General features: G+C 40.1%; 1 protein-coding gene across 1 annotated transcript; it reads right to left on the bottom strand.

Annotated features, from left to right (window-relative positions):
• Positions 1 to 29,868: 29,868 nt before the first annotated feature.
• Positions 29,869 to 100,573, bottom strand: CABCOCO1 (ciliary associated calcium binding coiled-coil 1). The gene is made up of 7 exons (XM_063433602.1): positions 100,546 to 100,573; positions 99,236 to 99,336; positions 87,295 to 87,464; positions 81,439 to 81,583; positions 73,702 to 73,774; positions 33,161 to 33,292; positions 29,869 to 30,139 (listed from the first exon to the last, which is right to left on the bottom strand). The coding sequence occupies exons 1-7, from the start codon at positions 100,570 to 100,572 to the stop codon at positions 30,065 to 30,067; spliced, it is 723 nt and encodes a 240-aa protein (XP_063289672.1). The 5' UTR covers position 100,573; the 3' UTR covers positions 29,869 to 30,064.
• Between the last annotated feature and the right edge of the window lie 43,606 nt (positions 100,574 to 144,179).

A 144,179-nucleotide genomic window follows, 5' to 3' on the forward strand; every position in this document is an offset into this window, starting at 1 on the left:
TGGCAAAAATACAAGGCCACGTTGTGGGAAATTCCCTGACTTAGGATAAGATGGCATCTTAAAGTCTGAACATCGTTATCTATTATCTAGGGTTACCTTAGTATGTTATGTACTGAAAGAGTCATAGCATAGCCTTGCATGATGAAGATGTGCCGGCAATAAAGTATTAGGGAGCATTAGGGAGGATTGTCCAGCATAGGAAAGTGACGCAAACCAGGGCCAATCACTGCTCAGAGGGAGAGTAGGGAAGGCAAGATGGAAAGGTGGGTGTTACAACAGTGTCACTTCCATAGACTTCTGGAAATGGATGTGTTGGGAGTGAGGAGTCGCAAGCAAGTAAGGATATAGCAACTAAATATATCATCGTAATATTAAATGATATATCTGTTCATTTGGGAGCTGTTCTTTGTTCAGTTTAATATAGCATGATACGTTCACTTTAAAAAAGAGATTGTGTAAACAAAATTATACGATTTTAATCACTTTCTGAACAAGTCTAGACACAAAATTGCTGTGTGCCTGCATTTTGTAAGTTAACTAACATTCTGAATCATCAACAGCTAAGGAAATATTTCCCTACACTAGAAACTTGTCATTATGTAAAGATTGATGATATATTATTTATATTACATTATTATATATTATAATATTATATCACTATTCATGTTTTAATTATAGATATGCAACGTCCCCATTTCTGCTGAAAAAAATGCTAATTTAATGGATTCACTTCTTAGAAGCACTTCATGAATTTCAAATATAAATGTGTTTGTAACTAATTTTTTTAACACGAGTGCTCATTTTATACATGCAATGAATATATTATAAATCAAAAGATGTCACTAAAATATCTTAAAAGGAAAATAACTTTCACCTTTGGTTTCACATTATAAACATCAAATGTTACATTTGCATGATTCGTCACTAATTCTGTACAACATGTTATTTATAGCCGTTTGTCATTTTTCAAGAATCATTAAAAATTAAATGGCTTTGACCTTTGTTATTTAATAAAGGTCACAAGTAAATCTGTTTATTTAGACTGTAATGTTGATAAACTCTACCTTAATTCTAGTTTTATTTTTACTGCAAACAGTAAATATGTCTATTGTTGACTGTAGTTTCAGGCATATAAGAATGACTTTTCTGTAAAATAATTTGCCAGAAAAATATAATTTCTGTTAGCTGGCAATTTATGTATTTTCTTCCAGACCTCTCTAGGGCTACGCCGTTCCTGTGGAACTCCCTTCCATGCTCTGTTAGACTCTCGCCTAGTCTCAGTTCCATCCAAAAAATAAATAAAAAATCATTGCAAACTCACTTCTTCACATATATATGACCATTTATTGACGCCAGAATGACTGCAGTACACTACATAATAGGTACATACAAGTTAGCTTTGCATAAAATTAAAGAATATTACATTTTATCTATACATTGGCCAACAAATATATAAAAAGATTTTAATTGAAAGCTCTTTTAACAAATTCTCCCTCCCCAACCTTTTAATCACCTCTTGACATTGAGGACTATGGCAAGGATTGATTGACAGGTGATATGAGTAGAATTTCTTTAGTAAGGCATATCAATGAAACTGTTAATAGCTTTCACTTCCCAAACATTTGTAACACACCTTGCTTAATCTCCTGCAACTATGTCATCCAAAAATGAATGACTTTACTGTAACATTCTAACAACCTAATTTTACTATAAATTTAATATATCCTAGCCTATCTTCTTCTGTCCCTTTACCCCACTCCCTAAAGAATGTAAGCGCATTTGAGCATTCAACATCCTCTGTTACTGTGCGTCCAGCTCATGTTGTTGCAAATACTTGTCTGTTAGTCCACCCATTGTACAGCGCTGCAGAATTTGTTGGCGCTTTATAAATAATAAAAATAATAAATGGCAATTGTCATTATGGTTTTTCATATGTTCATATTTATCCACTATATTTAGTAGACTTTGGCATTACATTTCAAACAAACTGTAATCCATCCAAATTTTGGCCAAACGGCAGGTCATCCGAATCCTGCTACTCTGAATCATCATTCAGTAAATTAAATCAATCAATTCATACATTGTTTTGTGGTTTGTATTTCTGTCCATGGCACCACAAAATTAAATGATTGATGGGAAAAAAGATGATTGATAGTTAAGAGACTTAATACCCCCGTTCCAAAGCATAGCATCCATATCCCCCCGCCAGAAATTCAGAGAGAGCACCTCAACCATATTTAAAACACCCTCAGAAATCAGAGATAGAGCTCCCCCAAATTTTAAATTAAAAATAATAAAACATAAAATGGCATTACCTGGATCATAAGAGATTTTCCATGTTTTTCTGGTGTAATTTTCATACATGTGAAACAACACTTTACTACTGAAGCATTAAATCAGAGCAAAACAGCAATTAGAATGCCCACAAATGGCTAAAACCAGGCATTTGTATTTTTTTGAGTATTGTAGGCTGTTATTGCAGCCTGTGGCTATGCTCTGCAAAGTGCCTTGCATCCTCACTCGTTCTCCCTCTGTCTAGCAAGGTGAGCTTTGTTATTACTAAACCCTTCAGACTCCTATACAAAGGGAGTAGGGAATAAATAACTAATTTGCAGTCCATCTACATTATGCACAGGGACAGAAAGAAGTAATTACCAAAAACAGTACATAGAGAAAGTTAAAGGAACACTGTAGGCACCCAGACCACTTCAGCTCATTGAAGTGGTCTGGGTGCAAACTCCCATCACCCTTAACCCAGAGCATGTAATTATTGCAGTTTTTATAAACTGCAATAATTACCTGCTATGGCTAACTCCTCCTCGAGTGGCTGTCTAGCCACTAGAGGGACTTATAGGTGGATAGGTGACTTTTGTCTAAACGATGCTGGACGTCCTCACGCTATGCATGAGGTCTTCCAGCATCACCGGAATCCCCATAGGAAAGCATTGAATACTGTTTTCCTATGGGGAAATCCTAATGCGAGCGCGGCCAGTGCCGCACATGCACATAAGGTCTTCCCCGCCAGCTATTGTTAGTGTGGGAGGAGCTTGGCCGGAACTGGGCCAGTACCGAGGGACATTGGTGCTGGACCCAGGTAAGTGACAGAAGGGTGGGGGCTTGACAAAGGGGGAAGCTATAGTGCCAGGAAAACGGGTTTGTTTTCCTGGCACTATAGTTTCCCTTTAAGTGAGCTTTATTGTAATGATATAAATTACACTGCAATAAAAACTAAATACATAAAATGCAAATGCTTTGATGGTAATGAAGTAGTTAATTATTTACTTAAACATCTTGTGCAGCTTAGAATCAAGTATCATGAACAACAAAAATGATACAATCTTTCATTGAATAATACATGGTTCATAAACATTTATGGTGTATATCGTTTTTGTACTTCTGTCTACAGTATTCTATTTTTTAATATGTATTTTTGTATATATTTTTCATTAGCTTAGTGATATTTTGGCATCCTATAAACTAGTTGGTAATATATAGGGAGACTACGAGAATGAAGCAGTGTAATATTGAAATATGTTTAATTTTAAGTAGAGATGCAAACTGAGTTATTGTACCAACTGGTGCATGCATATTTTCTGTGTGTTTCTCGCATCACCATAAAGGTCATCCATAGATTTACATTAATTTTAGTCTGCATTTGCAAAAGCTATTTACTATTGAATAATTCCATAAATGGAATGAGATATGAAATGCTCTGTTCTTGTAGCAGGATGCAAATGTTTTATTAAAATATGTATGATTTTTGTGAATGTATTATATATATATATATTTGCGTATACTGCATTATGAGCAAATGATGTTGCCAACAACCACAACGCATCATTTTTCTATACTTTTATTATACTTTGCTTTTTTTTAAAAAATTTATAACTGTTTTCAGCAAATTAATTTTGTGCATTTTATTTTAGACAAATGTAATTAAATGCTGCAAATATATATTGTAAAATCCCACAAAACAAAAATATTAAAAGTAAGTAAATAGACAAGGAACTTTTTGGCATATTGACTCCATAGGCTTTTACTAGCATTCTTGTTTGAATTTATTTATCTCTATTTGAGAAAATAAAGTTTCAAAAGGCACAACCAGTTCATGTTTTTTACTGGTTCATACCTGGTGGATCCACCGAACACTAGGAGCTTGATCACTCCAGGGCTGTTAAATTGAAAGTGGCACACAACAATTCACTCAGCCCCAGTTAGTTAAATAGCACAAGTTTTTCTTTTGTTCCTATATATATATTGTACAGATGCTCTGCACTATACTTTTTTTTATCCTAAAAAGGTTACCTCCAGACTACTACACTGAAAAAGTTTTCAAAAATAAGTATTTTCTGGCTACGACTTGAATGGCGCCAGTCGCAGATTAAGTGAGCTCCGACAGTGATAGCGATAAATAGCGTGATTCCACACAAAAAAATAAGGGGAAAGCTTACCAGGCACAATACACCATCAGTACCATGTGATGGCAAGCAAAGCACCTCATAAAATGAGGCAGAAACCCACTGCCATACAAGTTTCGGCCCTGTCTTTGCTGAGCAGGCGACCACAAAATAGTGACGGAACTGCACTCTCACCAGCCTCGAGCTCAGGACACAGAGACATAACCTCCATCTCTCTAAGCACTGCAGTTCCGTCGGCAGAGAGCAACATTAAAAAACTATTAGAATATCTCAAAACTTTGCTGCAGGCTGATTTCCAGAAGCTAGCCAGTGCTATAAAAGACACCTCCAAGCTATTGGAGAGCATACAGCGCACCTAGAGGACAAGGCTGAGGAAATTATTGAGGCCCATAATACCTTACATAGAAACATAGAATGTGACGGCAGATAAGAACCATTCAGCCCATCTAGTCTGCCCAATTTTCTAAATACTTTCATTAGTCTCTGGCCTTATCTTATAGTTAGGATAGCCTTATAACTATCCCACGCATGCTTAAACTCCTTTACTGTGTTAACCTCTACCACTTCAGCTGGAAGGCTATTCCATGCATCCACTACCCTCTCAGTAAAGTAATAGCAGACGCATATACTGAATTTAAAGCAAATGTTGCAACAGCTTGACACCAAGGTGGTTGATCTTGAGGACAGAGCCCACAGAAATAACATCAGGCTTCGAGGGATCTCTGAGGAGGTCATAACCCGGATCTGAGAGAATATATCACCTAGCTTTTCCAAAGCTTGTTATCTGGGGCATCAGATCAAGAGCTCCAGCTAGACAGGGCACATAGGATGGCTAAACTGAAAAATCTCCCAGCTACAGTACCGCGGGATGCCATAGTGAGAGTTCACTACTATGGAGCTAAGGAAAAGATTATGCAAGCTGCACGAGATCCCAGCCGGCTGACAGACATGTTTGCAGGAGTACAACTATTTGCGGATCTGTCTCCAGCTACATTGGCAAAAGGAGAGCCTTTGGACTGATCACAAGAGCCTTGAGAACTGCTCAAATCCCCTACCAGTGGGGGTTCCCGACTCGCCTTATAATACACAAAAATGGAACAGACAGAACAGCAACATCACCCGAAGAAGGCCACAAGCTGCTTGCTCAGTGGAACATACACCTATCACCGGAGGAACTTACCGCAAGTGGTCCAGTGGCATCACCGCTGTATCTTATCGGAGACTGGCAGAAGGTCAATGTGGAAAAATAACAATTTACTGTCCTTACCCAGATAGTCCCTACTGCTGTCTGGATTTCTTTGGCAAGTGTATATAGTTCATGTTTTGTTAAATGTTACATCTTTTTTTGTATTTTTTTTTTGTTGGTACATGATACAGCGAGGGTGCAGAAAACATCTTTGTGATGAGGTAGAGGATATTGTATGCAGCACAGGTTGGGCTCTTGTCGTCTCTCTTCTTAGGTTTGCATGGCATAGGCAGGTAGATGTGGGGAGCGAAGATTGGGTTGAAGAAAACACACACTGCTCTGCAATTTCTCCTCGCGTTAAAACATGGGTTTAAAAATATTCTCCATGAATGTTAAATGCCTCAATTCTCCACAGGAAAGGAAGCTAAGCAATCCCAAGCCCAAATTATATTTTTCCAAGAAACCCATTTCACAAGGAATGGCAGACCCTCCTTTCCAGTAGACTTCCACTGCTGTTTCTCACAAAAGAAAAGAGGAGTCTCCATACTCATAAGCAAAGATGTAGCTTTCTCGCTGGTATCTAAGCATGTGGATAAAAATGGCAGATTTCTTATACTACAATGCCATATTAATAATGCACCATACACACTGGTCAATATCTATGGACCACAGTCAGATCAACCCAGTTTTCTCGACCATATATTTCAAAGAGTGAATAAATGGAGGTTTGGCAAAGTGATAATGGGAGGGGACACCAACTTTATTCTGGATCACCAATTGGATACCCAACTGAGGGTTACGGGCTCCATGACATAGCACAGACAACGTGTATCTAAGAGATTGAATCAAATTCTTCTGGCACAAGGATATATAGATCCTTGGAGGGTCATCCGCCCCTAGAGAAAGATTATTCCTTCCACTCGGGGACACACAACTCGTACTCCCAGATACACCGTTACATGATCCATGTGTCAGGGTGGCGGTCTGGTGCCCGGGACCCAGACAGTGTCCAGGCGGCGGTGCCGGACCGGGACCCAGTATGCCTGACGTTCAGAGTAGGAGTCACAGTGTGGAGGTGGATTAGCAGGGTCTGGTGCAGGGTAACTGCACGCCCCCTGGTGTTGAGCACCAGCATTTGTGCAGCCACATACCAAGACCCTGAATCAGCTTCAGCGGATACCAGGAACTAGGAGCTTGGAAATTAAGCAGACCTACCAGGAGCTGAATAGGGAGGCTCTGCAGCAAGAATGTATCCAGTACTAGAAACAAGGCAAGACTAGAGATAGGCACCAAACATGAAAACAAGACAGAACTAATAGAACCCAGAACCAGAGAAAGATAGTAAGCTAAACCCAGAACATATACACAAGACATGAGGAAAACATGAACATAACATGGGCTTGACTGGACACGACTGTACATGGACTGGGTATACAAACTAAAACAAGACAAGATAACATAGGCAAAACAAGAGGAGAAATAACTAAGTACTACATATGGAAATCATGGGGACTTAGTCACATTATATGATCATACATTGCATAAGCCTGCCAACAACGCCAATTTACCCCATATCTGGCAGGTCCTACACTGCCTAATGTATGCTAAAACAACCAAAGAATACAATATATAGCACTTACCTGCAAGAAAGGGCAGAAGCCGTGAGCAGCTGCCTGCAGGACACTGAAACAAAAAGGAATGATGGAAAACAAACGGGTGTGGCAAATAAAACAAACATTTAAATGAATTCAATAGACTGGGAAATCCAGGGAAGGACTATAGGAATGAACCCAGAAATCCCAGCATAAAGAAAACCAGACATAGAATAGAAAACCAAAAAAACAAGAAAAACTAAACAAAAATTGTAACAAGAGTACTGGATACCATTAGCCAAAGCCAGACATCATCACAGAACAGAGCAGGATGTGACACCATGGCTCACTCATCACTAGGGTCGTAGACAGCAAAATAGGTTTGATCACGTGGTCTGATCATGCACCGATAACTTTGACACTGGGAGATCAATATCCCACAAAAGGTAAAGGCTCCTGGAGGCTAAATGAACACCTTCTGATGGATCCACAGATCAGTAACGATATTATCCAAGAGCTACATCAATACTTCCAAAACAATAAGGTGCAGGACACTGGCATAGCCTCGATGTGGTTAGCTCATATGGCCTTCATCAGAGGCGTATTTATTAAACATGCAAGCCAAGCCAAAGCCTCACGACTCACTGAAGCTTCTTTTATTTATGTATTAAATAAATCATCCCCCTCTACACAATGCTTACAAGATATTAATGATATTAACAATAAGCTTATGGAACTGGAAATAGCCAAAACCAACTTTCTGCTACGTAGGCTCAAAGAATGATAATTTGAGCAGGGCAACAGGGCAGGGGAGCTTTTAGCTTGCCTGTTGAAGAAAAAGGCTTTGGTCACTAGAATAGTGTAAATTAAATCATCACAGGGCCCTAAAATTATGAATCCCGACAACATAGTGCAAGAATTTGCTAACTACTACGGCTCTCTGTACAACCTAGACAAATACAAATTTACTAATGTTCCCTCAAAACAACATATTGACTCCTTCTTGGAGGCCGTCAGGCTTCCCTGTTTGCCAGATTCCGCCGTATCAGATCTGTTAGCACCTATTACTAACACAGACATAAAGTTGCAAGAAAAAGTATGTGAACCCTTTGGAATGATATGGATTTCTGCACAAATTGGTCATAAAATGTGATCTGATCATCATTTTAGTCACAACAATAGACAATCACAGTCTGCTTAAACTAATAACACACAAAGAATGAAATGTTGCCATGTTTTTATTGAACACACCATGTAAACATTCACAGTGCAGGTGGAAAAAGTATGTGAACCCTTGGATTTAATAACTGGTTGAACCTCCTTTGGCAGCAATAACTTCAACCAAACGTTTCCTGAAGTTGCAGATCAGACGTGCACAATGGTCAGGAGTAATTCTTGACCATTCCTTTACAGAACTGTTTCAGTTCAGCAATATTCTTGGAATGTTTGGTGTGAATCGCTTTCTTGAGGTCATGCCACAGCATCTCAATCTGGTGGAGGTCAGGACTCTGACTGGGCCACTTCAGAAAACGTATTTTCTTCTCTTTAAGCCATTCTGTTGTTGATTTACTTCTATGCTTTGGGTCATTGTCCTCTTGCAACACTCATCTTCTGTTGAGCTTCTGCTGGTAGACAGATGGCCTTAAGTTCTCCTGCAAAATGTCTTGATAAACTTGGGAATTCATTTTTCCTTCGATGATAGCAATCCGTCCAGGCCCTGATGCAGCAAAGCAGCCCCAAACCATGATGCCCCCACCACCATACTTCACAGTTGCGATGAGGTTTTGATGTTGGTGTGCTGTGCCTCTTTTTCGCCACACATAGTGTTGTGTGTTTCTTCCAAACAACTCAACTTTAGTTTCATCTGTCCACAGAATATTTTGCCAGTACTGCTGTGGAACATCCAGCTTGTGCAAACTGTAAACGTGCAGAAATGTTTTGTTTGGACAGCAGTGGCTTCCTCTGTGGTATCCTCCCATGAAATCCATTCTTGTTTAGTGTTTTACATATTGTAGATTCGCTAACAGGGATGTTAGCATTTGCCAGTGACTATTGTAAGTCTTTAGCTGACCTCTAGGATTCTTCTTCACCTCATTGAGCAGTCTGCGCTGTGCTCTTGGAGTCATCTTTTCAGGATGGCCACTCCTAGGGAGAGTAGCAGCAATGCTGAACTTTCTCCATTTATAGACAATTTGTCTTACCGTGGACTGATGAACAGCAAGGCTTTTGGAGATACTTTAATAATCCTTTCCAGCTTTATGCAAGTCAGCAATTCTTAATCGTAGGTCTTCTGAGAGCTCTTTTGTGCGAGGCATCATTCACATCAGGCAATGCTTCTTGTGAAAAGCAAACCCAGAACTGGTGTGTGTTTTTTATAGGGAAGCTGTAACCAACACCTCCAATCTCATCTCATTGACTGGACTCCAATTAGCTCTTGGAGATGTCATTAGTCTAGGGTTTCACATACTTTTTCCACCTGCACTGTGAATGTTTACATGGTGTGTTCAATAAAAACATGGCAACATTTCATTCTTTGTGTGTTATTAGTTTAAGCAGACTGTGATTGTCTATTGTTGTGACTTAGATGATGATCAGATCACATTTTATGACCAATTTGTGCAGAAATCCATATCATTCCAAAGGGTTCACAAACTTTTTCTTGCAACTGTATTAAACACATTAAAGCTTTACCAGTAGCCAAAAGTCTGGGACCGGATGGTTTATAAGTCATATATGATAAGAAATTCCAAAACCAACTGGCCCCGTATCTGACTATGCTTTTTAATGACAATTTTACTAATGGAACTCTCCCAACCAACATACTCCAGGCACATATAGCTACCTTGCCCAAACCGGGTAAGAAACAACCATATGTGCCAATTTTAGACCATTCTCTCTCCTAAACACTGACACAAAACTATACGCAAAAAATGTAGCGGACTGGGTGGCTTAATTTCTATCCTCACTGATACATTAAAATCAATCCGACTTTATTAGAGGTCGCCAAGGATCAGATAATCCAAGACACCTACTGAACGTAATTCATTATCTTGATAATATGGCCTTGGAGGGCCTTCTACTCGCGCTGGACGCGGAGAAGGCCTTCGATAGGCTTAATTGGCAATATATGAGGGAGGAATTGACAAAGTTTGGTTTTCCAGTGACCTCAAAGAGGCAATCATGGCTCTATACTCCTGCCCCACAGCTTGTGTCTCCAATGCAGGATTTGTTTTGAGCCCCCTTTCTCATAACCAATAGAACCAGGCAGGGTTGACCATTATCTCCCCTGTTGTTCATCCTTTGCTTAGAGCCACTCACTCAACTTATACAAAAAAATCCCAACATCCATGGAATGACAATAGGTGAACATAATCACAAACTTTCCTGATGACATAATACTAACACTCACCGAGCCATGTAAATCCCTACTGACTCTCTTGGATCTCCGAGAGAAGTTTGAAACCATCTCATATTACAACTAAATACCTGTAAATCTCAAGCCCTCCCAATAAACATACCCCACCATAAGAGAGAAAACCTCCAGCGGAGATTTCAGTTTGACTGCAGAGAGGAACATGTGGTCTATCTGGGGGTCTGAGTCACCAAAACGATCCAAACCCTGTTTCAGCATAATCATATGAGAATATTCCATTCACTAAGGCATGAGCTGGAGACTTGGAGGGACATGAAGCTCTCATGGGCAGGGCGAATAAATGTTGTTGAGATGACGGCACTGCCTAAACTATTGTACCTTTTCAGGATGCTACCCATTCAGGTACCCAAAAGCTATTGTATAAAAGTGCAAACGTTTTTTGCCTTTATCTGGGAAAAAAAGAAGGTTAGAATAACCTGCGGGCGGCAGTTTGCAAAGACCCTTGGAGGCAGGAGGTATGGGGATTCCCCATGTCTGGGCTTACCATAGAGCCACCCTGCTAGCACATGCCATCAACTTACATGCCCCAAGGGAAACGCTTAACTGGAAAGACATGGAACGGCAACAAATGCAAGGCAAAAAGCTGATAGCACACATGTGGACTCCCTCACCACTCTGTATCACACACCCACCACCGTTTCCCACCACAATAGCATCAATCTCTGCATTAGATGCAAAGTTCCAAACTCGGAATAAAATCAGAAAATATCACAAATCAAGCCCCATTGAGGCACTGTCCGCGGTATCTCCATGGCTCTCCCTCAAACAATGGGAAAAATATGGTGTTACCAAGTTGTCTCAATTCTTATCAGGCGGCTCTGTGATACCATTTGCGGACCTTCAACAGACCTATGACCTGCCCTCCAAATTCCCATTTCTATACCTACAAATTAAAAGTGTCCTAGATTACACTATAACAAACTAAACATGAGAGGTGACAGAAATCAATAACTGTCACAAGCTGGAACAAACCCCTAAATCCCAAACTCTTGTCTCTTTGCTACAAATCGCATTTTGAATGCCGAGACCTAACTCAACCAAAGTTTATAGCCAAATGGGAAAGAGAAACTGGGGATACAATTTTGATTGACCAGAAGGAATAGAAGACTGAACGCCATCAGGGGCATGACTAGATGTTTCTCCCACCTAGAGGCCCACAAGAAACTGATATATCATACCGTTGGTATTTAACCCTGAATAGACTCATTCACATCTATACAAATGTGCCAAACACCTATTGGGGGTTCCATATCTGGTGGCAATGTAAAAAAATCAAGCCACTATGGATGACAGTGAATAATTTAACTAAAGAATTGCAAATTGAAACACCTTTAAATTACGGGGCCTTCCTTTGGCTGGAGTTCCCTACCCAATTCACCTTTTACAATAGAGCACTGCTGACCCATATTGCATTAGCAGCCAGAGCCCTTATAGCCTTAAACTGGAAATCGTCAGGGTGCCCAACTAAGCAAATGCTGATTGATAAGATACAACTCAACTTTACATACTAGCGTACGCCCGCAACCTCTCCAAGCAACAAATAAAGGTTACAAAAATTTGGGAGAGCTGGCATATTCGCTTTCCACCTTAGGGAATGAATGAATTCACTGGGTGGAGCTCGTGCCACCTTGGACTTGGAGGGTCCATAGCATAGGGAAGAGTCTGCCTAATGGCCTAATGACTTACTATAGTACTATACTATCAAAGTCTCAATGTATTCTCGATGTGTTCAGGAATGTACCTTATTTCCATATTCTTTTTCTTTTCTTTGCCTTCTGTTAAAGGTAGTTTGTTTTCTTTTTCTTATACAGGATGTAACTCATTAATTTCGGACAGTTCCCGGCGAAATTAGCTTGTTCGCGTTCGCCACGGCGGGCGGACACATGCGCAGTTCGATCCGCCCCCTATTCGTTATAATTGGGCAAACTTTGACCCTGTGCCTCTCGGTCAGCAGACACATTACAGCCAATCAGCAGCACTCCCTCCCTTCCACACCCTCCAACCTCCCTCCCAGCATCCATTTTCGATTCATTCGGAAGATGCATGCTTAGTGAGAGGAGGGAAAGTTTAGCTGCTGCTGATTACATAGGGAAATTGATAGCTAGGCTAGGGTATTCAGTGTCCACTACAATCCTGAAGGACTCATCTGATCTCTGCTGTAAGGACAGCACCCCAAAAAGCCCTTTTTAGGGCTATAACATCAGGCTGCTTTTTTTTTTTTTTTCCTGTGTAATGTAATTGCAGGTGCCTGCCTGCCAGCCTGTGTGTCAGGCTCACAGCATATACTGTGCCCACTTGCCCAGTGCCACCACTCATATCTGTTTTAACAATCGGTTAAGCTTTACATTTAAAATAAATATTTTTTTTCACTGTAATAGAAGAGCAGTTGCCTGCCTGCCAGCTTCTGTGTGAGGTTGGATGCCTTGCCCATTTGCACAGTCAGTGCCACCACTCATATCTGTTTTAACAATCGGTTAAGCTTTAGATTTAAAATAAATAATTTTTTTTCACTGTAATAGAAGAGCAGTTGCCTGCCTGCCAGCTTCTGTGTGAGGTTGGATGCCTTGCCCATTTGCACAGTCAGTGCCCCCACTCATATCTGTTTTAACAATTGGTTAAGCTTTCGATTTAAAATAAATATTTTTTTTTCACTGTAATAGAAGAGCAGTTGCCTGCCTGCCAGCTTCTGTGTGAGGTTCACATTGGATACTGTGCCTATTAGCCCAGTGCCACCACTCATATCTGTTTTAACAATTGGTTAAGCTTTCGATTTAAAATAAATAATTTTTTTTCACTGTAATAGAAGAGCAGTTGCCTGCCTGCCAGCTTCTGTGTGAGGTTGGATGCCTTGCCCATTTGCACAGTCAGTGCCACCACTCATATCTGTTTTAACAATTGGTTAAGCTTTCGATTTAAAATAAATAATTTTTTTTCACTGTAATAGAAGAGCAGTTAGTTGTCTGCAAGCGTCTGTGTTTCAGGCCTACTTCAGCGTGTGCTCTGCAGACCTGTGCCAGCGTGCATTGACAGTTGCCAATCATATCTGGTGTCTCTTTAGCGTGCTTTTACAACCAAAATTTTGTTTCCACTGTAATAGAAGAGCAGTTGCCTGCCTGCCAGCTTCTGTGTGAGGTTCACATTGGATACTGTGCCTATTAGCCCAGTGCCACCACTCATATCTGTTTTAACAATTGGTTAAGCTTTAGATTTAAAATAAATAATTTTTTTTCACTGTAATAGAAGAGCAGTTGCCTGCCTGCCAGCTTCTGTGTGAGGTTGGATGCCTTGCCCATTTGCACAGTCAGTGCCACCACTCATATCTGTTTTAACAATCGGTTAAGCTTTCGATTTAAAATAAATAATTTTTTTTCACTGTAATAGAAGAGCAGTTAGTTGTCTGCAAGCGTCTGTGTCTCAGGCCTACTTCAGCGTGTGCTCTGCAGACCTGTGCCAGTGTGCTTTGACAGTTGCCACTCATATCTTGTGTCTCTATAGCGTGCTTTTACAACCAAAATTTGTTTTTCACTGTTATAGATTGAATAGCAGTTACTTGTCTTCAAGCGGGTGTCTCAGGCCTACTTCAGCGTGTGCTCTGCAGCACTGTTCCAGTGCACATTGCCAATCATATCTAGTGTCTCTATAGCGTGCTTTTAAAAACAAAATTTGTTTTTCACTGTTATAGATTGAATAGCAGTTACTTGTCTTCAAGCGGGTGTCTCAGGCCTACTTCAGCGTGTGCTCTGCAGACCTGTGCCAGTGTGCTTTGACAGTTGCCACTCATATCTTGTGTCTCTATAGTGTGCTTTTACAACCAAAATTAGTTTTTCACTGTTATAGATTGAATAGCAGTTACTTGCCCTTCGGGATCCACCCTCAGAGAGCAACTCGACCGACAGGTAGCAGACTACCTCGCCTTAACTGCAGATATCGACACTCTGAGGAGCGATGAACCCCTTGACTACTGGGTGTGCAGGCTTGACCTGTGGCCTGAGCTATCCCAATTTGCGATAGAACTTCTGGCCTGCCCCGCTTCAAGTGTCCTGTCTGAAAGGACCTTCAGTGCAGCAGGAGGTATTGTCACTGAGAAGAGAAGTCGCCTAGGTCAAAAAAGTCTAGATTACCTCACCTTTATTAAGATGAATGAGGGATGGATCCCGAAGGGACTCACACTGGGCGATACATTCGATTAAAAAAGGCCTGATGAGATGAGCGGCCTTGGGCTAAAAATGGTCCACACGCTGCTGTATTTTAGCTCTGAATGACGTTTGACTTGCGTGACTTATCCGCCACCAACTAGGGTTCAAGCCGCCATGTTTTAGGGCACTTTCTGCCTGTGAAACAAACATCAATTTTTCTGGACGCTGCTACTGCAGCGGCTGCAACAATACCAAATTTTTCAGGCATGTGTACATGCCTAATTTTTAGGCCCACTGGTGCAAGTGGACTGATTACAATTACAGGGCCTCTAAAGAGTCCTGTATTGTTATTTGTCGTCACTACCTTCCCGCGTCGGGAAGATTTCTTGCACAGGGCGCCCAAAGGCCTAAGGCTGGCCCTGCGCATGGGTCAGTGGCTCTGCACCAGACTTCCCTCCAATTGATCAAAGTTAAAGGATTTCAAGTGGACTGATTACAATCACAGGGCCTCTAAAGAGTCCTGTATTGTTATTTGTCGTCACTACCTTCCCGCGTCGGGAAGATTTCTTGCACAGGGCACCCAAAGGCCTAAGGCTGGCCCTGCGCATGGGTCAGTGGCTCTGCACCAGACTTCCCTCCAATTGATCAAAGTTAAAGGATTTCAAGTGGACTGATTACAATTACAGGGCCTCTAAAGAGTCCTGTATTGTTATTTGTCGTCACTACCTTCCCGCGTCGGGAGTGGGTCATTTGCGCCCCTGCTGCCTTCCTTGCATGTGGTAGCTGTTTGTCAGGGATTTGTCAATCCATATCTGCCAAGTGACCCTATGTAGGGGGAACAGTCCCTATTCTGCTCTGTGTCAGTGTGTATCAGGGATCATTAGGATAGGTGTCAATCCATATCTGCCAAGTGACCCTATGTAGGGGGAACAGTCTCTATTCTGCTCTGTGTCAGTGTGTATCAGGGATCATTAGGATAGGTGTCAATCCATATCTGCCAAGTGACCCTATGTAGGGGGAACAGTCTCTATTCTGCTCTGTGTCAGTGTGTATCAGGGATCATTAGGACAGGTGTCAATCCATATCTGCCAAGTGAGCCTATGTAGGAGGAACAGTCTCTATTCTGCTCTGTGTCAGTGTGTATCAGGGATCATTAGGACAGGTGTCAATCCATATCTGCCAAGTGACCCTATGTAGGAGGAACAGTCCCTATTCTGCTCTGTGTCAGTGTGTATCAGGGATCATTAGGACAGGTGTCAATCCATATCTGCCAAGTGACCCTATGTAGGAGGAACAGTCCCTATTCTGCTCTGTGTCAGTGTGTATCAGGGATCATTAGGATAGGTGTCAATCCATATCTGCCAAGTGACCCTATGTAGGGGGAACAGTCTCTATTCTGCTCTGTGTCAGTGTGTATCAGGGATCATTAGGATAGGTGTCAATCCATATCTGCCAAGTGACCCTATGTAGGGGGAACAGTCTCTATTCTGCTCTGTGTCAGTGTGCATCAGGGGTTTTGAGGACAGGTGTCAATCCATATCTGCCAAGTGACCCTATGTAGGGGGAGCAGTCTCTATTCTGCTCTGTGTCAGTGTGTATCAGGGATCCTTAGGATAGGTGTCAATCCATATCTGCCAAGTGACCCTATGTAAGGGGAACAGTCTCTATTCTGCTCTGTGTCAGTGTGTATCAGGGGTTTTGAGGATAGGTGTCAATCCATATCTGCCAAGTGACCCTATGTAGGGGGAACAGTCTCTATTCTGCTCTGTGTCAGTGTGTATCAGGGCTGGGCTTTGAGGACAGGTGTCAATGTTAGGTGATTTCTGCCCTTTATGGATTAAAAGCAGACTCTGCATCAACTGTGCAATTTTCCATGGGAGTTTTGCCATGGATCCCCCTCCGGCATGCCACAGTCCAGGTGTTAGTCCCCTTGAAACAACTTTTCCATCACTTTTGTGGCCAGAAAGAGTCCCTGTTGTTTTTAAAATTCGCCTGCCCATTGAAGTCAATGGCGGTTCGTGCGGTTCGCCGGTTCGCGAACATTTGCGGAAGTTCGCGTTCGCCGTTCGCGAACCGAAAATTCCGGGTTCGCGACAACACTACTCATTAACTCTGCAGTCAGGGAAAATTGGAAAATATATGGAAATTATATGACTAACTTGTAAACAAAGTATTGGGAAATGCCTCTGCAGTAAGCACAATGGTATAATTTGTAATGTGCGTATGTACAATATAGAAAGGTGATTCTTGCGCTGTAATGTATCTCACGATATATTGTCCCGAACCACGGTTGTATTGTTTATTATATGCAAAATACCAATAAACTTCAATTAACAAAAACATATATATGTATATATATATTTTTTTTTTTCTTATTTATTTATCAATTTGTTGCACACCGTTTAATATGTGTATTTATGGCAAATTTGTTGATTGACTTCTTAACTTAAGGGGCAAATGATTGTATCAAAAAAGAAGCACAGTAAATGTGAACTATAAAATAAGGTCTTACTGATAACATTTTACAATATGAATATTTATGCATATCTCCAAAGTGTCCCTAAAAAGGAGGGAGAGTCCCTATTTTGGGCCCAAATCCCTCTGTCCCTCTTTTCTATCCTTAGGTCCCTCTCTTCTTGGAGCTCTATATTGTTTGTGATTCTGAGTGTATAACAGGGATTAACAGCAAAACAACTCACAGTGAAGTGTCTTTTAAACTACAATAAATGTGTGTAGAAATCAGTATATGTAAACAATATACATTGTGCTTGTTCTAAGTTACATTTTAGTTGCATAAATTGTTATTAGTAAGTCACAAAAAGATTTCTCAGTACAGCCTCACCACACCTCCATTTACACCTCTAAAATTAAAGTGTCCCTCTTTGTCTATTTGAAATGTTTGGAGGTATGCTTGTGAGCAATAAAAATGGAAAGAGAGGTGAGAGAAATCTAGACAGTGAGATTCCGATGTTAATATTATTTAGAAGAGGGAATTAACCTAAGAGACACCAGAGGCACATCTAACTATGGAAAGTGAAAGAAAAATCCAACGGACAGTTTTGTAGCCATCTGGATGTTTTCCAGATCAGCTATTCAGAAGCACAGCTCATGGTATTCCATATAACTTGGAATTTTATTAATAAATAAAGCTGTAGTTGGTTTTTCAGGAAATATTAATATATCCTTATCCTTATCTTATCCTATTAGCCATGTTTACGAACAACTTACCATTACATTTAGGAAATGTCCTTTATTTAAAAAAACAACATTTGACTAACAGACAAAGAATGGCTAAAGATAAAAACAATACAAATTCAGTTACGATACTTCTAAATCCTTTGTGACTCTTATTCTCAATGTGTTAGAGGGGCATAAAAAAGAAAGTAAACTAGAATGATGTTATACAATTACAGAAATAAATAGACAAGTAATTATCTTTGATTATTGTACAGACTCACGTTGAAAAGGAGACCTAGTCTAATATAGTTGAAATAAAGGGGGTTAGCCATTCTATATGTGTTTCAAAAAAAGATTAAATAAACAAAACAAAAAATAACTAAAAAAAGAATTGTATAACACAAAATGGACCAATCTAAAAGTAAAATCAATCCAACAGAAGCAGGAGAAAAGTTTGGAATCCACTGAACTGGAGAAGAAATCACAGTTGACAAAGCAGAATTGTACCTGTCAGAATTCTTTGCTATAATTACAGAGAATCAACATAAATATGACATCTCATTAGAAAGAATTCACCATTTATATAAACCAAAAGGATAAAAGTAAGGACATATCTAGTACATTAATGTCACATTCAACCCCTGCAGATATAAGGACTATATAATAAGTGGGTTAAGCCATCACCCGATTAGTAATGAAAAATGCTTTTGGTGTTACTAGACTTATCTTCAAGGACAACTCTCCGATGAAAGACATCCAACTTGCTGCTATATTTAGAGACAATAACCTGAGATATACAGAGGGTTTCTCATTAAAATCATTAACTCACAAACCTTTTTTTCATTTGACCAGCTTAGGTGTTGGAAATGGTGTCTCTTGGAGCTTAACTACCCATCACCCCAATATATTTAGATAGGAAGACACCACAAAGGAGAGAAGAATGATTTCTTGACCTGGAAAAATGAATGTACTATTGGCCTAGAGGGATAGTTTTTAATTATGTTTTTCTCTTTACAATTAATCACACTTGGACATCCGGCAATACACACAAGAGAACGTTAATGTACCCATCCATTAACGTAAATTTGCCTTTCACTTGAATATTAAAGAATCCCACAAGCGCGCTCCTTTTCTTCTGTCTGTAAAAGGCTTAAACATTATATTCATAACTTATTATCTAAGCAAAGGTCTATGACACCTGTATGTTGCCTATAATTTGAAATATAATACCTTTTATCACAGTAATGAGAACCTATTTTTTTTTTTTAAATAATGAAATACTTTGTAGAAAATTACTACATGTGTATCTCTATCCAAGAAGATTAGAGAGGCTAAACTGATTTTTATAAGCTTTCTTCTTTTTTTTCCAATCATTTTGAGAGCAGTATGAAAGAAAAGTGTGTTGGAGCTTTAAAAAAAAAAAAGAAAGAAAAAGCTATGAAATACACAATGTGCACAAGTGCTCCCCAAGCACGTATAGAATAAACACAAATAAGATACTAATCATGCACCCAGTGTTAAATGAACAATATTTAATCTGATGAATAGTATCCACTAGGATGATCAGGAAACAATTAAATCCCAACGCAACACACTAGACCAGACTCTCGACATTCCCATAGCGGGAGATAGTAGCTCGACAGCGGACTAGACAGCATTATCTTGTATACACACCACAAGCCAATACAACACAACTTGACAAATTCCGAACATCACATACCAACACCTCGCCCACTCCGCTACGACGGGGAACTGCGGAAACCAGGGAAGGACTCTTCTAGGCCTGCATGGCCTTTCTCCTCCTGTCCTTTCTTCTATCTACAACAATTATCTCCCCCCACTCAACCTATTCATGACATAGGAACACAAGACCCACACTTGATGAATACAAGCAGTATATACATGCACACAGAAGGTCATGCTATGAACGTGGAACGTAAACCACGGATACACACAGGGTTACGGCCTGAACCTGACCAACCGGAAAACACCCTCATATCGTATATATGTATACACCGCACATACACCAGTCATGCCTTATACCTCTATCATTGCGCATTACCTTAAAGTCGTACACGCTGTATACTGCAATAGACTGATGGATACTATCGGCTGATGGATACTGTATGTTATAACTTGCCACAATGTTTTACTTGGAGGCCTCACTTTCTGTTTTTCCTTTTTATTGATCTTACCTCAATAAAATCAGATTTACAAGAAAAAAAAGAAACAATAAATCCAACCAATTTCATATTCAGAGTTACAAGTTTCTGAAAACAAAGTAAACAGAAAATACAAAGTGTAATCTGTAAATAAATGTTGATTAATAATCTTAACTTCACTCACATTCGGAAGAGCTGTATCATGCCCTATATACTATGCCTATCCAGGCCTCAATATCACCTCCATAGAAAGAGAGCAAGAAAGTTGGGTATCCATATAAAAGCTATATACCATATTATTCCATGTATAACATGCCCCCACGTATAAGACGACCCCTATTTTTTGAGCCCCAAATTAAGAAATCAATATTTTAAACATCAAATAGAACAACTTTTATATTTTAGATGTGACTTCTGAGGAGAACAACACACTTTTGATTCTCATACATCCCATGTGCTATGGTATTCTGTAAAGTTAATGGCTCTGCAGTGCATGCTGGGAGACTACAGCTCCCACAATAAAGCAGGTGGTGTGAAGGCATGCTGGGACATCACAGTAGTATTCCCTATGCTCCCTGATCCCCATTTCCTCCCCCATAAATATAAATCAGAAAGCAAGACCTACCTGAGGTGGCTCAAACCTTTTTATGGTGTGGCATGTCTCTGGAGCTCCGTTGGTGGTAAGTGCTGATGTCTGCTGCAGCTCGTACGCTTATTGGGACCTCTTCCTCCTTACCACATCATTCAGAAGTGGACCAGCAGACGGGAGGCCAGGTATGTGTGTGCTGTGGCACACTGAAATGCGGCAGGCGCCATCTTAATATAGGCCCCGCGCACAAGTGTTTTTTTTTTAAACCTCTTCAGTGACATCCTGTGTATAAAACAACCCCGAATTTAAGAATAAAAAAATATAGAAAAAAAACATAGTCTTATATATGGAAAAATACGGTATATTTATAATTTAACCAAAATATTAAAATAGCAGGGCATTAGTGCCTATTTAATGGTAAAACAGAGCGGGGCAATTACACACCAAGGTCTCACTGCTGGAGAAAGCAGACCTTCTTCCCAGTACTAACTGCCAAATGGAAGTCTCGCCCTATTTATATCCAAAACTCCTGCTCAAAAAACTGAAAGTAATACAATGCACGTGTTAAGAGATGCCTCTACTTCTGGAGCAGTGGAATGCAATTTCCAGTCACACTTGTTACATGTCACTTCGATATCTACGAGAGTTCTCCCTTAAATCAGTTCCATGTCCTCCATAGTGATTACTATTGCTAATTAAAAATCACCATCTTGATTCAGGACAAAACGCAAGTTCATTCTAACATACACACAATCAAACCAAACGCTGTATTAAATCCTTTTAAGTCAATTAGGGTATATTTAACATGATTAGATCAAATTAAACTGTAAAATGAAAAACAAAACCACCATGCACTTAAATACAAACATCAATTTTCTTTTATGTGTAGATAACCATGTGAATAATCAAAATTCCACATACGACTTACGGGGAATTAAACAAACATAGGGAACTATTTACATACATTAACATTAAAAGTATCCTTCTCGGGGGGCGTGGCTGACTGAGCAGCAAGCAAGACGTGCTTAGACGGAGCTCCGCCGAAGAAACCGAATAATAGAAAACAAAACCCCTTAAAAAAAGCTTCAAAAGCAGCAAACAACGACCCCCCACCCAGCTGATATGATGGGGCGAAAAAATAAAAAATCGTTCACGCAAACACCCCGCAATATGCCCGACATAAGGCTCTCCTTCGAGAGACCTACTCCACGAGTCGCTCCCAAGATGGCGCCTGCGGAGCTGAGTGACAGCGAGGCCTCGGAGGCATCACAAGAGACGGAACAAACCACCGGCACTAACTCTGCAAGCTGCACTAACCGTGAGCTGAGCTCCGACGATGACTCCTCACCGGTGACCAAGAGGGACATAAGGGACCTCCTCTTGGAAATGAGGCAGGTCTGGAAGGCTGATTTAAAAGCAACACAGGCGGAACTAGGGACCCTGCGCACACGAGTTGCGGACGGGGAAACTAGAGAGAGAGCCAGAGACCAAGAGTTGCAGACCGCACAGAAGGAGATCCAAGCGCTCACCCACCAAGTCCAGACACTCACCAGAAGTGTGACAGTGCTCGAAACAAGGCACAGACGGAAGAACATCAGACTTCGAGGAGTGCCAGAACAGATCTCAGGCGAGGAACTCCTGCCCTACCTACACCGCCTGCTGCACCACATGGGAGCTAAAAGAGACACTAACCCGGAGCTGGTGACTGCAGCGTTCCGGATCAGAAAAGCCGCAACCGCCCCAGAGGAAGCCCCTAGAGACATTATAGCTGTCACTAAGGACACTGCAGCCAGGTCCATTATAATGTCACGCTCTAGAGAGCTCAAAAGTGTCAGATTTCAGGGATCGACTGTAGCTATATATGGGGATCTCCCGTTCGCAGTGCTGGCGGCCAAACGGCAACTAGCACCTGTGGCACAACAACTAAGAGAGGCGAGCATTAAATATAGATGGGGAGCAGAGGGTTACTTAAACACCCAAAAGGACGGAGAAACAATCACATTAACCCCCCACGGAGACCAAGTGGCATTCCTCCATAGCCTGCAAAGGTCCAGTAATAACCCAGCGCCGGCCCAAAAGGCCAAGACCAGCACAAAACGCTAACACTCTCCACCCGACGAGGGGGGTACACCACACGACCGGTACACGACCTGCCCGGCATCCACACAGGTTCCAGGCAGGCATTATATGCGATGCAGGACACAAACCTCGCTCGATGGGGGAGGGTAAGATCGTAAAGGGCCAATAGCCACATGATTGAAATAATTACCCTAAGCTTAAGAGCAACGCAGACAAGATACCATGTATATAGTTGATGTTAAAACCCCGCTTTCACCATGTAACAGACCCAGTAAGGAGGTGTGACCCCTAACCGACAGCGACTCATACATATATCAACCTTTGACACTGGTCCCCACAAAGACCCTTACTGACATAAACCCCCACAGATGTACTACATAGATGTAATACTATATGAATAGACTGAATTAAGCAATTGTTAAATCGTTGTCTATGACACCATATTCCTCTTATACTGTGATTCAAGTGTGTTTTGTGTGAGAAAACTCAATAAAATGCAAAAAAAAAAAAAAAAAAAAAAAAGTATCCTTCTCTCCCGTCAAATGGAACCCCAGGCACAATTAGCCCTGCATAGGATGTTTAATCTCCTTGCAAAGGGAGAAACAAATTTAAAACCCCTGTCCCTGTGTTACTCGGCTCTTAGTGAACCGGAGGAAGAACAAAAGCTACCCTATATGCGCAGCTGGAAAAAAGAACTTGGTAAGACGATCCAACTCTCACAATGGCAGGAGGCTATCAGATGCACTAAGGCAGCCTCCAAAAGCATATCTATGTGGGAAGCGCATGCCAAATTACGGATGAGGTGTTATTTGGTGTCCCTCAGACTCTCACAAATCTATAAGGATGCTAATCCTACCTGTTGGAGATGTCAAACCGCCATAGGCTTTCTTAGTTATGTATTTTGGGAATGCTTAGAGTTAAAGCAGTTCTGGAATTCAATAACAGCGTTGATAGATACTATGTCCGGACTCAGGCTCCCCAGATTGCCCGAATATTATCTGCTCCATATGATCTCTAACCTAATAACCGTGCCAAATAGAACAATTATTTTAGATCTCCTAGTAGTGGCAAACATTTGCGTTGCTCATCACTGGAAAAGCACCATAGCCCCACCAATAATGGAAACAATCAAAAGAGTGGATTCCATCTGCTCATATGAAAAAATGTCCTTAACCCTGCACTGTAAACCTTCCCATCCCATTAGCTTGGGATGGGATAATGGATCAATTACTCCTCAGACAGTGGGCAGAGCTGGGGGTCCCTGAGTCGGGCGTACCACTTTTAACCCATTTATGAGGGACACTGCGCTAATTTACTAGCTCCCTAGGCACTGTTCACCGACCAAAGTGGTGAATAAACAACTAGGTGCATTGTACTCGCTATATAGAACTGGACTGACCAACCCAGGGCTGAGGATGGATGGATAGTGGGACGGGGGAACCTGGCCTCTGGCAGTCATCTTAGTCATGTTAGCTAACGTTATGCATGATGTAAAAATGAGCTCATGATTTCAAGTGGGTCTATGGCGTGAAACCAACCCTCCCACTCACTTTTCCTCCTTTTTTTCTACCAATCCCTTTCTGTCTTAGCGGTCAAACAACCAAGGGTACTGATGACTTCTCCTTAGGTGAAGGGTGACAACAAAGCGACAAAAGCTCCTCATGGTACAACCCCTGTGGTTGAAGTATTAATCGATGCTAAACCCATAACATAGCCCTATTCGATGTACCTTCTACATGTATAATGATCATGCAATATAACATATTTCCATGCAAGTTATTCATGCAACGAGAATTACAAGCTGTATTACGTTAAATCATGCACCCTTGTTATACCTGTATCATGTTAAACTTTGAGCATGCTTTGAGCATAAGCTAACTACGCAATGTGTGACGCAACGATTGTACTCTGCCATAACCTGCAACCATTGTTGTACCTTTACCATTTTAAAAATATTGTGCATGCTGGTATCAAAGTGTATGATGCCTAGCGTAAGTGATACTTACTAACATGCATCTTGCTTTTCTGTTACCGCTATGTTTATTACAACAAATAATTCAATAAAAATTTATAAATGAAAAAAAATAATTCCACATATCAACTGATAAAGATACAAAATATATAAATATAACAAAAACTAAAAAAAAATACAAAGAAAACTATTATCTTGAAAATCTGAAAATTTAAATAATTTTGATAATATGATAATGTGTCCATTTCGAATATTCATCTTATTACTCTTTTCCCCATTTGACAGATATTATTTTCTCCCCACCACTTTTTTCTTTTATAAAAATTCCTATAAGTAATAAGAAGGGGTCTTTATTAGGGGTGTCCAAAGGGTAGATCCCAAGATATTGTAGAACTACAACTCCCTTGTAGCATCATGGAAGCTGTAGTTTTAGAACATCTGGGGATCTACCTTTTTGGGCACCCCTGCTGTAGACCATATGGGCACCAGACAAGGTATATAACACAAAAAAAAATGGCATGTTAAAACTTTACCAATTTTATAAATCTTGTTTGATGGGTAAGATGTAAAATGTCTCTGTGGGATTTTCTTAAAAATTGTTCTTCTACACGCTAAACATTCTTTACAAAATTAAAAACATTTTTTTGAGTAAAAGAATTATCCTTGATATTTTTAATTTTATTAATATAGCTATTAGCTAGCTGTTTTACATTCTAAGAGACAGAAGGACAATACAAGCTAAGCTAAAAGTAAAAACATACCATAGAGAAGTTGCCAACAATGAATGTATATAATTAGGTATGATAATACCTAAAGGCATTTGACACTTATCATTCAGTCTTTTTAGTAATGGTCTGTTGTACAAAGGTTTTAAAAGTTTTCATGGAAAACATGGATCAAGAAGTTATTATTATTATTTTTTTGTATTTAATGAAAAGATAGTCAAGGTAATCTGAGTGATGGGGACAATTTCTAAGCCCTTTAATCATTCACAGTTACTGTGAGGAAAAACTTGGGTGACCTTACATGGGGGGCAGTAACTAGATTGACCTAAATCCCTCCTCTGTATGATCACAATATGCAAGGAATAGACATGGAGTCCTCCTTGACCAAGAACTATCTTGTTGACAATAAGGTGCTTTTTTTTTTTTTTGAGGTAGCAGGGAACAAATCTGTCTGTTATTCATGCTTTGTGTGAGTAATAGATTTGGAATATCTTGATCATAGTGTATATGTTTTCTTTTAATTTGTGTTTTTTTTGTGGTTTGGGCTGGAGATAAAAGGGGCATTGGCAAATGACCAACATTAACGCAAGCCTCGCTGTTAATCAGTGAATGAGAAGAATTGGAGCCCACTTGGTCACATTACTGCTCAGTGAATAATGAGTATCAGGTCCCCTATGCTTCTCTATGTCAAGTATTGGATTGGACCATGCAGGGTCAGACCATGCCTTATCCGTAATGGTGCCGGGGGCAGAGAGATAAGCAGCGCCATGGGGCCCTCAGCTCTGGAAAAAAAGTGAGTAAAACCTTTTTTAAATGTGTAATTTATATTTATGGCAAAGAGGAGTGGGTACTTAAAAGAGTACATCAAGCAAAAGAAGTGAGTAAAACACATACAGAGGCAATTGTATCTTATCCAGCGTTCTTCACTATTTGGGACCAATGATTAATCACTCTTGACCCATAGTATTGTCATATTAAAAGCTGAAGTAGACTTACCATAAGGTGTCTGTAGATAATATTTGATAGGAGTGTCATGAATAAAGGATATCTTCCACTTTCTGAAGAAAGGTGTATAAAACTTACATAGAGGCTCACCAAAAGTCCTCCAAAATGTGACCCAAAATGTAATAAGTAAACCCCATACTAAGTGACAGGAGTAGCTGAAATAACAGTAAACCCCCATACTTATACTAGGCAGTAATCTATACTACTGATACACTTACCTGAGATATGACAAAATAGACTTAGCAACCGGGATAAGTTAAAAACTGCAGGCCTGTATTCCACCAGCAAATGGGGATCTGAAAACCTGAAAACCTAATATGTTTAAACTAGAGGCTACCTTGTGCACCCCATAAACAATTGTCATCTCCTTCAGGGGAGAGTCTAGGTCAGAATCCCCGGTTGCTAAAAGGGGCAAACCCAGGGAATCACATTTAACAGGGCTGCTGTACTGGGTCTCCAGGAAGAGAAGCTAAACTCATCTGGCTGGGCCTTTTTCGAAAAGTAGCCTGGTGAGTCAAACAGTAAATCGTAGAAAAGGAGAACCTGTCCACAGCCAGTAAGACAGGAAAAATGACTGGAGATCCAATCTGGTAGCAGGGGTATTTATAGCTTTTATTTCCTGTCCTAAACAGCCAAGTGGGCAGAGCTACCCCTATTGTGTTGCCATGGATTAACCAGGAATGGATGTGTTTGATTCGCTTGATGTGTGTGTAACTAAATGGATATGACTGATGCAGTAAGTTACATGTTTTACAACATTTCTTTGCAACAATTATTTTGACATTATTCAAAATCTTTCATTGCTATCAGGAAAGCAAAATGCTCCAGCTCTGTCAGATATAGTGAGAGTGGTGGCTGGCAGAGCCCTGGTAAGGATTCAAATAATGAGGTGGCACTAGGGCAACGTTGTTGTTGTTAAGGTGCATTGTGTATTCTTTTAAGCATAATTATTAATTATTATTTTTTTTCATTAATAGATGTGGAAGACCTGCTGTTTTCACAGAAGAGGTAGGCAACATTTGGAACTCCAGATGTTGCGGACTACATCCTCCATAACGTTCTTACAACCATAATGCTGGCAAAGCATCAGGAGAGATGTAGTCCGGAGTGCCGAAGATTGCTTAACAATGAACTAGAGATAAGAGTGTTGTAGACAGGGTTCCTATTAGTAGAGGTGGACAGTAGCTTATAAGAGACACTGAAATCAAAAGGATTCTATAGTCACCAGAACCATTCAGTGAAAAGGCAGTGTTTACATTGCTGCCTAGTAACACCTTTAGGGGCAGTCACTCAGATGGCCACTAGAGATGTTTCCTTTTTCAGTGCTGCACAATGTGCAGTAATAACGTTCAGTGTCCCGTTTCCTACCTCCTCCCTCCCTTCTGTTGCTACAATGCAGCCATTGTAGTTTGAGCTATAAAAGCTCCTGTACAAGAAGGAAGGTCTGCATTTACAGAAAAGGAATTATATGTAAGCACAGCGGAAAAAGAAATGTAAACCCAAATGTAAACCATTTTACACAGTGTTAGTAGGGAAGTAGTTAAAGCAGCCTAGTGGCCATCCTTTTTGTTTTCTCTGAAATGCTGTATCTTTTAAATGTACAGGATTATCACTAAAGTGAGAATACAAAGTGAATTTCCAATGTAAGATCAAAATAGCCATAATTGGAAAAATGATCTACGTCAGCTATGCTTTCAATTCAGTTACTCTGGTCTTAAATTAAAATTTACTTTGGATGTTCACTTTAGCGAATAACTCTGTCAGGCTTAGTCCCTTTAGGCTAAGCAATAAGATACTTAAAGTACCACTATAGGCACCCAGACCCCTTCAGCTCAATGAAGTGGTCTGGGTGCCAGGTCCCTCTAGTTTTAACCCTGCAGCTGAAAACATAGCAGTTTCAGAGAAAGGGTTAATCCAGTCTCTAGTGGCTGTCTCACTGACAGCCGCTAAAGGCGCTTCTGCGATTCTCACTGTGAAAATCACATTGAGAAGATGCTGGACGTCCATAGGAAAGCATTAAGTAATGCTTTCCTATGGGAGGTTTGAATGCGCGCGTGGCTCTTGCCGCGCATGCGCATTCTGATATGACGTCAGCAGGGGGTGGGAAGTTCCCCAGCACAGAGGGAGCCCGGCACTGGAGAAAGGCAAGTGGCTGAAGGGGTTTTAACCCCTTCAGCCCAACGGGAGCGGGGCTCTGAGAGTGGGGGGGGGGGGGGGGGGGACCTAATAACAAACAAGTTTGTTTTCCTGGCACTATAGTGGTCTTTTAAATACTATTTTCTGTATTTGAAAATGCTGTCTGATGTAAGCTATTGTAATGTTGTATTCTAATCTTAAAACAGATTTAATTGATCTTAAAGGGACACTCTATGTACCAAAGACAATTAAGCAGTTTTGGTGTATATATCATGCCCATGCAGTCTTACTGCTCAGTTTCGCTGTCATTTAGGCATTAAAATAATTTGTTTCTGTTTATGTAGCACTAGCTACACCTTCCCTAGCTTTGGCTCACACAGTCCCCATGAAGAAAAAGTTAAATGTTTAAAACTGAATGACAGCACAGTGTGTTCACTTCAGAAGTTCTTATCTCCTGCTTTATTTAAATTTCATCACATACAGCATGCTGTTGTAGGCTCTAGCAGGTAATTGATAGAGCAGGAGATAACTTTTAAATCAAAAACACTATCCAATCAATAAGTTTAAAAACTAGACCTCAATTATAGTTACTGTGTATGGAGGTTGTGGGACTAACAGCCATGGTAAGTGAGTCTAGAGCTGAAAAACAGTGATTTAACTCCTAAACTGCAGTAAATTGAGCAGTGAGACTATAGGGCCACGATCAACACATGAGAGCCACTTTATGAAGCTAAAGTTGTTGGTGCGTAGAGTGTCTCTTTTAATGAATTCAGAGCTGGAATTATTGTTTTGTAGAGGAATCATTCTTTTCTTTATACTTTTTAGAAGAATCCCCTACTCTATTTGAAGAAAACATAATTTGCTACGAAAAATAACCATGCGGAACTGTGCACTAGACATCGCAGGGTTTAAAGAGATATAAATACCGGTATATTATTTTACAATTTTGAGGCTTACGTTTATATTTACATTATTTTATATTTGCAAGCAATTTGGCTAGGATAATGAACAGCTGAAACCTATCACCATGTCTTGACACGCACTTCAGTTTTTGTGTACATATGGAAATAATGACTATTTTTAATTTTAAAATATTCAAATAAAACAAAGTCATTTTATACTGTCAAAAAATGATATTTAATTATGCTTGAGTTTATACAGTACTGCAGTACAATTAAACTACATAGCAGTGTGAAGAAGCACATATAATATAACATCGCTCCCAAAAACTCTCCCAAGAATTAAAAAAACAAACATTCTTTTTAACACCCAAATGCATTTTTCTGCTGTAAGTCAAAAATAATAAAATGTCTTGTCAAAAACACATTTTACTATATATGTATAAATATAACAGTGTGTGTAAGGATTTGTTTGGCACGGTAATAAATAAGGATCTCTAGAGAATTTTACAGCATGATGTGATATTTGAAGTTCTGAACAGTTTGCTGAGAATGTCATGGCTTTTCCAAGATTTCTATTTTTGCAGTATAGGCCTCTTCCTCCACCTTCAACATTTCATTTATCTCAGCCTGCAGAGAGAGAAAGAGAGAGAGAGAACGTGCTTAGGATTAAGTTGCATATTACTGCTCTCTGTCTTTTGTATGGTTGACATATCCATCTTGCCCAAAGATAGTGATTACACTTGACGTATCTTCCTGTTTCGCAGACCTTAAACAAGTCTCCACTACTAGTATTAACGTGTATGATATTCATGAATATCATGCAAAAAAAGAGTATACATTTAATCAGGCCGACTATTTTTTCTTATAATTATTATAGTTTTGAAGCTGGAACAAAAATAAACTAGACATACAATTGTAGAGAAAAACATAAACGGTATATGCACTAAAATGTGGAAATCCAAGCCACTATTTTGTTGTAAACTTTGCAAAATTCTCAATGTTCTCTATTTTTGCAGCATGGATATTTGGGTCTTAAATTGCCAATTCCTTTTCCTGTTGTTCACTATTCTTAAATGAACATACCTCAATGTAAGCATACCTTCCACCAGATCGGGGCTACTGGGTGGGCCTGAGAAAGGGCATCACCAGTGACATGATTCACATCACTGGTGATGCCCATAATAATTGGCCCCATCTACTGATGGACTGAAGGGGCCTGTCCAGACTGCCCCCAGCCTCTTTGCATGGTCTTAGGGCATCTAATGATTTGCTTGTACTGTGCTGCCAAATGACAGATCCCTGGTGTCCCCAGATTTGGGAAAATCCCAAAAATTGGGACTATTGGGGGGCCTGACTTAAGTAGTCCACTTTGTTTGCAATAGTCTTACACAGGGATGTGATAAATATAAATCACAATTGATGAATAAAAAGCATGCGTGAATTGATATAATTTCATGTATTTGTGTAAATTACCAATGTATTACCTTAATACACTATTTTTACATTCAAGTTACTGATAGCTGGCTTTAAAGAAAATAAGGTTAACACCCATTTATTCTCTGTATCTAAAGCAAACATTAAATAATCTGCCCTTTAACTTGAAGAAATGTCAGTACATTTCCACACTCCCAAACAATAACTAGTGTAAGCTCATTTATAAATCAAAGTCAGAACTCAGACAATCTAAGGAGTTATTCCTGAGATAAAGACATTTCCTTTCTTTTAATGGGATTGATAAAAGGCCACAAATAATGTCAAAGAAAGACAGAAGTAGCGAAAGCAAGTTAGCATACTAAAATGGTGCTTGCTGTTTTAAAGCTTTGTGTATTATATGATACTGTACATCATTTTTACATTCACTGCAGGATAATATGCTCAAGGTTGCTGAAATGTATGAATATTTTTCTAAGCACAAGAAAACTAACAATAATAAACGAAAATTGCCATATATACATACACAGATACAACTACATAAACATCAATAATGTTTTAAGCATATTAACATTAAAGGACCACTCTAGGCACCCAGACCACTTCAGCTTAATGAAGTGGTCTGGGTGCCAGGTCCAGCTAGGGTTAACCCATTTTTTTTATAAACATAGCAGTTTCAGAGAAACTGCTATGTTTATTAATGGGTTAAGCCTTCCCCCAAATCCTCTAGTGGCTGTCTCATTGACAGCCGCTAGAGGCGCTTGCGTGATTCTCACTGTGAAAATCACAGTGAGAGCACGCAAGCATCCATAGGAAAGCATTGTAAATGCTTTCCTATGCGACCGGCTGAATGCGCGCGCAGCTCTTGCCGCGCGTGCGCATTCAGCCGATGGGGCGGAACGGAGGAGGATCGGAGGCAGAGATCTCCCCGCCCAGCGCTGGAAAAAGGTAAGTTTTACCCCTTTTCCCCTTTCCAGAGCCGGACGGGAGGGGGACCCTGAGGAAAACGAGTATGTTTTCCTGGCACTAGAGTGGTCCTTTAATAAGGCTGTAGTGCAGGCAGGCATCTGTTTGTTCACTTTTATTGCGGGTCACCATGTAAAAAGAACCACTACAGCATACTGCAGTAGTTATGGTGCTTGATGTTTTCATTTATGTCTAAATTTTGCTTGCTTTTCAATCCACTTAAATTTGTTGTAATGTGCAGGGTGTCTTTAAAGCAGGGGGTCCTCAAACCCCCCCCCCCCCCCCCCCAGATGTTGCTAAACTACAACTCCCATGATTCTCTGGCTATCTATGTAATTCAAAGAATCATGGGAGTTGTAGTTCAGCAACATCTGGGGGACCAGAGTTTGAGGACCCCTGCTTTAAAGGAGCACTCATACTCCCAAATATCAACTACAGGGCTGATCCTTGGTTTCCTTCTTCTGGTCACTCAGAAGTATGTCATATTTTTCTCAACAGGAGACCAGTTATCTCCCATTGAGAATCCTATCACTAGCTGTCTGCCAATACTTCCTCATACTATGGCAGCCAGAGGAAGGAAGTCAGGGGCCAAAGTAAAGGATGTTGGGGGACCATGTTCGATGTTGCACCAATGGAAAACAGTTTAACTGATGAATGTAAGATGACGGTCAATGAGCTGAAGTTGTTATTGAAGTGGGAGTGTTCCTTTTAAGCTCTTTTTTCTATAACTAACTAAATCTTTATTGAGGAAGGAAGTGTTTTGGATGCTGAATAGATTCATTGAAAAATGTGACATTTGCATATATAATTTTATTATATGATTCTTTCTTATGGAGCAAATTATAATAAAAACTATTATGATAATCTGGTGTGTCCCAGCTATGGGGCCTTTTATTTTTCTAAAACATGTGTGCTTGCCAATTCTGTTTCAGGGCAAAACAACAAGAAACAGCATATGATAATATAATTGAATGCACAATATAGTTATGTTTAGATGTGCCATCTGTTTTCTTATAAGTTAAATATTTTAAATATGAATAATTTTACAGTTTCATGTTACAAATTTTTGTTAGCTCTTGGCATTGCTATAATATCTCACACAAAACAAGAGTTAAACAGTGTATTAAAAAGGGATTTCCTTAGATTAAAATTGTCAGAAAAATGTGTTTATTAAATATTCTCTTGTGAGATTCACAGTAATCTTCCAATAATGTTCGAGTAACACATGAAGCAACACTTTAACCATCATACCTTAGTTTCCTCTGTATCTTGTAACAAGACGGTTGGTGGAGATAAATATTTAGAGTGGAATGCCGAAGGTATACCTTCTTCCAGAGGGGCTGGGAAAGGTGTGTCTGCTGGTTTCGCAGTCTCTATAACTTGCTGTAAAATAAGAGAGAAATGCAAAATATAATTGAACACTTGAGTATTGTTTAAAACTGGAAAAAAAAAAAAACAATAGAGATATTTATTGGCTTCCATTTCCTTGCATAATGACCACCTGTTCCAAATGTGTCAGTGCTATGACAACGGTTATAAATCTACTTTTTTTTTTTTTTATATATAATTTTGCAAAGCAAATTCAAGATGGTTTCAATTGTAGGGCATGGTTCTTAAATATTTTAAAACATTAAAAAAGGGAGTAAAAAATAGTTTTTTGCTTTACAGAGATTGAGATTGGATGGCTGTAATTTAAATTTCACAAGATTTGCAAATATATATTATCCAAAGTAATGCATCAAACCAGATGTCTAACTGCAAGGTACATATTAAGCAGACAAACACCATTTTATCTGTCTGTCTGTCTGTTGTCTGTCTATCGTGTGTGTTTTATATTATTTATATTTTCCTAGACAAGTTAGACCACTCCAGCCTATTCAGGATTTAATACCTTCTTGATCTTAGGAGAGATATTTGACTGCTATTCTGGGGTCAAGAAGTATTTTTTTTTCCTAGTTTCTTGCAGAATTGTAAGCTTCAAACTGTGTTTTTTTGTCTTCCTTTGCATCCACAGCCAAAACAGATGTGAAAAAAGCTGAGCTTGATGGACACAAGTCTCTTTTCAGCTATGTAGCTAAGTAACTATAGATGTAACTATGGAACTTTAGTAAATTCCTTTGAATGCTTAATGGGACACACTCCAGAGCTATTTTTTTTTAATAATAATAAATATTATATATATTATATTTATTATTAAAAAAAATATTATTATTATTTATATTTTTAAAGTTCAGTAGCTAAACTCATAAAACATGCATGCATTTATAACTCTACACAAAAATCACTTCAGCAAACTGCTTTAGGAGTCTGCAATGGCCCTTTAAGAGTTCATGTTCCTTTAAAAAAAATACTGATATCTAAAGACTAGAAGGAAATTAGCATTTTGTCCCACAAAGCATTAGAAACGCAGTATGATGGAAAGATTCAACTTGATTCTGTGATATATAGTGTCTTTGCAGAATTTTCTTGATGCCTTTGTCTTCTTCAACAGTATGTACTTTAATAACTGCAACATAAGTCTGACTACTGGGAAAAAAATATATATAAGAAAGCTGGTATTTTACTTAAACATCTAATATCAAATTAAATAAAATTAATTACTTCTTTTCTTATATCTAATATATTAGACGCCCCCATGCAAAGTGTGAAGACGTCCAATGTTGACTAGTGGAGTGAAACTCCGCTACAGACCTGGAAGCGCAAAGGTGGTGTTACCCCTGCAATTTATTAATTACAGTATCTCAGAAACAAAAAAAATGTGTCTTGTAGTTCCTTTGCAATCACCCCGTAAAAAAAGATGTATATTTGTAAATTGTGAATTGAATTTCAGCAGTTAAAACTGTTTTTATGAAATTATAAGATTATTCAGTAGTAGGCAGTATTTTTGGACTTTTCGGACAAATGTATGTACAGCAACAAGTTGGTTCATTTAAAAAATGTGAAAAGCCAGAAAAGGACAATCAAAGATAACTGATATTATTATTTTATTATTTATATAGCGCCAGCAAATTCCGTAGTGCTGTACAATGGGTGGACGTAATTATGCATGTGTTCTATGATTAGAACCAATAAAAACCTGTCGTAAGATTTGCCATTGAATTTTCCAGCATTCCAAATAGTGACATTTAAACAATAATGAAACTAATTGGTGCATTTTTATATATTTTAACATCAATGGAACTGCTCAATGGTATTTGACTTTGTTGAGTCCCCTTGACATTAATTGGGATAAACAATTAGTTCAGGCAAATCATTATTGACTTAATCAGAAACTAGGTCAGGGTCAGACAGGGACAAAAAAAATTGGTTTGGCTATTTAAAAGGCAGACAAACCTAAAAAGAGGTTGGCAGGGCCAAGTAAGTCAGTTTGGTGCCCCTCCAGGACAGCCCTTGTACAGAGCCCAGTTGAAGTGCTCTTGCATCTTTTTGTGCAGTACAAGTTGTGACAAAAGTACTCCTTTCCCTTGGTACCTTGTCCTGGGATTGGGGTGTTACACACAGTCTTTTCAGGCTTTAGAGACACTTCACACGCTGGATGAGGTAAAAGGACTTGCTCTTTTATTGTGGTTCCAAAATAAATGCACAGTAAGGTATAAAGGTAACAAAAATATATAAAACAAAAGCCTTGCTCTTCTGAGCACTAACTAAACAAAATAATTAGCTAACTGGGTTGGATGGCTTGTCCATTTCCCAACATAAACATAAACAACCTTACTGCTTCAGGGTTTTCAGCTCTCTGTTTCCACTCACAGAAACCAAACACAATCTCCCTCCTTCCTTGGCAGGGGAGTACTTAATAGCACTGGTAATTGACAATCCTTTTCAGGTGAGTTAGATTAGGATTCAAACTCTGGAACTGGACTTCTCACCTGTAGGTTACAAGCAACTTCCAAAATGTGGAGTGGAGCACTGGCCCACCCTACTCTCCAAGTACTCCACCCCAGGGCCCAAATATACACATATTTAAAGTGCAACATTCATTATAACATAACACATTTCCCTGGGGCTAATTACACAAAGTAGGATCCTTGCAAAATCTGGGGAGGTATATAGATTCCCTCCAGCACAATTCCTTGCTTTCGGTCACAAAGTTTATATAAAAAACTGGTCACTTGTAAGTGGTGTTTGGTGGAGTACCAGAGGTTGAAAGTGGGGTAAAAGCTGAAACATGGCGTTGTGCATGTGTGTGAAGTGAGCTACTTGTGCAGTAGTATGTTTCTACAGGGGCAGATTGTCATGTAGTTTATGTGTGGAAGTGGGGGTAAGGGAATATTTTTTTAGTTTGTCTGGTACCCCTGGTATTTGGTTGCTTGGTCATTCAGGGGGATCCTTGAGCTTTCCACTGACCCCATTAGCATCAGCACTGCATAGACCAGTCTATTTATTCTCCCCAATCAGCATTTGGCCATCGCGGGCCACAAGGCATTTGGCGGTTTGCCCAAATGCCAGTCTAAGATTAGGTTCCTCCTAATTAATATAAAAGAATAGCATTTTATATTGCATTTGAGTTTAACTAGACAAGTCATGCGCAAATGTACATTTGACAAGCTGGAAACTATTCAGCTGAATAATATCTGAAGTAGCTTTTCAAGTAGTAACTTGCTCCCGTTAAAAATCACAATTCATAAATAAACTTTTTTCGTTCTACAGAATTTTATTGAGGAAGTGCCAATATAGATACATTTTGGGCAAAATCTCTCTCTGCCAGAAGACAAGTATTACTTCATTTAACAAATGTTTATATTCTTCCACCTCTATGGCCTATTGTTTCTTTTGTGTATTGACTGCTTTACATCTACCTTTACTCTCTTGGGATAAAACACAATGGACTATACATGTTGTAGAATAGCTTAGAGATTAATATTTGAGAGGATCTTTATCTCATGTCATTTACTGAAGGAACTCTACATTGTACTATTACATAGCAGCAAGTGTATAGATTAACGTTTTATAGGTTTTTTTTACATTACTTCTGAATCCTTAAAGGTGGCTTCTAAAGGGCACGAGAGTGCATGTAACCCATGACAAAATGCTTTGACTCATAATCAATAATAATTAAGAGAGAAAATGTAAAAAATGATAATATATATATATATATATATATATAATAACCTCTCTCTCTCTCTATATATATATATATATATATTTATATATATGTGTGTAAATAGAGAGAGAGAATTTTATGTATGTTATTATACATAGACATATTTGATTAATAATACTATTATAAATTATACTATTATATACTAATACTAATTTTATATTTTGTCTATAGCTTATAATATATATATCTAAAGTACTCATAGAAATGTTTTAATCTCTATGATTGATATCTATTTGACTAGTAAAATGTATAGATGAAGCACAATGCTCAGTTTTGTAGGAGTGGTAGTGAAGGTCCCTACCAGGTTTAGTTGTTCATTAGCCTTTAATAGAAAATTTTAATATTTTTGTGATGACAATTATATTACTTTAACCATTAACTAAAATTATTATACTAAGCTTACTTGCATTCATTCCCTATTATGCTTAAAATTGGTGCTTTGTAATTTTTCTGGATCATATAATTGGTATAGGATTCTGAGACGAAAAACACTAAATTTAAACCAGACACTGAATGCGTATTTGGTCAGAAGGACCAACTTCGGTAATTCAGTAAGTAACCCTGACAATCTTCCTGGGTTGCTGTTCATGAGTATGTATTTGTGTGATGTGTGAAACAGTCATATTAGAAATTGTCAAGCTGTGAGTAGGTTAAGCACAGAAAATATAGATGAAGAGGCTAGTTGCTAAAAATAACTCTCCAAGCACAATAACCACTAGAGCCCACCATAGAGATTATGGTGCCCTGACACTGTCCCACAGTAAAGAGTCAAATTATTGACAGTTTGATAAGATATCTGGGTCCTGCTGGGCACCCACAGACCTTAGCAAGACCATGTAAGATCACTCCATTTGAGTGCTTTCAGCCAGGCCTTAATCAACCTTGATATTCCTTAATAGTCTGCCATTCTTTAATCTGTAGAGCAGTGGTGTATCCTGCTTTTGTGCTGCCCTAGGCAGGACAAAACTCAGGCGCCCCCCTCCTGCCCGTGCCACCCCCACCCAACCCTTCCCCCCGTCCGCACCACCCCCGCCCTTCCCCCGCCCCGCCTTCTAAATACACACACACACACACATTCACTTACAGATACGCATACACTAGCTAACAGAAACACACACTCGCTAACAGAAACACACACACACTTACAGACACACTCACTAGCAGATACACACACACTCACACTAACAGACACACACACGCACTAACAGACACACTAACAGACATACATACACACACTAACAGACATACACACTAACAGACATACACACTAACAGACATACACACTAACAGACATACACACTAACAGACATACACAGACACACTAACAGACATACACACACACACACACACTAACAGACATACACACACACTAACAGACATTCACACACACACACATACTCACTCACTCACATATTTAACACATTTTATTTTTAATTTTTAAATGTACCCCCCCCCCCAGCCTCCTTACCTTTGGGAATGCTGGGGGTGGGGGGGTCCTATTTCTCCCTGGTGGTCCAGTGGCTGCTGGGCGGCGCTGGCGGGCGGGCGGCCGGCGAGGGAGCACTTCCTCTGAGCTGTCTGCTCAGCTCCCTCGCGCGCCGCACAGTGAGGCTGGGAGGCGGAGCCGGAATATGACGTCATATTCCGGCTCCCAGCCTCACTCTGCGGCGTGCGAGGGAGCTGAGCAGACAGCTCAGAGGAAGTGCTCCCTCGCCGGCCGCCCGCCCGCCAGCACTGCCCAGCAGACCACCCGCCTGCCCGCCCAGACGGCATGTCAGTTAGCCGCAAGGCTAACAAGGCATTTTCCCTGGGCGTTTGGGGGCGGCTTTTTTTGCCGCCCCCTGGAAAATGCCGCCCAAGGCAAATGCCTTGTTTGCCTCGCGGCTAATACGCCCCTGCTGTAGAGATGTGGTTGCCCAAGGAACTCAGGTTAGTTAGTTGTCAAACTATACAAAAAAGGTTTGACTACTTACTCTGGGAAGACATCAGGGTACTTCTCGCACCATGACCATCACAGTGGACAGAAGTAGTTGTAGTGCTTGGATGGTCCTTTACAATCCTACAATATTGTAGGGAAAACACATAGTAATAATAAAAGCATATTTTCCAAACTTTCAAAAGCCTTTAGTTTGTTGTGTTGGCCAAGTGTAGCTTAACATGCATAAAGAAATGTGGGTTACGTGCTAAGTTGTAGTAGTTATGGTGCTTTGTGTGTTCCTTTAAGCAATGGGAACAACAAAATGCCAATGATAAAGCATTAAATATTAAACAGACTTTCGAAAAATAAAATTAGATTTAGCATATACAAACTGCCAAACAAATATATCTTAGCACTCATGCACACACAAATAAAATGAGGAGATGTACATCTATAGTGTTCTAAATCTCATCTATTTTAAAGATATGGGTAAACAAGAAAGTCATGTTTTTTTTTCTCCTTTTTAATAACAATGTTTATTTCTGCACTGCTTAATGTATAAAGTGTTTTTGCAAATCTTTTAAAGTATTTTCTTTTGCCTGTGTTTACACAATAAAGATCGATATTTTATTTTGTAATGCATGCACCTTATGGCTACCAATTTCCATTTAGTACAAATATCATAGAGGTCAATAAATAATACGTAGATATTGTTTTCATTTTCTGTGCATTATGTGCAGATAATTACACTGCATTTTCTCCAAACCACACAATAAATAATTTAACAGTAAGAATTACTTGAAAATATCAGAACAGGAAAATGTTGTTCACATAATGAACGAATCCACAGATGTGATTGCTGCAGGAAGAATTGACTTTGCATAAGTTACCAATACTTTGTTAACTTTACTTCCTTTCTCCTGACACAGCTGCAGTCTTATAAGAAATGTTATGAATATATATATATATATATATATATATATATATATATACATACCGGAAGTGCTGTGCGGTTTCCGGAACGCATGAAAACGCAGAAAATAACAGGGGAATAATAGAAATAATGAAGATCAACTGTGAATACTTGAGAATGCGATTTCCAACAGATGATATTCATCTACACAGGACCAACGAGGAAGGACAGAGAGGCACATGTGATCAATTACTCTTAGGGATTAGCCCTATTTAAAGGACTTGTGGGTGGAGGGGTGTTAGGCTGCTTTTTTGATTGTACTGCATTGATTGTTATTTTAATATTGTTGGTCCCTGAGGAAGTCCCATACTTTATAGAAGGGACGAAACGCGTAGGACCTCTATTTGTATTTATTTTATATACTTTTATCCAAACTAAAGCCGCTTTTTTCATACCTTCACCCGGAGTCCTGCTTTTTGGGTGGAAGTGTCCAGGGGATCCCCCCAGCCCCCACATAATCAGGGGTGGCACCATATATGCCTGAACTGTCCAAGATCCTGTGAGTGCATTTCATATTGCGCAATGTCAATATTGTAAAACTGTATTACACTATATTTCTTTGTATTTATCTTTATTTAGGCTACCAGCCGGTTCCCTCGTTGTGTTTTATATATTCTTGTGTTCAAGTTGATTGCTAGCTGGGAGCGATCTGAGGGAGGCTGTATTTACCTACCACTGATAAGTATCCTTGTATATAAGTGTGTGTATAAGGTGCATTTCTTTGTTGTAGTGGCTGCAGAGTGCAGGGGAAGGTGTTTTTTGGGGGCTGCTGCCATGGTCTTCCTGTTGGTCCACTTCTGCTCATGTCGCTTCATCTGCCAGGAATTCACATCAGTGCTATACTCTTACAAGTGTGCAAAAGGAGAAGTAATCTTAAGTACTTGGGTACTGAAGTCTATGGAAAATACCACGAGCCTGCTGCAGATGTCACTAGTGACAACTGGGAGAAATGAAAAAACTTGATGGTAGTAGCTCTGTCTTTTGTCAAGTTTTGTCAAGCAAAAGGAATATACTAAGACAAAGTTGTCCCTACTGTGTTGGAATTCATGTTCTAGTCCTACACAGTCAATGTGAGTATTTCATAAAATTTTTCTTGATGATACAACCTTTAGACTGTAAGCTCATTTGAGCAGGGTCCTCATCGAGCTATTGTTCCTGTAACATTTCATAACTGTCTCTTTATTGTTAAACCTCTCCCTTTTATAATATCGTAAAGTGATGCGGAATAAGTTGGTGATATATAAATACCAATAATAATAATAAAATAAAAATGTTGGAGTGGTATGCGACAAAGTCATTTTAATTTTTAAAGTGCCTTTAGTTCAATAAAACTAAATTATGCTCTCAATGACTTGGCACTCAAATGGTTGAATAGTAAAGATCTTTTGAACTGACCTAGCTGAGACCTGAGTGAATATTAATTGTGTTTGTGTATAAATTAAATTATGCATTAATTCACATTTATTAATGTTAGTTAGAATTGAATGTTTTTTTTTTCATGTGTTCTTGCAATCTGTCTCTACTAGACTGCGTGTGCCAACATGATTAAAAACAGTATTTCACTGCAGGACGTCTTATTTAAATAAAGAAAGTACAAACAGGATAAGCATCATTTATATTCTGGTTGTTTGCTGCCAATGTACTGAGGTTTGGGAACTGCTTACATAGTCAAACTAAATGAACCATATTTGTTGCTTTATATTAAATATTTGAATTGCACTTTTGCAACATTTTTAAGTTCAATTAGCCTTTAACTTCCTTAGCACCTTTGATATGTTTGTGCTGTCACAACAATATATTTTCCAAATCTTGGCCCTGATGGGATTCACAATTTACATCTAAAAATATGGGCTTAACACTCTAGAGTATAAAAAATAAAATTATAAAATAAAAATATATTGCCAGTTGTAGCCATCTCACGAACAGAATGGTTGAGTTGCAAATAGAAGCTTCCTTAAGATAAGTATGGGTAAACTTAAATTATAGGACTAGAGCAAGCATAACATTCCAAACCCATTGCTGCTGCAGAAGAATGTTGGCTATATAATTCAAGTAACACTCTAACATTAAACTGATTACATTTATTATAAGGCTGGAGAGTTGGAGAGCCTCCTGGTCTCCCTTTGTCCCACATTTCTTTAAAGAGATCTCAGAGCCAATCCAATGGTCCTTAAATACCAGTATTGGAATGCAGGGCACATTTGCAGCAATTGTCATGCTGTGCCTGCAGTTCATCTCAGTGGGAAGTGTTGAATCCATGAGACACATGGGCACTGAGGCTAGTGGTGTTGTGCAGAGAGGCACTGAGGCTAGTGGTGTTGTGCAGAGAGGCACTGAGGCTAGTGGTGTTGTGCAGAGAGGCACTGAGGCTAGTGGTGTTGTGCAGAGAGGCACCGAGGCTAGTGGTGTTGTGCAGAGAGGCACTGAGGCTAGTGGTGTTGTGCAGAGAGGCACTGAGGCAAGTGGTGTTGTGCAGAGAGGCACTGAGGCTAGTGGTGTTGTGAAGAGAGGCACTGAGGCTAGTGGTGTTGTGAAGAGAGGCACTGAGGCTAGTGGTGTTGTGAATAGAGGCATTGAGGCTAGTGGTGTTGTGCAGAGAGGCACTGAGGCTAGTGGTGTTGTGCAGAGAGGCTTGGTGAGGCCTAATAGAAAGCAGTTGTTGGTGGGGGATTCCATCATAAGAGGTGTGGAGATGGACAATGGTGGTCTTGTGAGGTGTCTTCCCGGAGCTACTGCTCACAGAGACAGGAGACGTATCGGTAATATTGTTAAGCAAGCAAAGCAGGAAGGGGAATTGGATGTACTTGTCCATTTAGGGACAAATGACTTGGCTTGCAATGAGGTTTCAGAGGTTAAGGAAGTTTTTAGTGTTTTTGCCAATGATATACGGCAGGTTGCTTCCACATTGTCATTCTCTGAAGTTCTGCCTGTGCATAACACTCAGAATGAAAGGCGGATGCGTATTAGGGACTTTAACTTGTGGCTTGGTGAATGGTGTCGGGAGCAAGGATTTGGCTTTATTGCTCATGGTAGCTCTGTTTGGGATGGAAATAAACTGTACAAAAAAGATGGTTTGCATCTTTCTCAAAAGGGAACAAATGTTCTCAGTGAGCAGTTCAGAGGTTTTGCTAGGATGTATTTAAACTAGGAGGGGGGGCAAAAGGGTGATAAAACATCAATCCAATTGTCCCCCAAAACAAGGACAGAAGGTGCCTGTAGCAAGTGTGTTAAAAAATGATAAGCTTAGAGTCATGTCTACAAATGCTCGCAGTTTAGGGAATAAGATCCATGAACTTGTGGCAATAATGGCAACTGATAGTGTAGATTTAGTCGCTGTTACTGAGACATGGTATAATGAGAAAAATGACTGGGACATAGCAATACCAGGGTACTCTTTATATAGAAAAGACAGGGAAGGCAAGAAAGGGGAGGGGTGGCCCTGTATGTAAAGAATAGCATAAAATCTAGCCTAATAAAGGTTAGTGAGGCGAACATAGAGTCAGTTTGGGTTACGTTAGAATTTGGTAATCACACAGTAACTCGTGTAAGTGTGATTTATAGGCCCCCAGGACAAATTGAATAGTTAGATAATCTACTAGTTGAAGAAATAGCTAAAATGACAATGAAGGGGGAAGTTATCATCATGGGTGACTTTAATCTTCCTGATATAAATTGGAAAACAAAAATAGCTACTTGTGCCAGGAGCACACATATTCTAAACTCCCTACTGGGATTGTCTCTAAAACAAGTCGTTGAGGAGCCAACTCGTAAAGAGGCCATACTAGATTTAGTGTTAACAAATGGAGATTTGGTATCAGATATTACTGTAGGTGAAAGTTTAGGATCCAGTGGTCATCAGTCAGTGTGGTTTAATATAAGAACAGTGACTGAGTCACACCACACAAAAACAAAAGTTTTAGACTTTAGAAAAACAGACTTTTCCAAAATTAGAATATGTGTAAAGGAGTCATTATCAGACTGGAGCAATTTAAATGGAGTCCAAAAGAAATGGGATTATTTAAAAGTTGCACTACTGAAGGCAACAGAAAATTGCATTAGGCTTGTCAGTAAAAGCAAAAAATTCAAGAAACCACTGTGGTACTCCACAGATGTAGCCAAAATAGTAAAAAACAAAAAGTTAGCATTTAGTAATTATAAAAAAAAACAGAGTGAGGAAGACAGAATGACCTATAAGATTAGGCAGAAAGAGGCTAAGCAAGTTATAAGAGCTTCCAAATCACACACAGAAGAGAAAATAGCACAGTCAGTAAAAAAGGGGGACAAAACCTTTTTTAGATACATAAATGAGAAAAGAAAAGTAAAACAAGGATTAGTTAGATTAAAAACAAAAGAAGGAAGGTATGTAGATGAGGATAAAGGTCTAGCTGACTGCCTCAATTAATATTTTTGTTCGGTATTTACAGATGAAAATGAAGGAAAGGGACCTCAGTTAAGAAAAAGGATAAATGAGTCATTTATTACACGTGAGTTTACAGAGGAAGAGGTTCTATTTCAACTGTCAAAAGTAAAGACAAATAAGTCAATGGGACCTGATGGAATACACCCAAAGCTATTAAAAGAGCTTAGTGGTGTACTAGCAAAACCATTAACAGATTTATTTAACCAATCATTGATAACAGGAGTAGTCCCAGAAGATTGGAAGTTAGCGAATGTTGTGCCCATTCACAAGAAAGGTAATAGGGAGGAGTCGGGCAACTATAGGCCAGTAAGCCTAACTTCAGTAGTGGGGAAAGTGATGGAAACCATGTTAAAGGATAGGATTGTTGAATATCTAAAAACACATGGATTTCAAGATCAGAGACAACATGGGTTTACTTCAGGGAGATCATGCCAAACTAATCTTATTGATTTTTTTGATTGGGTAACTAAAATTATAGATCAGGGTGGTGCAGTAGACATTGCTTACCTCGATTTCAGTAAGGCTTTTGACACTGTTGCACATAGAAGGCTTATCAACAAACTACAATCTTTGAGTTTGGATTCCAATATTGTTGAATGGGTAAGGCAGTGGCTGAGTGACAGGCAACAGAGGGTTGTAGTCAATGGAGTATATTCAAAGCTTGGGCTTGTCACCAGTGGGGTACCTCAGGGATCTGTACTTGGACCCATTCTCTTTAATATTTTTATTAGTGATATTGCAGAAGGTCTTGATGGTAAGGTGTGTCTTTTTGCGGATGATACTAAGATATGTAACAGGGTTGATGTTCCAGGAGGGATAAGCCAAATGGAAAATGATTTAGGTAGACTAGAAAAATGGTCAGAGTTGTGGCAACTGACATTTAATGTGGATAAGTGCAAGATAATGCATCTTGGACGTAAAAACCCAAGGGCAGAGTACAGAATATTTGATAGAGTCCTAACCTCAACATCTGAGGAAAGGGATTTAGGGGTGATTATTTCTGATGACTTAAAGGTAGGCAGACAATGTAATAGAGCAGCAGGAAATGCTAGCAGAATGCTTGGTTGTATAGGGAGAGGTATTAGCAGTAGAAAGAGGGAAGTGCTCATGCCATTGTACAGAACACTGGTGAGACCTCACTTGGAGTACTGTACACAGTACTGGAGACCCTATCTTCAGAAGGATATTGATACCTTAGAGAGAGTTCAAAGAAGGGCTACTAAACTGGTTCATGGATTGCAGGATAAAACTTACCAGGAAAGGTTAAAGGATCTTAACATGTATAGCATGGGGGAAAGACGAGACAGTGGGGATATGATAGAAACATTTAAATGCATAAAGGGAATCAACACAGTAAAGGAGGAGACTATATTTAAAAGAAGAAAAACTACCACAACAAGAGGACATAGTCTTAAATTAGAGGGACAAAGGTTTAAAAATAATATCAGGAAGTATTACTTTACTGAGAGGGTAGTGGATGCATGGAATAGCCTTCCAGCTGAAGCGGTAGAGGTTAACACAGTAAAGGAGTTTAAGCATGCGTGGGATAGGCATAAGGCTATCCTAACTATAAGATGAGGCCAGGGACTAATAAAATTATTTAGAAAACTGGGCAGACTAGATGGGCCGAATGGTTCTTATCTGCCGTCACATTCTATGTTTCTATGTTTCTATGTTTGCTTTGTGCTGTGCTTTGTGCTGCGAGACAGTTCTCCCTATAAGGTCTGTCCTCAGTAGGACGGACTGGGTCACTGACCTGCCCAATTCTGGACTATAGAGTTAGAAGGTATGTAACTTCACCTCCAACAGCATCATTAGAAAGCTAGGAATGAGAGTTCCAGGACTAGCTAATGGTAAATCTGTGCACATTTGCCGTCGGTTGACAGCACACATAGTAAGCAGGTGATTTAGGACAGAGGGGCCTCCACCTCTGTGTTTCCCAAGTACTCCACTAACACACCCCATGGAACATCCCTGTCACTGCAGTGAGCGGGAGTAACATCACCGGAGCGGCGGGTTGTTGGGAGAACTTGGCCATGATATGGGATAGAAAAGGCATTTTCTTTTGGTTTACTTTTTAAACGAGATCGCAAGCCAGCAAGGATAACTCCATCAAACAATAGTGTTTTAAAACCTCCTGGCAGATAATGTGAGCTATACCTAAGAGGCAATTCTACATTTTCTGTGGATTCATATTTTTGCTAGCCATATATATTTCTTTTGCATTTGTTACCAGTACCAGCTACATATGTGGCCTGCATCACTGGTGGATATAAATCACAGTCATACATAGTTTATTTGGCTGAATCTCTCAGTTATGAAGAGCAGTGTAGGCTTAGTTTAGGATGGGATGCAAAAGCATTATCTTATTTTAAAAATGTGCAAAATCTTGATAAATATTGTATAATTTTGTTCACACTCTATTGTGTTTTATTTTGCTTTTATATTGCCATGTCTTTACCTATCTGTGAACTTGTAATTGTACCACAGAACAAAAAATGAAATAAAAATCTTAAACATTGCCTTGAACGCATACAACTATTTAAGTGTCGTCTCACTTATTTTACTTGCAGTTTGTGTTTAATATTCCAAATGTTTGAAACAAGCAAAGCTTCAGAGTATTAATTTCTTTAACGTTGCCTGGAACTCATACATGTCGAAATATCTTTAACATAAGACCAGATAAAAAGAGCAGGTGCTGTTTTGCCCTTATCTGTTTATTTTCATAATTTTCCTCGATTAAAGTCAAAGGGACAGATGCATGATTTATATTTTCCTTTTTTTATTTACCCTTGTCAAGAGAATGTGTTTTATAACCATTTATTACTCTGTAACAGCTACAGTGAATTACATATCCTAAGAGCTTCTCAAGTTTGCCAGCATATTTTATTTTTGCAGTTGTGTAAGGTCGTAACAGGATTAACTATATAGTTGTTCTGTTCTTGGATTTCATGAGCAAAGGCCATGTCATAAATCACGACATAGTTACATAGTAATACAAGCTGAAAAAAGTTTTAGAGTTTTGCCTATGGTGTACAGATTCACTATTAACGTAGCTCTATTCAAAATATCATTATGAAAATGCTTTATTTGCCACCAGATTTTTTTTCCACTCCATATAGTAAATCATTATAATTAAAGTGTTTTACAAAGAAGAAAACATTGAGATTCCTCTTGTGTTGAAGTGTCCTCAGATTAGATATTACCCAACTCTATGATACTCAAGTTATAGATGATGAAAGGTTGAATTGACCCAGCTAAGAACAGGCTAATGTCCCTGAGGATTGAACTAGTACTATAGATTGTGAAGTGTTTAATGTGAATGCATCATCAGATCAATAGTTCTATATTAGCTTTGCAATGAAACCATGTATTTATTTCTGAGAAGTGTTTAAAAGGATTGTAAATTAAGCAACTGCAATGGATTTTATGTATAAAAAAAGGAAAAAAAAGTACTTTCAACACAGTTACAAACTGTCAATTACATTTCAGATAAGTATTCAAATAAATGACTGATTATTGCTTATGCACAGATAGCTGTGTTTGTGCAGTGACATTAAAATGATGCAATAATTTTAGGTTAGAATAAATGTATTGCTAAAGGGTATGCTTAATGGAGCATCATACAAAAGAAAAGAAAAACAAAATGTTTAAGCAACACTTAAATATGCCACTCCACCTGTTCTCCTAACAAAAAGTACTTTAAATGGTAAATTACTGAAACTACAAATTGTAATGCCTTTTTTTTGTTGTTGATTAACTGCAAAGTGCAATTGTAACTTTGATTTACTTTAGTCGAACCCCTGAACTGCATTTTGGTTCTCTGACATCCTACTGCACATCATGTAGCACAAACTAATCGAGATTATTTATTATTCTACATCTTATTTATTTTTCTACAAAATTATCGTGATCGAAATAGCTATATCACCTTCTACATTTAATGTGTTAGAATTAGAACCTCAGCAAAAAGAGTTTTAAAGGCGTACATACATCTAACTTTAATTGTTTATTCAAAACAAGACAAATTGCAGCAAGGAACCTCAAAGTACTCAATTGGAAGCACACCTCATGGCTCATGACAACACTTGTTACTTGACAAAATACACCAATATTACTTATTCGAATTGATGTCAGCAATATCGGCACAAAAACAGACTCATGCTCATAGACACGTGGAAACCCTGGACTGACTATACACAAAACATCACACACCAAGATAATACCACAGCATAAGTGACACAAACAGTTATAGGCAGTAATTTATAACGCACTCCTAAGACCTAAAGCACATAGGACGGAGCAGATTACACAGGGAAAGTTATGTCTATAACTTGTGAATGTGTTATGTGTAAATTGCCTGGGCTGTATGGCTTACATACAACCACCCCGCCATAGGTAGTGACAGTACTGAGGTCAAGATATGCACATGTAGGGGTCTTGGTAATGGAAAAAAGGTGGGGGGTCAACTCCCCGAAGCGTCATTAGCCCACTTCAACCTATATAGGAAAATCAGCCTGCCCTTAATGCAAACAGATGGACAATACAGATGTGTGATTCAGATTACAATGCATTTATTGTTGTATAAAATCCCTTTTTTGTTCATGTTTATTACTCCCCCTTTTAATTTTCTGTACCCCTACTTTGAAAATGTTTTTCAATAAACATCTAATGAAAAAAACAAAAACAATGCAAATCTTTGTCTGCAGCTTCTTGTAAAGTTGCAAAGAATGATAAAAAAATGTAAACACAGGGATGTCTGGTAAATTACACTCCTTACCAAGAGGTGGTTATTCATAAATATACATATAATTAATAATAACATTTGTAGTAAATAATAAGCCTTCTAGGTTAAAGCTTCCTGGAAGAAGGGGTCTGAGGATTTTTTAGAAGCAATGGCCCTTATCAAAAAGTGACTTTTTTATTTAAATACAGGTTGACTTTATGCTATTAATAATAAAAGTTTTTTTTTTATTATTATTAGTAAAATGTTTATTGAATAGTTTTTTTTTACAATACAACAACATTGAGGAAAAGTAGGACCAAACAAATAACAAAATAAGAGTTATGTATACATGCAGGCAGAATACAATATAAAGTAGAAAACATTATAGCCCAGGAATGATAAAAACAAAAAACAAATGTCAAAAGTTATTTGGACTGGACACTCTCAGCTTATCATTAGCTCCCCATACATTATCATTAGCTTCCTGGTTGAAGCCTTGGACCAACAGAAGAAGCTAATTGGCAGAGTAGAAGGAGACAGTCTTTGAAAGTTAGGGGATACACCGTTTGTAAGTAGTTTACCCCTTAAGGTAACATGCACGTGGGGCCTCCTGGTATCATACAGTAACAACTTCATTGCAATTGATTCAAGTGGTTATGGTGCCTTGAGTCTGTAGGTGACAAGTCCTACATCTGTACTAAACGGATAACTTTTGGGTTTGTTTTGGGTTTGTCTCCAATGAGGCTGAGCTATGCTTCTACCGTGCACCATACCAAGTCATACCAGAGACTGGGGCAGTGATTGACTGAAAACATTCAGCCTGGTATGGCGTGAAGTGGAGTATAGCTCAGCCATTTTGACAATGGAGTCCATGCTGCAGGCTGCCAGGGAATGAGATTCTCTACTAAATGGTAAGTAAACCATCTAGTAGTGATGCGGGATCTGGTGCTCATGGACTCCAGGCATCATAACCACTTCAATCTGTTGAAGTGGCTACACTACGCACAGTGTTTTTTTAAATTGGGTTTCACAAATTGAGACATTTCAGAGAAATCAAATAAATTTCTGGTTTTAGATTAAAACAAATAACTAGAAAAAAAATCAAAATGGGATACTTTTTCAAAGTTGGCTGTTTCGGATTTAAATAAGACATTCTCCACAATTCCCAGTGTAAATAACCCCTTAAATATTAGTTTCCAACTGTATACAATCATTCTTCAGTCATGGTAGTTTTAAAATGAATAGTATACTAAATATAAATCTCAAAGCAAAGTGTGGGGTCAATGGATTGTTTTCTTCAATTTATCGCAAGTCCTGTGCCAATAAACATTCAATTTAATTAGTGAATCTGGTTTTATAGAATATAATACCACACAATTATTATTTGACATTATTCTATAGTAGATATGTAACCGAGAAGGTAAACAAGCCTGAATTTTACATAAACACACAGTCCAAATTATGTTAAAAAAAAAAACAAAATGCAGATTTTCACACATCTGTTTACACTACAAAAGTTAGATGTATGCACTCTATATTCATTTTATATATCCAATGACTGAGCAAAATAATTCAATAATCATACCCTCATAGTTGGTTTCCTATGCCACTTCCTTGTATGTTCATACTAGACTTCTATCTATATTGATTTTCAGAATTTTCATTCGTACATCTGGAGTTTTCCCAAAAGAAGATAGAAGTCATTTTCCATTTTTATAATTTGTTTTTAGGACTTAAACGGCTCACAGGCATTTTAGGATTATTTGCTTATTACAAAGTCTCAGACTGTGTTCTACAAGTTTACGTTCTGCCATGAATACCCTGTCAATTTGAGTTCTTACTAGTTTTCAGTTTGTATATTCATCAAATCAATTACCTACTTGCTATATTTCTATAACAATTCTTCCTCTTGTGTGTCTATACCCCTTCTTTATGGAGTGTATGCTTATTTAAGCAGGACCTATTATCTCTGTTAATTTTCTGTATGCTAACTACTCGTTTTCAATTCTTTCCATTGTATGATTATACAGCACTGCTAAATATATTGCCACTATATAAATAATCAGGGCCAATCTTAGGGTGGGGGCACCCTTGGTACAGAATTTGTTTTGGTTTGGTCATATTACTAACTCCTCCCCTTTGCAAATGTCCAGTCCAGGCATGCATGTTTCTATGGCAATGACTCCAACTCTCCATCTATAAGCTCTACCCCTTTTTGAAGTCAGACACACACTCAGCAACAGTCACACACTTTAAGGGACACACACCGATACACACACTCTCAAGGACAGACACAAAATCTCACTGATTTGATACACACTCACTGAAAGGCACTCATTGAGAGACATACACTGACAGACACTCTCATTGAGAGACACAAACTAACAGACACACACCCTCACTGATTTGAAACACTTACTGATAGACACACACATACACACTCTCAATGATATACACACGCCCTCACTGATTTAAAACACACTCACCAACAGACACCCACAAACACACACACTGTGGTTCAGTGAGTACTGTAATCTTCCAGTTCTTTACTGCTCCCTAGCGTGCTGTTTAGTGATGCTGGGGTCAGAGTGACATCATATTCTGGCTGCCGGCATTCCAGCATGGAGCGGAGAACAATGAGAAACTGGAAGAACATCTGTTCTCTGCCGCCACCTGCCCTCTGTTATATCTATCTGTCTAACTGAGTAAGCGCCTGCTTCTGGGGCGCTCTAAGGGGGGCCATAGGGAACCCTATCTAAGGCTATCGGTCCACTCCTCTTGGCACTCTAAATGTGATGATCTCAGCCAATTCAATGCTTTCCCATAGGAAAGCACTAGTAAGGTTACTGCGCATGCATGAAAAAATGCAATGCTGCACCAATTAGCAACTCTCTATGGGGAACGTTCAGCACCTCCATGCACAGTGTGGAGACACTGAACATTAGTGCTGCAAACCCAGGAAGCACTTCTAGTGGTTGTCTGAGAAACTGCCACTAGAGGTGTAACTCTAGCCAGGAATGTTTACATTTTTTCAGTATATTTAAAAAAAAACAAGAAACAAAGAAAACCAAATGAGTTGCAGCGTCCATTTGAGCCTTACCATACAGATATTCATTTTTTTTTTTTACTGACCATTACAAGAGATACAGACAGAATGAAACAAAACATGTCTCCATTCCTTAACACTGGTATTTATTTTAACAATTTAGTATTTAACCCCTTCAGGACGGAGTCAATAGTGCACGTTCTGATCAAAACAAAACGTAAACAAAAACTAGAATTTGCGCTAAATGTCTGTTCACCCGTAGTTCCCCTCTTTCATATTATATGCACCCACACTTATTATATATCATTCTGTTCAGGAGAAACAGGGATTTAATTTACCATTAACTATTCATATATGGAACAACTGTGAGAAATTATTTTTTTTTTTTAAAAATGTGTAGTTCCGCCTCACATTTTAGCTGTAAATGTCATAATACTGTTAGGTTTTACTGCAACAAAATGCACATATTTGTAATCAGTGATGTCTCACAAGTACAACAGTACCCCCCATTAACAGGTTTTATGTTGTTTTGGAAAGTTACAGGGTCAAATATAGAACATTACATTTTCAAATTGAAATTTTCCAGATTAGTAATGTTACCTTTGAGACGGTGTGGTAGCCAGGAATGAGAATTACCCCCATAATGGCATACCATTTGAAAAAGTAGACAAGCCAAGTTATTGAAAGTGGGGTATGTTTAGTCTTTTCTAGTAGCCACTTAGTCACAAACACTGGCCAAAGTTAGCGTTCATATTTGTTTTTGTGTGAAAAAAGCAAAAAAATGAATATTTGGCCAGTGTTTGTGACTAAGTGGCTACTAAGAAAGACTGGACATACCCCACTTGCAATACCTCGGGTTGTCTACTTTTGCAAATGGTATGCCATCATGGGGGTAATTCTCATTCCTGGGCTACCATACGCTCTCAAAGGCAACATAACCAATCTGGCAAATTTCAATGTGAAAACAATGAAATGCAAGCCTTATATGTGACTCTCTAACTTTCCAAAACACCATGAAACCTGTACATGGGGGGTACTGTTATTCTCGGGAGACTTCACTAAACACAAATATTAGTGTTTTAAAACAGTAAAACATATTACAACAATAATATAGTCCATAAAAGTGCCGTTCGTTTGTACAAAATGCAAAAAACGTCACTTTTACTTAAAATATCATCGTTGTAATACAATTTACCAGTTTGAAACACTAATATTTGAGTTCAGAGAAGTCTCCCGAGTAAAACAGTAGCCCCTATGTACAGGTTTTATGGTGTCGTGGAGAGTTACAGGGTCAAATATAGTGCTTGCAAATTAAATTCTCTGCACTTTCTCCCTGTGTTGTCAGGCATGTCAATCAAATTTTCATTAATCAAATCACATAAATATGTTAAAAGATTACTTAAATATACATGTAGAATTTTAATATATATACATATATATGTATTTAAATTCTACGTGTATACTAATGTAATCTTTTATGTAATTATATGTATTATCTATATATACATATTTGCGGTTATTTGTATTTTATATATAGATAGATATATATAGAATGTCATTCTAAGTGTATTTTGTTACCAATATATATATATATTAATAACAAAATACAGTTAGAATGAAATTACATATGAATATTTAATTTATATAAAATTTTGTTTCAATATTTTATTTATTTTATTATTTTATTTATTTATTATTTTCATTATACGTATATATATATATATATATAATATATATATATGTAGATCTATTATATATATCATATATATACATATTATATATATGTAACGTCATTCTAAGTGTATTTTAATGCTAATATATATACTTATATTAGTATTAAAATATACTTTGTATGACGTTACATATATATAATATGTATATATATTATATATATAATATATATACATATTATATATATATAAAAATATTTAAAATTTATTTTTTAACATGTTTAATTTATTTTTTTATACTTTTTTACCAGCAGGGGGACGATCTGATATTTTAGACAGTCCCCCTGCTGGCAGATCTATAGCCAGCTATAGGGGGCCATGTGATCGCTCTTTGAGAGCGATCACATGGCCCCCGGGGGCCTCATTTGCCGTGGGAGGGCTGCCTGGGCTGTCAGGCAGCCCCCCAGAAGAGGATCGCGGCGGAGGTAAGTATAACTTACCTCCTGGGGCTCAAAGCCGTTACGGCGTTCCATGCCGCCGCAACGGCTTTAAAGCCCATTATAATGGGGAAGGCATGGAACGCCGTAACGGCGTTAACCGGTTAAACTTATCTAAAAACTTGAATTTGTTATTACTCACACTTGCTAAAAAAACACAATACATTTTATCTTACAGGTATACACTACTGCATATGAAAACTCATTTTATGAATATGTCTAAAAAAAAAACAAATATTGAAATCATTAGTATCAGATTTAGATATTTTCCCCTAAGTTTACCATATAATTTTGCTGATTTCACTTTATTTATTTTGACATGGAGTATTTGTAAAGACATCTTACTGGATAGACAAGAGAGAAGCGCAAGGCCAATTTGGGTTAAACCCCTTTGATGCCAAAGCATTTCAAGCAATGGACTATATGTACATTACATATCCGACCATTAACTTGGCACAACAAACTCAAACTAAAATAAATAAAGTCTGCTTTGGAAATATGTTTAAATAATTTCTGGTTTACAGATGTTTTGCTCTTGAACTCAACAACACGCTTGGTTAAATCATCTGCTAAACTAAAACAGTCTGATGCTGGAATGTTCCAGATGTAACTTAATAGCAGCATGACACATCAGCTATATGTAGTCTCAAATTATTTGATGAGAAAAAAAAACAATACAATTTTTCCATCTTTAAGAACAGAAGAAGACCAATGTTTCGTAAAGAGTAGAAGACCTTACTACACTGCTTTAGGGTAGAGGTGGAGCAAATCCTGTTCTATATAAGGTGGAAGTACCAGGGGGGACATGGGGCAAGAATTGTAAGTCACTTTTGCCCTGAGATGGTCTCCACTTTGTCCATGTGGGCCATAGTAGAACACTCAGCCCACGGGAGGAGTGTTGGGCCAACATGCAGTTCATGGTCAGTGGTCAGTTATAACAGTGGTTTATCTTGGTACACACAAGAGCTGTAAGCTGGATCCATTAGTTGGATACACTGTCTGATCAGGGCTACAGAGCAAATTAGTGTCACCTTGATTGATCTCTCCGTTCTGTGTCAGGAAAATAGTCCCACATTTAAGGAGTCAAGTTCTCAGTCTGTCTGCCACACATTTAAAAAATAAAGATGACCTCTTTTGCATTTGTGCCTATCTTTTTGTGTGTTGTCTATTTCTTTGTCTGTTGGTCTTTCCTTTAATTGAGTCATATCTCTTTATCTGTTTACCTCTTTCTATCGTTATGCCCTGTCTCTGTTTGTGTCTCATTCATTCAAAAAGTCTGCCTTCCTGTGTGGCAGCCGGGCTCTCTTTGTCTCTCAGCCAATATATCTTGGGCAGACTAGATGGGCCGAATGGTTCTTATCTGCCGTCACGTTCTATGTTTCTATATAGCTATCTCTGTATCTGTACAGTGATTAATTGGGAAATTAAATTACAAGTTAACATTCATTGGCTGCAGATGATAGGAGTTATGGCAGAATGTAGGTGTTGCAGCAGGACTAATTACATGTAATTCTTTGCTTCTGTGTACCAGGATGTTTGTCTGAGAGCATGTATGTATGTGAATATAGAAATGCCTATGTGTGTCTTAGATTGTGTCAGTGTGTTTGTCTGGGTGTATGTATTGCTGTGTCAAAATATGATAAGATGGGTCCAGTCAATGGCTTTGTAAAGGACCCCAAGCTATCTGATGGCAGCCCTGATCTCATAATGTAAATGCATTTTTGTGGATATCATTTATAATTAATTTTGATTGTAACAATCAATCCAAAGATTTATTTTAAACCTTTAACATTATCATTAACTGATATGTTGAACCATTCCTCTAAATCTCAGTTATTTTAAGTCTCTAAATAATATTTTATAATGACAATTGATGAATATATTCAATTAAAGTTGAAATATGTAGTAGTATTTTTTTGTATTATTATTTGAAACGCCATCTGGTGGAATATTCTATTCTTGCACTTTTCATATATTTTTAAGTCAGGACATTTTATTTTTGTAAATTTTTATTAATAAATGTAAATGAAAACACTAAAATCAAAGCAAAAAGATGTATATTGATTATTTGTCGTTCTTCGTTTAAATGTCACCAGTTTTATGAAATATGTCCAACCTAATGATTAAAGGGACAATCCGTTTTCCTGGCACTACAGGTCCCCTCTCCCTCCCATCCCCCATCCCATGTTGTATCCAGCACCGATGTCCCTCGGCGCTGGTTCAGGGTCCGCCCACGCTCTTCCCCCGCCGATGTCATTCGGCGGGGGAGACCTATTGTGCATGCGCGGCCGGCAGCGGGGGAGACCTAATGCGCATGCGCAGCAATGCCGCGCACGCGCATTAGACCTCCCCATAGGAAAGCATTGGAAGCTGCTTTCAATGCTTTCCTATGGGGATTTCAGCGACGCTGGAGGTCCTCACATAGCGTGAGGACGTCCAGCGATACAATAGCACAGAAAATCTGTGCTATAAACCAGGAAGTGCCCCCTAGTGGCTGTCTAGTAGACATCCACTAGAGGAGGAGTTAACCCTGCAATGTAAATATTGCAGTTTATGAAAACTATGCAATATTTACAGTTGCAGGGTTAAGGGTAGTGGGAGTTGGCACCCAGACCACTCCAATGGGCAGAAGTGGTCTGGGTGCCTGGAGTGTCCCTTTAATTAATCTACCATGCAAAATGGGCATGGTATGAGAGTACAACAAATAGGTAACGTATGCATATTTTAAGTGCAACCATCAAACAATATAAGTCATATATAATGACTGAAACCATAACCTGTGTCAACACATACAAAAGCATTCACTAAAGTAAGAATTAAATTTAAAGTGCATTTAAATTTAAGGCCAAAAGAGGCAAACTAAAACTAATTCTCAAAGTCCTGCTTTGCTATCAGTGTTAAAATTCACTTTGAGTTCTCAACAATTCTTATTTTAGCGAATAATCCTAATTATTTTGTGTAAACGTTTAATTTACCAAAATAACATAAGTTTATATATAAAAATGAAAAGAGGGGGGCGGGGCCTGGCCGCCGGCGGGATCAGACGCGTTCTGTCTGAGCTCCTGCTCCGGGACTGGAAAAACAGCGAAAACCGCTAGAAATAGCTCACCCAGCACACCGAAACGGCAACCAAACTGACCCTCATCTGCAGAGGTACACGGGGACACCCGCCAAGACCGCCAGCACCGTCCCGACAAGGGCCTGGGGCACAAGGGAGCTTGAGCTGGGACGAGACGGCCGCTCTCCCGGGTCTCCGGACGGTGCCTGGCCTCCCCCCCCCATGGACCGGGGGGGTTATCCCGGTCTGCATGGGCAACCGGAGGTGCAGCAAGCGGGCAAGCAAATGAATACATTCCTCATTAAGATGGCCGCCGCACGCCAGCCATGTGCGCGACCTACCCACAAACGGAGTGAGGGGGAAGCCTTCCAACACTACAGCCGGCCCCAGTGATATGTCGGCTACAAGGTACAATCACAGCTGACGAGCATAGAAAGAGGGGGCTTTAAATGAGCAAGACCCTACAGGCTAACCCCTATCACACTCAGCCACAACGACCACCGAACCCCCGATGCCGCTGGGCCAGCAAACACTGGCCAGGGGGGCCGGACAAGTTTACCACTCACCCAGCACACTGCCAGAAATAGCCCTACTTAAAAGTCTGGACCAGAGGCACAGCAGCTACTGCCGCACAGCACCAAGACACCGTCTTTTCCCGCCAGAATGCTGACAAATGGGGTCACCATGGCATGGAGACAGACCACCTACTTACCTCCCACCCAGCCTGCAATAAACTGACCCACGAACCGACGAACACTCGCTAGTGACACCAAGCTCACCACGATGGCTGACCCAGACCCTCAGAGGACCAAGAGGGAAAAATGTATTGGAATGCAGCTGCAGCCTCAGAAAAATCGCGCACAAAAGCATACTGTTTTTATCATTCATGTTTGCCTAACAAGTGTTTAGCTTTGTGTATTAGCCTGCAGGGCTATAAGCCTTACCAATAAGCAATATGATTAGCGATGTAGGCGACCTTCCTATATATCTATCTCACTGTAGCCTTGTATGAGAGTCATGTCAGAAAAAAAATGTAGATTTCCCTCCTATACTTAGGTGACAGTATACCACATACCTAGCGTGTACCCTCCATCTTGACAATTTAGATGTCAAACACCACTCTTGACAAGTATACTTTGTGCCACAGTACGCATAGCCTCGCTACACCTAACATGCACGCCTCGGTTTGTTCGGTTTGTTAGCACTGTTATGCTTAGGGATACCCATTGTATTTTAATTTTGATTCACATCAGACACACTCTACTAGTCTATCTCACTCATTCTACTTTAACCCACTGTTACTGCACGCAGTAAGTTTGCATGCCCAATACCTCTAACAAACCACTTCTAAGCAACTACATGAATGCTCCTGCTGCCCCTCTGGGACCAGTCACTTGTTGATACGCGACATGCATGGCCTTGCTGCCTTTCACGGCCCTGGACACAGTCCCTGTCCTATAGGCCTGATTTAAATGCCTGATTTACATGCCACATTTAAAAGCCTGATTTACAAGCCTGATTTATAAGCCTGTTTTCTCTAAGCCAGATTTATAAGCCTGTTTTCTAAGCCTGATTTATATGACTGTCTTCTAAGCCTGTTTTATACGTTTTTCATGCATATTGAATAACAAAAAAAAAGTGCATTGTCTATTTACCCCTACTGTAACTAATGTCTTGAAATTTGCATATGGAATGCTGTTGGGGTACCATATGTATGCCTGTGACTAATATACGCACTACAAAAATAAAGAATAAAAAAAAAAATGAAAAGAATGCAATAGAGTATTAACATTATTAGTATGAAGATAAATGGTATGGTGCCTTAGACAATCTTCTTTCAAGTAAACCTCCTGCATTATCTCAAAGTAATTTTCCAGCAAGCTCTGTTCTCAGACCATCCACTTTTAAGCACTTTCATTGTTTCCTCAATTATATGTCAGTGCGGAATATCAGAATCAATACTTAATAAATACCAGTAATCAGAATAATAATGAAATGTTCAAGGACTCACAAAGGTAACAAAGACTTATTTAGAGAAAAATTATTTTGCAGACATAACACTAACCCATTCATTGCAGATCCCACTCGTGTTATTCTCATTTGATAATCAACAACACAGTAACTAGTGGTACCTATTTTAACTGGTCCACCAGATAAATGTGTTTAGTGTCTGTATATTGTTATACAGTTTAGCTGGCTTACTCTCCTCTTGCATTAACATTTTCACCTTTATATAAGCAAGAGTTCTGAACAAATAAAACAATTATCTATATCACTGCTATTATAAAACATTACATAAATCTAAGAAAAAAAATATAATGTTCACTTCCACCACTCTAACTCACACGATATCTCTGTATTAACGGTACTATAAAATGGTCTGTGTTAACAATTGGAGACATAAATAAACAGAAACACAGTGTCATACAATTTAACAAAATGTAATCAATTTGATGGAATCACTCACATAATACAGAACCATCACACAATCCTCTAGATATATGTAGGAGAATCTACTATTGTATATGCCTGTGTCACTTGTAAATACCCTCTTGAGTAAATTGATTTTAAATAATAATAGTAATAAAAATTTTATTGCACTGCAGCTTTAGTATTTACATTTTTGTACAGATGAAAACTGTACAAATCTTGCCCTAATGCTGGCCACCCCGAGTGCTGTAACGGATCTGATAATGGCTCTGAAATACGTGAGTCATACTTCATACTCATTTACTAATTTTGTTAAATTGTATCATGCTATGTGTTTTGTTTATTCATGCCTTAGAGGTTCATCTGTACATTAATATATTCTGCACATGATATGAAAACATAGCTAAAAGACTATCCACAGGGAGTATTGCATTCATCTCACCACTGGGGGTTATCAAAGAAGGGTTGGATGCATCAATGGGCAGCATTGGTAATGCACAACAGCATGTCTGCTTGAAAACAGTACATGCCGGCAGCAAACATGGACTGGACATGCACAGAACATTGTCTATAGAAATCAAATATCAGGTAAATCCCTATTTGATGGTGGGTCAGTCCTTGCTGATGTCTGCTTGAATGACCACACGGTCATTATCAATAAATTAATAATGAAAAACATAAACAAGAAAATAGGGCAACCATACACTAGGCACAATTTTAAAAATAATTCAATATTTAAGGCAAGGGAACATTGTATTTTTGTTCAGTATGACAGCCTATACTGCTGTGGCCAAGCCTATTTTAACAATGACAGATACAACCTGTTCAAGTTTCCCTTAAATACTAGTTCCACTGTAGGAAGTTCTGCAGGGTATTTTTAAAATGCAGATTAAGAACTATTTACCTGTGTACATTCCATATTGCTAAACAAATGTAACCTACGCATTCCGCAAAAAAACCCTCACAAAACAAAAAAACACTTATCAGGTGAGATATACGTTTCATATTTTGTTTTGGTTATATTCATGACACATTGAAAAAGTGGGATCATTTTGGCTAAATTAGACAAACTATGGCTGAAGTTGCAATATAGTTTTCAGTTTACTACAATTTGGTGTTTAGTGAATGAACCTCGTGTGTGATCCATGATGTGAGCAAATTTTGTAAACTCTTGCAAGCCAGATATAGTAGTGAAGGACTTTTACCATGTTTCTAAACAAAATGTATTTGGAAAATAGCAATATTCCTTCTGATTTTTGACACAGATAATCACTCTGGCAAGTTATCAGCCAATCATTTAACAGTTTGTACCATGTTAAGAATCAGGTAATTAGAAATCCATTACTAATTATTAAAATATGGAGGACATTTCAGCTAACATATTTAACAGTGAAGTAAATCAAATAATCAAGAAAAAGGAAAAAAAAAAAGTTCTGATAAAGGTCACAACAATTATTGACCCAACACAGAACTCATTACAAGACAAAGCAGTAGACAGTTTGCTGGGCTATAAAGGGAGCACGTTATTGAAAGCTTAATAAAGATAGATGTTTTAAAATTATTCAAGCATTGCACAATTCCCCTGTGAACACTAAAGTAATTGGCTGATGAATTTTCTAAACCAATAAAGAAATAATCACTTAAACAAAAGAGATATTAGAAGATTAAAGAAGTGAAAATGTTGTGCACAGAAATGTAAAAGAATGTATTTTACAAAATGAATAGCTATTATGTTGGAGGTTGTGGCCGTTTTAAAAAAGAGGCAGTAATGATTTCAAGATAATTAAAAATTATACAAAAAGCAAGGAACTAACATAAATGCCATTAAAAAAAAATAATTCTTATTTTAGATTAGGAAAGTTTTTGTTTTGAAATATACGAAGAAAAAACAATGTCACTGGAACGTCAAAATACAATATGCATTTAGTAAGTAAAATAGACTACAGTGTGAAACAAATATGCATGCCTGTATCAAATTTTCGAAATAAATAAAAATAAATTATGGGTTGGAACATATAGCATGCCTCCTAAGTGTCTCTAACTGGAAGGAACTGCCCCTATTTCAAGCCGCTCCACGTTATTGATGTCTGAGTAGAGATGTCGCGAACATAAAATTTTCCGTTCGCGAACGGCGAACGCGAATTTCCGCAAATGTTCGCGAACGGGCGAACCGGGAGAACCGCCATAGACTTCAATAGGCAGGCGAATTTTAAATCCCACAGGGACTCTTTCTGGCCACAATAGTGATGGAAAAGTTGTTTCAAGGGGACGAACACCTGGACTGTGGCATGCCAAAGGGGGATCCATGGCAAAACTCCCATGGAAAATTACATAGTTGATGCAGAGTCTGGTTTTAATCCATAAAGGGCATAAATCACCTAACATTCCTAAATTGTTTGGAATAACGTGCTTTAAAACATCAGGTATGATGTTGTATCGATCAGGTAGTGTAAGGGTTACGCCCGCTTCACAGTGACAGACCAAACTCCCCGTTTAACGCACCGCAAACAACCGCAAACAGTCCATTTGCACAACCGCAAACTCCCCATTTGCACAAGGTTGGATACCAAGCTAGCCATGTCCCGTTCCTTGTCCTCACTGATGACAACATCATCATCATCACACCGTACGTCCATGTATGTAATGCTGCCTGACTGAGACATTTCCCTGTTATCTACATCCTCTGGCAATAATGGTTACGCATCACTCATTTCTTCCAACTGATGTGTAAATAACTCCTCTGACAGATCAAGTGAAGCGGCTGTGGTGCTAGTGTTGGTGATGGCGGCAGGCGGGCGAGTGGTAACTTGAGAGGTTCCCGAAGCTAAGCTGGACGAGGATGGTGCGTCAAGGTTCCGAGCGGAAGCTGTAGAAGATTGGGTTTCCTGTGTTAGCCAGTCAACTATGTCATCAGAACTTTTCGAGTTCAGGGTACGTGGCCTCTGAACACTGGGCATTATTCTAGGGCCAAAGGGAATCACAGCACCACGACGGCCCCTGCGGGGTAGCCTGCCTCTGCCTGTCATTTTTTTTCGATTAGTGGTACTATGCATGCAAGCTACTGTGACAACAGATATGAGTGGCACTGTGCACTGGCAGAAGTTGGCAGAGTAGACGCTGTAGGCCTGACACACACGCTTGCAGACAACTAACTGCTATTCAATCTATTACAGTCAAAATTGTATTTTTTTTTAAATGTACACTACTGTTACACCAGATATGAGTTGCACTGGTGTGACACTGTGCCTTGGCAGGCCCTGAAATGCACACGTGTGAAGGAAACTGACTGCTATTATATTACAGTCAAAAAAGTTTTTGTTTTTTTTAAATGCAAGCTATTGTGACACCAGATAGGAGTTGTGGCACTGGGCAAGTGGGCACAGTATACACTGTGAGCCTGACACACACGCTGGCAGGCAGGCAACTGCAATTAGATTACACAGGAAAAAAACAAAAGCAGACTGATGTTCTAGCCCTAAAAAGGGCTCTTTGGGGTGCTGTCCTTACAGCAGAGATCAGATGAGTCCTCCAGGACTGTAGTGGACACTGAATACACTAGCCTAGCTATCTATTTCCCTATTAAATCAGCAGCAACTACATTGTCCCTCCTCTCACTAAGAATGCAGCTTCCGGGGGGCGGGGCCTAGCTGTCATGGAGGAAAGACGCACTTCGTGTGAGCTCCCTCAATATCTCACTTTAAGCAGCTGTCAACAAGCGAATTTCACCCCAGAAGGGGATGACCCAGCAATGTTGCTCCTACCTGACCAACCCGACATGCTTAATAGCGGTCAGCAACTCGACAGAGTCTTACTTACCTCCGCGTGGCAAGTGTGGCCTGGTACTTCCCGGCAGGAGCTCCATCACCCCCCCCCCCCCTCGGACCGGTGGGGGCTATCCCGGTTCACCCCTGAGAGGCTGTCTGGAGCTAATGGACGCACAGAGCACAGCCGCCCAGGCTGACATCCTCATCTGCGACTCTCCCAATATGGCGGCAGTCGCGTGTCCTCCTGGTATCAGCAAAGCATGGCAGGATATTGAGTCTAAGCTGGACAGACTCTTTAAACAATTTTGGAAGCAAATAACAAGCAGGAAGCCCCAACAAGCTCCACCACAGCCCCAACAAGCTCCACCACAGCTAAGCGAAGCAGTCCCCATTAAAATCCACCAACGCAAAAGGCGTCGAAGACGGGACCGGAGGCACAAACAGAAATGCAGAGCCTGCCCCACGTCAAGCACTCGCCTCCACCTTAAGCCACCACAATCCCGCACCGGACGTGAAGCACCACCGGGACAGATCCGACCACCCGACAAAACAAGCTTCCACCACCTCAAGCCACAAACCCGGCACTCAGCCAGAGACTTGCCTTTGTTGTTCCAGGTATCAGGGACTCCCAGGGTCTGCACCTGGCGCCCAGAAGGGATCGGATGAGCACAAACAGTAAACAGCAGCCTGCCAAGCATGTCCCACTATAGCCGATCCTCCACACCATGCCTTTGATCACATGAACTGCTCTCTGCACATTAACTAATCGTAAAGTAGCAAGCGTTTAAACATGTCATTATTACACCTCCTAAAGAGTTTATTGTCGTATTCCTTACATGCCCTTACCTTAACCGTTCATGTATTATGTTATTCACTAGTCTCATCTCGACTCACACTTGATTTATAACTAGTGGTGGAGCTGCTGATATAAATACACGGTTGATAACGTGCAAGCTACACCCTAAACATGACAGCCATCTTTCACAACAATGTACTGCTATATACTCATACCCTCAGTGCAACTAGCCATGATATACGCACGTTCAGCCTAGCATGCTCAAATATAACACACTTCTGTCTAAAAAAAAAAAAAAGAATGCAGCTTCCGAATGAATCTAAAATGGATGCTGTCCAGGAGTTGGGAGGGTCTGGGAGGGAGGGTCTGCTGCTGATTGGCTGGAATGTGTCTGCTGACTGTGAGGTACAGGGTCAAAGTTTACTCAATGATGACGAATAGGGGGCGGAACCGAACATCGCATATGTTCGCCATCTGTGGCGAACGCGAACAAGCTATGTTCGCCAGGAACTATTCGCCAGCGAACTATTCGGGACATCTCTATGTCTGAGTGTATAACAGAGTTCCACAGATATAATACTACAATAAACTACAATAAATGTGTTTAGAAATGTTGATAACATGCTTTGTTCTTATTCTAAATTATATTTTAATTGCATATATTGTTGTTAAAGGGATACTATAGGCTTTAAAAAATTTTAGCTTAATGAAGCCATTTTAGTGTAAATATTATATTACTGCAGTCTCACTGCTCACTTCTCTGCAATGTAGGAGTTAATTCTCTTTGTTTCTCTTTTTATGCAGTCCTAGCCACACCTGTGACTCACACAGCTTGTATTAACTTGCTTTAGAAGTTTTTATCTCCTACTATGTAAAATCAACTTTAATCACACACAGGAGACTCCTATAGAGGCAGACTATTAACAAAGCAGGAGATACAAATTTCTAAATAAAACAGAATGTGCAATAAAGGATGTTTAAACATTAGATCTCCGTTTACAGGAAGTGTTTAGTAAGGCTGTGCAAATTATTTAACTCCTAAATGGCAGATAATTAAACAGTGAAAATGCAGCAGGGGCATGATCTACACCAAAACTGCTTCATTAAGGTGAAGTTGATTTGGTGCCTATAGTATCCCTTTAAGTCAATTACAATTTTTCTGAACATTCTGCCCATGGCCACACCCCTAGTATAAAACTATTCCTCTTTGTCCATTTGAAATATTATGAGGTATGTTATAGGCAATAACACCATACTTGAAAAATGGAAAAATAATATATATATATATAATTTACTCTTTCTAGTAAAAATACTTTGCTACTGTATGTTATTATTTAAGTTCAAATGTTTGGGTGCATACATTTTATGAGAACTCACATCTTTCATGTACAATTTCTCTATCTGGGACAACCACATTTATGATGCCATGTTTTGTTTTATGATTGTGCAATTCTGTTAAAACCTACACTTGAATATGAATCCCATAAGAAAAAAAAGAAATGTGGTTTGCCTGCTCTCTCATGTTTTCTTTAGAAATGGTACATATATTACCAATTCTCCAAGGGTATGCACACTTTTGAGCATGACTGTATGGAAAAAGAACACAGCCCTCCCTCTCCAAGTCACCTATAATCCTAGGCACTCCTTCCCCGGAAAAGGTAAGCATTTAGAAAGAAGCTAGAAGTAAATTAGAAAATAACATAGGAAGAACCACAAGAGTCCCACATAAGGGGGTCCTACATTCCTACCTAAATGTGAACTTGATGCTAGATTACCAGCAAATAAATAATACTAATATACCACACATATTATGTGTCCCTTTCAAATTTTAAATAAACCTCTAATCATACTTATTCTTGAAATATAATGCAAATCTAAAACAAATTGTACACATATAGCCGGTAACAAAGTATTAAATTATGCACAAAAAGGTCAACATTCCTGATTTTTTTGTTATTTACAAACATAAAAGTAATATTAAAACTGCATTTCTGTATACAAGAGTAAGAGACTGAATCATACTGATACCACCAAGTATAACAAAGGCAGGAAAGGCTAACCTACTTCTAAAGCTCAGGATGCTTCCTTTAAATTCTAACTGTACTTCCTAACTGAGATAGTGAGAAGAAAAACTATTTTATCTATGTTTTAATGTAATGATTTAATAGGTGGAGTACTTTTCTGCATTTCAGTGAATTCCACTGGGGGGGGGGGGGGTGGAGTGGGGGGGGGGGGGGGGGGAGGGAATAAAATCTTTCAGATTTCAAAACACAAAGCAAAAAATGATGTTTATTTTATGGAAATGACATTTATTTTATGGGGAAAATGTATGTATGATATATTTTGTTATGTGGTTTTGGTATGGACTCAGTGAAGCAGCATTGTATATTACACATTACCAGAGGAAATCAGCCACATGGGCAAAACCTTTTTATGTCAAGGATGCAAGAAACACAGAGTGAGAATTGTTTTCGTTACTAGCTGCCTAAATATAATTCATAGAAATTAGGATTATTTAAAAACACTACATTAAATATATTTCTTTGTATACAATTTTCCATAGGATAATATGGGACAACATGGGGGGGGGGGGGGGGGGAGGAGGCTGACAACATGGGGGGGGGGGAGGAGGCTGACAACTTATGGCCTAGAAGGCAAAGTACAAAAGAATAACCTTTTTTTATACATATAACTCACAGATCACTGTGTTAATCCTTCTGTTTACGCAGCCATGTGATATAAGGGTTGGGATGGCATGTCATGCTTATTTAGCATTTTTCAGATCTATATAATCATGCCATTGTTGACGGGTGGGACACTTTTTTATTTAAGATATGTAAAGTCTGGTTTGTTATGAATTATTCTATTGTTAGTCTTTAAGATGTTATACTATGACAAAATTTGCTTAAAAAAGGTTACTTTTTAGAGTGAATTTAATTCAGTTTTGCCCAAAAGTCAAAAGTCAGAAACAAAAAAGAAAGCACACATAATAAACAGTAACGTAAGTAATGTAAAACAAAGTATTTAACCAGGAAAGGCACATTCAGATTACTCTGGTTTTCAAGTACGTCCTGGGGATGTTACCTTAGCCCAACATCCAGGGGTTGTTACGATTACCCAATTTAATGGTACTCATTTTATCTACCTCGGAAGGATGAAGGGCTGAGTCAACCCTGCCGGGATTCCAACCTACGAGTAAAAAGCGCAAAAGAAACAAAAAAGGACTATCACACCATGCCATTAAAAAAAGATGTGGCTTGAGAAAAGCTCCAGTGTAAGCCATAATGTTGCCTATTCAGATTAAAAAAAGTCTGCAGTTTGGGAAAGAGCCTATATGTGTTCGGATATTTTTTTTTTGGCTTACAATCCAAACAGATGACAGGCAGGAGAAATATCTTGGTCTCCATCATTTTACTTTACCAGCCAAGGTTAGTGGTAGCCAGGGCCGGACTGGGGTTATGAAGCAGCCCTGGGAAAAAATCTATGCCAGCCCCATAAGTCATTGTGCTATGTAGGGTGTTTCTATATATATATATACATATATATATATATATAGGCAATTGAAATATTTGGCTGCACTCTCGGATTTCCTTAAAATGTAACTTTTATTGAAATATTTAAGAGAAGATCAACGTTTCAGTCCCTCTTGTGGACTTGCATCAGGATCATGACGAAAGTCCACAGGAGGGACTGAAACATTGATCTTCTCTTAAATATTTCAATAAACGTTACGTTCAATTGCCTGGATACTGGAGCCCTGGTGATGCAACAGTATATATATATATATATATATATATATATATATATATATATATATATATATATATATATATATATATATATATTTGATACATTTCTTCTTCTAATTCAAAATATTAGTTCTTTTAGGGTAATTAAATTATACAGTAAAGCATACTCACACAAAGACACAGACAATCTTACTGATGCACACACATAGGCTCATTGACAGACAATCTCAATGACACACACAGACAAGATTAATGGCACACACACAAATTTAGTACAGACAAACTCTGATACACACACAAGCTTACTACAGACAAGCTCACTGTCACACACACACACGCTCACTACAGACAAGCTCACTGACGCGCACACACAGACAAGCCCATTGACACACACACATGCTCCCTACAGAAGAGCTCACTAACACACATGCTCACTACAGACAAGTTCACTGACACACATATGGTCACTACAGACAAGCTCACGATCACACTCATGCTTACTACAGACAAGCTCACTGTACACACATGTTCACCACAGACAGGCTCCGACACACCCATGCTCCTTTCAGACAAGCTCACTAACACACACACACACACATATGATCCCTATAGACAAGCTCACTGACACACATACAAGGTCACTCACTAGCAGGCACACACACACACACAAACTCATTAGCAGGCACACACACACAGAGGCTCCCTTACTAGCAGATGCGAGCACACACACACAGAGGCAGACAGTCACTGACACAGAGGCAAACATCCACACATACAGAGACAGGCAGACAGCCACACACACACACAGGCAGACAGTCACACACACACACACACACACACACACAGGCAGACAGTCAAATACACAGGCAGACAGCCACATACACAGGCAGAGAGCCACACACTCACACACACACACACACACACAGGCAGACCGTCTCTCTCACACACACACACACACACACACAGTCACACACACAGGCATACAGTCACACACACACAGTCACACACACACTCACAGACAGTCAAACACACACACAGACAGTCACACACTCATAGTCACACAGTCACACACACACACACACACACACGGACCTGCTTCTTACCTCCACATCCCTTGGAGCTCCTGGAGGCTTTGTGTTGGGGAAGCAGCCAGCAGGGACTCCTTCCTGCTTCCCATGCTGTAGTTAGCCAAGCCCCCACCACACAGTAAGCCCCGCCCCTGCCGCACGCTAGCTCCGCCCCACCGCAATTTTTTTTTAATGATCCCGTCCGGCCATATGTTAGCTGTGTCGGCCGCCTGGCTCCCCTGCTCCCATGGTGCTCTGTGCGGCCGCACAGCTCACACATGGCCGGCCGGGATCACAGGAGCCTGATCAATTCTGAATGGGGCTGTCAGCCCAGTCACAGGTGCTGCGGTCCACCGGGAAATTTCCCGGTATCCCGGTGGACCAGTCCGGCCCTGGTGGTAGCTACATGATCTGTCTGGGTGAATCATAAACTTGGTTTAACAAGGATAGAGTCCCACATGTTCCTGGTTCTTTCGGATTGTTTATGAGCTAGTTTTTCCTATATGTAGTTGAGCTGCACTTGTATATTGTTGCTGGAGTTTGTCCAATTCCTCATATATACTGTATTAATGACTATAGTAACATTTAAAATACATGTTAGTTGTGGTTTAGGGATCCCACTGTGGAGCAAGAATAACAGGAAGTATTCCACTTTAATTGGTAAAGATAATACAGTGGATATCCCCATTGTGTCCACAACTAGTTTCCAATACAGAAGAAAAGATGGGTTGCTCCATCTCTAGAATGATCATGCATTTCCCCCCATTTTTAGAGCTCCCTTTATAATAGCTAAGGTCTCTGTGAGTTTTTAAGACTCTGGTCAATTGGTCCTTATCAAATGGTATACATGATGTCTCTTTTCCATGATTATGCTTAAGAGGAAACAATTTTCTTTTCAGAAGCATGTACAGAGTAGATAATGTTTTTATAGCAATATGTTTCTGTGATTCTGTCTAAATGAAGCATTGTTTGAAGAATATCAAGGGAGACTATTTAAAAAAAAAAAAAAAAAAAGCACATAGCATAGAATTAGTGACTGACTCAAGAAGCCCCCACAAGTGGTGGTTATTCTGACAATTTATGTCCTTCAGCTTATTTTCACATTGTCATGGCTCCCTGCGATTCTGCTGGCATGACCGCACAAACATAGTGGTCACGCCGACAGAAAAATCTCATACTTACCCTGGTCATGGCAAACCGCTGCCTGACCTCCTTCTATTCCGGTCCCCAGTGACCGGCCACTGCGGTTCCGGTTTTAATAGGAGACTAACCTCCGCCCACATCAAAGATGGCGAAAACGAGCATGTGACATCACGTAATAGACGAGCATGCAGAGAGGGTTCAGAGACAGCAAATTATAGCCTAAGGAGGGCTATTTAAACCCAAATTACCTTTCTGTCAGTGCACTGTCGTGGTTTCTACTAACTGGTTATCCGAGAGTGTGTTCCTGATTGCGTTTTTGTGGTATTTGACTTTTGCTTCGTTTTGACTTCCCTAATTTCTGGTTTCCTTGACTTCTGGCTTTCCTCATCGTTGTGTCCCTTTCTGTGTCCCTGACCTCGGCAAGGATTTTGACTATTTTCAGGTACGTTAAGTACGGCCATTCTAAGGTCCGGTTAGACGTTATCCTTAGTCCTAGGTGTAATACTATTCTGCGCGCTGGATCAACTATAATCCTGACACACATGCCTACAGTGGTGCTTCCATCTGTTTGATTTGGTCAGCAGGGCTATTTTGGGGCCCCACAAGTTCCCTTAGCTTGATCTCAACATGTGCTGTTCTGTTTTCTATTTCTAAGTCTTTCTTTTACTCCTTGTGGTGTGAAGTTTTTTCAGAAGCAATATGCAGAAGTACCTCCAGTATTTTGCATGTCACACGTGAATTTCTGCTTTGTGCAGTACATAAGGAGAGTCACGCTTACTCGATCCTCTCCAGTGATAGTCTCCATTGCCTCTGGGAAATCAAAGTTATGATACTTTTTATGGTGAACTAAATGTTGCAACATGATTGTAGCTTCATTTTAAAGAAAACCAAACTATTTTTAGATAACTGGGTCTCTAATATTTTTTTCAGGGTATCTATTGGATGAATTTAAATTTACACCTCCATCTTGCTACAATGTCAGCCACACTCCTCCCCCTCCTTCAGCAAGGGGATTCTAAAAAAGACGCACACAACTCTGTACCCCTGTAGAGCAGTATTTGGTGATGAAACAAGAAAAAGTGCAAACATATTAGGATTTATTAAATTATGTAAATATACTACACAATTCATATGTTCAAAGCATTAAAACAAATAATAATAAACCATTTGTAACAACAAAAAAAAGAAATAAACCACACAATCTCAAGTATGTGTGTATACGAAAATAAAATCAAGAATTACTGCCAGTGGAAAACAATATACTGAAGAAAAGCTCCGTAATCTTTTAGCTAAAATAGTGACTATTTACCAATCCAAACAGCTACAACATATCACCAATCAAGGTTTTCGTAGCAAGAATTTGATTGAAGTGTACTTCGGAATAAAGTCATAAAAGAAATTTCAGAGTGTAACACTGCTGACATTTATTAAACCACAAGCCAAATCTAAAATGAACTCTTACAGTATTGTTGCTGAGATTTAGAAAGAGCGCATGTAACAATGACAGCCTCAGATGGGTTACCCTAGGGGAGACCTAGACAATGTTCCAAATCTGGTTTCGGTCCTCCAGCTAAATTACTTTGTAGCTTGTGATTTTACATCTCTATAAACTTCTATCTTAAAAACTAAAGTTTGAGAATTAAAGGAACACAATGTATATAATAAAAAAGTAAATAATACATATTAAGCATTCATACCCACAACAAAAATATGCATGTAATTATTTTTGCATGTTATCTTTTGGGGTATGTGCAATAGAAAAGTAATATCTGCGGTTCCCATTCTTCTGTGGCACAGACTTTCTGTGCTGGGGAATACAGAATCAGAGGCTTCTTAATGAGAAGTATTACGTACTGGCCGCATGTGTTTAAAGCTGTCCAATCACAGGCTTCTCAGTTGACTGTATTACACACCACTGAGAGGTCTTTCCAAGGCAGGAGCTAAAGTAGCTGGTAAAAACACCTGGTATATGTGAGTGAAACCTTTACCATCTATTCACATTTATAAATTTAGTTTTGCAATGTTGCACTAAATTTCCTTTTTTTCTTATACATACTGTATGTACTTTCATCCACCCACAAAGGAAGAGTGCTTGCCGTTCGTCGCTGAAAGGAGGGAGGGAGTCACCCTCTATTGGCTCCACTACATTTTATAGAGAGCCATTTTGGGCTCCGGAAAATGTGCATGGGCACACTAGTGGATCCATATATTTTTATTTGTATATTTTAGTTTTGTACCATCTGCACTAGAATACAGAGTAGTATACTCAAAATGTTTCACATTTTTACACAACAGTTTTTAGATTGCACATTAATGAGTATAAGATGTTATGTCTATGGACTAGATCACTTTGTTAAATGAATTAATTTTCCATGTAATTGAAAATTGGATGCTTTATGCACTAGATCATTTTGTTATATTGATAATGTTTTATGTGATTCAGAATTCACAATTCACAATTTTTTTTAATTGACCTGTGGAACAGCAGTTTTGAAAGGAATTTGTGGTTTTACATAATTTACACGAGCCGCTGGTTTTGCTGTGGCACTATTGCACTTTAACGGTACACAGTTTTAGAATTGTAATACCAGGATTGTATTTTAGGATCTGTGAAGCCCTCCACGGATCATATAGTTTTTGGTTGTCTTTTAGGTGGTTGTAAGGATACACTACCAGTGTGAGCAGCTTTGCATTGAGATTTATATGGGTTTTGTTTTAGATTTTTTGGCAAGCACCAGTTCAGTACAGTGTCTAGTGGATGGTGAATGATTTACACATCTGTAATCAAGATCTCCGATAACCCAAAGTTGAGCATTCATGGGAATTATAAACAGTTAAATACAGTTGTCCTTTATATCATACAAGTAGCTAACATATAGTCAGCATTTCAATCAATATCGAAGAATCTATATTGATTTCTGGACTTGAGTTTTCTACTGAACATTTGATACAAACACTATGGCCTTGATTTAACAGTTTTGGGCAAACTATCAAAATCTGTCAGAAAACTGTTTCAAATGATTAGTAGTCATCCTAAATCCTGTTGAATCCTGTGGCTCTCCGCATGGTTACATTTTACATTAAGATGTAAAATCCTTCTTTAATTGCAAAAGGGTGATCAAGTAAACTGGAGTAAATATCTATGCTGAATTCTATAATAATAATAATAATAATAATAATAACAACAAAGTGTTTCACCAGGAAAGGTATATTCAGATATTCTCTGGTTTCCAAGTACATCCCAAATGCAGCATACCTCCAAAGTGTCCCTATTTAAGAAAGGACAGTCCCCATTTTTTGCCCAATGCCCTCTAAACACTCTTTATTAATCCTGATGCCTCTCTTTTTTAAGGAACGCCATATTGATGGTATGTCTGAGTTTTCACATTTTGTCTATAAATGTATTTTATGTGGATCTTTCACAAACTTACCTGTGCACATATGACCATTTCATCTCTTGGGAACTTGAACATGTATTCATAAAGCCTGTAGTGTTGAAATAAGCTAGAAGTATAAAACAAAAAAAAAGACTGCCATTATTTAAGGTAATACTTACAGATTTGAAAAAGATAAATCATTTCTTATAGTCTAAACTGTAAGGATAATAGTAATTGAAAAATAGTATGCTCAACAAAAGGGGAGTTCCCTACAACTTCCAAAAAAGCAGATGTCCCTGTGGATTCTGGAAGCTGGTTCAACATTAGCTGAAAGTGTACCCGGTATTTGCAATCACTATAGAGCAAATTACAGAGAAAATAAAAGACTAAATCGCTCAGAGAGTAAGTAATCATAACACTTAACTTCAAGTTTTCCCTGTTTTATTTATTTATTTATTTTTTTAATACAGCGGGTACGCGACTCTGAATACCCCAGAAACAACATTTACTTAGGTCATTCAGTGTTTTGTATTTGATAGGATGAAGTTCAGTAAAGAAGAAACCGAAGAGTAATGCATTTACTCGCATTTTAAGTATTATGACTTATTCCAACCTAGATCAGACATGCCCAAATTAAATCCATCCAATGCCATAATTGCTTGTAACAAACCTATTTTACAGTGCCTGTTTTCTCTATCTCTGTTCCTTATCACAAGTGAAGACAATATAGTTCAGGCACTCAGGGTCTTTTTCAAACAGTAGCTTTACTGGAGAAACACGCTGCTTGACAAAGATCAGAGTGTGAATCGAAACGTTGCCGTGTTTGAAACTGCTGTTTGAAAAAAGACCCTGAGCGCATGGATTACATTGTCTTCACTATATGGAATGGGGGTTTGCCAGCCCTAAGTACAGTGCACCTAGGTCTACAAGTGATGAGAGTACGGATCCTCCTTTGTTTGCAATCAGTATTCCTTATCACAAGTCATTGCCCTTCCTATAGCTTTCCTCTATTAAAATTGGATATTCTGTACAGAGTAACAGAGTACAGGGTAACACTCAGCATTTGACTGCATGCCAGCTATACATTGTTTCTGTATACTCTTTGATACAAGATCACACATGGCATTTTAGCTACTAGTCATTAAGTTGACTCATAGGTCTTTTTAAGAATATCAATGGTTACAATACAATTTTACTGTTACATCGTTACCAAAGAAGTTGAACGTGGTTACAGTTAGCTGACGCATGCATTCAATCCCACTTTTTATACTATGATTACTGAGCGCTCTACCATATTTTAAGGGATTATTAGGATAAAGCATTCATAACCTATTATCACTATCTCTTGAGTAATCCTCTATCAACCAATTACAGAGGATACCCCCATGAGAGAAATACCTAGACTATCACTCACTTGATCATTAAATTCCTACTCCAGCTATAAACCATATTGATTAAAGTCCAAATTCTGGTTAACAGAAACATTCAAGATAGAGTCATAAGAGGTTTAGCCAATGGGCTTAGGACAATTTTTTTCTGAATGACGTTCTATATATTTAGGGAGACTTTAAGGGGAATAGGTACATGTAAATATTAAGATTTTTTCATTAATTTCTCGCTAATTTATTCCAGTTGACACCTATTTGTGGAGTTTTACTCCAATAAATAGACATTGTCACTCTTACTTTGAAACTAGGGGTTAAGCCCCAGGAACTACTGGAGAGTCCGCCTAGTGTTTCAGTCCCGGAGTGAGACAGTTACGTACTGTCCCACCCTGGTCACTGTTCCTCAGCTCAGAGTCTAGGGTAAGAAGCGTACCTATGTTTCTTGGCACGTGGTAAAAATTGATTTTTATGATAAACTGTAGATATTTATTTTTGTTTTACTTTGCACCCCAACCCCTTTTTGTAAATTGGTTAGTTAAATCACACGCACATATTAACATTCACATACAGATGCACAGTACGAAGCGTGCAAGGGAGCTTAGAAATCAGTGCAGAAGAATCCCATTAGCAGCCTCGTTGCCCGCTCCAGAACTACATACACCATGCATGGCAGCCTCTCTAAAGCAATTTGCCAGTTGGTAGATGCCTGATATGGTGGGAGGGGGCTGCTCTGTTGAGCCCCTGCCTTCTGTCAGGTGAAGTACACTTCTCCCCCCCCCCCCCCACCCCCAACCCCCACCACAGCCACGTTCCCAACTTAGTACACTGCTGTCCAGGATAGCAAGTAACAAAAAACTGAAAAAAAAAAACCACCAGCAAATAATGTCAATAATTTGTTTAACCTAGCAAAAAGCAAAAAGTTATGCATTTCATTCTAATATATGTTCAAGTTGTATGTATTGTTTTCAGAAGTTTAATGTATTAAAAATTAGGTTTATTTAGTTAATATGTCATAATTAATTTTAAATGAATATGGTTTAGCTCTCGAACATTCATATTTAACTGTAATCTAACAGAATCTGTTCCCCACCCCCAATTATTTTCCAAACTGAAAATTCGTCATCAATCTCGCAAGGTCAGTGGGTAACAGGATGTCATGCTTATATCACATAACATAGAATATAATTACTTTACAAGGCAGCAGTATGCATTACATCGGGTAGTATACTTATAATTAATGTAATCTCTGTGTCAGATTTATTAGACAATAACTCTGAGATGCAGCACTTGGCCCATGTCCAAATATATTTAAGAGCAAGTATCAAATTCTAAATGTAATAAACCTATTTAGAAGGAGGGTCCATTTTATAAAGTGATTTTTCTGAGGCAGGTTGATTAACAGAAGGTTTAAATTATGCATTCTGTACATGTGGTGTTGTATTACATCAGCCTTGGTTAATTGTGCTCTTTTTCCTGTACTCAGCATTGGTTATGACCAAGAGAAAAAGAGAAAAATAAAGAAAGACATATTTAAAAAAAAAAAAAGAAAGAAAAAACTGCAGCACTTCTCAACTTAAAAAAAATAACTATGATTAAGTCATATTATATCAAAATAAACAAATTGTAAATACCCGAGTCACGCACAAGAGTAATCCTTACATGAAGAACAACCTAAAATTTAACTGTTCTCAGGAATATTAATTCTATTACATAGGCAAGTACTCTCAGAAGAAGAAGGTTAACTGCTGCAAACACATCAAAAAAGTTCAACACAGTGGAGCTTTGAGAGCAACCTTTGGTGTTGTTGGTGCAAACCCTAGTGAGACGGGATCAATATAGCAATCATCAAGCTTGGGTGGTAGCCAAAGAAGGGGAACGAAAAGCATAAACCAAGAAAATAAAATAAAGGTTAGCGTAATGAATGGGACACAAAGATTTAAAGCAGGGGTGGGGAACCTTCGGTCCTCCAGGTGTTTTGGACTACATCTCTCATAATGGTCTTACAGCCATAATGCTCGCAAAAGCATCAAGGGAGATGTAGTCCAAATCATCTGGAGGGTCAAAGGTTCCCCACCCCTGATTTAAAGAGAAGATGAAAGAGAAAGAAAAAAACATCTACACAGCAAAGTATTAAGATGGGGAATGAGGAGGGACGATGAACCGCAATCTCCAATGAGATATTTTAAGAAGAGGTTATCAGATCACCTAGAATTACATCAGCTGCAGAGAAAAGAGAAACTCCAGACAACAGAACTGCCTGTGGGTAACGATCGTTAGCCTGTACCTTATCTACCACCAAATGTTCTTCTTATGTTTGTATGCTCTTTTATCTTTTGTTACACTTACTACCTGCAAGACGCATTATTCTTCGACTAAATTAAATTTTAGTTGAATAAGATGTTATTAGTAAATCACCTAAAATTTCTCAGGACAGCTATGCCCCTCATATTCCTAAAATTATAGTGTCCCTGTTTCTTCCTTTGAAATGTTGGGATATATGTAAAGCTACTAATTGAAGAATACATAATTTATTGTGCATAACTATTTACTAGGACGTCAGCAACATAGTTGGACCATATTTTCAAACTGAAGCATGATATTATAAAGAGAAGGATATGTGCTAAGATCAATGCAAGAATTTTCAGAATAGTGCCATAACAAAGCAATATAGATATATGGCACTGCAATAAAAGCCGTATTTAAACAGGAATGTTAGAAAAACCAATCATATCCTAGCCCAAGAAGAATATTCATGCAAGATGGCAATTGTCTTATTAAAAGGACACTGTAGTTACTATAATCATTTAATCTCTGTGATTTGTTTATGGTGCCTGAAGTCCTCTGGCACTGTCCCTCAATTCAATGTTGAACCATTTTTGTGCTGTTAAACACTAAACTGCTGGGAATTCTTGTTTACCATAATACATGTTAACATAAAAAACTGTTTAACGCTCAATGAAAGGAGAACATCAGACAGTGCCTACAGTGTTTCTTTAAAGTCAAACTATAGGCAACAAAGCAACTTTAGATTTATGAAGCAGTTGTACTGTATAGATCATGCCCCTGCAGTCTCACTGCTCAATTCAATGCCATTTAATAGTTAATTCACTTTTGTTTTAGTTTATGCAGTCCGAGCCACACATCCCCTGTCTGTGACTCCATCAGACTGCATGAACAAAATTGCTTTATTTTCAATCAGATGTTAACTTGCATTAGACGTTTTTATCGCCTGCTCTGTAAATTGAACTTTAATCACATTCAGGAGGCTCCTGCAGGGTCTAGAAGGCTATTAACAAAGCAGCAGATGAGCATATGATTAGCTCAGACTGTTGCAGTAAAGCTCAGAGACACTAAGCTTGTTTTAGCCTACTAAAACGCTTTATTCTTACACCAAAAAGCAATAAAAAGTCACTCACAAGAATGGTGAAGAAGTCCAGATGCCAGGGACCTGTAAAAGTTTCCTGTACCGAGGATATATGAGATATAAGAGATCTTCTGCTCTGACCTGCCAAGGTCCCTGAAGCCTTCCCGCCAAAAGAAAATGTCGATTCATTTTCGGCCTCCTCTGAGAAACAGGCACTAGACACGCTGGACGAGATTCTAACTACAGGTGAACTGCACCTCTCATCCTCTGATGAGGACAATGAGCTGTCTTCCACCCTTCACTAAAGAGGACATTATAGGTCTCTTTCGCACCATTCAACAGCTTTTTGCAGTTGTCCTCGCCAAAGTGAGAGGAGATTCATACTGTGGAAGGCTGTGTCTAGGCGGTGGAGGAAGATAAGCAAGACCTTACTTCATGTTACACTGCATTAGAGGCCACATCGGCAGAGCTTACTCAATCAAGGCCTAGAAGACATGGAAGGCAGGCACAGACACCAGAATGTAAAAATAAGGGGCGTCCCTCAGGACATCATCCCTGCAGAACTGCCGTACTACATAAGAAGATTGTAGAACACCATACATACACACCTCTAAGCAGGTCAAACAGACCATGGTAGATGGCTGGTAGGCTGATAGACTTGGTTATTGGTCACATGGTCACACACCAACTGCAAGGTATCACAGAGGCCCATAGCAGGGGTTACCAACCCCCAGGTCGCGGACCAGCGCCGTTCCTCAAGACTTTATTGCCGGTCCGCGAAAGCTTTCTCCCGACTATACAGGTGATACTCGAAAAATTTGAATATCTGCAAAAGTTAATTTATTTCAGTAATGCAACATAAAAGGGGATACTCATATATGAGATAGACGCATTACATGCAAAGCAAGATAGTTCAAGACGTGATTTGTCATAAGTGCGATGATTATGGCTTACAGCTCATGAAAACCCTAAATCCACAATCTCAGTAAATTAGAATATTGTAAAAATGTGCAATATTCTAGGCTCACAGTATCCCACTATAATCAGCTATGTAAGCCATAACACCTGCAGAGGGTTTCTGAGCCCTCTAAATAGTCTCTCAGTCTGGTTCAGTAGGGATCATAATCATGGTGAAAACTGCTGACCTGACAGTTGTGCAGAAAACCATAATTGACACCCTCCATAAGGAGGGAACGCCTCAAAAGGTAATTGCAAAGGAAGTTGGATGTTCCCAAAGTGCTGTATCAAAGCACATTAATAGAAAGTTATGTGGAAGGGAAAAATGTGGAAGAAAAAGGTGCACAAGCAGCAGGAATGACCGCAGCCTGGAGAGGATTGTCAGTAAAAGGCAATTCAAAAGTGTTGGGGACTTTCACAAGGAGTGGACTGAGGCTGGAGTCAGTACATCAAGAGCCACCAGACACAGATGGATCCTGGACATGGGCTTCATGTCGTATTCCTCTTGTCAAGTCGCTCCTGAACAACAAACAACGTCAGAAGCGTCTTACCTGGGCTAAAGAAAAACAGACCTGGTCTGTTGCTTAGTGGTCCAAAGTCCTCTTTTCTGATAAGAGCAACTTTTGCATCTTATTTGAAAACCAAGAACCCAGAGTCTGGAGGAAGAATGGAGAGGCACACACTGCAAGATGCTTGAAGTCCAGTGTGAGGTTTCCACAGTCTGTGTTAATTTGGGGAGCCATATCATCTGCTGGTGTTGGTCCATTGTGCTTCATTAAGTCCAGGGTCAACGCAGCCGTCTACCAGGAGATTTTGGAGCACTTCATGCTTCCTTCCGCAGACAAACTGTATGGGGATGCTGACTTTCCAGCAGGACTTGGCACCTGCCAACACTGCCAAAATCACCAAAGCCTGGTTCAATGACCGTGAGATTACTGTGCTTGATTGGCCAGCAAACTCGCCTGACCTGAACCCCATAGAGAATCTATGGGGCATTGCCAAGAGAAAGATGAGAGACATGAGACCGAACAATGCTGAAGGCTGCTATTGAAGCATCCTGGTCTTCCATGACACCTCAGCAGTGCCACAGGTTGATAGCTTCCATGCCACGCCGCATTGAGGCAATAATTGCTGCAAAAGGGGCCCAAACCAAGTTCTGAGTTCATATGCATGCTTATACTTTTCAGAGGTCCGATATTGTTCTATGTACACTCCTTGTTTTATTGATTGCATGTAATATTCTAATTTACTGAGATTGTGGATTTGGGGTTTTCATGAGCTGTAAGCCATAATCATCGCACTTATGACAAATCACGGTTTGAACTATCTTGCTTTGCATGTAATGCGTCTATCTCATATATTAGTTTCCCCTTTTATGTTGCATTACTGAAATAAATGAACTTTTGCACGATATTCAAATTTTTTGAGTATCACCTGTACTGTCGGGTGAAAGCTTTTGCGAACCAGCAATAAATTGCCGCAAGATATTTCCCCGGTGCTATGATCTTATGATCATATCACCGGGAAATGTGCCTCCCTCTCCCCTGCCGGCTCTGAAGGACCAGAGGGGAGATCAGAGATCTCCCTCTCCAGCCGGCTCGCAGTGTACTGCTGGGAGCCGGCAGGGGAGGGGGGGAGGGAGGGAGAGAGGACCCAGGGGAGCTCTAACCTGCAGCTCCGCTGGGTTCACCTCTCGCGAGCTCAGAGCGTTGCTGCTGTTACCACAGGAAGGTTTAGGAAGGTTGTGTAAGTAACATGCAGGGAGATGTGACTAATCCTACATGAACAAAGTGATTTAAAACCTAAATGGCAGAGAATTCAGCAGTGAGACTGCAGGGGCATGATATATACACCAAAACTGCTTCATTAAGCTAAAGGTGTTTTGGTGACTATAGTGTCCCTTTAATATTAAGAAGTTGTAGCACTCTACCTAAAGATTTGCCAAGTGCTGAGAATTTCCCTAATCTAAAATAAATTTTATATTGGGGTATGTTTAGCTTCAACGCCTGAAAAATATGGTCTTTTCTGAATAACGGACGTCTGAAGTTATCAAGATTATTCAGAAATATAAGGAATATGCAGTACCTGATTTTCAAGTAGTCAATGATATCTTTAGCTTGTTCAACAGTGAAGAAATGAAGGCTTCCTTTTCTAGTAAGGTGACTTTTTCCTATGCCTGTCATGGTTCTTGACAGTTCTATTAAGTTCTCTTCAAGTTTCACATGCCGTGCTGAAATGAGAAGAAAAGGTGATTCTAAAATATAACTTAGACTAGCTTTACCACTGATCATTTCATGATGGAAATGAATAAAACCAACTCTTAGAAAGACAAAATATGTGTTATACAAGCGGAACAGTGATTCCATATTTCCATATTGAAAGAAAATATGTCAAAAATATTCAATAACTGTGAATTACATTTTAATTGAAAGATAAAAACTAAAATTATGTAGTGCACATATGGTGCAGTTATTACAATGTCAGTTTATTTATTGTGAATGTAAAAAATAGATATATTGAAATATATATTTGCATTTTGACCACATTAGCTCCACATGTTCCAAAGTAGTATGTGTTTCTATACTATTGTTTAAGAAGCTTTAAGTCTTATTGCAAAACAAGCAATCATCCTCATTGCTAGACAGCAATATTTCCATACAATGTTTCTGTAATATTTCTGAATTTGTACAACATTTTACTAAGTTAAGTATATTTGAACAGAATCCACACACAAACTGCTGATTTGTCTAACTTTCTGTGCAAGCTATGCATAAAATGTTTCAAATAAATATAGCTTGTATTTCTTGTCTACAAGAGGGCCATCTCTTAGAATATACACATGCATTTTGCTTCACCGTATTTAAATCTTTAATTTTTTTCTTAAACTTAAGTATAGTATTCTCTAGAAAAACTGCAAATTGTCTAGATATTTAAGAAAAGTTCTTCCAAAATACAGGAAATTATATTTTTCAAGAATGGCATATACCGTAATTGCTTTTTCAGGGCATTTGTAAAATGACCCTAATGTTTTTCTATACAAACTCCAAATGGTGCCTTTGAATAGGTCATACCTTTTTAGTTTAAACATTTTTATCAAGGCTGTAATCAATGAGTGCAAAATATTCAACAAAACAATACATCGTATTGGATATTACAGTGGATATACAATAAAAAAAAAAATCTGAAATATCCCCAACCCCTGAATTCTTGCTCTTAAGATAAACACAGATTCTTATACAATAGGTGTTTGTCACCTCATGATTCTATGAAGGTACTCATTCTTTTTACAGTATACTTGATTTGTTCAGCCCTTATAGCTCTATGGCTGACTAAAGTAACCTCTATTTTCTACAATTTCAGCCATTCAAAATTCAGCCGAAAGTACTGCCTGAATGACTTTTCATGCAGGGCTAGAGTTCCCAATAGGTAGAGTAGGTACATGTCCTTTTGTGGGCTGCCTGTTTTCAGGACTAGTAATGTGCCTTTTTTAGAGCTTAATTAGGCTAGTGGAGAGATAAATACCAGGAGCCATGGCCAGTTTCATAAGTAGTCCAGTCAACCTCCTATACTTGATCACAGAAAGCTGCAGAGACTGTTATAGAATGTATAATACTCAGTTCTGCCCCAGCTTCCCCAGTGTCTGTGCGTGAGGCTGGACAGTAATGGAAGGGAAAACTTCCCATTTGTCCAATAACAGTCTTTCAAACAGGAAAATACTTGCAAGAGGAGCAGGGACAGGAAACTCAGTGATGCAAACTGTATATCATCCACTGCAGCTCAACAATCAATCATAGCAGGCTGACAGAACTACAGAAAACATACATGGGGAAGAGCTAAATTTAACCCTTCCCAAAGCCTAAATAAAAAAAACATTTCCTTAGTCACAAATTCTCAAAATCTAAACCTGAAAATAAAACTCTAAAAACTAAACACCCAATATACCCCAATACTCAATCTTATACAACTATATTGCTAAACCTAAAGGGAAACTCCAGTGCCAGGAAAACAATATGTTGTTTTCCTGGCACTGCAAGTCCCCTCTCCCTCCAACCTCCCAATCCCCGGTTGCTGAAGGGGTGAAAACCCCTTCAGTCACTTACCAGAGGCAGCGACCTGTCCCACGTCGCTGCTTCTTCCTCCGCCGCCGCTCCTCCTCTGCATTACGTCGGCCGGTGAGTGAGACTGATCCCGCCCGCTGGCCGGGGAGACCTAATGCGCATGCGCGGCAATGCCGAGCATGCACATTAGAGCTCCCCATAGGAAAGCATTGAAAATGCTTTTCAATGCTTTCCTATGGGGAATTGAGCGACGCTGGAGGTCCTCACACAGCGTGAGGATGTCCAGCGACACTCTAGCACAGAAAATCTGTGCTAGAGACACAGAAGTGCCCTGTAGTTGCGGTCTAGTAGACAGCCACTAGAGGTGGAGTTTACCCTGCAAGGTAATTATTGCAGTTTATAAAAAACTGCAATAATTACACTTGCAGGGTTAAGGGTAGTGGGTGTTGGCACCCAGACCACTCCAATGGGTAGAAGTGGTCTGGGTGCCTGGAGTGTCCCTCTAATTCTAAACATCCCCTGTAACCAAATACTAAATTGAACCCCACTCTAGTCTAGTCTAAAATTCAGTTAAAGCATATGGAAATATGCATTAACTTATTTTTATGCCTTCAATGTCCATTGAATAAATTAACTAACCTCACTTTATCTGCATTTTTCTATATATAGGAATTTTCCTATATATTTTCCGATATATATTATAGTTATAGTTATATATATTCCTAGAGGCATGTAATATGTAAATCTCGCCCTGCTCCATGTGGAGTCAGAAAAATCTGCCTGTTATTCATCAATTGTGCTCTTTGAAGGCCAAAACAAAAATCAATATCAGACCAAATAAAAAACAAACATACATATATTTTATTAAGTATATTAAGTATTAAATATTTTTTAGTTAATAATGAGTACATGTTTAAGTTAAAGAAATAAAGAAACAGATTACTTGCAGAACAGGTGACACAAGTTCTGAATAATTTATTAACGAATGTTGTGTAGTAATCCTGTAGCTAATTTTAGCTTCAATTGGAAAAATATTGGAGGTATAAGATTGTGCTTATAAGGTTGTGCTCTGTTTTATACCACACAGTGTACTTGGTTTACAGCAGAAGGAAGTTCTTGGACTGTGGGGGTGGAAAATTGTTATCTAGAACTCTTGGTCCAACTCAAACACAGCAACCTCAAATACAAGGCCAAGCCAACATTTGTTATCATACGCACAACATATGTAATCTCAATTTTTTATTTGTTGTATAACGGGCAGTTAATTGGTGATAGGCACTATTTTGAAGTCTGTGGAATGGGATGTCTGATGAACTTGAAGACTAAAATGGTCTACTGTGGAATAATCCAGTTTGCTGAACTGCAATGGATGTTTCAAACGGTTGAAGCAATTTCTAACATTCCTCTCACCTTCCTCTTCTGGCCTCAACAGAAAAAGGTAATTTTTTTATATATATAATCAGCAAACCTCATATATTTCTGAAAAGAGTTACAATGTTATTTGTTACAGTATTTAACAAGATTTTATGCTTAATGTTACTTAATCATAAATGGTGATAAACCATCTGTATCGATTCATTATAATTCAGCATAATTTCACAATATTTTAAGACCTTCCACTTGGAGCAACAGAGCAAACATTGTTTTACTTAAAATAGTATACAATGAGTTAACTACTTCAAAATTTTAGGGATTTTTAAATCTGGTCCAATAATGACTTTTTTGGCTCTGAAGAAATGTCACTAATCCAGAATGTTCACAATCACTTAGACAATCTGTTACTAGCTTGATAACTGTCAGGGTATCTTCCTCACACCAGCATTAGTTTCTTGCTAGATGCAAAGCTGTTCACCATTTCAGCATCAAGAATGATGAGGAACATTCCTTTTGGCCCCATACTGATGATATAAGATGCTAGACGGCCTATATATACTTTAAGAAATTAGTGCCCTGTCGTGGTCACTTTTAGCCCAATAGTGCATTATTATGTGTCATTTACTATTCTGATTTCTAACATTGGCTTGTATATTAACTAATATGATCTCTCCTATCATGACCTTGGCTTGCTTACTCATCCTTTGGGTACTATGTACTCCTTTGACTTCAGTTTGTTATTTGACCATTCTTGATCTGTCTTATATGTTAAAGGAATACTATAGCGTTAGGAATACAAATCTGTAATCATAATGCTATAGTGTCCCTGTTGCTACTCCATCCCCCTTGTTTTCCCAACTACTTGCAGTATAAGAGTAATAAAATCAAGTTTTATTTAACTTTTTTTTTAGTACCGAGGCATCCTCAGCACCACTTACTTCTCCGACTCCCACAACGTGACGGAGGAGGCATGACCTCCTCTGCCGATGTCCAATCCAATTCTCCTCATAGAGAAGCATGTTAGGGGACCTAACATGCATGCGCTGCAATCACATTTAAAATCTCCCATAGAAAAGCATTGAATCAATCATGTGGCCAAGTTTTGGCTTACCTGGGCTGCATTGAGTGAAGAGGAATTGTCTTGGGCCACACATCAAATATATAATGTAGTTAATGTATATAAGTAATAAAACTTTAAAAGCCCTTTTCTTAATTTTAATATTTCAATTGTTTCATAGAGAACTCACTTATTTGTTATCCTTATGTGGGATTGCCATATTTGAGGATACCAAACTAGGTAGCTATCTAATAAACACGCACATGTATACACACATGCACACATAACCACAGATATACACACAGACACACACACAATCACAGATACACTCACATATACATAATCACATACACATACACACAATCACAGACCCACACATACATACAATCACAGACATATACACACAGTCACATACATACACACATAAACACGCAATCACAGACCCAGACACACACTATCACAGACCTAAACACAAAGATATACATACACACACACACACACACACACACACAGAATCACAGACCCATACAGACCTATACACCCACCCACATACATACACTTAAACATATAATCATCAATATACACACACAATCACAGACATACAAACACCCACATAATAACAGATATACACACAGACATACACACAAAATCAGAGACCCACACACAAACACACAACCACAGACCTATACACACAATCACATACATACACACACAATCACAGACCCACACATAATTACTTATATATACACACACACACATAAAATCATAATCACATTCATACACACATTTAGTAATTAAGAGGTCCACCCAGCCCCTCTACCTTGCTCTGGAGAGGGCTGGAGTGGATCTTCTCCCTGGTGGCCAGTGTTTGGTTCTGGGATCTCTGTGCTCTTTCTGCACAGGTCCCTTGTGTGGCCTGTAGTGATGCCGATGCTGGGATGACATCATATTCCAGTTTCCGGCTCACTGCAGGTCGCGAGGGAGCTGTGCAGGGAGAGCACAGTAAGTAATTGGCCCCTGCCTCCCTCACCACCTAGATGGCAACTGGGCCGCATTACAAGCGTCTCAGGGCTGCATGTGGCCCGTCTACGGAACACACCTGTTTTATTTTGTCAGTGCCACGGAAGCGCCTCCGAACACACTCTGTCAGTGCCACGGAAGTGCCTCTACTGAAAAAAAAACTGCAATGTTTTACATTGCAGGGTTAGGAGGATAGGGTCACTGCAACCAGACCACTTAATTGAGATTAAAAGGTCTAGGTGACTCTAACATTCCACAAGCCTGGCCCACTCTAAGAACCAGTAATACTGGCCATTCTCTATAACATCTTAGGTTTTCGTGTTGGGGACTTTGACTGTAAACAAGGATATTAATGTCAGGAAGATACACTTATACATACAGAACTACCATTTGCTTTTGTTTGTCTGTTTTGTCCATCGATCATTTACTTACTTTCAAGATTGACCATTAGATTATGTAGTAACTCCATGAACCCTGCTAGCTGCTGGGATGTAAAATTTCTCTCTTTTCCCCACCAGAATCCAGATACATAATAGTCCACTAGTACAGATTCCTTCAGATTTGTTTGGCACTCACTAAAGTTAAGGATCTCTTCCATTTTGCTGTGAATAAGAAATGTGAGGTTGGACAATTAATCTGTGAATACGCATAGGCATGCACTGAGCGTATTCTCATATCTCTTGCTTCCAAAAGATATTTGTGCTTCCAAAAGTGTTTAGTAACAAAAAATTCAAAATCAATAGAAACATAAATTGCAGTTTTTCTTGCTAAAGAGCTTACTACATCTGGCAACGGAAGCATACCAACATAAAGAAAAATAACTTTTTGATCTACACATATACTGCCCACTTGGATATGCAGTACTTTAACTGTGACTTTGTCATGCTTCCTCCTTTAAAGCACCACAATAAATATACATTGAGACTTAAAGACATACTATAGTCACCAAAACAACTTTAGCTTTATGAAGCAGTTTTGGTGTATAAAGCATACTCTGCAGTCTTACTGCTCAAATCTATGCCATTTAGGAGTTAGATCACACTGTTTATGCAGCCCTAGTCACATTCCCCTGCTTTCCTGAACACTTAAAGTGAGATCTAATCTTTACGCTTCCTTTGTGCAAGTTTTGTTTAATGTAGAATGACTTATCTCCTACACTGTTAATAGCTTGCTAGACCTTGCAGGAGCCTTCTGTATGTTTATAGTGTAGGAGATACTGACTTCTAAAGTAAGTTAACATCTGATTGAAAATGAAACAATTTTTTCATGCAGACTGTGTCACTCACAGCCAGGGTAGGTGTGGCTAGAGCTGAATGGACAGAAACACATGTGATTTAACTCCTAAATGGTAGATAATTGAGCAGTGAGATTTAAGAGCCATGATCTATACACCATAACTGCTTTAGTAAGCTAAAGATGTTTTGGTGACTATAGTGTTCTTTTAAAGAGACACTATAGCTACTATATCTGCTTTATCTCATCACAAGTTACTGTACATTTTAGTTAAATTATGTCACATCCCCAAATATGCAGTTTTTGATTCATCTTGATTTTATTACTTAATTAAAAAATTCTAACATATTCTGCACGGTATTAACAAAGAGAAATAAACAAGAAAAATGTACAAGACATTATGCTTGTAATGGTTACCAAATTCTTCTAAATGTTCCTATAAAGCAATAATATTTAACACTACTGAGGTTTAAATAAAATCAGCCACAAACAATACAAAATCAGAAAGATGTATGATTTTCCATGCAGGGAGTGTTAGAACAACAACAAAAAAAAAATGGTTTTATAGCAGACAAAATGCATTACCATGTATATTTTATAAACCATCGTTTTTATATTATTATGCAGAACATCAAGATCTCCGAGGGAAATATTTCAGAACTTCCTACAGATGTTAACATTTTCCCGCTACAAGAAAATACATGTTATTGAAGGGTTATTGCATTATCATGCATGACGACCTATTAAGTCAGTTTGTGTTAGAATCTTGACACATAACAGCATCATTTGTACCATCTACGTCTTGTACAACGCAGGTGAACAAACAGCCAAAAAAAAAGTGTAACATATGCCATGATAAATTGTTCATTTATAATTTGCTTAGGCACAGCATAATGCAGAATTTCTAAATATAGCATAAACAGATACATCATCATGAAAATCTTAATGCAGATGTTTCTTGTGTAAACAGCAATAGATATACAACACGAACAATCACTTTTTCTACAGTAATTCATACTGTTAAAATAGCTAATCATTTTACAAGCAATTCTGATTTTGTAAATCAATGACATAAATAAATCTATGAAAAGAATAAGTATGTATCCCTATTTCTGTGGGTGTAAACATGTAGTGAACAATTTGTGTTAAAAAAAAAAAGAAAAAATTACAAATAGCAGCACAGCTCACTGTAGTGGTTATGGTGACAAGAGTCACCTGGTGTTGTACCATGATTAATTGCCAAATCATTTTTGAAAGGGTTGACACTTTCCTGGAGCATATATATACATAAAGTTTGGATACAGCTGAATATCCATAAAACGTATACAATACATAGCATGAAGTGTTAAAATCAACAATAAATGCAAACAGCAGCCTAATCCCTCCCGCCAACATCCTTTTATAGGGCGTCACTGAGTAAGCTCTATATCAGGGATAGGCAACCTTCAGCACCCCAGATGTTGTGAACTACATCTCCCTTGACGCTTTGCCAGCATTATGGCTGTAAGAGCATTATGGGGGATGTAGTCCAAAACATCTGGAGTGCCGAAGGTTGCCTATCCCTGTTCTATATAAACGAAACAAGTTATACTTGTTTTTGTTTTATTTGTTTGTTGGTTTTATTCAGACTTGTTTTAATTATAGACGTTTTTTTGCCAATAAATTAATTTACGGCTTACGTTCCAGAATGAGGTGACTCCAAGAAAGGAGAAAGCTGTCGGTCCCCATCACCATCAGGGAGGCACCTTTGAGGCGATTGTAAACATCACTATAGTGAGTGCTACCAATAAGAGTATCATATGTTTTGTTTGTAACAATATCACACTAGTCTACACTCAACCTGAACATGTATACATTATAGGGTGCCACTGGGAGTAGGCCCTGCCAAGAATGGGGTACACTGACGTTGTGGCAGCCTTATGCAATGTATGATCATATATTGTAACTAAACCCCCATTCTTTTTCGCCCCAAATTAGGTGTTTTTAAATAAAACTATTACATTCTGTGAGATCTGAAATTGCTATACAATTTATTGTATGTTGTATTAATTGGCTCCAGCAGCACCCTATAATGCATGCATGTTCAGGTGAGTGCAGCCTCTTGGTTTCATATATTTATATTTGGGAGTCCAGGCAAATTCCCGGGTTTTCACCCCTCCCTGTCACAGGTGCCTCATTGCAGGGCCCTTTTTAATCTTGCACTGCAGAGAGTCCCAGGAGGAAGGATTTCCCAAGTAAGTGGATTAATCTCATAAGAGCAGGCATTTTGCTGTTCGAGTAGGACCTGCCAAGAATGGGGTACACTGACATTGTGGCAGGCTTATGCAATATATGATCATATAATGTAACTAAACCTCCATTATTTTTTGCATAGGTGAGGTGTTTTTCAACGAAGCTATTACATTCTGTGAGACTTGAAATTACTGTTTAGTGAATAAGCGAGTGCGCTGGATTTTGTATGTTGTATTAATTGGCTCCAGCAGCACCCTATAATGTATGCATATTCAGGTGAGTGTATTAAAAAAAACAAAAAAGAGGGTGCACTCATAGGTCTCCAAATCAAGTGTTTAGTGTTTAATATGGTATTATCAAAACAATATCATCTGTGTGAAAAAAATCGTTTTGACCCAGTCGATCCAAGGTCCTTGATAAAGATCCAAATATTTTGATACTATCATTTTAAACACTAAACGCTGGAGTTGAAGGCACATTCTTTTTTGTTTATTTTATATTTCCAACGCGGGTTTGCAACAAGGCAAGATTATTTGCTTTATTAGGTTGTGGTGTGTAATGTCTATTTTTGTGGGTGTGTTATATATGTGTATGTGCATTCTGGATTGATTGCAAGTGGCTGCCAGCTGGAAAGCAACCCTGTGAAGTTGATTTTATTTATATTTCTATATTTTCACATTGCATTAACGGATGATCTCAGGTGGTTATATACAAACGAGGTCTGTCCAGAAAGTATCCAGCCATGTAACATGAAAAATAGTGACATTTATTGAAGAAGACACGATACAAGAAACATTGTAAATATCCCCATCAAAGTAGGCACCTTGGGACCTCATACAGTACTCCCAGTGTCTTTTACAATGTTCAAAACACTCTGCAAAACCCTTTGTTGATGCCGTCATATGCTGCTTTGTCATATTTACCTGAATCTTATCGATTGTCTGAAATCTCTTCCCTTTCGAAAGTTATTTTAGTTTTGGGAAAAGCCAGACGTGGCAGGGCACCAAATCTTTTAACAGATACTCAACCACTTTTATTTGTGCTGCACTTACTGCATTGTCACTCAAAGCCTTCTGAATAATCCAAATAGTTTCCATGGAGGGATGTTCAAGCAGAACGCAAAGTTTGATGCAGATTCGTTGCTCTACGTCTAGCGCCCCCACTAACTAGTAGAGTGAAGTCATCATTGTTCACGCATGCACATTCCAGTCCACTTTCCCTGGCTGCCAGGTTACATTGATATTGCGCAAACCGTTCACATTATATTAACAATGGATGGACTGTTTCCAGACAGACCTCATATATTCTTTCCTGGAGCAACCTAGGAGCCTACTCTGCTTCCAGTCATCACAGTGCAGCTAAAGTGGTAGTTCTCATTCAACTTTAACCTTGTTAATTTTGTGCAGTTTTTCAATGCATTAATTGGCTGAAAACATCAGAACCTACAGCACCAATCATCCATAGCCAGTTTAAGGGTGGGCATTGTGAAGGCTCTTGTCCACATAAATATAATTTATTTTAAGATAAGAATTGTTGATCTGCCCACCTTCCAAACAGAGTTATCAGGTATGGATATATGTTTTTAGCTATTTTTATGCTTCTATTCGTTCTTCTATGCCTACAACCTATTCCCGTTCCTCTTCTTGTCTATTGCTCTTCAATGCTTTTCTTGTTTAACTATCCAATCCTACCTAAACATTCCTCATCCTATCTCCTTATTTCCTTCCCTTTAATCCTACTTCCCAATTATTATTTGACCATCTCACTATTCAGCTCCTATCCTTGCCTGAAAACTGGCACATGATGCTATAATATCAACCTTATGATTGATGATACTCTCCTGCCCTTAACTAACTCTCATGTCTCACTTCCTAATTTGTATGCTATATTGAACCGTTCTAAGTGTTCTGGCCTAAATGTAGGAATTAATCATGACATGATTACAAAACTAATGGAGTCGTTCAGATTTAGGATCTGTGTCCACACCATGGGCTAACTAGGGAACAAGCTCATTCAAGCAGAAAAGATCTATATTCAATACATTACCTTTCTGTTTATGCATCATTCAAAGGATTGCTAAAAACTTGGAAACACTCTGATATATTTTGTTGTTGGGCCTTTTTTATGCTTTCAAAATGGTGCTATTGCCTATTATACTGTATTTGTTTAAATTCCTACCAGTAGCTTTGGTTCTGGATGATATTGTTGATCTGCAGAAACAAAATCCTGCATTTTATTTGGGAATACAAACAACTTTGCCTGGCTTTAAAGGTAATAGCTTTAAACTGAGAGATAGTATTGTGGCCCAAATGTTGTTATTATACTATTGAGCTTCCCAGGTGTCATAATTGCTAAATCAAAATTCCACTCAGGGGAAAAACTGGTTTGGGGTAATTATAGGTGAATGTTGACCTATAGGTAAAATTATGAGGACACAACCTCATGGAGGTAATGCCGAGGATTTTTGTTGATGGCTGTGTCAAGAAATCAAAAAGGAAATAACTTTGAAATCACCACTCTATAGCATCATCTAGATGGTAGTGACTAGTCAGTGGGGATAATACCAGCACTACCCTGGGCTTCTACCCTAATAGCAAGAACTTACAAAATAATAAAGGAGATTATTTAAAAAGACAATCCCCCATCAGAATGTATATACACTGTAATAGGAGGAGACAAAGTAAGTAAAAATGGGCATCAGCTTAAAAGTAACCTAGATATCAATGTCTACAGCAAGCTTTATTAATCACACACCAATTAGAACATTGATACATTTTATCCCTATTGCTGTTACCTATTGCTTCAGAAACAAAAAAAGGATCAGAATTTGCTAATTAATAGCAATCTCTTGATATTAATAGTGGCTAGCACTCTGGTCTACAAAAAAAATATATATCTTAATCTTGCTTGCTGTCCCTGGCTATATAAAGAAGGCAATTAGACTAAATCTCATATCAACTGAAAACCATTAAAAGTCTGCATTCTTCTTAACATCAAGGGGAATTACTCTGTCTAAAGAAATTATATATTACTGAATAGCCACATATGTGTTAGGATGCTGTTTAGTAGATAAAGCCCAACATGCAGAAAAGGCAGTAATTACAATAAGTAATGCAGTACAAATGGGTCAGATGAAGAATATTCAGAAAAGCCAAAGGTCAGGACAGACGACACGGGATCGTAGTCAGGAGTCAAATACCAGGAAGTAAACAGGACTGGCCCTGAAGGTATGAACACAACAGGAGCACAGTATGACTGTGCAAAGAGTCTAGGGTTAGTGGAGTTTAAATAGGGAGAGGAGGTATGTCCACTTAATGTAGCTCCACCTTCATGTACATCCCCTGTGTTGGTCCCCACCTGCTGTCTCGTTAAGAGGGCCTTGCTTCGGCACGCACGCACCTTAAGATCCCCTTTGGTGCTCCATCCCTCTGCCATGAGAAGAAGCAGGCAGTCCCCCCATCTGAGGTGCCGTGCCTGAGAAATGGCACTGCCTGTCCCATGAAGAGCTAAGAGCAGCTGACGTTGGTGGACAGGCTGGTGGTACAGTATGGAGAGCCACGCTCCGGCACAGCATCTCCATGGGGATAGAGGGAGATATGGTGCGCGAGGCGGGAGCCTGACACTATGCTACTTAATACCTCAGTTGCCACTAGGCATATAAAAAAATAAAATAAAGACAGATCAGTTAAGCTACTTATCAAGGAAGAAATGTTACAAGCTAAATTCTGTAGTCGCTTCACAACCACTAAACTATATCCCAAGAACACATCCTCAGCCCACACCTAAAGTGATAATCGTGAGAGAAATAAAATGAATAACTAAAAAAAACAACATGCCTTTCGGTGCTACATAGCACCTTCATCAGGGTAAAATGTGCCAGAAATCACTTTCTGGATTCTGATTCCTCCCATGACAATTGTGTCCAATCAGATGTCATCTCCGTCTTTTCACCCATTCAACCAAGTGGTGCAAAGCAGACACCCCCTACAGGCTGTCATTATCGTTAAATGGAGGGATAAGTTCCTATTACTATACTCGAGCTCCGCCTTCACTCAAGCCTAGGTTAGCTATGTTAGTTCCCTGGAGGGACTACCAGCTAATTTTCAATTACACCAACATTAGGCATACCTGGCACACCTACCTATCCAACACAAACTGAGTACTCACCTCTACCATAACAACTCTACCCATAGCCCCCCCGCACCCTTTTAGTCTATCCTGGGTTTGTTATTAGTTCCTCTTCTTTTCTTTTCCCTATTCCAGTCCCTGGTTCCATTTTTTTTTTCTTTTCTTCTCTATATTTTCAAGTTGGGTTAATTCTACCTTTATATAATTTATGCAATACTGGACATCAAGACTTCAGGTACCATGACCACTTTAAAATCACTGAAGTGATCATGGTGCTTGGAGTAACTCTTTAATGGAACCACCCCACAATTGACACCAGTGCACTGCAACCCAAAAACCAAGGACAATGTTTAAGGTAACTTTTATCAATTTTGTAAAAAGTGGTTAAAAAAACACAAAGCCACTTTAAATAAACAAATCTACTGAATAATTCTAACATTATAATAATGGGATGACTGATAATAAATCTTGGAAGCACAGCATGAAAAAGTCCATAAATCATAAATGGAAAGTATTGGCTTACAGCCTCTAAGAAGTATTGTCATTGCTATTTTAACCATATTTGGCAGAATCATTGTCAGCTACCATCAATTTTCTAATTTTTAAATTGCAATATCCCTTCCTTGAGAAGTATCTTAACTGATCGGTCTTTTTTTTTTTTTTACTTTTAGGTCATACTTTTGCATTCGAAAGATAATGCAATAAAATACATGCTACATTAAACAAAAGATAAACTGGTGGAAATATTACAGAACATCAACTGTTTTACGGTTTAATATATTTATGTTAAAGATAATGAAACATGTCGTAAAATATTCACTTTTGTTTAACAGTATGCATTTAACTCATCAATCAATCAGCTCATACTTTATTTTTCATGGATGTGAGTCAAGAGACCCTTTATGTGTATTTATTATTTAAAGTATTATGGGTTGTATTGTGTCTAAACGTCAGAATAAAATTGAGGCTTTGCAATGTTCTAATGTTTGAGCCTGATGAAAAACACCCACGGGATTATTCAGTAAAAACTCAGATTTATAGTGAATTAAGGCCTCGATTCAATATTATCGGCAAAACCCAGTCGACTGTTATTGAATGGTTTCGGTCAATATTTTTGTCTCATTTCGACTAAATTCAAAATCCTACCATAAATGTACGTTATCCACCTGTTTTTGATGACTAAATCTGTTAGCCAGTAAAAGAACACTCAAAGACCTAAAGCACTTCAGCAAGCTAAAGTGCTTTATGTTCGAAGAGAGTGTCCTCTTTTTGTCATTTCCAAAAATTGCAGATTTCCATATAAATTAGTACTTTTATAAATAAACTTTGCTACACTGCACTGGCTGTCAATCAGGCAATCTGTCCTTTTACTTCCTGCTTCTTTAGCTCAGTGAAGCTAAACACATAAGGCAGGCAAATGCTCATTGCACCTGCCTTGCAAGGACTTCTCATCAAGCTGCAATGGGAAGTCTATGATTGGACAGCCACATTCTGGGCTGGGAAAGAAGGGAAGGGCTTACATAGGATGCAGCTTTTGCAAGCTGTTTATAGATATATACCAATGAATAAAATACATAATTAAATGCATGCATGTATTCATTGGTGATATGTCTACTAAATAGTGATTTTTTTTTTCTTCTGGTATTTGGGCAGTAGAATATCTTTTAAAATAAATAATTCAATAAAAAAAGCATATGTTGGCCTAAAATTTGCACTTCTTCATAATTTGCATGCTGTACTTTTACATTGTATTTAAAGCGGCACTGTCATGCCGAACTTACCTTTCTTTAATAAATTCCTCTTCTCTCCCTCTGTCAGGATCTGTTCTTCATTTCTTCCTGTCTGCTCTAGTTTTCTTTAAAACATAAAACAAAGTAGGGACTACTTGTCTTATGGAGGTTTCCTACGCCTGGCCATCTCTGACCAGAGGAGGAGCAAAGTGTGCTTCATTTCGGGTGGTCAGAGAAATTTTCCCACAATTCTAAGCTTTCCTCGCTGTTCCCGCAATGCTTCCTGTCAGTATTCCCGAACGTCCTGTCATTTAGAGAACAGTTTGTTCATTCGTGTTAGGACACAATTCAGGACTTTGTTCGTATTGGAATTTTGTTCTAATGAATGAAACTCCGATCCTATTCGTGCCGCGGCTGCATATTGCAGCCGCTTAGTAGATAACTACCTAATTCCCACAGTATTAGGGAGCTATCTACCAAAAGGCTGAAAGACCTAAATTGGTCTTTCAGCCACATTTACTAATACTAAGTAAAGATTACTTAAGTAAATTCTGCCCCTACGCGCTATACCGCTATGCCTCTGGCTGCTCACTGTTAAAAAAAACAAAAACTCTACTACCCCCCCCCCCCATAAATAACAATAAGGGGTGGGACATCTATTATCCTCCCCCTGGCCCCCACCCCTGAGGGGTGGGTGGGGGCCATAAATAACAATGAGGGGGGACCTATTGTCCTCCCCCCAACCCCCACCCCTGAGCGGCAGGTGGGGGCCATAATTGACAATGCGGGGGCGGACCTATTGTCCTCCCCCGGCCCCCAACCCTGAGTGGTGGGTGGGGGCCATAAAGGAAAATGGGGGGGAGCTATTGTCCTCCCCCCGGCCCCCACCCCTGAGCGGCGGGTGGGGGCCATAAATGATAATGAGGGGGGGAACCTATTGTCCTCCCTCCCCCGGGCCTAACCAGTGAGCATCAGGTGGGGGCCATAAAAGACAATGAGGGGGGGGACCTTTGTCCTCCCCCTGGCCCCCACCCCTGAGCGGTGGGTGGGGGCCATAAATGATAATGATGGGGGGGACCTATTGTCCTCCCTCCCCCGGGCCTAACCAGTGAGCATCAGGTGGGGGCCATAAAAGACAATGAGGGGGGGACCTTTGTCCTCCCCCCTGAGCGGTGGGTGGGGGCTATAAAGGAAAATGGGAGGGGGAGCTATTGTCCCCCCCCCCCGGCCCCCACCTCTGAGCGGCGGGTGGGGGCCATAAATGATAATGAGGGGGGGAACCAATTGTCTTCCCACCCCCGGTCCCAACCCCTGAGCGGCAGGTGAGGGCCATAAAAGACAATGAGGGGGGGACCTTTGTCCTCCCCCATGCCCCCCCCAGAGCGGTGGGTGGGGGCCATAAATGATAATGAGGGGGGCGGATCTATTGTCCTCCCCCTGGCCCCCACCCCTGAGCGGTAGGTGGGGGCCATAAAGGAAAATGGGGGGGGACCTTTTGTCCTCCCTCCCCCGGGCCTAATCAGTGAGCGTCAGGTGGGGGCCATAAAAGACAATGAGGGGGGGACCTTTGTCCTCCCCCCTGCCCCCCCCCCCCCCGAGCGGTGGGTGGGGGCCATAAATAACAATGAGAGGGGACGGGACCTATTGTCCCCGCCCGGCCCCCACCCCTGAGCAGTGGGTGGGGGCCATAAATAACAATGAGGGGGGGACGGGACCTATTGTGTCCCCCCCCCTACCCCTGAGTGGTGGGTGGGGGCCATAAAGGAAAATAAGGGGGAGCTATTGTCCTCCCCCCCCCCAGCCCCCAACCCTGAGTGGTGGGTGGGGGCCATAAATGATAATGCCCCCCTTTCTTGTGCAGTACCACTTGGAAGATGTGATATCAGATTACTTATTCCTGGTACATAAAGAAATCTGCATGAGAATGGACCCCGTGGTAATCACCTTCTTGCAGCCAATGGTACCCAAAGAATTAGATGATTAAAATCAACATAAACTTTAATATTAGCCGGTGACTGGATATCTGGCAGTGTGAGTATATCTGCCAGTGTGTAGTATTACCCGTTTCAGTCTTTATCTGATAACGATTGTAGCAGACCACTGGTAACCTGACTGGTTACCTCCGCTAATTCCTTCACTCAGTCACTCTGGAGCCATTAAAACCATTCCATTCCCCCAGTAACCAGACAAAACATAGTTCTGGGAGTCAACTGATATTATTCAGGTCCACACACGGCTTTCATGCCCAGACCCCTACATGCGGTCTCCAACACACAAATACAGGGTTTTCAATCCCAGGAACCTGTGTGCCTGAGAAATAATTGCGTGAGAAAAACATATTATCAAATTAACTCTCAGGTACAGAAAATCCATACAAAATATATTTGTTCCCCCTGTTTAGTAGTTCATATCTCCCGAACGTCGTTCGCATAGGTGGTCGGAAACAGCGGTCTAATCTTTACCAGTTTTTGTGTGATTGCTTCACGAAAAGAGTTCCAGGCACTTGACCACCAAGTACCGCTGCCCACGTTCGGGAGACAAGATAGCCGCCATTCTTTTGTCGACCACGTGCATTCGGTTATACAAAATGGTGGACCACCCAGGGGCAGCATTCATTAATTACTTCTTGCGGTTTCGCACTTAAGTTGGTAGTGTGAACGTTCTAATGGGGGACAGGGGTGGTCCTCATTCGGGAGATGAATGGATATCGTTTGTATGCAGTACTCCCGAACGGAAAAAGGGTAAAACAGACGAAATGAGGGGAAAAACATGAAATTGGTGGTAACTTCCACCACACACGATTATCCTTTTGTCTGTCAAAATTTTACCGTGTGTCTTTAAATAATTATCTGTGTATTTATCTGTGTGATTGGAATGCATACCCACGGTTTTTCGATCAGTGTGTCTGGAAGTGTGTGTAACTGTGTGTTTAGGGCACCTTGACAGTGAGTTTGTAAGAGCTCCCCTTTCTGATTGCAGCTCTGATAGTTCTTTTTAGTGAAATATTTGACACCTTATAAGAATAACAAAGTTAAAATAAATGTGCATACCTTTGTACTCCATTCACATCTTGCTCTAAAAGAGAACTAACTTGTGTTAGGGAGAGAAATGCGAAGGTCAGAGAATCCTCCTTTTCATTAACAATATCTTCCTGTAGATGTGGTTGAGAGACAAAATTCAAAGTGGTATAAAACATCTTTGAAGTCTTTACATTATATAGTACATATATAGCAAATTAGATAATCAAGAAAAAAAGGACAAACTAACTATATTAATAACATTTTGTCCTGGGATTAAAAACTATCAAAACACTGAAAAACAAAGGTTGGTTTGTACATGTATTTATACCGTATATTGACCCCTTTAATTCCCACCCAATGAACACAGGGCATCGGTTTGAAAAGAAAAAACAACAACAACAAAAAAACACAAAAGTAAAAAGAAAACACAACTGTTAGTAGAAGGAAACTGACTGGTCAATCCTAAATTAGTAAGGTTTCTTAAAATAATCTCATTACCAGAAAGAGTCTTACTAGTGTCTTACCATCTAAACTCATACCATGTGTGGGTTTTACCTTTAAAACATTTGCCCTCTACGAGACCACAGAAGAAGGCAGTGGACATAGGAATTCTTACCCCTGAATATGTTGAACAACTGTGGTACGCTTTCTTAGATTAGCAGGAGCTGGGAGATTTGCCTATTTTAATTTAATCCTCTGCCACCCACTATACAATTTATTGAATTGATAGCACTATTACCAAAAACAGTGAATGTTATAATGTGACTTTTTTTTTTTCTTGTCATATTTTGGGGATCACCTGAAAATGAATTCCTGAGCTAAATGTCCCCATATTTACAATTCATGGTTTGTTTGTTTTTTAACTTGTTTTGCTTTTTTTTTTTCCTTTCTCTTATCTAAGAAACAAAAAACAAGTAATTCCATTCATCTCACATACATGGGATCAAACTAGAAAATGTGTAACCCATTCAACCACAGCAGTCTTCCTACAACCACAGTAAAAACAATAATAAAAATACATTTCTCTCTGCAAATACATTTTAAAAAATGACCATCACAGAGTTTCTACTTTTTATTATTATTATTATTTAGTTTTGTGCAAAATATGTCGATCTTCTGTAATATGCATTCTTACTGTAAACTGTGAATTTCCTGTCTAAACCTGCATAACACGAACAAAGCCCTAATACAGACTCTTCAGCAACTCTCTGCACATTTTATCATTACCAAGCACACCACAAACGCTGAATTATATCTACATTTCACACCACACACTGTGGGTGGAATTCATTATAATCTTGCACAAATAATAACCTATATAATTGTTGTAAGGCAGTTACCTGCACACCACTTTCACTAGCCGCCATGTTGCTGGAACGCAAGCTTGGAGTCGCCATGGTAACCAAACGACACGTGACCGATCATGTGATCAGCGCAGCCAGCTCTTTTTGGATGGTGGTAACTTGCTGGTGTTAGGTCCAACCTGCTTAAAGTACGTTCATGTTTAGTGGAGGCAGATTTGCTGTCCTTCTAATGCACAGTGCCTTGAATATAAAAGTTTGTTGTTTTGGCTAGGGAAGAGGGAGTATTTTGCTTTTGACAATTTTTTTTTTGGTTTAAAATACATAGTTATGCGTTATGATGCACTGTAATTCAACAAGTCATACAACAGAGCACAAACACGGATTACTGATGTGTAACTGATATATTTATTGGTGGTTGTCCCATTGCATGTAAAGTGTAAAAGTATTTATGTCTATTAACAAAAAAAGAAAAGTTTGAAATGGCCATCTTATTTATAAAAATGCTACTAAGATTCTTGGCTACAAAGTTGTTGGAAATACAATATGGCCATTTATAATATATTACAATAATGCCTCTGAAAGTTGTAGTCAGAGGATTGTTATATTTATTTTTATGTAAATAATTACAAATTATAAATATTTACAAACACACATTCTCTCTGTCTCACTGCTATGGGGCTTTACCCCCTTAAAGACACATGACATGTGTGACATGTCATGATTCCCTTTTATTCCAGAAGTTTGGTCCTTAAGGGGTTAAGGGCTAAAATCTGAGCATGACAGAAATATTGAAGGGTTACTCCAATTACCATGACCATTTCTGCTTTTAGAAGTGTTCATGGTGGTAAGAATCTGCATGTGCATAATTTCCGATTAAAACTGTGCACATGCTGAGATATCTTCACTTTTGTTCAGGGGGCTAGTTGCAATCCACATCACAGGTGACTTAGATAGCACCGAACTCTAGAGCTCTGGGCTGCCTAATGTCAATTCTGTGCAAAAAAGATATGTCGTCAGCGTGAATTGCATGCAACACACATTATCAGCGTGCCTGCAAGAGGACGCTTCAATGTACTTTCCCTTCCTTATTTCAGTTCTTTCTGTGAGCTCCCTGAAGTGGTTAAATCTTATGTTTTTGCTTGTTATATCCCCTCCCTTGTCCACCCCAACTCACTTCCTCCCTCCCCTATCCTTCCTCAGAGTGTGCGCATGAGAAGCATCACTATAAAAAAAAAATTGAGAGAGAGTTACATTTAATATAATAACGCCAATTAAATTTATAATTGGCATCTCTAATTTTTACATAAAAAATACAGCATACCTTTTGCAACTGACACCAAGTAGGCAATTTGCAGGTCATATTATTATGGGTTCATTACAGCTTTGTGCTTATGCCCTTGATATTGTATTATGTGTGGGACATTTATATTAAAGGGACACAATGTCACCAAAACAACTTTAGCTTAATAAGCCATTTTTGGTTTATAGATCATGTCCCTGCAGTCTCACTGCTCAGTTCTCTGCTATTTAGAAGTTAGATCACTTTACAGCCCTAGCCACACCTCCCTGCAAGAAACAGCCTTCCTAAACAATTCATGTAATGTGAGATCTATACACTTCCTTTATTGCAAATTATGCCTAAATTATAATTTCTTATCTCCTGCACTGTTAATAGCTTGCTATACTTTGCAGGAGCCTCCTATATGTGAATTAAGTTAAAGGAACACTATAGTGTCAGGAACACAAACATGTATTCCTGACCCTATAGTGTTTAACCCACCATTTAGGTGGCTTGCCCCCTCTTAGCACCGCTATAAAAGTTTCAAACTCCTATTTCCAGCGCCTTTGTGACATCATCAAAATGGCCGATTTTTAGACAATCCACAGGGAAAGCATTGGATTGGCCAAAATCGGCACGGGACGGGGCCAAATGTTGTTTTGTCCAATCAGGACCTCCTCATAGAGATGCATTGAATCAGTGCATCTCTATGAAGAAAAAACAGCCTCTCCATGCAGAGCGTGGGGACGCTGAACGTCAAGGCTGCTTTTTCGGCAGCACTGACCCAGGAAGCACCCAGGAAGAAACAGACTAAGAAGTCCCTCAAAGCTCATCTGTTCAGAAATGCTTATGGACTCCCAGAGTAACTTATCCAAATCTGTCTCTCGCTCTCCTAAAAGAGCTATTCTTCACTCTCACCCCCAGCTCTGCTACTTTTCCACCTTGTTTGGTGGCTGTCACCCTTGCTGCCCTGTTGTGTATTTGTACCCCACTTTATCTAGACTGTAAGCTCGTTTGAGCAGGGCCCTCATCTACCTATTGTTCCTGTGTCACTGTGTAATTGTCTCATTTATTGTAAATTTCCCCCTCTTTCATATTTTAAAGCGCTGCGGATTTAGTTGGCGCTATATAAATACCAATAATAAAAAAATAATAATAATTAAAAACACACAGTGCAAATAGAAAAGTCCCCACTTGACTTTAGAAAGTTTCCATTGGGTACAGAAAACTGGAGAAACACTTTTTCCACAACTATCCCAGAGTTCCCAGTTTGACATGCAAATGAGCACAGACAGGCATTGTGTTTCAGAGTCCACTTAAAGGACCACTCCACAACCCAAAAGTACTTCAGCTTGCTGAGATGCTTTATGGGTGAAAAGTAGCCTAGTTCTATGAGAAATCAGCACTCCTATAAATTTGCTAGGGAACTCCCACCTGGCTGTCAATCAAAGAGCCAGGGAGGTTGCAGACTCCTTCCGTTAGCTCTCCCAAGCTAATGGAAGTGGCAGGAATGCTCTACTTGAGCGTGCCTGCCTCCCCATTCACCAGCTCCAGACCTCAGACCAGACGTGTACACGAGCAGGCACGCGGACATGTAGCTGTGTGTGTGTGCACAAGCCTGTGGGTGCAAGAGAAGACTCTGGTTGGTTATTTGCCTGTGAAGAGACTGCAAACTCTTCCAAGAAAAAAGGGGAGGGCTCGCTAAGGCTGCAGTTCACACGAACTGCAGCCTTTGCTAGCTCTTTAAAAATATACCATAATGAATACATGCATGAAAATGCATGCATGTATTCATTGGGGGGTATATCTACTAAGCAGTGATTTCTTTTTTCCCCCATGTGGGAAGTAGAGTGATCCTATAAGGTGTAGGTTTTACTTATACAACTTTACAGATTTTGAATTTTGGGTGTGGATGAGAGGGTATTCCACTTTTTGTATACACACCCCTACCAAAAAGAGGTGTATTTTGTTTGTGTTTCAGACTTCATACTGCACATTTGCAGGTACCCTTAGCAATGGGCGCTGTTTTAAACACCACTTTTTTTAAAACTTTTTAGTATTGGTTGTGATCCAAAAAGACAAATGACCAGAAACTGGAATTTGAAGTCTCTCTGAGAGTGTATAGCTAGACTTTAGGGTCGCCATCATGGGAGTACAGCCAGGGCCTGGGTAAGGGACCAGTACGAGCGCTAGGGTCCCCATGGGGAAGTATAACTATCTTTCCTAACAAGACAGAGTTGCCCCTTACCAGGTTGTGCTGCAAACATGACCTTCCCAGGTGCCTGAGAGTGATACGGGGACCTGGGAGATCTATGAGGGCATCGATGCCTTTATTTACAGAGAAAGTGATGAAACCAGTAAGGAGCAGACCGAGTCAGCCGGTCCAATGGTCAGGGTTGTCGGCAAGGGAGTCAAGAATCATGCCGGATCTCTGAAGCCAAGAAAATCTGCAAATTGGGTCAGGAGGCCAGAGGTCAAGGATGGAGACAAGAAGCATGGTCAAGATTAAAGCCGAAGGTCGGAAGCCAAGAGATTTACCAGGAGCCAAGAATCAGGAACAAAAAAAAGAAATCAGGAACCAGGAACAAGATTCAGAAACCAGGACGATAGGAGACTGGTAAAGTGCAGTGCTTGGATAATTATAGGGAGAGCTAGATATGTGACTGGCCCCCACCCCCTGCAGGCAGAGCCCTCGCAGTGACTGCATAGAATGAGAGAGGATATGGCGCCATCTTGGTTGAATCAGAGCTCCTCCCAGCTGCTCCCCCTGCCCTCCACCTTCAACCCGTTCAATTCCACACACCGCATGGGTGTACATATGGCGGCGCCATCGTTGAGCCTGGCACCAATGGAGGACGCCAGATAAAGACAGTGGGGAGAGGGAGCACTGTCATCGCAGCACCCCTCCATGCTGCAGGCTTTCCTAGGTTCACCGTGACATAATGGTAACTGCAGGCCCCAATGCAACACCACACTAACTGCCCTGCCATACTCTTCCACAGATAAATTGCACAGCTGTATCACCAGTTTATATAGTAGCCAATTAGTAATACAAGAATATACTCTATTATTTGTGCATGTCTTTCTTTTAGGGTGGAGTGTGTTGAACACTGCATTTTGGATACTTTCCATAGACAGACAAACAGAAAATCTTTGTGAGCCAAATGCTTTTTCTGCAAGCAGCTGGATTGCATGAGATTAATGTAGATTTCTCAATTAGTTGTTCTGCAGAATGTCTACATTTGTCTTAATCATTATGCATAACCAGGATTCAGGGTTTACACTCCAAACTGCTTCAGCAAACATAGAAACATAGAATGTGACGGCAGATAAGAACCATTCGGCCCATCTAGTCTGCCCAACATCATGGTTCATATCATCCTCAATGAATAAAACAGGCCAAAAATAATTGTATTAGTGAAGCAGTTGTGCAACATGTGCTTTATAAAATCTTGGCTAAGAAAATTACATTCTGTGAACACTTATTTAGATCCAATCTCGGAATAATATGGAATATTTTCATTTTTTGAGCATCAAAAACTGTAATGATATTTTATATCCTATCACGGTCATCTTTACTGCCATCTAGGGGATATTATGTATATTAAACTGCATGATAAAGATCCACCGGAGGCGAATACATGCTTATTTTCTGTATTGCTGTGGGTTTCTATCACATTGCAAGGAGCTGTAAGTTTTAGACATTTTTGTTAATTTATTATGGATCTAGGTCAGACTGCAACGCTAGTAATATACATTGGATGACAGCCGTGGTCTGGCAAATGAATTGGACCAATAAAACATTTCACTAGTGCACTCCTACTGGTGTGGAGCAAAATATTATTATATATAATATTAATATAGATTTAGGGGTGAACATCAGCTGCACCTTTCTCCTGCAGAGAACTTAGCATCTGTTTTGTAAAAAAAAAAAAACATCTTTGAAAATAACCGAAAAGTTTAGTGAGTGAATGTTGAATCTAAAAATGAATATCAGGAAAACTGTTTATATTCTGGAGCAATGTTATCCTGATTCTTATCTTAAAAAGGACATTTTCATATAGATAGATACCAGATATTATTTTGTTTCCATTCATAATTAATGATGCACAAAGAGTGTATGGTTCGACCTGCAGCTAAATCAAGGCTTGTCTTAACATGGCAGGTGAACTTACACTTTAATGACCATTGGATACTAAAATCCTCCTGTTATGTAAATCTGAATAGGAAATTGGGATCATGCGCAGGTAACATTTTATGGTGTTTTTATTAGTATCTTGTGACTTTACTGTCTCTCTTTATCTTTAGGTGCCGCTAGTAAAGGGACACTGTAGACACCCAGACCACTTCATCTCATTGAAGTGACCTAGGCAGTGTTCCTGTTCCCTTAACCCTGCATGTAAAATATTGCAATTTCAGAAAAACTGCAATGTTGATATTGCAAGGTTAACACTTCCTCTAGTGGCTGTATCCCAGACAGTTAGAGAAGACAAAGCAAATCTTGATGAATTTGTCTTTTGGGTTTTGGGTTTTTTTGGGGTTTTTTTTGGGGGGGGGGGGGGGGGGGAGTGGAGGAAAGACATCTGGCACCTAGAGGGGTTAAAGAATATCCCAAATGTGAAAACTAAATATTGGCTTTTGATATTGTTCCTTGTATGTATGTGTATTATATTAATACTTGTGTGTATGTATTATAAACATAGAATATACATATATCGATATATGGAGTGTCCATTTGATATACAGTTGTATACATGTATATGTGCATATTTTTAATGACACACGGACACCATTCACTGACACACAAACAAAAATCTCATTGACACACATACTGACACACAGTCTGGACACACAAATACACACGTACTGACACACACTCATTGACACACAAGCACACAATTACTAACGCATATATACGGATTACGGATGCATTCAGGGATAAACAAATTCACTGTTACGCACTCACTCTGACACACGTTTACTGATACATACTGTCCTTAGCAGCAGCCACCAGGGTTTTTTGCAGGGTTATGCATGATCATCATGCACAGCCATTCAGAGAACTAAGGCTGCTGGATCTGATATCCCATGTATCCCAGCAGCCTGAGCTCTGTGCATTACGATGAACGACTGGCTGCTTTGGTTCCTCACATGTCCCAACATTTCACGGAAGCATTTATTTTAAAAATAATAAAAGGCAACAGCAAGCGCTTGTCAACCCCAGGTAATAGTGGCCACCAGGAAATTTCTCAGTATTCCATAGGGCCAAATCGGCCCTGTACAGAATGAATGGCAGACGGGGGGAGCTCTGTGTATCTCTCTCCTGTCACCCAGACTTTGCAGCCTAAGGGCGATGTGCCCCAAGGGCAATGCACCCCAGGGCCTGTTTTCTTGCATATTGGGCACACCTAATAAAAACTGGGTGAAGTGAAATCAGAGGTCCCTATGTAGAAGGTCACTGCAGTAGAGATTACGATATGATCAGATACTTTAGGACACCATTTTCTCTTTCCCCTTTTTGTTCTAAATGTACTTGTTTCACATAACCCATGGTGTCCATTTCGACCCATATAATTAGTAACAACGTTATTTTCCTCATTTTTTTCTTGAGTATGATATTTAAGAAATATTTCTACAGCATTGTCATGTCTTTAAGGAATTTTGTACTTATAACACCTTACACCTTTTAGATGCTTACTATCCACTATGAATTGTGTTACTTCCTTTGTGTAAATGTAATATGGATATTACATCTAAAATAGATTTTATATATATATATATATATATATATATTCATATATATATATATATATATATATATATATATACACATATATTGTGACAAACTGAACCTCATCACAGGTTCTTGGAGGGGCCTGCCGGCCAGCCTCTTGACTCAGGACTATGGGCCCTGCAATATACCTTGCCCAACGCACTTTGGATAACTTTGCATAACTGTATAATTTTTCAGGTCACACCCTTAAACTAACGTGGCAATATCCAATTGGCTTCAGGTCACAGGTTCCACGTGGGGTGATGGGTTTAAAAGGGGAGACTTGGTCAGTTCACTTTTGACCCCTGATGAAGGTGCACACGCTGTGCACTGAAACGCGCGTCGTGCATTCTATCACTGGGCACTTAACACTTTAAACATGATGGAGTAACAAACCAAGCTACTTTGAAGCATGATTTTGAATTATTAGACCTTAAAATGTTGATTTAATTTCTTTTATTTTCATCCCTCTGACTCTCTAGCAAGATCAAAAGGAAGAGAGGCTTTATCTACCTCTAATTTTTTCTAACTATTTAAATTGTTTAATAATAGGTTGAATAACCTTAAGCCGATATTCAACAAGTGAGAGGTTTCTTTATGATTAATAGAAAGACTCTAAATGAGCATTGAGACTCTATTTAATCTGATTCCACTTTTAGTATTTTCTAACGAACTAAATGTGCAGCTGCAGACTTAGTGCAAAGGTTGAATTACTATAATAGCTCCACCTTTTAATACTCTGCCTGACTCAATATTGGAGACACTTGTAGAAATGTTTGAGTGAGCATAGAAATTCCATCTAATTTTACTACAAGATCAGTTTATCCTAATGAACCATATGTGTGACTGCAGATTTTAACCCCTTAACGACGAGTGACGGACGAGGTCCGTCACTCAGGGGAAAGCGTTAATGACGAGTGACGGACCTCGTCCGTCACGCTTTAAAATTAACCCCCGATCGCCGCAATACCGGCGATCGCGGGGTTAACGCTGTTGCTGGGTGCCTCCGAATCAGGGGCAGACCAAATCTAGACATCCCAGCCCAGATGATCGCTGTGACAGACAGTCACAGTGGTCACAATGCTGCTGGGATATCTCATCCGCCTCCCTCCACCTCGTGTGGGTTTGTGAAGTGGAGAGAGACGGATCGGTGCTACATTGTGTCCCAGAAGAATAGCTAAGTTGTTAAAAAGTCCCTAATCCCTTTCCCCTTTATAAAAATAAAATAAAATAACCCTTTCCCTGCTGCTTGATCACTGCTAGCAGTGATCAATATACAGGTCACAGTACTTTACTGTGATCTATTTTATTTTTTTTACTTTCAAGGGTTAATTTTTAGTTTTTTTGTAATCCTAAGGGGTTAAATTTTATTATTTGATTTTATTAATTTGTGATTTAGTTATTTTGGTGGGTTGAATTTAGTGGGAATTAGGGAATAAAACTGTGTTAGCTGTATTAACAATGTTTAGAAAGTATAGCGCAGAGGAGGCTTATGCCCTGTTAGCGGCCGACTCAGAGGCGACTGACACTGCCTCAGAGAGTGAAGCAGGGAGTGACGCAGGGGACAGGGACTATGTGCCAGATACTGCAGGACCATCAGGGGAAATCAACGATTCCCCTAATGCTGAACATGGCACAGATGACTGTGTTCCCCAGACATCCCAGTGTTTACAGCCAATCCTGGCATACAGGCTGACCATGGCCTATGGCACTATTCGGAAGAGTCGCACAGGTTTCCCAAAGGCTCTAGTGAACAAAAAAATGAAAAGGGGGGAAACATCAGCTCTCTGCCAGAATGAACTGCTGGCACTCAAGTACAGGGATAAAAAGGATGTTTTCATCTTCGATGGGGAAAACACTCGGAGGGTCGCAGTTCGTGGCAGAGACGAATGTAAACGGGTGCCAGTCTGCATACGGCAATATAATCGGCATATGGGGGGCGTTGACCTGTCCGATCAACTGATGCAGCCGTATTTGATCATGAGAAAGACCAGGGCATGGTATAAAAAAGTGGGCATATACCTGATGCAGATGGCAATCCACAATGCCTTTGTCATTTTTAAAAAGGCAAATGCTGGGCTGAAAAGCACTTTTATTTCTTTCCAGTTTGAGCTAATTTCTAAGCTGCTAGAATGCCACACAAGGAGACCATCAGTGGAGCCTAGCAGAAGAATAGAGGCAGGTCACTTCTGCTTTAAGATTCCACCAACCCCTAAAAAACAAAACCCTCAGAAAAGGTGCAGAGTGTGTTACAAGAGGGGCGTAAGAGTTGAGACCAGCTATTACTGCCCTGATTTCCCCTCTCAGCCCGGCCTATGTATTGGCCATTGTTTTAAAAAAATTCACACCCAGGCCAAATAAGTAGACCAGTTTTGGGGTGTGATTTTTTAGTCATCTGTCTGATTGGTTATCGAATCTTGGCTTTGTCTACCATTTATCCTGTCTTCTCTGATCCTTGACCTCGGCTTGTCCTATCATTGTTCCGTTTCTCTTTACTCCTTTGACCTCGGCTTGTACCTTGACAATTCTCTGCTTGTATAGCCCGGCCATTCTAAGGACCGGTATTACAAGTTTCTCTCTCTCTGTTCTCTCTCTTTGTGGTCTGCTGTGTTTTGGTTTCGGAATCCATGACAGCTTTGCCCGGGACGCAGATGACTTTGTACTACCCCCGGATAAGTTTACCACAACTATTCCCCTTTTTCACAGCAAATAGTATGCACTTGTTCATAATTTGAATTGATGAGCTGCTTATACTTAAAGATATATGTGGCCTTTGAGAGGTAATTTGCAGTCCTGAGCTGCTAAAATGAGACTTGGGCCCAGCATCCACTTTTGAAAAATATGGAAGTGGTGTGTCTCCAATGTGCCCCTTCAACATCCACATAACCCTGAAAAAGGTACACATGGGGGTATCATTGCACTAAGATGACATAGCTGAGCAACATATTAGGTGTTATACTGCCGTAGCACACATAAGGATAGCAAAATATACAGTAACATCTCCAAGTGTGTGTCAAAAAGGCAGAAAAAATGCTAATTGCAACTAGACTTGGTACAAACTAACAAAAAAATGATCCTACGCTAAGGTTTAGAATATACCTTTTGAAATACCCCGGGGTGTCTACTTTAAGAAATGGTAGGCCTTTGTGGGGTAGTTTGAATTTAAAACCTGCTAAGATGCTTGGAAATTGCACATTTTTTTTTGAACAGTCAAACTGTTATAATACCCCAAATGGAAGCATAGGCTCATTAAATCCGTCTCTCAAAATTCTACTGTGAGTACTAAAAAGGACAGGTCTCCTATATGGCACTGTAGCTTCACGAAATAGTGCCAAATACATACAATGGGGGTGTCATTTTACTCAGAAGACTTAGCTGAACATAATTTGGGGGGTTTGAACTTAGTGGCACATGTGAAATATGCAAAATGCCCAGCACAAATGCAATCCATATGTAAAAAACGCACAAAATTATTTTTTACCACATACTTTGGCATCTATTGGTGAAGAAATGGGGGCATGTTAAGGCACAATATGCACCTTATGAGATACCCTGGAGTGTCTACTTTTACAAATGGTAGGCCTTTGTGGTTTTTTTTTTTGAACAGTCAAACTGGTATAATACCCCAAATGGAAGCATAGGCTCATTAAATCCTTCTCTCAAAATTCTACTGTGAATACTGAAAAGGACAGGTCTCCTAAATGGCACTGTAGCTTCACGAAATAGTGCCAAAGACATACAATGGGGGTGTCATTTTACTCAGCAGATGTAACTGAACACAAAATACAACTTTGGACAGGAATAGCACACACCAACTTTACAAAATACACATGAGAAGTTCTTTGTTATAAGTTTGCGTGCCAAAAACCCCAAAAAACACAATTTTACTCCAATATTTAGCAGAGGTTGGCGGTGAAATGGCTACGTAGAAAGTGTCAAAACAACCTTAGGTAAATAGCCTGTGATGTCTACTTTATATAAATATATACTTTTGTGTGGCAATTTTGTTTTCTTTTATGGCTATTAAGCTTACAAGACAAACATACCAAATTCTAAAATCGCTCCACATTAAACGTTTATTTTACTCCTTGTGCTTTGTGACCTGTAACTACCAAAAAAAACTTAAAATCCCAGACACATTATATATTCTGTAATTCAGAACAACTAAATGAATTTATTTTTAATTACGTTTCTTAACCTGCACTAATTATGTACACATTATTATTGCAAAAACTGTAAAAAAAAAACACAAAAATTCATTTTTTTTGCATATTTCTGTATTTTTTTAAAATAACTAAGCATTTAGATATATATATATATATATATATATATATATATATATATATGTGTGTGTTACATCAAATTAAAGCCCTTTCTGTCCTTTATAAAACGGTATATAATATGTGTCGGTGCAATAAATTAGTAAAATGCAAATTGCAGTTGAACGCAAATAGCAAAAAATGCTGTTGTCATTAAGTGAAAGACAAGCTTCTGAAGCTCTGTCCTTAAGGGGTTAAGTAAGGGCAAAATGACTACACTAGCTTTGCTTATAATGAATGTGTGACTGCAGATTTTAGTAACTATCTTCCTTTATATTAGTTCTATGTATGATTAATTGTTCACCTCAATATCGGCCTCCACGTGAAGGAGATACCGCCCTTGGATTTTTCAAAGTAGTTACTATTCCCCCTCCCTGTCTTTCTTGAAATATAACTTTGAAATATATACATATATTTAGATATTTCTATCTTACCCAGTCCCCTACATAGGCAATCATTAATAAAGCCTGGCAAAGGATTCTGGATTTATGTCAAAGTCTTCAATAGTCAGAGGCCCTGCCTAATAGGCTTTGGATTCCAAATATGACCTTTATTTTGGTGAAGTGTTTACTTTATGATTGTAAAACATTTTTTCCAGGTAACATTAACACACAAAGTTTTCTTTTTGTGAGAGAGTGTTACAATTAAATTCCATATAGTTCAAAGAAAAATAGTTCAAAGATATGTCAGATTTGCTAGATTTAGCCCCTTTTGAACACATCACTAATACGGTTATTAAAACTGCAATCTATCTGTCTTTTTATGCGTTCCTTAGACCACGTGAATTTACCACACATAGTAAACATAACTCCCATGGATGCCTCAAGCGCGCCTCTCTAGTTAAACACCAAGATCACTACATACTGTCACTACCCGTTACCAAAACTAGTCAACTGGGACAGCCAGTCCAGATAACATATTACCCTATGCACAATAGATGGTGCCCTATAAAGATTCTTGATGCTCATCTCCTCACACTCCATACGCTATCAGAAATACCATTTCTGTCACTTCAAAGTTTATGCTGTACGTGCGATTATTACTAACAAGACTGGGTTTGAATCCTAGTAGATATTCAGGACACTCCTTCAGGGGCCGCTTCTACTGCATCCAGTCAGGACATACCAGTCCATGTTATCAAATCACTAGGTCGATGGAAGTCAGCCACTTTCTTGGTATACATACCTCAACCTGTACAGGAAATGCAGAGGACTTTCGTTAAAATGCCATCTTAAGAGGTTTTCCTTTGTATTATGTTCATTGTATTAATAAATATTTCTTTGGCATGGTACTTCTCCCTTTTGCCCACTTTATTTACTGGTCTACTGCATCCGTCGGTTCCGGCACACTTTAACCAACTTTTTCCAATATACATGTTATGTCACTATCGATGGTTGCCCTGAGCACAAATGTTAAGGCCTTGCCCAGAGTTATGGGTGGGGATATTGGACCTATATAAGGGACTCCCCCCTTGCCTACCCTACCGTAATTGGTCTGGCAATCTGCATGTTCCCCCTCCCCCTCCACTCCCTTTATTCATTTATATACTACTCCCTTTTGCCCACTTTATTTACTGGCCTACCGCATACGTCGGTTCCAGCACACTTCAACCGACTTTTTTCAATATACACGTTATGTCACTACACAGTATGCATTAATCATATCAATGGTTGCCCTGAGCACAAATATATATATATTATAAAATATATATATATAAAACAGTCTGTAGGTAGATAGCACTCAAGGGACTAGATAATAAGGTGAAAAAAAAACTTTCGTGACGAAAGTTCTGTACTGGAACTGAAACGTTGATCACTGTGGCATTTGCTGAAAAAAAGCTGTTTTTTTACCTTATTGTCTAGTTCCTTGAGTGCCATCTACTTACAGACTGTTGTATTTTTTTTTATGGTAAATGCAGGAGTGCAAGCATTAGACATTTATATATATATATATATATATATATATATATATATATATATATATACATACATACACTTTTTGGTGTGCACACAGAGGAGACTGCCTATACTCTGCACTCACTGTCTAATGTCATTAAAAAAATGCATGTGCAATTTACAATTTCAGGTTTAGAATCCCTGTGGAAGTGTATTTGTGATTCTATAATTGTCAACCCGCGTATTTTGAAGGGGCAATCCCTTTCTGGTTTTGAGCATTTTAATTTGTAAATTTTTTATTTTTGCCCATTTTGTTCTGCTTATGTATGGCATATTCTAAAATAACTTTTTATTTATTAGGACAGATTGGTGATATTTATATATACCCCTGGGCTATCATGATAAAAAAAAAAATGTTTCTGTAGTAGAGGAAAATGCGTGGGGAAAACTGATCTCTGACAAAATACATTATATAAAACTGAATTACATACACATACTTAGAGCATGGGAGACAATAAGTATGTAATTTGTATCAATTCCACCTACGTTAAGCACATTTTATGCACTCTGGTTCTTTTCATCTGCAGCTAACCATGTGAAAGGAAAAATAATGAGGACATATACATCACATCAAATTTGTGAAGAGACTACGAACAAGACACATACTTTTCCAGTGTCTATATTTCGAAATGATTTTATGCATAATAAAACACATACTTACATAAATGACCCCATTGTTCTTGGAGGCCTGGTAGTCTCACGTGTTAAAAATCTTCATATGACTTACAGCCAACCAACCTGTCCAGGAGATTGATTCATTTACACAGATGAGATGTGACGTTCTTCAGGAACATCCAGCAATTGCTCTAAAAATAGTTAAAGTAGCAAGATGAAGTCATCATAATACAAACATAAACTAAATCCAGTGCATTTTATATATAGGTTTATTCACTGGGGCTAATCAGTTTCTATTATGTTTCTTGTTAGAGATACTTATCTTTATATATTGAGTGTTCTTATTTTACTTAATGTTAATGGATACATGTGACATCTATTTGCACATCTTTGTGCAATATCCATGAATAACCATATCCAGTATAGGTAAATGGATGGATAGAAACATAGACATAGAAACATAAACCCTGTATGATATTTTTCTCATTTACCTAAATAATTGAGGTATATATTATTGATGAATAACAGTCAGCATAATTCTCATGTTATCAACTATTAAGAGTACAATTCAAATTTTATTGAACAAACCTCCTAATGATAACAGTATTTTTTGAAACATAAAAAACTTACAATGCACTGTTCCAAATTATTACGCACAGTAAGTTTCAAAACACTTTATAGGTTGTAAACATTTGTTGTGTTTGCAGCATATTTACTGAAATCAAAAGCTATTTCAATCAAACTTATAACAACATTTTAACTTTTTAAACATGTTAACAGTTCACGTTACATTTTAACATAGGACCCCTTATTTGATAGCAGCCTCACAAGTCTTGCATCCATTGAACTTGTGAGTTTTTGGACAATTTCTGCTTGAATTTATTTGCAAGATGTCAGAATAGCCTCCCAGTGCTGCTGTTTGGATGTAAACTGCCTCCCACCCTCATAGATCTTTTGCTTGAGGATGCTCCAAAGGTTCTCAACAGGATTGAGGTCAAGGGAGGATGGAGGCCACACCATGACTTTCTCTCCTTTTATCCCCATAGCAGCCATTGATGCAGAGGTATTCTTTGCAGCATGAGATGGTGCATTGTCATGCATGAAGATTATTTTATTACGGAAAGCATAGTTCTTCCTTCTGTACCAGGGAAGAAAGTGGTCAGTCAGAAACTCCACATACTTTGCAGAGGTCATCTTTACACCTTTGGGGACCCTAAAGGGGCCGACCAGCTCTCTTCCCATAATTCCGGCCCAAAACATGACTCCACCACCACCTTACTGACGTTACAGCCTTGTTGGAACAATGTGGCTGTCCACCAACCATCCACTACTCCATCCATGTGGACAATCCAGGGTTGCACGGCACTCATCAATGAACACGACTGTTTGAAAATTAGTCTTCATGTGTTTTTCTGCCCAATGCAGCCGTTTCTGCTTGTGAGCATCGGTTAGTGGTGGCCGAATAGAAGGTTTATGCACAGTTGCAAGACTCTGGAGGACTCTACACCTTGATGTCCATGGGACTCCAGAGGCACCAGTAGCTTCAAATATCTGTTTGCTGCTATGTAATGGTATTTTAGCAGCTGCTCTCTTGCTCCGATGCATGGATCTGGCAGAAATCTTCCTCAATGTGCCTTTATTTGCACAAACCCGTCTGTGCTCTGTATCAGCCACAAATCTCCTAATAGTGCGATGATCACGCTTAAGTTTTCGTGAAATATCTAATGTTTTCATACCTCGTCCAAGGCATTGAACTATTTCACTCTTTTCGGCAGCAGAGAGATCCTTTTTCTTCCCCATATTGCATGAAAATGGTGCTCTGCTTAATAATGTGGAACACCCTCCTTTAGTAGTTTTTCCTTAAATTGGGCTCACCTGGCAATCTAATTATCAAAGGTGTCCGAGATTGTTTTCAGTGATCAAAACAGCCCTGAGACACAATGCCATACATGAGTTAAACTGAAAAACAAAATATTTAATCTTAGTGACACTTAAATAGAATTTGCAGAGTAATTTGGAACAGGGTGTAGAATGTGACGATAAGAACCATTCGGCCTATCTAGTCTGCCCAATTTTCTAAATACTTTTATTAGTCCCTTTCCTTATCCTTATCTTATATCTAGTATATCCGTATGCCTATCCCACGCACCCCTCTATCACTTCATAGCTGGAAGGTTATTCAATGCATCCAGTACCCTCTCAGTAAGGTAGTGGATATTATTTTTAAACCTTTGCCCCTCTAATTTAAGACTATGTCCTCATGTTATGGTAGTTTATCTTCTTTTAAATATAGTCTCCTCCTTTACTGTGTTGATTCCCTTTATGTATTGTCATGCCAAAAGCATGAGTTGGTGTTTGATGTGTGTTTATATTTGTTAAGAGTTGTTTTTTTGTAAACCTTGGGATGACATTTATTGTGGTCTTTGATCTTGCACCAGGCCTAGACCATAAAACATCTAAATAGCCATCACCAGAGCTGGACACAAGGAATTGCATAGAGTGGGCAATAGACTGCCAGACCAACCCCCTCTGATCCCCCCCCCCCCCCCTCCTCCCAGCGATCTGCCCACTGAGAAACAACTAGTTTAGGTATTTAATGAGGGTGCTGGACTATCCAGAGAGTTCTTCATTTTCTTCTTTGGTCAGCAACTTCTAGGAGACCTATACCATCTAAGACTCCCACAAGAATCCTATATGGGGTAACTACATGTAAGGAATTTCTTGTGTTTTCTCCTATTTTATTTTATGTACTGTTTTGCAATTTGTTATCTGTATGTGATGTATTTCTGTATTTTGTACTCAGCACTGTGAATCTTTTTTTGTCAGATTAAATGTTTACTTAATCAGCTTGTGTCTCTGTTCTCTATGAGCTTCGCTCTCCAGAGGAAAGCTCAGGTAAACCCGTTACCAAAAAGGGTTCATTATATGTGTTTGAGCAATAAAAGTAAAACTGTGATTCTATAATTCTCCTGTGTGTGGGGTAACCTAAGACGCCCGGGTTTAAAGTCTTGGTGGTGGCAGTAAAGTGTGTACTAGGGGGTTAGTGTAGAAGGGATTGCAGGGGTTAATTGAGTGGTTGCTGGGACTAGCAACAGGTAACCAGGGGTCTGGTGTCATTAACCCTTTCACTTTCACACTCTCCCCACTGTCTCGGCTGGTCGTATAGCCCACGCTCGTGACATGTTTCTAAATGTTTCTATAATTTCCCCCCTATATAAGTTTTCCTCCAAGCTATACATGAGTCACGGTTCTCACCTTGATATAAAGACAGCCAGACGTGGTCGCCCCAGAAGTGCCCAACAGGGAATTTGAACCTGGATACATTGCAGCTCCTATTCATCTGAGTAATTCTAGCCCTGTTCTACCTGGCTATGTGTCCAGCACTAGGGGTCTGGACTTTTCCTGTGACTGCTCCTGTCTATCTTAGTCCATTTGAAGCAGATGCCAAATCAGCCAGGTATAAAATACCTCTCTAAGGGCAGTGCCAGTTCATTGACTCTGGTTCCTGCATTTGTGTTCTTGATCCAGTGATCTCCAGACGGCTCCTGACCTTGGTTTATCTTATCGTTTATCCTGACCTCTGGCATCCTCTGACTTTGGCTTACCTCTGTTTATCGTGACCTCTGGCATCCTCTGAATTTTGCTTATCCTTGACTAACCTCCTGCTTTTGTCCTTGCCTGTATGATGACTTGGAGCTATATCCTGCACAGCCTCCGTGCATGGACTTACAGCCCAGGTGGCTTCTTATCTGGTCACCTTGGTCTGTGTTTTTTTGCAAGGGTGAGCATATAACTTTGCACATCAGACTCCACAGCAGGTAAGATTATGACAGCATGTTAAGATCCTTTCTTGTAAGTTAGGATAAAAAGATGGACAGACATATAAAAAGCAGCTTGTTGTGTAAAAGTATCCCCTGAATCCTGGTTTTGAATTAATGCATAATGATTAATTTAGACTTTCTGCAGTACAACCCGTTGAGAAATCTACGTTAACATCATGCAGGCCTGCTGCTTACAAAAAAAAAAACTATGGCTCCCAAAGACTTTCTGTTTTTAACTGTGGAAAGTATCCAAAATTCACTGTTCAACACACTCCACCCTGATAGAAAGAAAAGTAAAAATGATAAAGATTATGTCCTTGTATTACTAATTGGCTACAATATAACCTGGTGATACAGCTGTTTAATTTGTCTGTGGAAGATAGATAGCTAGACAGACAGATAGATACAGCGGGGGAACTACTGCTGGTGCAGCTCCACCAAGACACACACATATCCCCCATTGGATGACCCATGCTTTTAGGGTCACCTGATGGGTATTGATGAACAGGGGACTGGTCAGGCACCACGTCCCTTTAACAGCACGATGTAGCCCCTATCACATCTGCAGCTAGGGAGGAAGTGAGAGCAGGTCACTTTCTCATAGCTATGGGAGAGACCCCAAGAAAGCCTGCACACAAAAGGTATGTGTTAATAGGAGAGTAGCTGCAAATATAAAACGTATGACATGCATGTGTTTGTCGATTTGTGTGTGTGTGTGTGTGTGTGTGTATATGTCAGTCTGTGAGTCAGTCTGTGTATCTGTGTGTCAAAGTGTATGTGTCAGGGTGTGTGTAAATGTCAATCTGTATGTATGCATATCTGTGTGTCAAGATGTGTGAGTGCGCGTATCTGTATGTCAGAGTGTGTGTATGTTTCAGTTAATCTTTCTATGTCTGTGTATAAGTGTGTGCATATTTCAGACTATGTATCTGTGTGTTTGTATATGTGAGTATGATTGTATGTGTCAGTGTGTGTATATGTGTGTCAGGGTGTTTATATGTAAGTATTTGCTTGTGTTGATGTGTAAGTATATCTGTGTAAGTATGTATTGGTCAATGTATGTGCATACATCCCAGCAATCAAACACCAACACAACATGCAAACACATTCCTGCAATCAAACAAAAACCTTACTTACAAACACCCCTGGATTAACATGCTAAAATTATATATACATTCACTCATTTATTCAAACATTAACACTACATGCAAAAGTGCACCTGCATTTGAAATCCAACAATACATACAAACACACCTCTGCATTCAAACACAAACACTACACACAAGTACACCACTGCATTTCAATAGCAACAGTACATACAATTACACCCAAATTGCACTTTTGCACTAGAGTGGGGCTCAGAATAGTTTCTTGCACTAGGGCCCTCTCTACATTAGTTCCACATAGATAGATAGATCATCGCGTGTGCTGTATATTCTTATTGTTCTTTTTTTTTGTTTTTTTTGGGGGGGGGAGTTATTGAAATGTTGACCAGAACCAGAATAAATTGAATACATTTTGATTTGTTAACAAGTGCTGTCCTTTAGTAGATTTAGATAAATGCACTTGTACAAACATGCAGAAGGATATACAAATATTTTAGAATTATATATTGATTATATGTCTTCCATACATAGAATGTATTTAATTTAATAGAAATGATTACAGTGCCTTCCCCTTTCCATTATGCTGAAAATATTTTTAATGTGCAAATATAATACAGTAATTACAAAAAACGAAATGTTAGATTAAATAACAGCGATACAATAATATATGCTTGAAAGGTAATTGTTTATCCCGTTCGCGCCGTTACGACGTGCTATGCCGTCACGGCGTTTATGGGCTTAAACGCCTTCACGACGGCATAGCACGTTGCGGCGTTTAAGCCCACCCACATGTTCCCGATCCCTCCCAAACTGCAGATCGCGGTTGGGGGACCTGCCTGGCAACCCAGGCAGGTCCCCTGTGGCCAATCCGCAGTGATCTGCAGTTTGTGATCGCAGTGACAGCCAGTCACTGCGATCACTGTTACAATGTGTCAGCCAATGATTTTAAATCACTGGCTGACACATTGTCTCTGCCCCTCTCCTCACCTCACTTCGATCTGAGAGAGAGAGGCAGAGAGATCGTTGCTGGAGAGTCCTGTGTCCTGAAAATTGTTAAAAAGAAAGTAAAAGTTAAAAAAAAAAATTTTTTTAACCCTTCCAGTGCTGGTCACAGCATTTTACACTGTGATCAGCCTGTTTAGGGATTTTAGTACATTTGTACTATTATTCTTTTTTTTTTTTTAGGGTCAAAAAAATGTTTTACATTTTTTTTTGACCCTTTGTCAGCCGCAGCAACCCAAATCACCCTTAACCCTTTCCCCGCTGCCGTGATCACTGTACTGTACAGTATCGCTACTGTACAGCATTGTACCAGTGATCACTGTGATCAGAGGGCTCTCTGATCAGGCTGACTTTTTTTGGGGGTTCTTTTTATTAAAAAAACAGAAAATAAAATAAAAATTAACCCTTTCTGTACTGGTCGCAGCAGCCTAAACTGCGATCAGTACATTTATTTTATTTTTTGTGGGTTTTTGAGGGTGGGTAGTAGGGTGTTAGGCAGGTAGGAATTTAGTAATTTCCCCCTTTTTTTTTAAAATTAATTATTGAGTAGTCCCCCCCCTAGAATGGCACGACACTACTCGGCCGAGGAGGCGTACGCCATTCTGGCAGGCAGTGATAGTGACACTCTGCAAGATAGTGACACTATCACTGCCTCTGACATTGAGGCTATGAGTGACTCCTCTAGTGATGGTGCCCCACCACCACCACCAAGAGGACGCTCAGCAACCCCAATGCCAGATGGAGACTGGGTGCCCCCAAACCTGACGGCCCCAGATATTCCCCCATTTACGGCGACCCCTGGCATCACGGTTATAGTGGATGCTTGGGAGCCCCTCAAATATTTTGATTTGTTTATGTCAGAGGACGTATTTCAGTTATTGGTTGAGCAAACCAATTTATTTGCCAACCAATATCTGACTGCGAATCCGGGGTCACATTACAATCGGCGTAATATGTGGCACCCCACGGATCTCGCAGAAATGCGCAAATTTTGGGCCCTAACTCTAGTTATGGGCATTGTCAAAAAACCGAGTATCAGGTCCTACTGGTACAAGCACCCCATCCTGGCGACCCCTCTTTTCCCTGGGGTTATGAAGAGGGATCGCTATGAGCAGCTGCTGCGTTTCCTCCACTTTAACGACAACACACTGTGCCCCCCAAGAAACGACCCATCGTTTGACAGGCTGTACAAAATTCGGCCCCTAATTGAACTCCTGTCAGACAAATTCTCCCAAAATTATGTCCCCGAAGAAAATATTTGTATAGATGAGTCCTTAATGAAATTTAAGGGCAGATTACTTTTTAAACAGTATATCCCTTCTAAACGGTCCCGATACGGTGTAAAATTTTATAAATTGTGTGAATCAAAATCTGGCTATACATGGGCGTTTCGTATTTATCAGGGGAAGGATAGCCATCTTGACCCACCAGGATGCCCTGATTCTGTGGGTACATGTGGCAAGATAGTATGGTACCTAATCCTTCCCTTGTTAAATAAGGGATACAGGCTATGGGTCGACAACTATTACACAAGCATAGAGTTATTTAAAACTCTATTTTGCTTTGAGACCGTAGCCTGTGGCACAGTGCGCAAGAATCGTAGAGGTTTCCCCCAAGCCCTGGCAAGAGGTAGACGCAGTAGAGGCTCCCTTTCAGCGCTCCGCCAGGATGAGTTGCTTGCCCTTCGGTTCACCGATAGGAAAGATGTGTACATGTTGTCTACAATGCACGACGAAACTTCAGTGCCAGTGTCTGTGAGAGGTGGAACTGAGCAGCTGGAGAAGCTGAAGTGCATTGTGGATTACAGCAAGTTTATGGGGGGAGTAGACTTGGCTGATCAGTGCATACAGCCCTATCTGGTGAACCGGAAGAGTAGGACCTGGTACAAGAAAATTGCAGTCTACATAACCCAGATTGCAATTTTCAATGCCTATGTGCTTTATAAAAAGGAAGCCATAGGTAGACCATGCCCATTTCTAGAGTTTATGGTCCAAATTTTGTCCCAAATTATATTTGCCCAGACCCCAAATCCTAACCCTCCTCTGGAATCAGAAGATGTCCAACGACTTACCAGCAAACATTTCCCTTCCCGAATCCCCCCGACATCCTGTAAAAGGTCACCCCAACGAAGATGCCGTGTTTGCTGGAAAAGAGGAGTCCGAAAGGACTCCAGTTATTATTGCCCCTCCTGTCCATCCCTACCCGCCCTCTGCATAACAGACTGTTTCAAAGTCTACCATACAGAGCTGAACTACTAAATCACTCTGTATGGTACTTTGGCAGTTTGTTTGCTTGATTTCCCTGGATTCCCTGACCTCGGCTTGTCCTGACTATGCTTCGTTAGCTGCCTGTACCGACCCATTGGCTTGTTTTACCGACTACTCTGATTTCTGGATTCCCCTGACCTTGGCCTGTCCCTGTTTATGCTAGCCATTCTAAAGTGGCTACACCAAACAACTCAAAATACTACATTTGTAGTACTTGAAATGTGCCTTCTCAAAAAAAAAAAAAAAAGCAAAAAACTAATCACAGGGTTAATGCTACAGTATCTGAGTCAAAGATCTATCTGCCTCTCTCTGCCTTCAGATCAAAGTGTATGTGGGAGTACTGTACTATTCCTGTGATATACTAAAAACCTGGAAACATTGTACATGTAGGTACCGTTATATTCAGAAGACAGTGTTAAATCAAAATACTGAGGTTTTAGTGCACTAACTAATACCAGGATTATGACATTTCTAGTGAAAATGCAATTTATGTGATTAAAAAGACAAAAATAAAAGTAGAAATTGCTACATGGGCCCATCATTTCTGTTAAAATGGCTAAACCAAACATCTCAAGGTCTGCCATTTGTTGTACTCTGGGTTGCCTACTTTTGAAAATGGTATGCCATAACGGTGGAAATGTTATTACCCAGGCTGCCATGCTCTCTCAAAGGCGAAATAGGCCCAGGAATTAACCTTGTAAAATTTCCAACTTTGAAATGGACATCTAATATATGTGTCCCTGTAACTTTCCAAAACCCCATAAAACCTATACATGGGGGGTACCATAGCGCTCGTGAGACATCACTGAACAGAACTAGGAGTGTTTCAGGGCAGTAAACTATATACTGACAATAATATTCTCAGTAAAAGTACAGTTTTTATGTGAAAAACGCAAAAAAAAAACACAGAACACTAACTTTGGCTAGCATTTGTGCCCAAATGGCTACTACAAAAGACTGGCCATACCCAATTTTGAATACCCTGGGATGTCTACTTTTTCAAATGGTATGCCATTAAGGGGTAATTTTGATTTCTTGGCTGCCATACGGTCTCAAAGGCAGCCTAGACACAAAGCCTAGTCTCAAAGGCAGCCTAGTGTTCCCTTAATGCACTTAAATTGACTAGTGCAACACCATTTGTGTTTTTTATATTGATTTACCTAAATGCATAGAGCAGTGTGGACTGTTTGCTGATGATTTTCACTTTTGCACTTGTTCCAGAACCGGAATGAGAAGCGCTTCCTATTTTATGGAATTATTCTGAAACTGTATGTTTAAGTAATTAGAGAGAATGATCATAATGCAGAGTGAATACTGTATTTAGCAAATTTATAGCTCTACGATAAAGAAAGGAATTTATACGGCAAAGTATGCTTTCATGTGTTATAAAATTATAGTTAATTGCTCTCGGTTTTATTTTTCTAAAATCTTTGACTTTTATATTACTTGAAATGGGAAGAAAAATGTTTACAATTTGAAAGCCAGATGGCTTAGCGCTATTGTAAAGGAATGAGGAATTCCTGGGAGGGCGAGAAACTTGTTTGTAATTTGCAAAATGTCTAATCACACTTTCTTGAAATAAAGATTATAAAATAATATTTTTTTTTCCGGCATAGAGGAGTATACTGACATTTAGAGCAAGCACCCACTCTCTTTGAAGCCAAGCAAATTTTGATCTTTTTATGAAAAATAACAATAATAATAGCAAAAACTGTTGTCACCACAGCTAAATCCAGAGAAAGAAAAAAGATCAACTGGAAGTAATCACCTAGGGGTAACACTTTAGCAATAAGGGAATTGATCTGGATAATGTGAATAAGAGTCCTGAAGAAGCTTTCTCCAATATTCTGGAGATTTAATTGGAATGTTAAAGAACGATATATATATATATATATTTATTTATTTTATGCAGGGCTACATATGGGTGGAGGATCATCAATGTAACTCAATAAATATGATCTAAAAGGATGCTCTTAAATAGACACGGTAGGCTCCATAACCACTTCAACTCAATGAATGCCTGGAGTCCATGGATGCCGGGTCCCGCCTCACTGCTAAACAGGTTACTCACCATTTAGTAGATGTACTCAGGCCATGGCAGCCTGCAACTTGGTCTCCAGTAATGACCTATCACTACCAGCAATCCCTGGTATGAAATGATATGGAGCAAGATAGAGTATAGTTCCCTCTCTGTAATATTATTATTGGGGCCAGGCTGCAGGCTGCCAGTGACTGAGCATCAGCCTCCCAACTGCCTCTCTGTCGGCGGAATATTCCCAATTTCGGGGTCTTGTCCCACTGTCCTGATTGTTCCCTAGTGTCCTGCATATGAGGATACCAGGGAACTGTCCACGATGCAAAGGTATGATTAGATGGATTTCAGACAAATACATGTATAGTCAGGTTTGTATCAATTTTTAAATGTCGGAATGCAAGTTAAGAAATAATTTGAATAATCAATCGTGCTTAGAGTATGTATAGGAAAGGAAAAAAAGGATACATGTATCACATATAGGCAGCCTTTGAGCTTATCACCTAAGGTGTTTAAAATTTAATACTATACAAAACACTGTCTAGTTACAGTTATCTGACTAATATAGGTATTTGTTTATTTTTATTGTTTAATTTTATATTTTATTTTTATTTATTATTTTCCATTTACATTTTTTTTATATAGAAATGTTTTATTTATATTTATTTTAATTTTTTAGCTTTACTTTTCATCTTCAGCTCCATCTCCAGTTTCTTTTCCCATGTAATGTTTGTAATTTTTTCCCATTTTATTATTCTCTATTCTCTAATTACACTTTTCATCAGGTTCTCATTTTCTGTATACTTATTCTTGCACTTCTATTAAATGTATTCCCCCTCCTTCCCCCTCCCCTTCCTTATACAATATTTCATCTACACCAGTCCACTGAGAACTGGAAAAGCGTATTAGTGCTCAATCAACTAGATACAAATTATAACTATGTGCACACCACGATTTTAAATCATTAGCAGATACCAAAGTTATAAAGATACATCTATATCTCTTTCACTTATTACTTAGTTCTCATGGCTTCTATGGTTATTATATTTACATATAAGATTCACTTAATTTCATTCAAATACAGGCAGTCTTTGATATACAATGCTCAAAAAAATAAAGGGAACACTTAAACAACACAATGTAACTCCAAGTCAATCACACTTCTGTGAAATCAAACTGTCCACTTAGGAAGCAACACTGAGTGACAATTAATTTCACATGCTGTTGTGCAAATGGGATAGACAACAGTTGGAAATTATAGGCAATTAGCAAGAAACCCCCAATAAAGGAGTAGTTCTGCAGGTGATGACCACAGACCACTTCTCAGTTCCTATACTTCCTGGCTGATGTTTTAGTCACTTTTGAACGCTGGCGGTGCTTTCACTCTAGTGGTAGCATGAGACGGAGTCTACAACCCACACAAGTGGCTCAGGTAGTGCAGCTCATCCTGGATGGCACAGCAAGAAGGTTTGCTGTGTCTGTCAGCGTAGTGTCCAGAGCATGGAGGCGCTACCAGGAGACAGGCGAGTAAATCAGGAGACGTGGAAGAGGCTGTAGGAGGGCAACAACCCAGCAGCAGGACCGCTACCTCCGCCTTTGTGCAAGGAGGAACAGGTGGAGCACTGCCAGAGCCCTGCAAAATGACCTCCAGCAGACCACATATGTGCATGTGTCTGCTCAAAGGGTCAGAAACAGACTCCATGAGGGTGGTATGAGGGCCTGATGTCCACAGGTGAGGGTTGTGCTTACAGCCAAACACTGTGCAGGATGATTGGCATTTGCCAGAGAACACTAAGATTGGCAAATTCGCCACTGGCGCCCTGTACTCTTCACAGATGAAAGCAGGTTCACACTGAGCACATGTGACAGACGTGACAGAGTCTGGAGACACTGTGGAGAACGTTCTGCTGCCTACAACATCCTCCAGCATGACCGGTTTGGCAGTGGGTCAGTAATGGTGTGGGGTGGCATTTCTTTGGGGAGCCGCACAGCCCTCCATGTGTTCGCCAGAGGTAGCCGAACTGCCATTAGGTACCGAGATGAGATCCTCAGACCCCTTGCGAGACCATATCCTGGTGCGGTTGGCCCTGGGTTCCTCCTAATGCAAGACAATGCTAGACCTCATGTGGCTGGACTGTGTCAGACGAAGGCATTGATGCTATGGACTGGCCCGCCCGTTCCCCAGACCTGAATCCAATTGAGCACATCTGGGACATCATGTCTCGCTCTATCCACCAACGTCACGTTGCACCACAGACTGTCCAGGAGTTGGCAGATGCTTTAGTCCAGGTCTGGGAGGAGATACCTCAGGAGACCATCCGCCTCCTCATCAGGAGCATGCACAGACGTTGTAGGGAGGTCATACAGGCACGTGGAGGCCACACACACTACTGAGCCTCATTTTGAGTTGTTTTAAGGACATTACATCAAAGTTGGATCAGCCTGTAGTGTGTTTTTCCACTTTAATTTTGAGTGTGACTCCAAATCCAGACCGCCATGGGTTTAAAAATTTGATTTCCATTTTTTAATTTTTGTGGGATTTTGTTGTCCGCACATTCAACTATGTAAAGAAGAAAGTATTTCAGAAGAATATTTAATTCATTTAGATCTAGGATGTGTTATATTTGTGTTCCCTTTATTTTTTTGAGCAGTGTATTTTTAAATTTTAAATATTTTCTTCTATTTTTATTGTACCAATCTCATTTAAGTATATAGAGTAAGAAACCGAAATAACATTAAATAAATATGGAGCCAGTATCTTCAGACAACTATACGAGGCTCCCAGAAAAAACGACAAAAATCAACACAACAAATAGGACATTTACGAATGCATATAAACGAAGTCCAATTCATGTGGTGCTCAACAGTATCTCCCTTAGGAAGTGAGCACAGGGCTCACGAAACATGTGGGAGTGAGTACACAGTGAGCACCGACAGCATCACGTCTTTGGATTATCCGAGTGCCTGTACCATGATCCTCCGGTCCCAATCTATGTGCGCAGACCGGAGAGACGCTGAAGCAGAGAGACGCTGAAGCAGAGAGACGAGCACACTGCACAGGATCTGTTCCCAGCACAGTACAGTAAGCAACACCATGATACATAGGAGGATTCCTGAGCCAATTTATTTTCCAGCCAATTCTACAGTATCTTAAAGGGGCACTCTAGGCACCCAGACCACTTCTGCCCATTGGAGTGGTCTGGGTGCCAACTCCCACTACCCTTAACCCTGCAAGTGTAATTATTGCCGTTTTCATAAATTGCAATATTTACCTTGCAGGGTTAACTCCACCTCTAGTGGCTGTGTACTAGCCACTAGAGGGCACTTCCGTGTTTATAGCACATAAAAAGTGTGTTATAACGTCGCTGGACATCCTCACGCTATGTTTGCGTCGCTGAAATTCCATTAGGAAAGCATTAAAAGCATTTTTCAATGCTTTCCTATGGGGAGGTCTAATGCACGTGCGCATCATTGCCGCGCATACGCATTAGGTCTCCCCCGCCTGCGGCCGCGCATGCTCAATAGGTCTCCCCCGCCGGATGACGTCGGCAGGGAAGGAGCGTGGGCGGACCCTGACCGCTGGATACAGGTAAGTCACTGAAGGGGTTTTAACCCCTTCAGCATCTTGGGATGGGGGGGTGGGAGGGAGAGGGGACCTGCAGTGCCAGGAAAACGGTTTGTTTCCTGGCACAGGAGAGTCTCTTTAAGGGATGCCTTAGATTGAAAATACTGCACAACATAATGGGTTGGATCATATTTCTGGACTTTTACCCACTTCAAGATGTTAGACATATGCTCATTGTGAGCTAGACATCAATTCATTTGTGACAATGTACCTTAGCCTTTAGAAACATATAGACATGCACTTTTTCTAAAGGATTTTTACATGTTTTTTTTTCTATTCCAAATAAAAGGTTTTATATTTTAAGCTTAACGTTCCTCTGCGCTCTTTCGTTTCTTTGCAGCACCATTGTATCAATTTTTGTCTTCTTTAAATCCAAGATACTAATTTTAGCCTATGTTTTTTTAAATGAAAATACTATCAAATAATAACGTGCAAGAAATATTTCACATTTATTGTTTAGACATAAAATATCAACTTAGTTTTTTTGTTTTTTTACCTTAAGAAAGTGAAGACCAAGCACACTAAATAATTAACAAATTGAAATAAAAGGCTTGTAATCTGACCTTGCAATAAAAACATTTCAAGCTGCATTACCACTACAGTATACTGTAGAACTTATGATGCCTGAGGTGGGACCTCCCAGGGTAAGTAGTGATACCTTTTGGCAACTTACCTAGGGTCTGCCGAGCACTAGTCACACTCTCCAGAGGCTCCCCTGTACAAAAGCCTAGCAGTGTAAGGCTTGTTCATTGGCTAATGAGCTAAGTCCTCAACTGCTGGGAATATGAGACTGACCCGACATGAGTTTTTAAACCATTTGCAAATGGTTTGACCACTTACCCCGAGAGGTCATCAGGGATCCCCTGACACCATAACCATACAGAATGCTGTGGTAGTTATGGTGCTTGGAGTGTTTCTTTCAAAAACCCAACACATTGTTATTGAAATTTTAAACTGCATAATTTTTTGAGTAATTACTGTCAGGATCGGGACAGGGATCCAACACGCAGAAAACAAACAGGAGCTAGGTACGTATACCGGACCTTAGAATGGGCGGACTAACGTAAGGAGTAAGCAAAGAATGGTCAGAGACAAGCCGAGGTCGAGGGAACGAGAGAACAGGTAAGCGAGAGACAAGCCGAGGTCAAAGGATAAGAGAGGTAAGCAGGAACGAAAACACAAAGCCGAGTCAGAACCAAAAAGACAAACAGTAATAAGAGCACTGAGTGACCAGACTAGCTAGAACCACGACAGGGCAATGAACCATTACACACATCCCTATTTTATACCTTGGCTCTTTAATTGATGACTCCGCCCCTGACGAGCCCTGATTCGTTGTTCGGGATTAGATTGACAGGTCGGGACGTGATTGCCGTCATAAAAGGAGGCGGAGCTACCGCAGCCGGCGTGTAAACGGCCGGGAGAGCTGTGAGGATCGGGTGAGTCAGCCCCCCTGAGAGGACGGCCGTCTGAAAGTCTAACCTCCTCCGAGGTAGAGACTCCAGGTACCCTGACAATTACAAAGTAATTTGTTTAGTGTGGCCAGAAGGATTGCAACTGCTCTGTTTCCTAATATCTTCAAAGTACACTCTTAACCACTTCAAGAGGGATGATCATCAGGGCAGTCGTGACATAACATTTAGTAAGTGTGGGCACTTTACTTACAAACAATTACAAATGTTGTTGGAACAGAGCAAACTGAAAACATTTAAATATTTCAAGCATGACACACAATATTTTGTGTTTCACCCAAATCACATTGGTAAACTATATGACTAATAAATATATGAATATATACTGGGTGTTGAATGGCATATAATTAGTGATGTACCGAACTGTCCGCCGGCGAACAGTTCCCGGTGAAATTAGCGTGTTCGCGTTCGCCACGGCGGGCGGACACATGCGCAGTTCGATCCGCCCCCTATTCGTCATCATTGGGCAAACTTTGACCCTGTGCCTCTCGGTCAGCAGACACATTCCAGCCAATCAGCAGTACTCCCTCCCTTCCACACCCTCCAACCTCCCTCCCAGCATCCATTTTCGATTCATTCGGAAGATGCATGCTTAGTGAGAGGAGGGAAAGTTTAGCTGCTGCTGATTAGATAGGGAAATTGATAGCTAGGCTAGGGTATTCAGTGTCCACTACAATCCTGAAGGACTCATCTGATCTCTGCTGTAAGGACAGCACCCCAAAAAGCCCTTTTTAGGGCTATAACATCAGGCTGCTTTTTTTTTTTTTCCTGTGTAATGTAATTGCAGGTGCCTGCCTGCCAGCTTCTGTGTGAGGTTCACATTGGATACTGTGCCTACTTGCCCAGTGCCACCACTCATATCTGTTTTAACAATTGGTTAAGCTTTACATTTAAAATAAATATTTTTTTTTTCACTGTATTAGAAGAGCAGTTGCCTGCCTGCCAGCTTCTGTGTGAGGTTCACATTGGATACTGTGCCCACTTGCCCAGTGCCACCACTCATATCTGTTTTAACAATTGGTTAAGATTTAGATTTAAAATAAATAATTTTTTTCACTGTAATAGAAGAGCAGTTGCCTGCCTGCCAGCTTCTGTGTCAGGTTGGATGACTTGCCCATTTGCACAGTCAGTGCCACCACTCATATCTGTTTTAACAATAGCTTAAGCTTTAGATTTTAAAGAAATCATTTTTTTTCACTGTAATAGAAGATCAGTTAGTTGTCTGCAAGCATCTGGGTGTCAGGCCTACTTCAGCGTGTGCTCTGCAGACCTGTGCCAGCGTGCTTTGACAGTTGCCAATCATATCTGGTGTCTCTTTAGCGTGCTTTTACAAAGAAAAAAGGTTTCCAGTGTAAGCTAATAGCAGACAGTCAGTGTCCTTCAAGCGGCTCTGTCAGGCCTTCCTTCAGCGTGTGCCCTGCACAACCCTGCCAGCGTACTTTGACAGTTGCCACTCATATCTGGTGTCTCTATAGCGTGCTTTTACAACCAAAATTTTGTTTCCACTGTAATGGAAGAGCAGTTGCCTGCCTGCCAGCTTCTGTGTGAGGTTCACATTGGATACTGTGCCTACTTGCCCAGTGCCACCACTCATATCTGTTTTAACAATTGGTTAAGCTTTAGATTTAAAATAAATATTTTTTTTTTCACTGTAATAGAAGAGCAGTTGCCTGCCTGCCAGCTTCTGTGTCAGGTTGGATGCCTTGCCCATTTGCACAGTCAGTGCCACCACTCATATCTGTTTTAACAATAGCTTAAGCTTTAGATTTTAAAGAAATCATTTTTTTTCACTGTAATAGAAGATCAGTTAGTTGTCTGCAAGCATCTGGGTGTCAGGCCTACTTCAGCGTGTGCTCTGCAGACCTGTGCCAGCGTGCTTTGACAGTTGCCAATCATATCTGGTGTCTCTTTAGCGTGCTTTTACAAAGAAAAAAGGTTTCCAGTGTAAGCTAATAGCAGACAGTCAGTGTCCTTCAAGCGGCTCTGTCAGGCCTTCCTTCAGTGTGTGCCCTGCACAACCCTGCCAGCGTACTTTGACAGTTGCCACTCATATCTGGTGTCTCTATAGCGTGCTTTTACAACCAACATTTTGTTTCCACTGTAATAGAAGAGCAGTTGCCTGCCTGCCAGCTTCTGTGTAAGGTTCACATTGGATACTGTGCCCACTAGCCCAGTGCCACCACTCATATCTGTTTTAACAATTGGTTAAGCTTTAGATTTAAAATGAATAATTTTTTTTCACTGTAATAGAAGAGCAGTTGCCTGCCTGCCAGCTTCTGTGTCAGGTTGGATGCCTTGACCATTTGCACAGTCATTGCCACCACTCATATCTGTTTTAACAATAGCTTAAGCTTTAGATTTTAAAGAAATCATTTTTTTTCACTGTAATAGAAGAGCAGTTAGTTGTCTGCAAGCGTCTGGGTGTCAGGCCTACTTTAGCGTGTGCTCTGCAGACCTGTGCCAGCGTGCTTTGACAGTTGCCACTCATATCTTGTGTCTCTATAGCGTGCTTTTACAACCAAAATTTTGTTTCCACTGTAATAGAAGAGCAGTTGCCTGCCTGCCAGCTTCTGTGTGAGGTTCACATTGGATACTGTGCCTACTTGCCCAGTGCCACCACTCATATCTGTTTTAACAATTGGTTAAGCTTTACATTTTAAAGAAATCATTTTTTTTCACTGTAATAGAAGATCAGTTAGTTGTCTGCAAGCGTCTGGGTGTCAGGCCTACTTCAGCGTGTGCTCTGTAGACCTGTTCCAGCGTGCTTTGACAGTTGCCAATCATATTTGGTGTCTCTATAGCGTGCTTTTAAAACCAAAATTTGTTTTTCACTGTTATAGATTGAATAGCAGTTACTTGTCTTCAAGCGGGTGTCTCAGGCCTACAGTGTGTGCTCTGCAGAACTGTTCCAGTGCACATTGCCAATCATATCTGGTGTCTCTATAGCGTGCTTTTAAAACCAAAATTAGTTTTTCACTGTTATAGATTGAATAGCAGTTACTTGTCTTCAAGCGGCTCTGTCAGTCCTTCCTTCAGCGTGTGCTCTGCAGAACTGTTCCAGTGCACATTGCCAATTTACGTTGCACTCATTAGAACCAAACACTGTGGGGTGATTTCACCAAGGACCACACGACGGAACAGGATCTGATTTTTAGGGTCCTTCAAATTGAAAAGGTCAGTACACAGGAAAAGTTTAAATATTTCTTGTTCTACGTTCTCTGCAACTCCACGCACCGACTCATCCAATACGTGAAGATCTGGGGTTTCTCTGACTCTCCTCAGTAGTGTATCAAACAGAGTCTGCACTGTGGTAACACGGACATCTTCAGGACATAACTCAACTATTTGCAGATAGGCAGTCTGCAGCTTCTCTTTTTCACCTGTTCTCTTCTTTCTCTTATGCGTATTCTTGTCTATATGCAGGTGGTCTCTTGCCTTTCTTTTAACCAATTCGTTCCTTCCATATGGTTTCAAAAGATCTCTGGCATCATTACTTTCAACGCAAATAACGTCATCATAGTTAGTCTCCTCATTATTCAACGGGAAGAGAGTGTTTGCACTGACTACCCACAGCATGCTCTTGCCATTGCCTACTCCACCTTCAATGACAGGGTGCAAGTCCCAAGGAGAAGGATCATTCACTTTATTATCTGTCTTTATTTCACAAGTAATGCCTGGAACATCCTCATGGGTCACAAGATGTAAATCTGGACTAATGTCAACCCCAGGGTCTGGAAAATCATCAATTTGAAATTTTTCGAATAATCCCAGTGGGCTGCCACATTCTTCCTCCTCTGATGGTATTAAAGTTTGCAGAGATTCACTATGGGGAGGTGTCAAGCATTTTGGAGAACAATTAAGCATCTCCATCCCAATACGTTTCAGATGTCCTATCAGCTCTTCCACCCTATGCGATACTATGGGCAGGCTACCCGTGACTTCATTACTCACGGCCCTATTTCACGCGGACACTCTGTGTCAGTGTGTATCATGGTCTCTGTGGACAGGGAACAGTCTCTATTCTGCTCTGTGTCAGTGTGTATCAGGGGTTTTGAGGACAGGTGTCAATCCATATCTGCCAAGTGACCCTATGTAGGGGGAACAGTCCCTATTCTGCTCTGTGTCAGTGTGTATCATGGTCGCTGTGGACAGGGAACAGTCTCTATTCTGCTCTGTGTCAGTGTGTATCAGGGGTTTTGAGGACAGGTGTCAATCCATATCTGCCAAGTGACCCTATGTAGGGGGTACAGTCCCTATTCTGCTCTGTGTCAGTGTGTATCATGGTCTCTGTGGACGGTGAACAGTCTCTATTCTGCTCTGTGTCAGTGTGTATCATGGTCTCTGTGGACAGGGATCAGTCTCTATTCTGCTCTGTGTCAGTGTGTATCAGGGGTTTTGAGGACAGGTGTCAATCCATATCTGCCAAGTGACCCTATGTAGGGGGAACAGTCCCTATTCTGCTCTGTGTCAGTGTGTATCATGGTCTCTGTGGACAGGGAACAGTCTCTATTCTGCTCTGTGTCAGTGTGTATCAGGGGTTTTGAGGACAGGTGTCAATCCATATCTGCCAAGTGACCCTATGTAGGGGGTTCAGTCCCTATTCTGCTCTGTGTCAGTGTGTATCATGGTCTCTGTGGACGGTGAACAGTCTCTATTCTGCTCTGTGTCAGTGTGTATCATGGTCTCTGTGGACAGGGAACAGTCTCTATTCTGCTCTGTGTCAGTGTGTATCAGGGGTTTTGAGGACAGGTGTCAATCCATATCTGCCAAGTGACCCTATGTAGGGGGTACAGTCCCTATTCTGCTCTGTGTCAGTGTGTATCATGGTCTCTGTGGACGGTGAACAGTCTCTATTCTGCTCTGTGTCAGTGTGTATCATGGTCTCTGTGGACAGGGAACAGTCTCTATTCTGCTCTGTGTCAGTGTGTATCAGGGGTTTTGAGGAGAGGTGTCAATCCATATCTGCCAAGTGACCCTATGTAGGGGGAACAGTCCCTATTCTGCTCTGTGTCAGTGTGTATCATGGTCTCTGTGGACAGGGAACAGTCTCTATTCTGCTCTGTGTCAGTGTGTATCAGGGGTTTTGAGGACAGGTGTCAATCCATATCTGCCAAGTGACCCTATGTAGGGGGTACAGTCCCTATTCTGCTCTGTGTCAGTGTGTATCATGGTCTCTGTGGACGGTGAACAGTCTCTATTCTGCTCTGTGTCAGTGTGTATCATGGTCTCTGTGGACAGGGAACAGTCTCTATTCTGCTCTGTGTCAGTGTGTATCAGGGGTTTTGAGGACAGGTGTCAATCCATATCTGCCAAGTGACCCTATGTAGGGGGAACAGTCCCTATTCTGCTCTGTGTCAGTGTGTATAATGGTCTCTGTGGACAGGGAACAGTCTCTATTCTGCTCTGTGTCATTGTGTATCAGGGGTTTTGAGGACAAGTGTCAATCCATATCTGCCAAGTGACCCTATGTAGGGGGAACAGTCCCTATTCTGCTCTGTGTCAGTGTGTATCATGGTCTCTGTGGACAGAGAACAGTCTCTATTCTGCTCTGTGTCAGTGTGTATCAGGGGTTTTGAGGACAGGTGTCAATCCATATCTGCCAAGTGACCCTATGTAGGGGGAACAGTCCCTATTCTGCTCTGTGTCAGTGTGTATCATGGTCTCCGTGGACGGTGAACAGTCTCTATTCTGCTCTGTGTCAGTGTGTATCATGGTCTCTGTGGACGGTGAACAGTCTCTATTCTGCTCTGTGTCAGTGTGTATCATGGTCTCTGTGGACAGGGAACAGTCTCTATTCTGCTCTGTGTCAGTGTGTATCAGGGGTTTTGAGGACAGGTGTCAATCCATATCTGCCAAGTGACCCTATGTAGGGGGAACAGTCCCTATTCTGCTCTGTGTCAGTGTGTATCATGGTCTCTGTGGACGGTGAACAGTCTCTATTCTGCTCTGTGTCAGTGTGTATCATGGTCTCTGTGGACAGGGAACAGTCTCTATTCTGCTCTGTGTCAGTGTGTATCAGGGGTTTTGAGGACAGGTGTCAATCCATATCTGCCAAGTGACCCTATGTAGGGGGAACATTCCCTATTCTGCTCTGTGTCAGTGTGTATCATGGTCTCTGTGGACGGTGAACAGTCTCTATTCTGCTCTGTGTCAGTGTGTAACATGGTCTCTGTGGACAGGGAACAGTCTCTATTCTGCTCTGTGTCAGTGTGTATCAGGGGTTTTGAGGACAGGTGTCAATCCATATCTGCCAAGTGACCCTATGTAGGGGGTACAGTCCCTATTCTGCTCTGTGTCAGTGTGTATCATGGTCTCTGTGGACGGTGAACAGTCTCTATTCTGCTCTGTGTCAGTGTGTATCATGGTCTCTGTGGACGGTGAACAGTCTCTATTCTGCTCTGTGTCAGTGTGTATCATGGTCTCTGTGGACAGGGAACAGTCTCTATTCTGCTCTGTGTCAGTGTGTATCAGGGGTTTTGAGGAGAGGTGTCAATCCATATCTGCCAAGTGACCCTATGTAGGGGGAACAGTCCCTATTCTGCTCTGTGTCAGTGTGTATCATGGTCTCTGTGGACAGGGAACAGTCTCTATTCTGCTCTGTGTCAGTGTGTATCAGGGGTTTTGAGGACAGGTGTCAATCCATATCTGCCAAGTGACCCTATGTAGGGGGTACAGTCCCTATTCTGCTCTGTGTCAGTGTGTATCATGGTCTCTGTGGACGGTGAACAGTCTCTATTCTGCTCTGTGTCAGTGTGTATCAGGGGTTTTGAGGACAGGTGTCAATCCATATCTGCCAAGTGACCCTATGTAGGGGTAACAGTCCCTATTCTACTCTGTGTCAGTGTGTATCATGGTCTCTGTGGACAAGGAACAGTCTCTATTCTGCTCTGTGTCAGTGTGTATCAGGGGTTTTGAGGACAGGTGTCAATCCATATCTGCCAAGTGACCCTATGTATATCTGCTGTCAGTACACAGGAAAAGTTTAAATATTTCTTGTTCTACGTTCTCTGCAACTCCACGCACCGACTCATCCAATACGTGAAGATCTGGGGTTTCTCTGACTCTCCTCAGTAGTGTATCAAACAGAGTCTGCACTGTGGTAACACGGACATCTTCAGGACATAACTCAACTATTTGCAGATAGGCAGTCTGCAGCTTCTCTTTTTCACCTGTTCTCTTCTTTCTCTTATGCGTATTCTTGTCTATATGCAGGTGGTCTCTTGCCTTTCTTTTAACCAATTCGTTCCTTCCATATGGTTTCAAAAGATCTCTGGCATCATTACTTTCAACGCAAATAACGTCATCATAGTTAGTCTCCTCATTATTCAACGGGAAGAGAGTGTTTGCACTGACTACCCACAGCATGCTCTTGCCATTGCCTACTCCACCTTCAATGACAGGGTGCAAGTCCCAAGGAGAAGGATCATTCACTTTATTATCTGTCTTTATTTCACAAGTAATGCCTGGAACATCCTCATGGGTCACAAGATGTAAATCTGGACTAATGTCAACCCCAGGGTCTGGAAAATCATCAATTTGAAATTTTTCGAATAATCCCAGTGGGCTGCCACATTCTTCCTCCTCTGATGGTATTAAAGTTTGCAGAGATTCACTATGGGGAGGTGTCAAGCATTTTGGAGAACAATTAAGCATCTCCATCCCAATACGTTTCAGATGTCCTATCAGCTCTTCCACCCTATGCGATACTATGGGCAGGCTACCCGTGACTTCATTACTCACGGCCCTATTTCACGCGGACACTCTGTGTCAGTGTGTATCATGGTCTCTGTGGACAGGGAACAGTCTCTATTCTGCTCTGTGTCAGTGTGTATCAGGGGTTTTGAGGACAGGTGTCAATCCATATCTGCCAAGTGACCCTATGTAGGGGGAACAGTCCCTATTCTGCTCTGTGTCAGTGTGTATCATGGTCGCTGTGGACAGGGAACAGTCTCTATTCTGCTCTGTGTCAGTGTGTATCAGGGGTTTTGAGGACAGGTGTCAATCCATATCTGCCAAGTGACCCTATGTAGGGGGTACAGTCCCTATTCTGCTCTGTGTCAGTGTGTATCATGGTCTCTGTGGACGGTGAACAGTCTCTATTCTGCTCTGTGTCAGTGTGTATCATGGTCTCTGTGGACAGGGATCAGTCTCTATTCTGCTCTGTGTCAGTGTGTATCAGGGGTTTTGAGGACAGGTGTCAATCCATATCTGCCAAGTGACCCTATGTAGGGGGAACAGTCCCTATTCTGCTCTGTGTCAGTGTGTATCATGGTCTCTGTGGACAGGGAACAGTCTCTATTCTGCTCTGTGTCAGTGTGTATCAGGGGTTTTGAGGACAGGTGTCAATCCATATCTGCCAAGTGACCCTATGTAGGGGGTTCAGTCCCTATTCTGCTCTGTGTCAGTGTGTATCATGGTCTCTGTGGACGGTGAACAGTCTCTATTCTGCTCTGTGTCAGTGTGTATCATGGTCTCTGTGGACAGGGAACAGTCTCTATTCTGCTCTGTGTCAGTGTGTATCAGGGGTTTTGAGGACAGGTGTCAATCCATATCTGCCAAGTGACCCTATGTAGGGGGTACAGTCCCTATTCTGCTCTGTGTCAGTGTGTATCATGGTCTCTGTGGACGGTGAACAGTCTCTATTCTGCTCTGTGTCAGTGTGTATCATGGTCTCTGTGGACAGGGAACAGTCTCTATTCTGCTCTGTGTCAGTGTGTATCAGGGGTTTTGAGGAGAGGTGTCAATCCATATCTGCCAAGTGACCCTATGTAGGGGGAACAGTCCCTATTCTGCTCTGTGTCAGTGTGTATCATGGTCTCTGTGGACAGGGAACAGTCTCTATTCTGCTCTGTGTCAGTGTGTATCAGGGGTTTTGAGGACAGGTGTCAATCCATATCTGCCAAGTGACCCTATGTAGGGGGTACAGTCCCTATTCTGCTCTGTGTCAGTGTGTATCATGGTCTCTGTGGACGGTGAACAGTCTCTATTCTGCTCTGTGTCAGTGTGTATCATGGTCTCTGTGGACAGGGAACAGTCTCTATTCTGCTCTGTGTCAGTGTGTATCAGGGGTTTTGAGGACAGGTGTCAATCCATATCTGCCAAGTGACCCTATGTAGGAGGAACAGTCCCTATTCTGCTCTGTGTCAGTGTGTATAATGGTCTCTGTGGACAGGGAACAGTCTCTATTCTGCTCTGTGTCATTGTGTATCAGGGGTTTTGAGGACAAGTGTCAATCCATATCTGCCAAGTGACCCTATGTAGGGGGAACAGTCCCTATTCTGCTCTGTGTCAGTGTGTATCATGGTCTCTGTGGACAGAGAACAGTCTCTATTCTGCTCTGTGTCAGTGTGTATCAGGGGTTTTGAGGACAGGTGTCAATCCATATCTGCCAAGTGACCCTATGTAGGGGGAACAGTCCCTATTCTGCTCTGTGTCAGTGTGTATCATGGTCTCCGTGGACGGTGAACAGTCTCTATTCTGCTCTGTGTCAGTGTGTATCATGGTCTCTGTGGACGGTGAACAGTCTCTATTCTGCTCTGTGTCAGTGTGTATCATGGTCTCTGTGGACAGGGAACAGTCTCTATTCTGCTCTGTGTCAGTGTGTATCAGGGGTTTTGAGGACAGGTGTCAATCCATATCTGCCAAGTGACCCTATGTAGGGGGAACAGTCCCTATTCTGCTCTGTGTCAGTGTGTATCATGGTCTCTGTGGACGGTGAACAGTCTCTATTCTGCTCTGTGTCAGTGTGTATCATGGTCTCTGTGGACAGGGAACAGTCTCTATTCTGCTCTGTGTCAGTGTGTATCAGGGGTTTTGAGGACAGGTGTCAATCCATATCTGCCAAGTGACCCTATGTAGGGGGAACATTCCCTATTCTGCTCTGTGTCAGTGTGTATCATGGTCTCTGTGGACGGTGAACAGTCTCTATTCTGCTCTGTGTCAGTGTGTAACATGGTCTCTGTGGACAGGGAACAGTCTCTATTCTGCTCTGTGTCAGTGTGTATCAGGGGTTTTGAGGACAGGTGTCAATCCATATCTGCCAAGTGACCCTATGTAGGGGGTACAGTCCCTATTCTGCTCTGTGTCAGTGTGTATCATGGTCTCTGTGGACGGTGAACAGTCTCTATTCTGCTCTGTGTCAGTGTGTATCATGGTCTCTGTGGACGGTGAACAGTCTCTATTCTGCTCTGTGTCAGTGTGTATCATGGTCTCTGTGGACAGGGAACAGTCTCTATTCTGCTCTGTGTCAGTGTGTATCAGGGGTTTTGAGGAGAGGTGTCAGTCCATATCTGCCAAGTGACCCTATGTAGGGGGAACAGTCCCTATTCTGCTCTGTGTCAGTGTGTATCATGGTCTCTGTGGACAGGGAACAGTCTCTATTCTGCTCTGTGTCAGTGTGTATCAGGGGTTTTGAGGACAGGTGTCAATCCATATCTGCCAAGTGACCCTATGTAGGGGGTACAGTCCCTATTCTGCTCTGTGTCAGTGTGTATCATGGTCTCTGTGGACGGTGAACAGTCTCTATTCTGCTCTGTGTCAGTGTGTATCATGGTCTCTGTGGACAGGGAACAGTCTCTATTCTGCTCTGTGTCAGTGTGTATCAGGGGTTTTGAGGACAGGTGTCAATCCATATCTGCCAAGTGACCCTATGTAGGGGGAACAGTCCCTATTCTGCTCTGTGTCAGTGTGTATAATGGTCTCTGTGGACAGGGAACAGTCTCTATTCTGCTCTGTGTCATTGTGTATCAGGGGTTTTGAGGACAAGTGTCAATCCATATCTGCCAAGTGACCCTATGTAGGGGGAACAGTCCCTATTCTGCTCTGTGTCAGTGTGTATCATGGTCTCTGTGGACAGAGAACAGTCTCTATTCTGCTCTGTGTCAGTGTGTATCAGGGGTTTTGAGGACAGGTGTCAATCCATATCTGCCAAGTGACCCTATGTAGGGGGAACAGTCCCTATTCTGCTCTGTGTCAGTGTGTATCATGGTCTCCGTGGACGGTGAACAGTCTCTATTCTGCTCTGTGTCAGTGTGTATCATGGTCTCTGTGGACGGTGAACAGTCTCTATTCTGCTCTGTGTCAGTGTGTATCATGGTCTCTGTGGACAGGGAACAGTCTCTATTCTGCTCTGTGTCAGTGTGTATCAGGGGTTTTGAGGACAGGTGTCAATCCATATCTGCCAAGTGACCCTATGTAGGGGGAACAGTCCCTATTCTGCTCTGTGTCAGTGTGTATCATGGTCTCTGTGGACGGTGAACAGTCTCTATTCTGCTCTGTGTCAGTGTGTATCATGGTCTCTGTGGACAGGGAACAGTCTCTATTCTGCTCTGTGTCAGTGTGTATCAGGGGTTTTGAGGACAGGTGTCAATCCATATCTGCCAAGTGACCCTATGTAGGGGGAACATTCCCTATTCTGCTCTGTGTCAGTGTGTATCATGGTCTCTGTGGACGGTGAACAGTCTCTATTCTGCTCTGTGTCAGTGTGTAACATGGTCTCTGTGGACAGGGAACAGTCTCTATTCTGCTCTGTGTCAGTGTGTATCAGGGGTTTTGAGGACAGGTGTCAATCCATATCTGCCAAGTGACCCTATGTAGGGGGTACAGTCCCTATTCTGCTCTGTGTCAGTGTGTATCATGGTCTCTGTGGACGGTGAACAGTCTCTATTCTGCTCTGTGTCAGTGTGTATCAGGGCTGGGCTTTGAGGACAGGTGTCAATGTTAGGTGATTTCTGCCCTTTATGGATTAAAAGCAGACTCTGCATCAACTGTGCAATTTTCCATGGGAGTTTTGCCATGGATCCCCCTCTGGCATGCCACAGTCCAGGTGTTAGTCCCCTTGAAACAACTTTTCCATCACTATTGTGGCCAGAAAGAGTCCCTGTTGTTTTTAAAATTCGCCTGCCCATTGAAGTCAATGGCGGTTCGCGCGGTTCGCCGGTTCGCGAACATTTGCGGAAGTTCGCGTTCGCCGTTCGCGAACCGAAAATTCCGGGTTCGCGACAACACTACATATAATCCTTTCCTTGCATTTGTCTGTATTATTAGTATTATTATTATTATTATTTATAACCAAGTCTTCCAGTAAATAAGTATTCTTTGAAATCATCAGGAAAGCAATATGTAAGGTCAGAACTGTAGGTTTAATTTTTTAAGTTATGTGTTCCGTGCACTGACTTTTTTCATGTGTCTAACAGCTGGTACTATAATTCTTAGGTCACAAATATATTTGTCTGAAACAAAACATAAAAAAAACTTTGAAAGCATTTACAAAGTAATTTCTAGGATTAAGATTATTTTTCTCATTTGATCAAATTTGTATGGGTTTGTACACTAATTGTTTTTGCATGTGTCTGACATCTGGTGCTATAAATGTTCTCCTTGCCTTTAGTCTCTAAGGCACTTTCAGAGAGATAAGATCCTGGAAGCTTTGTGTGATCGCTTTTCAATGTGTTCTGTATGTTTTCAATTTTGGCATTTCAATCAATTCTTCAGCAAAGACACGGCCTTGCTGCAAATCATGGCTCAGTCTGAACACAGTTTGATTTTCAACTTATAAAGTACATTTCATTTGCTTTCAAGGCTATTGGGTTCAGGAACAGGAAGTATCAATTTTCATATCTTATAAGTGGTGAAAGAAATTACTAATTATGAGGGTATTGTCAGGATCGGGACAGGGATCCAACACGCAGAGTACAAAGAGTGGAAAGGTACGTATACCGGGCCTTAGAATGGCCGGACTAACGTACCGAGAGTAATAAAGAATAGTCAGAGACGAGCTGAGGTCGAGGGAACGAGAAGACAGATAAGCGAGAGACAAGCCGGGTCAAGGGATAACAGAGAAGCAGGGTAGTACAACGAGCCGAGTCAAAACCAATAGAGCAAACTAGAATACCAGAGCACTGAGTGACTAGACAAGCTAGAACCACGACAGGGCAATGAGCTGAAGTAAGGAGTAAGCTTAAATACCCTGGCTCTGGATGGAAATCACGCCTCTGACAAGTACCGATAGGATATCGGACATTTGAGTGACAGGTCGCTCGTGATAGCGTCATGACGTCACGTATTGAGCGTCCTGCTAGAAAAGGACGTGGATTCCTCGCGGCCGGTGTTTAAGTGACTGGATGAACCGCGAGGAACGGAGGAAACAGCTCGCCTGGACGGATAAACCACCAAGTCTCTACCTCCCTTAGAGGTAGAGGCCTCAGGTACCCTGACAGTACCCCCCCTCTCAGATACGCCCACCGGGCGGAATGAACCGGGGCGAGATGGGAAGCGGAGGTGAAATGCTCTGCGAAGGCGAGAAGCATGAACGTCCTCCTGAGGTACCCAACTCCTCTCCTCAGGACCATATCCCCTCCAGTTGACCAGATATTGCAATTTTCCCCTTGAAATTCTGGAGTCAATGATGGAGCTGACCTCGTACTCCTCCCGACCCTCCACCTGAACAGGACGAGGCGAGGAGACCTTAGAGGAGAATTTGTTGCAAATAAGAGGTTTCAACAAGGAGACATGAAAAGAGTTAGGAATGCGTAAGGCAGGTGGCAGAGCAAGGCGATACGCAACCGGATTGATACGAGTGAGAACCCTGTAAGGACCTATGTAGCGAGGAGCAAATTTCATAGATGGAACTTTTAGGCGAATATTCTTAGTACTCAACCATACCCTATCCCCAGGAACAAAAACAGGAGCCGCTCTTCTATGTTTGTCAGCGTGTTTCTTGAACAGCGAGGAACTATGTAATAGAATTTGCCGAGTCTGATCCCATAATTTCTTCAGGTTGGCGACATGATCATCAACCGACGGTATCCCCTGAGAAGAGGAAACCGAAGGAAAAATCGAAGGATGAAAGCCATAGTTCATGAAGAAAGGGCTAGAGCGAGTTGAATCGCAAACAAGGTTATTGTGTGCGAACTCCGCCCAAGGAATCAGACCGACCCAATCGTCCTGGTGTTCGGAAACAAAGCAACGCAGATACTGTTCGATCTTTTGATTAGTACGTTCAGCAGCTCCGTTAGACTGAGGGTGATAGGCAGAGGAGAAGTTCAATTTGATGCCCATTTGAGAACAAAAGGATCTCCAGAAACGTGAGACAAATTGAGAACCTCTATCAGAAACAATCTCCGAAGGAATCCCATGTAGGCGAAAAACCTCTCTCGCAAAAATCTCCGCCAATTCAGGAGAAGTCGGAAGTTTAGGTAATGGCACGAAATGGGCCATCTTAGTAAATCTATCCACCACCGTGAGAATAACAGTCTGTCTCTTGGAAGCAGGCAAATCAACGATAAAGTCTATGGACAAACAGGACCAAGGTTTCTCAGGAATGTCCAAGGGGTGTAACAGGCCACATGGAGATGCATGAGGTAGTTTAGTCTTGGCACAAGTCTCACAAGCTGCGACGAACTCC

The sequence above is a fragment of the Pelobates fuscus genome, chromosome 10 (assembly GCF_036172605.1).
Source record: "Pelobates fuscus isolate aPelFus1 chromosome 10, aPelFus1.pri, whole genome shotgun sequence".
Lineage (NCBI taxonomy): Eukaryota > Metazoa > Chordata > Amphibia > Anura > Pelobatidae > Pelobates > Pelobates fuscus.

What these genes read in the sequence shown, in the direction of transcription:
- CABCOCO1 (XM_063433602.1), bottom strand. Translation starts at nt 100,572, where the DNA reads ATGGCGGCTAGTGAAAGTGGTGTGCAG. An exon ending in CTAGTGAAAGTGGTGTGCAG is followed by an intron (nt 99,337 to 100,545) that starts GTAACTGCCTTA and finishes CCACATCTACAG; the next exon opens with GAAGATATTGTTAATGAAAA. An exon ending in GATGTGAATGGAGTACAAAG is followed by an intron (nt 87,465 to 99,235) that starts GTATGCACATTT and finishes TCTTATTCACAG; the next exon opens with CAAAATGGAAGAGATCCTTA.